The sequence below is a fragment of the Chrysemys picta genome, chromosome 3, assembly GCF_011386835.1.
Source record: "Chrysemys picta bellii isolate R12L10 chromosome 3, ASM1138683v2, whole genome shotgun sequence".
In the NCBI taxonomy this organism is placed as follows: Eukaryota; Metazoa; Chordata; order Testudines; family Emydidae; genus Chrysemys; species Chrysemys picta.
In genome coordinates, this window is record NC_088793.1 from 142,734,526 (window position 1) to 142,878,704 (window position 144,179).

The window sequence follows — 144,179 nt, forward strand, 5'->3', positions numbered from 1 at the left end:
AGGAGGGGAAAGCTGCCAAAAGACTGACAGTGCCTATACATTATTATTGTCATTTCCTTCCTGTGCCCCACAGGGATTATTTTGGAGTCTAAGAAATGCTAATTTATATTCATGGTCAGCTTGTCAGACTGAAGAAGAGACACATTAAAACCGTCCTAGTATGATTTCAAGCACAGCAGGGAGGCAGCAAAGTCAGTTGCTATATAAGATTTACAATGAAACAACCACCATTTCTAGTTTATTAGTTTGTTCTTCAACTCTTCTATGATAAACAGATGGTGGTTGTTACCTCTGAGAACTACACCCTCCCCTCAATTCCTAGGCAGTTTCCTTCCCTCCCCTCACACACAGGGAACCAATTCCCTTCCCTTCCAGTACACACAGGTGATTAACTGCAGTATTTTCCCTTTGTGGTACACCAAAGCAAAACACATCAGTAACTGTATGGGCAAAAACCCTGACAGCAGAATTGAGGAGTTTGTGTAACTTTCAGACTTGAACGGACAGTTAAAATGTTAACCCTTTGGTTTGTGGGATTAATTTAGAACACTTTCCTGTCTTCTCATAACCTGCCATTCCTCACAGGGACTCTTGTCACATGTTGGGAGTTAAGGTTTTAAAAAAAAAAAAAAAAAAAAAAAGGATCCTGAGGTACACTCTGTCCCTAAAAGTTCACTGACATGTAATGCTCTGTTTGAAACTTCAACTCTACTTGTATGTAGAGTATTTAATGGAAATATAGGAATCGCCATACACATCAGAATAAGTCAATAGTCCTTCTAATCTGATATCATTCTACCATCAATGCTGGAAATTCTAGCCTTTGCAGTAAAGCTGGTGTCAATATTCAAGCATGGTGAATATGGTATATAGGGGTATGGCTAAACATCAATGTAAGCCTAGGGTTAGTGGGACTTGAGTCAGCTGCCCCGTGTCAGGGAACCCTGGGCCTGAGCATCTACATTGGATTTTAACCCTAGGTTAAAAGTTTTATGACCCATGCTCAAACCTAGGGGCTCTGATGTCCACACAGCAATGCACAGACCTGAGTTAAAATAACCCTATCCCAGAATGCCTGGCACCCTCTGCCCCACAGTGTTGACACTGTAGCCCTACAAAGGAGTTGCACAGTGGGAAACCTCTACTGCCCACCCTGTTTCCTAACTGATGGTGCTATTGAGGGGACTCAGGTGCTCATAAGAGGCATATGAGTACCTAAATGGCACAATTGGCTCCTTTGGTGGCTGAGTAGAATGACTGCAATGTGAGAAGGATTTACACTGAAATACCATCTAATCTGAGAACTGGGCTCTCCATGTCTAGGCTGAGTCACATTGGTAGGAAAATGTCCAGGTGCATCTGTTCTGACATCAAGGGCTGTCAAACAATTAAAATGAAACTTTGCAATTTTTTTAAAATTGGGATGTTCAAGGAAGGTGTTTTTGTTTGTTTTGCTTTTTGTCTGTCTGTTTTGAAGTTTGACATAAAATGTAGGCTCCGGAGGAAAAACACCCATACCCCAGCCTGGCTGCCTGCCGGCTGCGGCGCGCTGTAGTCCTTGGAGTGCAGTGAGCTCCAGCACCCCCTGCAGATCCCTGCCCCTGCCACACTCTGGTAGGCAGAGATGAGGGATCCCCGGGAGGCTGTGGGGAAGTTTTGGGGCTGGCTCCCACTCACCACCCTCAAGTGCACACTGCCTGGGCACTCCTGCACATGCAGCCCCTGGGGGAGGGGGCCTGGGAGCAAGGGCTAGAGAGTGGAGCAAGATCAAGCAGTTGCCCTGCAGGGAGGGCAGAACTTCCAGCTCAGCACATTGGAGGAGGGGGGATGACCCACAACATCCTGGCAGCCAGGAGCCACCTCCTGCCTGTCAACTTTGCTCCCTGCTCCAGGCAAGCTCTGTGCAGCAGCGAGGAGGAGCCAGAACTGCCGCTGTGGGAGGTTGCATGGAAGTTTTAGGGCTGGTTCCCACTTGCCACTCTGACTTCTGCCCAGGCACCCCTGCACACACAGTCCCAGGGAGGCCAGAGAGCAGAGCAGGACCAAGCAGCTGCCCTGCAGGGAGGGGGAGCAGCCAAAATGCAGCGGTCATCCCTCCCTCTGGCCATGCTGAGCCTCTGCCACTCCCCCAGCCTGCAGGGTTGCTTGGTCCCACTTGACTCTCTGGCCCCTCTGCTCTCCAAAATAGGAAAATGGATCCTAAGGCATGGGTGTATTGTCCAAGTGAATCAAGTATATTTAATCCTGGTAAATACAAGAAGCAGTCACTAATGCTTTACAAGTGTGTTGTGAGCATGTATATTTTCTATTAAATCTTGGCATTTCCCTGCACTTTCCCTCTGTTCAGGCTTTTCTTTCCTCACCAAACAATAGCAGTTTGGGCTCAGAGGCCCTAATGTCTCCCTCTCCAGGAATATGTTTCAGGGAAGGATATAGTTCTTTCTTTCCTCCTCTCTTCCATAAGGAATTGGTAGGGGGGAGGGACTGCAGGACTCCCTTCTGCTAACACCTTTGGCAACAATAGTAGGAAGGCTAGATTTCCTCTTCGGTGGCAGATATTTTTCTCTATCATTGTTCTTAGGCCTTTTTAATGCTGAGGAATCCATTATCCAAAAATATTACTATATTCTCTAATACTCTCTCTCAAACTCTGCAGTAACACTGCTTACACTTTCTATTAACAGTACTTAAATGGTTTATACAGGGCTAATAAATGATGAATAGCCGTTTATAAGCATGTTACAGACATGAATAGTATGTGCTATAGATGATAAGCACATCAATAGAAGTTGTTATATATGGCTATAACATAAACAACCTATTAATCAAATGGATTCTAAATCAATCTTTAATCATTGATAAACTATCTACAAAATATTGACTAATCATTTAGGTTTATAAAAACTATTTATATACATATGCCCTTAATATAAATATTCCCATATCACTCACTGTTAGAACACAGTAGAACTTTTTTGTGAAGGTAAGCAGATGGCATATCAAGAAAATGGTGCTGTCAGTCGCTAAGAAACTGCTGGGAGTAACAGGCCAGAACATCCCATGTTTTTCTTGGTTGGCACTGGCTGTTGAGAGCTATTGACACCTGCTTCCTCCCACTGCTTAGTCTGAAGTCAGATGAAATCTGATATAGTATATTTCCCTGAATACATATGCCAAGTCCCATTCACTTTGGATTAAGGGCGCATACTATTTCTCATTGTGTGCTCATATTCATCCAATCAGATTCACTGGCAGATGCCAGGGGGTTAATAAACTCCAACATGTGAACATGCACCACCAAAAATGGACCAACTATAATTATCTCCGTATCTTTTTTTCTATATGCTGTCATGTCTATGCTTTTCTTCCCTCTGTAATCATTATTTGAGACTTTTTGTTACATGGTTTTTTTTATTATTATTTATAGCTCAATTCTGTGGGATATGTTTTATCTATTTTTTCATTTCCTCATTTTTCCCCCTCTTTTATCTCGGTTGCTTTTAAAATGTACTTCTGCTCCACACAGCAGATTGAACATTCTCTTTCAATCTGTTCCAATGAGATGGTTCTGAGATTATTTGCTGTAGTACGCTTTATGACCTCCACTTTTATTTCTTTCTCAATAGTTGAAGACTATATGGGGGCATGGTATGAACTGAAGGGGGTATATCAGTTCAGCTTTTGGTCCCAAAGAAATCAGTTTTGAGTAATAATATAATCTTATTGGCAAGAAGTTAAAATTTCCTACAGAGAAAAATCTCACTTTTCTTTTGTTCATTTTTTTGGGGTCTAATAAGGGGAGCTAATTTTATATTAGGACTTCTCACCTGTAGCCCTCCACCCACATATGTGGGCATGTGTCGGATGGCTATCAAGTTTCTTAGTAGGGCATAGGACCAGTCTTGGAAACCTTACTTACAGGGGTCACCCATTGGCTTTGATTACTTTATTGGCTTCAGTGCCACTACTCTCATGAGGAAAGATAACTCACATGAGTGAGATTTGCAGGAATATGCCTAAAATGTGTTTGAGTCCATGGGTTTTTTTTCAGTAGTGCTTACGTGACTGAGGAGCCTATGTACAATTTTCAAAAGGGACTTAGGTCCAGATCCTCAAAGGTATTTAGGCTCCCAATGGGAATTAGGCACCTAAATCTCTGGATGTTAAACACTCAAGAGCCTATGGGTATGCCTGCACTTTGAACTGGAGATGTACATTCCAGCTTGAGGAGACATAACTATGCTAGCTCTGACTGAGCTAGTGCACTAAAAATGAAGTATAGTTGCAGTGGCATGCGCTGCAGGAGGTGTTAGCACAGTGAGTATGTAAACATCCAAGCCCTTGGGTATGTACTCAGGGTGGATAGTCCCTCCCACTGCTTGTGCAACCATGGTTACACTCTAGTTTTAGTGAGTTACCCCCGCTGCTCTGATTGAGCTATGTTTTCTCGGGCTGTCACCTTCCAGCTCCAGTGACAGACCTTAGGTTTGATTGAAAGTCCATGGAAGTTAGGCTTCTAAATGCCTATCATTTTTAAAAATGCGATTTAGAGTATGTAAAAAAGGGTGTGTTCTTAACTTGGGTTAGCTAACGTGGGTTAAAATAGCAACGAAGGGCACAGCAACCTAGCTTTCAACTTGGGTTAGCAGCTCAAGTTAAAGCCTACATGGAGCCTAGGGTTGGACTTGAGCTGCTAACTCAAGTTAAAAGCTGAGTTGCCATGTCCAGGGCCGGCTCTTGGCACCAGCAAAACAAGCTGGTGCTTGGGGCGGCACATTTTTAGGGGCGGCATGGCCGGCGCCAGAATGCCGCCCCTGCCGCCCCTAAAAATGTGCCCCGGCCACCCTAGCTCACCTCCGCTGCTGCTGCCGCTCGCACGCCACTGCTCGCCCTCCCTCCCAGGCTTGAAAGCCTGGGAGGGAGGGGGAGATCCCGAGCGGCCGCGGCGCATGAAACAGCTGATGCACGCCGCTGCTCCCCCTCCCTCCCAGGTTTGAGAACCTGGGGCCGGGGGTGGGGTAAGAAAAAAACGGGGGGGGCAGCCAAAATTGTTTTTGCTTGGGGCGGCAAAAATCCTAGAGACGGCCCTGGCCGTGCCTTCATTGATATTTTAACCCAAGTTAGCTAATGTGTGGTAGCAAAAACTTACCATCCCATATACCGAACTGATACATTCCTAGCAAAGAGTAACACTATTTGCTTAACTATAAATAAGTAAATAAACATTGAATAGGCAAAATGTTAAGAGTACTCCTTCATATACAAAATTTTTCACATAACTGGGTAGCTACATAACACTACCTGCAGGTAAGCATGGAATTGGTATTACATGCTGATTTTGAGGTAACTTGCTGTGTTTGATAGGGTCAGTCACTTTGGTTACTTTCTTTAACCTTGAGCAGTTGGCAAGTTGATGGCCTGGGCATGACTGCATTTCGTTGTCAGAAGAGGTAAGTCTGAGTGCTGACTACAGTGCTCTACTGAACTGTGTCTGGTTAACTGGCTCAGGAAAGGTTTGCTCACCTTCTTGGATGGAGACAAGGCTCAGGAAGAGGAGGAAATAGGAAGCAGCCAATGGGAAAATAAATTGGGGAAACATCCCCTCAATTTTCTTACTGTCTAAGCAGAGTGCACAAGGAAGTAAATTTAAGTCTTAAATTATTTTTTTAAAAATCAGACAGCCCAGACCAGAATCAGATACAGATTAGTTTGCCTCTTGGTGCTCTGGTGCTTCTTATTGACTTTTCTCTTCAGTGCCCCATGATGCAATGCCAAAGGAATTGAATCAGTATATTTTGCCTTTGGGATTATAACAGAAATCTTGGAAACCTTCCAGATGCACATATTAGGTCTCCAGATCTTCAGTGTTCACATAAAATGAACAAGGAATACAGCATTTCTAAAGAAAGAGCAACTTGCTCTGCTGATGGAAGCTCTTTGTGCCAGTTTGAAACCTCTGTGGAAATGTAGAAAGGTCTGTCTGAAGTAGCTTGTACCTAAAAGACAAACTGTAGCAGGGATGTTTTTAAGGAGTGGCTAATGTGCATACGTTTTCTGCCATTGTGTGCAATGCTTTCTTTCTCTACATTTTGCACAAGTGTTTAACTTCCCTTGTCCTCACACTTTCCCTTTCTGGAATTCTACTTAGGTACAGAAAAACCAGTGGGCTGATTCTCATTTACACTAAAGCCCCTTTAAACCGCTCTGGTGGCATAAAGGGCCCTTAAAGGGGCCCACTTGATGGTCCCTTCACTCTGCCAGAGCAGTGTAAATGGGCTATTGTGCAAATGGGACAAAACCAGAGAGGCAATGAGCTCCTATCATTGCCATTACAATCAGTGGGAGCTGGAAGTGTCCAGCACCTCCCAGGAATCCTCTGCATTTGACTGTTTTCAGCCAGTCCTGAGAAGATCTTGTTCTTATAGGTAACCACTATTATAGCACTTTCCAGCCACTGATGTAGTTCCCCTTCAAATGAAGGGGCAGGAGGGACTGAAGGGTGCAGGAGATTAGTAAAACAATATGGAGCCTTTTGGTCACTGCTTGAAAGCCACTGCAGATTGAACATGTGTAGGTCTGTGTCCACACAGGCTTCCTGCACTACAAATGTATTCTCTCCTCCTTTAGTTCTATCACCCTCCTAACCACAGGATCTCAGCACCTCCCAATTATTAATGTATTTATCCTCACAACACAGTGCTATTATCCCCATTCTATGGATGGGGAACTGAGGCACAGAAAAGCTAAGGGAAGAAGTCCATGGCAGAGGACAATGTCAGTAGTCCCATTCTCTAGCTGGGGAACTGAGGCACAAAGTAACTTGTTAAAGGTCACATTGTATGCCTGTGGCAGAGTGAGAGCTGAATCCTGATCTCAAGAGTCCCAGTTCATGGCTTTAACCACAAGACCATCCTTCCTTCAATAGTTCTGTTTGCAGGGCACAGGGCCGGCCCACAACATTTTGGCACCTGAAGCGGGAAGCTCAAATGACACCCCATGCCCCCTCGCTTGGGCCAAAACGTTGAAAGGTCTCAATTCTGCCTTCTTTTTGTTCTACTCCTCTCATGGTTCTGCTCTGCTACCTACCCCAATAAAGGAGAACTAACAACTTAATGCCTTGTTCAAATATTTTAAGTAACACTTAACTTTCAAACGCCTGAGGAGCAAATGTAACTTTTCTTGTCTAGTAAACACTGGCATGTTTATCTGTTTGAATAATCAAAGTGGTGCTTTCCATGCCTGCTTGGTTGCAAAGATTTGAACTGCTTCCTGAAGGTCCACAGTCTGGGCCAGCTCATGCTCTATTGAGATGGTTGAAAGGCCGACCAGCCTCTTCTGTATCATTGTGGAGCGTAGCTGTGTTTTTATTAACTTCAACTTGGAGAAGCTGCGTTCTCCACTGGCAACTGTTACAGGAAGTGTTAGAAGTATGTGCAGAGCAACAAAAGCATTTGGAAAAAGGGTGATCATCTTATTTGTACACATATATTCCAGAACAGCCTTTGGAGTTGATCCTGCTGAAATGTATCTTGAAAGGGCTTTCAGTTCATCACCTAAATCACTCGCATCAATATTGCGCATGTCATCATGTGTCAACACTGTCTCTAGTGCCCTGCATTGCTGGTGTAGGTCTTCTTTAGGTATAGGGAGGAGTTTGGGAAAATCATACAACATCCTAAATATACTGCTGTGTTCCTTGAACTGCATGAAATGTTCTTCAACTGACTTTATTGCACAATCTAGCACCCGGTTAAAGAATTCAACTTTGAATTGTTGTTTGGGGTCTCTTATGGGATTATCCTGTGCCTAGTAATCAAAATGTCATCATCTTCGGTGACTCTTGTATTCTTGAATACGTGGGGAAAATACCTTCAGTGTGAAGTTCCTCTGCCAACTTCTGTGCACTCTTCAGAACGTTTTGAAATCCCTCATCTTACAGGTAAGACTGTAGGTATGACTTTGTTTTGTCCAGTTGTTCATTGCTCCAGATATATCAAGGTCAACGCCTTGGAGTCTCTTGCTTAAAACATTTATTTCAAACAGTATGTCATGCCACAACACTAAGCCAGACAGAAATTTGAAGTTATGTATGTTTCTGGTGATTCCATTTCCCTCTGCCATTGTTTTCCCATTAACAGTTCCTGTCATGGCATTATCTTCCATAATGACAACTATGGCATCATCTATCTTTGCAATTTGGTGTTTGATAGAGTTTCCCATCGTGTGGCACTCAGTGGTTTCAGTGTCAGAGAGCATGTTCCCAGATGTTGCTTCAAAATTTGCCGTTGATGCAGAGAAAAATACATACACCTCTACCCCGATATAACGCTGTCCTTGGGAGCCAAAAAATCTTACCACGTTATATATGGAGATATACCTATCTCATAGAACTGGAAGGGACCCTGAAAGGCAGGGGGCTGGCCCCTGCCTTCACTAGCAGGACCAAGTACTGACTTTGCCCCAGATCCCTAAGTGGCCCCCTCAAGGACTGAACTCACAACCCTGGGTTTAGCAGGCCAATGCTCAAACTACTGTGCTATCCCTCCCCACATATTGAACTTGCTTTGATCCGCTGGATCCTGTAGAACCCAATGTGGCTGGAACATTAGACTGGAAGAGTTTGCAACAAAAACAGTATGCAGCATTCTGGGTTTTTGAGTACATAAGCCATGGCCTCTCCACTTTGTCACCATTGGGGATTTAACGCCAGTAATATGTTGGATGGAAACTTCTATTTTCATTGTCTTTGGGGAACATGAAGTTTTTTCACTTGCTGTGGCCCGTGCAGTACAAGAAAGTCCCTCAGGCTACTGCTCAAGTGAGTCCACAGTCCTGGATCATCTAGACTTAAGGAACTAAACTCAGCAGCAGCTGTTTCTTGTGCCTCCACCACACTCTTCTCTGATCTACACTTTTCTACAGAAATTTGCATGGTTACATCCATTTAAGATGGAGATATGGATGCTGCAGTAGCTGCCAGGTCACCTGCACTCTAACTGGAAGATCAGGCATCTCCTCACCACTCACATCCTCACTGGGGACAGAAGGCTCACCATGAATATTTGCGTCTATGTATCTCAGGAGAGCTCCTTCCTGCTTAGATAGGAAAAAAAACAAAGGAAGCTTTTTTCTTTTTCTGAATGCTGCTCCTGAGAGATGTTTTCTTCTTTCATTCATGACTGCTGTTCTGTGCCAGCTATAGTGGCTCTCAACACTCAATTTAAGGGGACAAATAAGCAGGCTGGTAGCAGGGCCTGAGTGAGGGAAGATATCAGCATCTTAAGGGACTAACTGGCTCCTACTACTTCAGTTGACTGCCTGTTCTCCTCAAGTGGGTTCAGGGAAGCAGCAGGAAACAGGAAGCTCCCTGAGAAGCTGGTGTTAATCAGTCCAGGCTCCTGGGGTCCTAGAGAGGTATATAAGAGGCTTCTCCTCCTCTCTCTCCCTGCAGCTCCAGCTGCTTTCTGTTATTCCCTCTCACCTTTTCTCCCGCCTGTCTGTTATGACTCTTATGCTTTCCTTCCTCCAACACAACACTCCACCATCTCTGTGCATCTAGAGCAGAGAGAATACATCTGCACCAGCATCAGACACAATTTTCTACACTCTGGGTCCTAGTGGCGCACCCCCCCCCCAGTCTGGCACCTGAGGTGGCCGCCTCAGTTCACCTCATGGTAAGGCCAGCCTTGCCAGGGCAGCTTATTGCATTCACCACAAATGGCTCTTATATGCTATTGGGCCCTTTGTACTGCCACAATGTTAGATGTTAAATTTTGGGATCTAGATAGGGCTGTCAAAAAATTAATCATGAGATTAAAAAAAAATTCACGATTAATCACAGTTTTAATCGCACTGTTAAACAAAAATAGAATATCGCTTATTTAAATATTTTTGATGTTTTCTACATTTTCAAATATATTGATTTCAGTTACAACACAGACTACAAAGTACAGAGCTCACTTTATATTTTTGATTATATTTTTTACAGTGCAAATATTTTAAAATAAAAAATAGTATTTTTCAATTCATCTCACACGTACTGTAGTGCAATCCATTGTGAAAGAGCAATTTACAAATGTAGAATTATTTTTTTACATAACTGCATTTAAAAAAACACACACAATGTAAAACTGTAGAGCCTACAAGTCCACTCAGTCCAACTTCTTGTTCAGCCAATGGCTAAGACAAAGAAGTTTGTTTACATTTACGGGACATAATGCTGCCCGCTTCACATTTACATCACCTGAAAGTGAGAATGGATGTTTGTATGGCACTGTTGTAGCCAGCATCACAAGGTACTTATGTGTCAGATATGCTAAACATTTTTATGCCCCGTCATGCTTTGACCACCATTCCAGAAGACATGCTTCCATGCTGATGACGCACGCTAAAAATAATGCGGTAATTAAATTTTTTGACTGAATTCTTTGGAGGAGAGTTGTTTGTCTCCTGCTCCATGGTTTTACCCACATTCTGCTATGTATTTTGTGTTAAAGCAGTCTTTGATGATGACCCAGCACATGTTGTTCAATTTAAGAACACTTTCACTGCAGATTTGACAAAGCGCAAAGAAGGTACCAATGTGAGATTTCTAAAGATAGCTACAGCACTCGACCCAAGGTTTAAGAGCCTGTAGTGCCTTCCAAAATCTGAGAGGGATGAGGTGTGGAGCATGCTGTCAGAAGTCTTAAAAGAGCAACACTCCGATGCAGAAACTACAGAACCTGAACTATTAAAAAAGAAAATCAACCTTCTGTTGGTGGCAACTGACTCAGATGATGAAAATGAATGTGCATTGGTCCACACTGCTTTGGATTGTTATCAAGCAGAACCTGTCATCAGCATGTCCTCTGGAATGGTGGTTGAAATGTGAAGGGGCATAAAAATGTTTAGCATATCCGACATGTAAATACCTTGCAATGCTAGCTACAACAGTGCCATGAAAATGCCTTTTCTCACTTTCAGGTGACATTGTAAATCAGAAGCGAGCAGCATTATTTCCCATAAATGTAAACAAACTTGTTTGTCTTAGTGATTGACTGAACAAGAAGTAGGTCTGACTGGACCAGTAGGCTCTAAAGTTTTACTTTTTTTTGAGTGTAGTTAAGTGGGGGGAAAAAAATTCTACATTTGTAAGTTGCACTAGTACTTGTACATTTCTCTTGTTTATCAAAAAAAAAATATAAAGTGAGCACTGTACATTTTGTATTCTGTGTAATTGAAATTAATATATTTGAAAAATGTAGAAAAAACATCCAAAATATTTATAATAAATTTAAATTGGTATTCTAATATTGTTTAGCAGTGTGATTAAAACTGATTAATCGTGACCAATTTGTTTAATGCAAAACAAATTAACTAATCACTTAAGTCAGCTGCAATTAATTGACAGTCCTAGTTCTAGAGTTTTTGCAAAGGGACCTGACCTACTTTTCCTTACAAGGGTTTCTTTTCTTGGTGGTTAAGTTTAAACACACATGAAGTAAAGAACCAACTAAATCAAAGGCTGAATGAACATTGATGCTGGAAGATTCCCCTTCACCTTTTGTAGCAGCACTAAACAAGGGGGTGTCATGCACTCCTCACTAGGAGTGGAATAGCAGGTGTACCCCTGAACACTGGAGAGCACAGGGCTTGCCAGTGCTTCTTCTGGGGCAGTGTAACTCCCCTGCAAGCCCCCAATGTGATGCAGTAATTAGCTGTCTCAATCTGGCCCAAAGGGAGTATAACAAACTTTAAGAGCATGCTGAATAACTGTGTATTACATCGTTTCTTTCCTTCTTAGAGCCACTAACCAGAGTGGATTGGATTCTCCAGTACCTTCCACTTTGTGTAGTCAATCCAGCAGTGCGCTTTAGGTCTCATCCAGCAAAGCACTTAAGCGAGTATTTACCTTTAAGCAAGTAAGTAGTCCTATTGGGGTCACTGGCACTACTCACCAGCTTAAAGTTAAGCATGTGCTTGGGTACTTTGCAGGTTCAGGACCTAAGTGCATTGCTGGATTAGAGTCTTAAACCTGAAAAGCATCGTGTTCTCTGTGCAGGCTTAATGGATGTGATTAGCAATGAAGGCAGAAAAAAACAAGCCCCCATTGCATAATAAGGTAACTCTAAGAACATAAGAGTGGCCATATTGGGTCAGACCAAAGATCCATCTAGCCCAGTATCCTGTTTTCCAACAGTGGCCAGTGCCAGGTGCCCCAGAGGGAATGAACAGAACAGGTAATCATCAAGTTATCCCTCCCCTGTCACCCATTCCCAGCTTCTGGTAAACAGAGGCTAGGGACACCACCCCTGTTCATCCTGACTATTAGCCATTGATGGACCTATCCTCCATGAATGTATCTAAGGTGTGTTTTTTTTTTTTTTTTTTTTTTTTTTTTTAACCCAGTTATAGTCTTGGCCTTCACAACATCCTCTGGCAAGGAGTTCCACAGGTTGACTGTGTGTTGTGGGACTCTGTAATGACTTATTCTTAAACAATTTCACCCAAGTACTTGAGATTTAGGGCCAGATCCAAAGTGAATGGGAGTTTTTCAGGCCCCTAGATATTTTCCTTCAGCATCAGGCATAAGAATATTTTTTCCCTATCCATTTATTTCTGGAGAAACATATTCATTGCAGCAGCCATTGCAAAGTGAACTCTCTTCAATCATATATGAGTTCCCATATGTCCCTCTGAAATTGATTTTCCTGATGGTGGAATGTGAAGATCCGGAGCATGCCCCTTAATTCTTTGACAGCCAGTGTGGCAGATACAGTATGTGATTCCAATGCTGGATGATGTTGATGCTGCAGCTTTTAAGGGCAGAAGCTGGCAGCACATCAATATGTGCAGGCGGTGTTGAGGTGCTTCTTGTGCCCTCTGCTTCGAAAGCAACCTGTTCCCATCTGCCACTCAAACCATTGCAAGCTGTTTCTGAGGCAATTAATTCATTATAAAGTAATGAGTTGGCTGCTTAAGAGATAACCGGTATTTTCAAAAAGAAGTGATTGTCTATCCAGGAGTTTGAAATAGACAACAAAAACCCACGGCTAATCAAGATGTCAATGGGTGGATATTTCTGTCCATTATTCGTATTGATTGTTAATTGAAAATGAAGATACATGTGTAAAGCACAATACAACACTATAGAGCATTGTTATTACAAAATGGATCTCAGGATACTTCAGAGATGTAAATAGCAATATAGTTACAAATGGAGCTGCTCAAAAAAAAAGCTAACAAGTTTTTCTGAAAAACTTAGAAAGTTTTAAAATAAATAGCATGCAGCAGTGTTTGAAAAGGAACAAGTTTTCAGTTTCACAAACATTTTTGTGAAATTGTTTTTGCTTAAAATGTTTGGAACAAAAATGTTTTCATTTTTGGTTTTAAATTTTTATTTTTGTGTTTTCCCTTCTTCCTACCCCTTATCGTTTCCCCTCACTTTTCTTGGTGTTTCCTCCTTTTTCTGTTTTGCCACTAAAAGGAGGAAAAAGAGGGAAAAACTGCAAAACTAAAACCTAAAATTTTTTACCAAAAATAGAAAAATTAAAAAGCACACAAAATGTTGTAAAAATGTTCTTTGAAAAAAGTCCAGTTTTTGTCAAATTGCTCTAAATGAAAAAAAGCAACCAACTCCAGTTACAAAGTTAAATACGTGCTGGAGTGCTGTATAGGCCAAGGGCAAAGAGATGAGATTTCAAAAGATTGCTATTGGAAGAGGTTTTTCAGAGGGCAGGAGCTGCACTGCACGATGCTGTCATTTCTAGGGAATGGACAGATCATGGGAAGGGACCTACAGGAGGCACTCATCAAAGGAGGAGGAGAGCAGAATTCTGTGAGCCTACTTATTTCAAATCAGTAGGGAGTTATAAAAACAAGGTGCCTGATCCTCTGCTGGGGTACATTGATTTTGCATCATGAAAGCCTATGGAACTAGACTAGTTTACACCAGCTGAGGATCTGTCCCAAAGAGGGTCAATTTCAGAGTGGATCTTGAAAAGCATAGGAGCCAGGGTAGGTGTTTGGGAATGGGAAAGTGAGCTTAGTGGTATAATGACTGGAACCACAAATCTTTTTTTCCCCCTGCTTGGGAGTAAATAGACAACAAAAACCCACGGCTAATCAAGAACATAAGAGTTTTAAGAACATAAGAGTGGCCATATTGGGTCAGACCAAAGATCCATTTTAAAATGAGAGAGATGGTTAAACCACTGAAATTGACTTTGGGGGTATGGCCATTGTTTAGCCTTTTGGAAAGATCCTTAAGTGTGTCTTGCTCACCGATAGTACACTTCCCACCATTTAATTAGAGGGGTATTTTGCCAGCCTCTCTGCTCCCATTTCTCTCTCCATTATATTTAACCATCTTGAATGCAGCGCACCGCTCCAATTTTTTTTTTTTTTTGTAGCAGATTTCACCACTACCTGCAAAGGGAAACTGAGAGTGCTACCCTCTTATCCTTTGATTGATGCTTTCTTTTACCATAAATGACAAAGTGATAGATGTACTTAGTTAACTTTCTGCAAAATCATGAATGCCCCCTTACTGGTTTGCTAGCCAGGTCTTGGTTAAATAGCTGCCATGCATTTGTTACCTGAAACACTGCCATACCGAATAAGCAGCCCATTAATTTTCTTTCAGGATCAGTACCAAAGAATAGGTACAGTCATGGTAAGCAAAAAATATAGTGTCATCCTCACACCCACGGTGGACCAATTCAGATGTTTACTATTTGATACTCAGATTAAAAAGGCAAATTGACAGTTTTACAATTTCTCTTTGGGAAAGCTGGATCAAATGGTTGAAAGACGTCTGTTGCTTTTCAAATTTAATTGAGATGCTGTAACAATACTGTCTCTACCTGCCTCATCAAAAATTCCTTTGTGCCAGAATCAAAGGGCCAGAAGTCAATGGAACTGCTGGTATATAACTGCTCACCAGAGTGAGTATAGGGTTCACAATCTGGCTCAAATTTAGCAGTATCTAGTAACTACAGAAGGTTAGACCCGTACATGCTTGCTTATTGTGATGGAATGTACCTCTGTATCCACACACCACATATTATTGTAATAATATTTGTACAATGTATGCCCTGTGAGGTGTCATTTGAAAATTCAATTTGCTGGTCATTATTGTCCTGGTAAGATATGTGGCAACTTTGTATGTGAAGTTTATAAGATTTTCCTGAATGAAGTATTAACACATGTTCCAAACCACAGCTCTACTCCAGGAGAAGTTGGCAAACAGATCTGTCCTATACAAAAGAATGTGTGCTCTGCTTAATTTGCATTTGAGCAGTAAACAGAGACATGAAGCAGAGAGGAGAGAGACAAAGGAAGCTCAAACAAGTGAGAAAAAAGCAGCAAGGAACATCATTCTACCTAGACTTTTTGTCACCTGGTGCCCAGCTGGAAATGTTTTTCAAAGGGGGACTAAAACTATAAAATGGAGGAGCAAACACCCCAAGACAACCCCTCCCCCCACCTATCAATTCTCTGCAGCTGAAGTAATAGAGGAAGCTTTCAGTGGATTCTGGGAGACTGGCACCTTACTAGAGGGTGTGGTACTAGTTTGGTAAGATAGCTGAAGGCATGTGGTGAGCAACTTTGCTTGAATCAGATATAGTTTTAAGTTAAGCACCAGCAGTGTTTTAACTTTATTTTCTTATAACTATTTCTGACTTTTATGCCTCATTACTTTCATTCACTCAAAATCTCTCTGTAGTTATTTAGCAATGTGGGACTCACCCCTGTGGCGCCTCCTGCTGGTTGTCTCAGGAATTAGCTCATTTCCAGCCTTGGAGTACCCTCTGCAGGCCGGTGTCCCTCCCGGACCCGGTGCACTGTTATCTTTGGGGTGCTGCCCCTGGCAATGCCCCCACAGTCTCAGGGTCTCCCCTCCCTGAGGAACCCACCCCCCTCTATTCCCACCTTGCCTCAGTCTTGGCTACTGCCAGTCACCACTTAGCCCCCGTTACACTGCAGTCTGCCCCAGGGATCAGCCACTCATCACAGGCAAGGGGGAGTCTGGACCTGCTGCCTTGCCTACCCTTGGGCTGCCTCCTGTAACCCAAGTGCCCTGTTGGCCTTACCCTAGGCCTGCAGCCTGGGGCTTTCCTAGGCTGGAGTTCCCCAGCTCCCTTGGACTTTCCCAAGCCCTGCTCCACTCTAGGCACTTGGTTAAGCTCCCTGCAGCCAGGCCCTTCTCTCTCTGCGTTCAGAGAGAGACTCTCTGCTTCTGGCTTCCCTGGCCTTTATGGGGCCAGCTGGGTCTGTTTGGGGCCTGGCCACAGCTGAGGCTGTTTCCCCAACCAGCCCAGCTTTTCCCCCTGCCCCAGCCCTCTCCAGGGCTGTCTTAAGCCCTTCCAGGCAGGAGCAGGTGACCACCCCGCTACAAGTTAATAAGCTTGTTTTATTTTATCTAATCCACTGTGTTTAAATTGAAGTGTTTGGGGAAAATTTGGGGTGGTAAGTTGTGTATACATTTTTTTTTCTATTAAAGAAACAAACTTTATATAGACTTGTATTGTCCAGGAGAGGGCTGGGCAGTACAGAACATACATTTCTGGGGGAAAATCTAAGACTGGAAGTGTTTTGGAGTCAGTTTGCAGTATAAGCAAGTCTGGTAAGAGCCAAGGTGTGTCTGGCTGGCTGCAGCACACACAGACATAGCTGGGAAGGACTGTGATCTCAGTGGTGGTGGGATAATGACACGTCTCCCCCACAACAAACAACCAGATTGGATCGATAACTCTGTCCTCCTGGACATGTAGGTAACAAGGTTGGGTGAGACAGGAGAGGTTCGTCGAGATGTTCCATGCATCACCAGGTCCATAACTTAGGACAATACAGGGTCAACTCGAGTTGCTTTCTTTACCTAAGTAGTGGTGACAGGTGTATTCTCTACCCTGTTCAAAGTAAAAGATTTTCTTCTGGGCAATATCTTGACATTTGACTGGCAAAGGCAGCCTTGAGAGACCATGCACATTGGTGTGCAGAGTGGATTTCCGATATTTGATTTCATGTGTGTGCGCGGAAAGCAACAATGCCCAACTTTACATACGACTAGCAGCTAATGGGGGGGGGGGGGGGATGCCTGTATGGGGTCCAAAAATTGAATCAGGGTTCAATGGTCTGTGAGAAGAGTAAACTTCCCTCCGAACAGGTACTGATGAAACTTCCGAATTCCGAAAATATATTCCCAATGCCTCACGTTCGATTTGGGCATAGTTAGTTTCTGCTTGGCTTAGAGTGTGTGAAACAAAAGCAAGGCATAATGTGTGACATGACTGCTCCCACTCTCCCGAAGGCATAATGTGTGACTAGGGTGACCAGACAGCAAGTGTGAAAAATCGGGACAGGGGTGGGGGGTAATAGGAGCCTATATAAGAAAGAGACCCAAAAATCGGGACTGTCCCTATAAAATCGGGACATCTGGTCACCCTATGTGTGACATGACTGCTCCCACTCCATAAAGGGATGCATCGCAGGCCAACTGTAGGGGTAAGGATGGATCAAAGTGCGTCAGAACTTCAGAATTTAGCATTGCATCCTTAGCTTTGTTAAATGCAACATCACAGGCTTCAGTCCACTTCCAGACCTTGTTCTGCCCAAGGAGTTCGTGAAATGGTTTTAGCAATGTGGCTAACTGTGAGATGAACTTTCCATAGTAGTTCAATAGTCCTAGAAACGAGTGTAGCTGGTTAACATTTCAAGGAGGGGAAGCCTTCACGATAGCCTTAACTTTTGCAGAGGCCTTATGAAGGCCTGTAGCATCAACGATGTGTCCCAAATATTCAACAGAGGGCTGTAAGAATTCACACTTTGTCTTTGTGGACTCGTAGGTCATACTCCTCCAGTCTTTGTAGGGTAGCCTCTAAATTCTTTAGGTGATCCTCCTCATTCCTTCCAGTGACCAGGATGTCATCCAGATAGCACTGGACTCCTGGCAAGCCACACAAGATCTGGTCCATAGCCCTCTGGAACAGGGCGGGAGCAGACATTATTCCGAAGGGTAGACCACCGTATTGATAAAGCCCCTTATGCATCACAATAGTCAACAGCTCTTGGGACTTTTCATCAACGTGCATCTGTAAATATGCTTGACTCAGATCAATCTTACTGAATTTTTGTCCCCCAGCCAGGCCTGCAAAGAGGTCATTGATGCAGGGAAGCGGGTATTGGTCTGCACACAACACTGGGTTGACAGTGACTTTAAAATCACTGCAAATCCAGAGGGAGCCATCTTTCTTCACTATTGGAACAATAAGAGTTGCCCATGGGCTATGGGCAACTGGTATTAGGACTCCATTTGTGACCAGGCGCTCCAGGTTCGCTTCAATCTTCGGCCTGATGGCATATAGCACAGTTCTGGCTTTCAGATATTTTGGTTGACTGTCAGGTTTAATGTTCAATGTCACAGTGATTCCCTTCATACTTCCCAGATCCTCTCTAAAAACAGCAGCATGTTTCCTTAGTATAGTGGTCAGACCGGTTTCTTCTTTAGTCATTCGGTGCACTTCTGCCCAGTTCAGCTGGATCTTCCTAAGCCAAGATCTACCCATTAAGGTTGGGTAATTACCTCTCACCGCAAACAGTGGCAATTTAGCAGCCTGTCCATTGAGCTCCACCTTAACATCAGTAGTGCCCAACATGGGCACAGCTTCTCCCGTATGTCTTCAGAACTGATTTTGTTGCTTTAAGCGGAATACGCTGTAGCTTTTCTTTATACACAGTCTCAGAGACCAGTGAGACAGCTGCGCCGGTGTCCAGTTCCATGCGTATAGGTTTGCCATCAAACAGGGTTACCCAGTATTAATGTGTGCCCACTGCCAAAGACAAAACGTGGAGTGGCTCTTCTTCTTGAGATGAGGTGTCTCCTTGATCATCCTGGGGCTGCTCTAGGGTACGTAGATTTCCCTTTTTGGTCAGCCACACCACAGGCCTCTTTTTGTTTATGTGCACACTCAACGTGTTCCTTTTTGCCACAGTGTCGACACACCAGGTTCTTACACCAGCATTCTGATGCATGGTGACCCGGCTTACCACAGCAGTAACATTCCTGACTCCCCTCAGTTTTGTGGGTAGGTTCTTGTGACACCCTATGCACCCTAGGGCAGTGCTTCTCAAAGTCGGGCTGCTGCTTGTTCAGGGAAAGCCCCTAGCGGTCCGGGCTGGTTTGTTTACCTGCTGCGTCCGCAGGTTCGGCCGATTGCGGTTCCCACTGACTGCGGTTCGCTGCTCCAGGCCAATGGGGGCTGCAGGAAGCAACGCGGGCTGAGGGATGTGCTGGTTGCTCTTCCCGCAGCCCCCATCGGCCTGGAGCGGCGAACTGCGGCCAGTGGGAGCCGCGATCGGCCGAACCTGCGGACGCGGCAGGTAAACAAACTGGCCCGGATCACCAGAAGCTTTCCCTGAACAAGCGGTGGACCGGCTTTGAGAAGCACTGCCCTAGGGGATGCACCGATGGATTGCGCCACCTTTGTTGCCAGCTCCATAGAGACCACAATGTCAAAAGCCTTCTGTAAGGTAAGCTGAGCCTCTGTCAATAGGCGCTTCCATATAGCTTCACTGTGCAGGCCACACACTAACCTGTCACGTAGGGCGTCATTTAGTATCTCCTTAAATTCAGTGTTCTGCAAGCTTTCTCAAAGTTGCTACAAATTGTACAACTGTTTTGTCGTCTTTCTGGTTTCTTTTGTGGAACCTATATCTTTCAGCAATTACCAATGGTTTTAGAGAAAAATGGGACCCCAAGATTTCCACAATGTCACTGTGTAAGATTTAGTTTCTCACTGTAAGGCATTTTATACAGCCCTGGACCACGTTAGCTGTGTTTGCCATAGCAGTACACTAGGAGCTCCTGTTGAGTAACTTTTCCACTTTGATCTCCAAATGCTCCTCAAAGTCACTGTTTTCCAGGATGAATTCCTCCGGTATGTTGTATGGCCTGCATTCCTTGTTCCTAGTTGTATAACTGTGTTAAAACACATTTTGTTTAAATGGATGGCACTTACCAAGTGATCCAGATTGCTCTAGATGACTGCTTTGTCCTCCTCATTATTTACCACTTTGCCAATCTTTGTGTCTGTCCTGAATAGGGATGGATTTAAACATATACTTAATTGCTTTCCGTAAGTGGGGCCATAAATAGTAAAAGAAAAGATCAGCCATATAAAGACAAGCCGTCAGATTCTGCTCTCAGACACAGTGGTGTAAATCCCCCACAAGTCCATTTATCTGAATGAAGTTACTCCAGATTTACATCAGTGTTTCAGAGAGAAACAGCTGGCCCATCATATCTAGTCTGAGGAGGTTTAATTTGTGGAGGGGCCTTTATATTAATCTGACAGTGGCAGGGCATTTTTCATACTTATTAAACTGAGTTTTAACTCATTATTTTTTATATAAAGAAGCTGAAAGCTTGAAGGGAAACTCTGTTTCTTTATTAAATTTCCCTCCCCTCCATTTCCCCATTTGTATATTTGGCTCTTTCAGTCATTTTGTAATTTAACTAGATGTCTTGGGGCTGACTCCTGGGCCCTGGATATCGGTGCGAAATTGATCAGCTTAAGAGCAGGTTCATGCCAGCTCTTTGTTTACTCCCTGTTTCTGGCTATTGTGCACAATCGTTCTGCCTGATCCTTGATGGTCCCCTTGGAGAATAAGGGCTGCACACACTTTTCTCAGGGAACAGAGGTCAAATGTTCATACTTGAGTGCCTCAAGCTATACATCTCCATCAATATTTGAGTACCCAAATAAAAGGGGTCTGATTTGCTGTGTTTCTGGGCACCCACAATTTTCTTTGGCTTTATTGGAAATATCAACTCAAAATTAGTCCACCTTTTTGTAGGTGCCAAATATAGATTAGGCACTTAATTTTAGGCATCCATGTTTGAAAATTTTGGCCTCTGTCTGCATTTCCATTTTGTAACACAATGATTTTTATAGTCCTTCTCCATGTTGTTTCTTTTTTCTCTTTTCCTTCCCTATTTTGTGTTTTTTTTCCTCCATCCCTGTTATGTTCTCTTCCGTTCTTTACTGTCTCGACTGCTGCACCTGCTTGTTCAGTCCATTTGGGTATGTCTACTCTTCAATCAGACATCTGCGGCTGGCCTGTGCCTGCTGACTTAAGCTTGTGGGGCTTGGACTGAGGGGCTGTTTACTTGCGCTGTAGACATTTGGGCTTGAGTGGGAACCTGTGAATAGGAGGGTCCCAGAGCCTGGGTTCCAGCCCAAGCCTGAATTTTCACACCCCTATTAAATTAGGGTGACCAGACATCCCGATTTTTATCGGGACTGTCCCGATATTTGCTTGTTTGTCCCGCACATCGGTCGGGACACTGGACAAACAAGCAATTTTGCCCTCCCGTCTCCCTCCTGGGGGACCAGCCCCCTTGCCTGCCTGCCTGCCTGCCTGGTGCTTCCAGCTCCAGGAACTGGAAGCCAGCCACCACCTCCTCCCTCCAGGCTTGTGCCGGCATTACAGCTGCAAGCCGGGGAGGGAGGAGGAATGCCACTCAGCTGAGGAGCCAGGACGAGGTGGGGACTCGGCTCCTTACATGGCCTGCGGCGGCCGGCGACACATGCTGGCACGGGGCGGGGACGCTACCCCCCTACAGGGCAGGGCGAGGAGCTGGCCGGGGTCCCCCCCAGCCGATAAACTTTACGTGGCCACTCACACGGCCCTGCTGCTGCCAGGGTGCGGAGCCCCATGCCTCTCCTGCTCGGCTGAGCTCCAGCGGCTCCTTCCCCACGGGCCGGCGGGATGCGCCGCGCCGCATGTGCCTGGAGGGGGGGGGCAGCGCACGTGGCTGCGGCGCTCCTGGGGCCTGCTAATTCCCCCGGCACCTGCAAAAGGCTTTTTTTGTTTTGTTTTGTTTTTTCTCCACCCCCTCCTCTTCTCCCTCCCCCCGCTCCCTGCGTCCCGATATTTCATGTCAGTGAGTCAGTGATCTGGTCACCCTATATTAAATAGCCTCTTAGCCTGAGCCCTGCAATCCTGAGTCAGCTGGCATGGGCCAGTCATAGGTGTTTAATTGCAGTGTAGACATACCCTTTATGGGCAGTAGTAATTAATGGCATTAATAATTAATGTTAGTGCTTCAGAGAGCAAGAGTCCTCTTAATTACACTTTACCAGTGCTTACACCGAGGAAGACAGCTGGCAAACTTAGCTCTGGTTTTGTAGTAGGGTCGCTCATGAGTACAGGTATAAAGGGTCTCCAGAATCTCAATACTCACATCAAAATACTGTATGGCCTAACTAGCAAGGGGAGTTCTGTTCTGTTCTATAAGCATTCTTATAGTGCTTTCATCACTGTAGTATCTGAACACATTCTTGTTACAATTAGGTATCAAAGTGCATGTGATTAAATAAGCACAACTCATGGTCCTCCTGCCATCACAAGCAAAGTATCTATTGCTTTTTCTGTTCAGATTCTTATCCTGTGACCATCACCATGGTATCTGAACATCTTTCATCTGTGACTTTGTATAAGTGTGAGGGATCACAGGCCTCAACCCCAGGCCCCCAGAACGTCCTCAGATCATAACCACCACCCAGCAGCTCACCTGAGCGACTGGAAAAGAGAACCAGTGAAGTGCTAGTTCACAAAGGGTGCTGTCCCCAAAGCTCCTGAGTGGGGGAAAAACATCCATCACCTCCGAGTGGCTGAGGAGCTCTATTGAAACCAGGAAGAGGTACAGGCAATTGCCTGAGCTACTAGAGGTATTCCTGGTTGGCTGCTACTATGGACTCTTCCTGCTTACCTGCCTCATGCATTCCTGCCTCCTCCTGGTTCCTGTCCTCCTTATCTCAGATCCCTGTCTGTTCCTCTTTCCTGCTTTCTTGCCTCACCCCAGGTCCCTTTCCTATGCCTTACCCCTGCTGCTGTCTCCAGCACTGACCTTTGCTTGGCACCTGACACTAATAATTATGCCTGAGCACCTGTGTCCTGGTCATTACAATAAGTCTTCCAAGGATGTGTGTCTCATCAACACTGGCTTCTTGAGAACAAATTTATCTTACCTCTTTCCTTCCATTTTCCCCCGTGTCTCCCCACAGAAAAATCACGAGGGCCAAAATGCCCCAGACTATCTTCTCTGACAGGCAAGGACACCTCTACTTTTTTGTACCCAACTCAGAAGTATACTCTTTGCTTGCCCGCCCTACTGGTGTAAACAAGGAAGCCACATGTAAATATTAAAGATCTTTTTCTATGCTTTGGATGTGTACTACTACCCTCCCACGCTCTCTTGATTGTCCCAAAACTCTACTCAATATGCTTGCGTTTAGGGGATTAAAATACAAAGCTGATGTCTGATGTCTAAAACTGGGCTCTGTTACAGCTCTTGTTAAAATGGGTCTTATTCAAAGTAGGCCAGAATAAGAAAATCACATTATGCCAGTGCTCGGCACTCTGTACTGGCTGCCACTCCAGTTATGGATTCAGTTCAGTTGTCTTGGCACTACCTATACAGTCCTAAATGATCAAAGCTATTCAGCTACTGTACCTTGGAGATTAGAGTGGTCTAGCTACCTGGGAGACCACTTCATCAGTTTTAACCAAAAGCAACAGCAGTTACAGTTGCTGGGAACGCTCCAGTTTAAAGACCATGCTGTCTTTCTCTTCAGTAATGAGGATTTATTCATCCATTAGAAGTAAATGTTATTTTTAATTAACCCAAACAGAAAAGGAACCTATTGCTTTCTATAGCAACATCAACTTACTACCCTATCCACAAAGCAGTACAAAGAACAAAAATGCTCAAGTGGTTGGTTAACCAGAGGGGGCCTACACAGTACCAGGAATGGAATGGAAGCACATTTAAATCAACAAAAGACATAAGCATTTTATATAAGACCTTTTGACTCAAAATGTGTCTCCATTCATGCCAACTTATATTTTGAGTCTAAAGTACATGAACATCTGAGTTACTCACTACATTTTGCTGCTTCATTATAAAAATAAGGACAACAGATTTTTCCTACATTTGAGATATATACTTCTGTATACTTATTTACAATTAGCACAGTTAATGTAAAAATATTACATGGGTTTAAGAGTCATGTCCAAAAAAGAAAACATGGCAAGGCCCTGAATCAAAATTCCAGATAGAAACGTATCCACACGTTGGAAAAGTTTGAATCAGGATTTAAACTTAGTGCTTTGGGTCTATTTCTAGAGATTACAGGTTCAACAGTTGGAATTGACAATTCCTGAGATTTTCCAAAAAGTTGGTTTCTGTGCAGATGGAAGTAGTTACCTTCCTTTAGAATTTAGATACAGTCACTAGTGTAACCCTCCATCAGACAGCTTATAGAATTCATACCTACATTTTCTTCCTCTAAGGTTTCTGGTTCTATACTCTTAAGAGGATAACCTTTAATGCAGAAGACCTCAGTTTGAAACTTTTAGCTGTTTTGGATCATGTGCATGCATGTTAATATTATATATTGTTTGCTGATGTAAATATAAATATATTGCCAGGTCACAAAATGGTGCCCATAATAAATACAAGAATGGCAGAGAGGTAGAAATGGGGGAAGCACATGCAATTCCAACATCACAAAGAAATCTAATGGCCTGGGCTTGTGTAGGGCAGTGGTTCCCAAACTTGCTCCGCCGCTTGTGCAGGGAAAGCCCCTGGCGGGCCGGGCCGGTTTGTTTACCTGCCGCGTCCGCAGGTTCGGCCGATCGCGGCTCCCAGTGGTCGCGGTACGTCCCTTGGCCCGCGCCGCTTCCAGCAGCTCCCATTGGCCTGGAGCAGCGAACCACGGCCACTGGGAGCCGCGATCGGCCGAACCTGCGGACGCGGCAGGTAAACAAACCGGCCCGGCCCGCCAGGGGCTTTCCCTGCACAAGTGGCGGAACAAGTTTGGGAACCACTGGTGTAGGGTCATACAGGAACACAGGGCTAGATCCTCCACTGTGTAAAATGGCAAAACTCCCTTGATTTCAATGGAGCTATACAAACTTTCACCAGATAAGGACCTGGCCCATAATCCTTTATCTCACAAAGGTGGTCGTTCTCATTTTGAGCACAATGCAATTTCTTAGGGATCTGAAAACCAATTTTGAAATAATTTTATTTTGCGGTAGCACATAGAGGCCCAATCAGGGATCAGGACCCCATTGTGCTAGGTGCTCTATAACCATAGAATGACAAGATGGTCCCTGACCCAAAATGCTTACAATCTTTAGTAAAAAGTAGACAGCTAAGCTAAAGATAAAGGAAGTCCCAGACAAAAGAATGTCACTTTAAAGATTTTTGAACCATTTCAACTTTTGGTGTCTATGACTGGGTGCATAGGAGCCAACTCCATGGGTGCTCTGGGGCTGAAGCACCCACAGAAAAAAAATAGTGGGTGCTCAGCACCCACCAGCAGCCCTGTGGATCAGCTAGGGTGACCAGATGTCCTGATTTTATAGGGACAGTCCCGATATTTGGGGTTTTGTCTTACATAGGCGCCTATTACCCCTCCCCCCCCGTCCCAATTTTTCACAGTTGCTGTCTGGACACCCTATCAGCTCTTCCCCCCCCCCCCAGCCCTCCCACCTACTGGTGGGCCTTGCTGATCAGCTCCTCCCAGTACCTCCTGCCCGCCCGATCAGCTGTTTAGCAGTGTGCAGGTGGCACTGGAGGGGCGGCAGGGGGAGGAGCAGGGGCAGGAAGAGGCAGAGTGGGGACGGGAAGAGATGAGGTGGAGTGTGGGCAGACTCTGTGGCAGAGTAGGGGTTGAGCATCCCCCAAGAACTTGGAAAATTGACGCCTTTGACTGGGTGTTCACCCCACATATGCTGGGAAAGGGTTAATGTGAGCCTGAGAGGCCTATTAACCAGTTTGTTTGAACCTGGAGGGTGGGCCAGACCTAATTAGAAATAAAGCCTAGCTGGCAGAGAGCACGGCTTCTTTCCATAAAGAGTTGGGTCAGGCCAGGAGGAAGTGTTCTCACTCTGGGAAGTGGCTTGAGAAGAGCAGTCCGGCAATTAGGATACGCTGGACGCCTGACTGGTGGTGGGAACCCTCAGAAGATGCAGACTGGGTGAGCTCCTAAAGGAGCAGAAAAATGTGTTATTCCCAGGGTAGTGTGGTTGTGGGAGGCACAGAAGCCTGGGCTGTGGTTGGTGTGTATGTGTGTAGGCAACAGAAGTTGAGGTGTACCTGTGTGAAAGAGATGGCTAGCTGGACTAAAGGTTTGGTTTTTATATTTGTTACTTTAGGCCTTTGGTAAAGGACTCTTGGCCTCTATAGAGTCCTGCGCTGTAAAGAATGTGGGAGAAATGGAGGCAAAGCCAACCGAGGTGCCCTAATGTTCCTATGTTACCTATGATAAATATTAACACTTCCTATCTTTACAGAAAGGCCTTGTATGCCTTAGATTGTTTTTGTACAGTATTTTCAAAATGATGGGTTATGACTTAAATCCCCTACTGCTCTGTGTTTAAAAGAAACCGTAAATCAAAGGCTGCATTTATTTATTTATTTATTTTTAATACAAAGGGAGATACTGAACCTAAGCAAGTATTCTATGTAGACCAAGCAGCTAATTCAAAATTAACTTATCACTCTGACATCTTGTTTCATGCATAACAAAGCTCCCATTGACTTGAGCAGCAGGATGGGGCTCAAACTGAAAAGGGATTGCTAGGGGGTTTACTTTGCTTGTGCACAGAATTCCTATCCTTGGGACCTGGGCATGTACGACAATAGACTTCTAAATATTTATGGCAAAGTTTAGATAAATGATCAACAATGGAAGTAATATGACTAGAAGCAGAGTAGGCTGTGAACCGTAGGTATGAACAGCATTTGCTGATTTTTGGATTTAAAAAAAAAAATCACCATTTTTCCAGGATAGTATTGTACCCCATGTACTAAATAAAGTTAGAAAAAATTACTAGTTTAGCTGAAAAATATTTAACATTTGGAATGCTGACAACTTTGTACTAATTGGACAATCTTATTTCTCCATTAGACAGACAGATGGATGATGCACTCCATAAAACATTAATTCTTATTGGCACTGGTTGGCATATTAATCAATACTTGCTAAGGCAAGAATAGAATTTTAAATATTGAAGGTAGACAGACAAACATTGACAAATATTATGCCGAACACATTTACTAGAGCTAAATCACTACATTTACTGTTCAAAGTATGGTTTGAAATAAGATTCAACTTATGCTGGAGAGGAAAAGAACCTATTAAAATTAACAATGACTGTCATCTAAGCAGACAATATTGGCTATAATTATAGGCTTAAACAACAGCATGATATGGATGGTATACAAGGTACTATGCCCCAGTGACTATGGATACGATAATGTGCCAACCAGAATTCCTGTATAGGCATGTACAAATTTTAAAATGTTATGTATTGCAACTCTGTTAGCAATATGCAGGATTGGTTCTACAACCTAGAAAGGTTAGTATGGAATCACACAACTGCAGTGGGGAAAAATCCATTGAGATAAAGGCAGTATCCAAAACTTCTAAGTAAAACATCTTCTCCAGTACAGTATACATCAACTATTGCAAAAGAGAAAATGGCTGGCAAACGTTAAATCATGGAGAACTGAAAACCAATAGGTACTACATAGTGTTTTTATATACATATTATTGTATAATGTATTTAAATAAAATTAACTTCAAGCATTATACCAGGTATTTAAATGATAGAAAGATTCTTTCAATGATTAGGGGTCTGGAGCACATGACTTATGAGGAGAGGCTGAGGAAACTGGGATTGTTTAATCTGCAGAAGAGAAAAATGAGGGGGGATTTGATAGCTGCTTTCAATTACCTGAAAGGGGGTTCCAAAGAGGATGGATCTAGACTATTCTCAGTGGTATCAGATGACAGAACAAGGAGTAATGGTCTCAAGTTGCTGTGGGGGAGGTTTAGGTTGGATATTAGGAAAAACTTTTTCACTAGGAGGGTGGTGAAGCACTGGAATGGGTTACCTGTGGAGGTAGTGGAATCTCCTTCCTTAGAGGTTTTAAAGGTCAGGCTTGACAAAGCCCTGGCTGAGATGATTTAGTTGGGATTGGTCCTGCTTTGAGCAGGGGGTTGGACTAGATGACCTCCTGAGGTCCCTTCCAACCCTGATTATTCTATGATATTTACAACCTTCTACAAGCAACTGACAATAAAATAACATAGTATAGTCTAAAAACATACAGCATATCACCATAATGCACCATCAGCTATTGCATTGTGTGTCCCAAGAATGCATCCTTTTTAATGACACTTTCAATTTCAATCAATACCTGAATAAAAACCCAGTATTTAATATTTTAATTTCTGGTTTGTGAGAAATTCACCTCTGAAAAGAGTCAGTCCAAGGCTGCCCCTCTGCAGATATTAAACATTTTAATGGCAATTGCTGTACTAGATTTTGTTGCTGCATGTCAGTTGAGCGGTTTCTTCTTTAAGAAATTTAAAAGCAAATCACTTTAAAGTTCTGATGGTTGAAGTGACATTTAGAAATCAGAAACTTGTGGGATTTTTGGATGGTTGGTCAGTAAATGGGAGACTTTTTTTATCCTGGGTACCAGAGGTTATGTTTAGATTTAAAACAAGCCAAACTTTACTTGGGCTTAAACATTGCTGAGCTTTTTCTCATAACTGAGAGAGACAGTGTTGAGGATCCTCATCACACACTGTGAGAACACCACCTCATATCCTTAGATAAATCTAATTTTGCCTATATAAGGAATCAGTGCCTGTTAACCATGGCCCTGCAGCCTGGCCATGTTTTTAAATAACCAAGATGGACAAGGATCAGGACCCCAGATGATCAGTATTGGGAAACCCATAAGGCCCCAGACATCATTATGAGAAACTGATTCAACTCCACTAATGGAAGAGTCGCTCTTCCATCTGAAAGGTTCAGACACATCATCCTATCTTGCTCCTGATCTAGCTTGCTCATTAAGAATGTAGTCAGACCTGGTTGCAAGATAGGGGATGCGGGGGGGGGGGGGGGGAGGGGGAGAGGAGCTCCCTCATCAAAATATCCCATAGCCCAGTGGGTAGGACACTCACCTGAAAGGTTGCAAACCCCTATTTAAATTTCCTCTCCCCTTCAGGTGGAGGGGGGACTTGAAGTGGGGTCACACACATCCCACGTAAATAACTTTTTTAGCCTTGCTGTTAGGGTATGAGTGGGGAGGAGTAGCTGATGCTGCTAGCTCACTTAGAGGGGTCTGGTCTGGTAGGTGGGCTCTGAGAATGCTTTCTAGATCAGGTGAGTTAGATGGAGGGAAACCTTGCTCTGGGATTTAGGTGTCTTGGTGTCTAGAGGGAGGCTGTCGTGCACATGCTTAGAGGCATAAACATAGGTATTTATGGAACTTTTACTGCAAAAATTAGGCTCTGAGTGAGTATAGGTGCCCACAGGGTTCAGGCATCTGAGTGTGGGTTTTGTGAATCTCAGCGGGGCTCGACGCTGGGATTTTGGTGCCTAAAGTGGCAGTTAGGCACCTAAGTTCTTTTGTGAATCTAGCCTAGTGTCTGTTGCAGAGGCTGAAGTAGCATCTACTGGCCTCTGTCATAGAAATTCTATATTCCTTTACAAAACCGTTACACAGAAGATCAGACTCAGTGGCCAGATATTGGCTTTATCTCCAATTTAACAGTGCAGCTGCCTTTTGACATAAGAATCGAGGTACAGTGAAGAATTAGGCAATTAAACAAGCTGGAGCACTTGTGTGTGTGTGGGGGGGTGCTAGGTAGTGGCTTATGGGAGTTGGGGCCATTTCTCTAATTGTCCTCAAAGGAGAAGCCCTTGAGACCTCTAATATGTCTAGCTAGTGAGGAGATAATGAAGAAGGACCTCTGTGCGACAACAGGGCAATGACTAGCATGCCAAAGGCAGACCTTGGGAGGCCCAAACTAAAACAATTTCTTGCCTTCAGTAGAGTAGATGACCTGATCTGCCATCCCAGGTATTGCAAAGGGCAAGGTTATCTTTGCTCTCCTACTGGTGTTCCCTTTTAGGGCTTTTAGGTATGAATCACATTAGTTTTGTGCTAGGGATTTTAAACCACTTCCTCTGTCAACCCTAATAAAGTCCTCTTGTGTGTTAGGAGTATGAGAGTATTTTATTAGAGATCTTAGTAATTGATTGGTTCTATCACCTCAAGATTGAAGCACTTCTATTGATTGCCTTTTATCCTGTCATAATACCTAGTGGTAGACCATAAGGTAATCATAAGAGCATAGGCAACAACAAGAATGGGAGCAATCCAATGGTGGGACTGGACACAATATGCAAAGGGATGAATTACTTGCTCAGTGAATATCAATTAAAGCAGTTCTTAAACACCAGCCTCACTATTTATTAAATGTACTTGTACAGTCAGATTTCAAAATAATAATCTATTATGTTTAAATATTTCAGTGCTTCCTAGGAACTTAAAAACACACCTTTTCAGTAAAGATAAAATGCATCTCCTCAGATTTTAAGTATAACCATTTGTAAGTCTTAAAGGATGGCATATAATTAACTCCTTACACTGCAAAGTAAATGATTATCCAATACAAGAAACAATGTACATGGTTTAATTATCTGAGAGGAAAATAATTACATAACTAGATGGGCAATATTCTGCATGCTTATTAGGGAAGTTAGAAGGGATTCTACTAACTAGATTTAATTACCAGGCTTGTTAGTATCATCTTACTTTTTGAGTGATTAAAATTCTTTAGTTCTACAAGAAAAGTAGTCCTTTAACATATCCATTGTACACTTACTGGATTATATTTTACTTCCCCATGCCACATCTAAAGAAAATAAATCCTTTTTCTTTGTTCCCCCATGCACAAAGCTTTCAAAAATAGGGGGAGAAATCATCAAAAAATGAAATAGAGTTCACCTTCAAAGTACTGCATGTGACTAGAAATAAAATAATTCCATTTCATGGAGTGATATATTTTTAATGCTTTTTCTACCTTCAGATTTACTACCATGTCAGAAAAGTAACTTAAAATCTACAGCCAGGAAAAGGAAGGGAGATAGTTGTACTCCATCCCTGAACAGAATATTACCAAACCTTCCAATATCTAGATTATTTGTTCATGGGATGCAGCACAGTGATGATTTTCTTTGACCTTTAACCTGTTTCATAAAGTCTGAGTCAGGAAAAACTTCTCCAACTACCCCAATGCAAATTTTATCAGTTTATAAGCGCTGCTTGGCCTTTATAAACCCAATTATCACAGTTTGAGATTTTGATATAAAAATATGCTTTCAAATAACTCCCACTGAATGAACTATATTTCATCACTTGGAAATGTAGTATCTTGCACAAAAATTGTTCTCTTTGGTACACTTCTCTGTAGAGTTCGGTGAAGTTACATTGGTAAAGTCAGAGTAACTGAGGCTTGGTCTACACTAAACCCCCAAATCGAACTAAGGTACGCAACTTCAGCTACGTGAATAACGTAGCTGAAGTCGACATACCTTAGTTCGAACTTACCGCCGTCCAGACCCGGCAGGCAGGCTCCCCCGTCGACTCCGCGTACTCCTCGCGGCGAGCAGGATTACCGGAGTCGACGGGGAGCACTTCTGAGTTCGATTGCCTGCCACCGAACCAGCGCGGTAAGTATAGACAAGCCCTTAGAAGATTATTACTCCCTCTGTTTGACATCTTTTGAACTGCAATTAGGGATGTGAAAGCCAGTCTGATCAAAAACACACTGGATCACATTTTTTTTTATCTAATACTCTAAACAATCTATTTTTGGAAGTTCCCAAAGATTCAGATACAACAGGAGCCCAAGGTAAAACTCACCCCTGTGCAGAGGGTCACCAGAAGAGCTATGTGCTATTTTAATCTGACTTCCCTCAGATTGTAAATGGAGCTTGAGCTGGCCCAAGGTTAAAATACCTTAAGTGCCTAGAAGCCCCAGTGAAGTCAATGGGACTTGGGTGCACACAGCTCTTGGTGGATTAAATCACCATTTATCACAGCACAGACTGAAATACTCTCTGCTCTAGAGAATTCTTAAGGAGTTTGCCTTCTAGCTTTTTCCAACCCTGCCTGCCTTCCTAACTTGAAAGGGGGTTCTATAACTCATTATCTTCTTAGATGCTAAAGTTATAAGCAAAATATATGTTCCTTGGTGATGAAAACTAAAACCTCCACAGTTTATCATCATGCCACATTTTTTTCATCTTGAACAAGGAAATTCCCAGAACTACATATGATAGCTAAACGAGATGAAAGATTGACTGAAGTAAATTAGCAAAGCTGAATGGAGAAGATTTCATGGGCCTGTTTACACTGGGGCCTATGAATCATTACCTGCCACTGGACACCTACCCTGAGGATTCACATGGGACTTAAATGGGACATAGACCTTGTTCAGGACCTCTGCAGAGGAATTAATTTTACCTGTTGTGCTGACCTCTGGGCAGTGTTTTAACTTTCATGAAGACTAAAATATATTAGGCAAAGGAGAAAACAGTACTTAATAACATGTGACAAAGTCAGGCTGGATGGTTGGAAGGGAGTGGTCTTCTTGGGTACTGGGAAGTGGGAGGGTATGTTAGCCCTAGAATGATAAAGGTCCTTTTTCTGACAAGCTGACAAGGGGTTACCCCAGGTCAATTAGGGACAGCTGAGTCCTATTAAGGGCAACCTGAACCTTTAAAAAAACCCCTCCTGATAACATTGGGAGCTAAGACAAGCTGCTGCAAGGTTAGTGGTGACAGGGAGAAAAACTTCTCCAGGGTGAGAGGTTGTTCCCCTCCCCACAGGGGAAACAATCAAAACAGAGTGCCTGTTTAGGGGAAGCACTGACACCCCTCTCCAGCAAGGGGGCAGGGAAAAGTATCCCCCTTTGTTTCTGTGTCTGTAAATTTGTTTGGTGGAGGAACAGTCTTTAGGCTTGCCCTGAAGCCTACCTTGAAAAAATGGATAATTAAACAGAGGGGGAAGACAAACCCTGTCCAGAGTGGGGCTGATTTACCCTGTCTGCTCCCCCTCCCCTCCCCACTGTGGGAAAGTGCTAAGTTTGGCAAGATGGAGGAGGTGCCTTGCCACACATATTATCTTTTAAATTAACACAGGTGATATGAAAATCTTACTGTTTCATTAAGAATAAGGGAAGAATTTCATTCTCTTTTTTAAAAATAGCTATTTTCTGAACAGTCAGACTTGGGATTGCCTTCCTTTGAAGGTGCAAAGCCTCAGTTGCCTTCAGCTTTCTAATTACTTATCAGCATGCAATACTCCATGGTGGCCAGACTAATAGAGATGTGAGTTTAGAGAATCACTGTGTTGTGAGCAGATAAAATAAGACTAATTTTCTGTGCCATCCTCCATTTTCATAGTAGGCATATGAAAGAGAACATGTACATACTAGTCAGCTAGATCATAACTCCAGTATATGTACATGCTATATTTTGTCTGATTCAAGATGTTGCACATAGGTTAGTGCATTAGCTGAAAAGGCAAATAGTATGATGATTAGCCATAAGTTAGCCTTGATCCAATGGAGATGATGTAAATTCACTGTAAAACAAAACCATACTGAATAATTGCTAGAGACTGCTAAAAATACAGATAAAGTTTGCTGTGGTCAGTGATCTAGAGAGTACAGTACACACTAGGATTCTGTTAATTCAGGGAGGGCTGAATTATACTTGTTGTTCAAGGGATCTCTCTGGGCCTGGATACTTTATGAAGTGTCTCTATTTGTAATACCTATTGCTGTTTGGAACTGCTGGGTCGCTTGCTCAAGGTATATGGCAGCAATAAGTGTTGTGTCCAGGGGAAAATGTCACTAGCAGATGTTACAATGACACAATCTAAAAGACCAATTCTTTGATGTGCCAAGATATGCTCAGTGCAGGATTAGAGTGTCAGGGAGCAAGTTATGCCTCCCCGATTCTCATGGTGCATTTACAGTGCTCCCCCCCCCATCAGAATAAGTTAGAACGGTTTAGTGGTTGTGTGATGGGGTGGGCATCCCTTGCCAGTGACAGGTGAGAGAGTTAAAGGGTTAGTTAGTCCCATTCACTTCACTTGGGTGGTAATTAAGTAATTTGTTAACCAGAGAAGATGGCACTCATGAAGGATAACTCAACAGACACCTGGACCTTATAAATAATCTGAGAGCCACAGGGAACATTCGGGAGGGCTGGATCCTGTGATAGTCTCAAGTGCCACAGATAGTTGGATGATTTAGGCTCAGTAGGCCAGTGTTTCATACCAGAGCTGGGGAAAGGCAGTGGAATCCCAGGAAAGAGTGGAGGACAGAGCTTGGAGGATAGGTTAATTCTTCGGGATTTTGGAATGTAACTGGACATTTTGTTATCTTTCTCAGCTGATGGGCTGAATGAAGTGCAAAGACAAATGCTCTGCAGGTGTGCTGGGAATGAAAACCTCTGCAACATTGCACACTGATACAAGGGTGTGCACTTGTGGTGAGAGAGTGCAGCCTGTAATGATGCACAAACTTCTGCCAAGTGGCTCAGGTCCCTATGAGAAATTGTGAATTTGCATAGCACAGGTGCTCACCTCCCATGCCACCTCTGTGTAAGGAGCAGTGGATGTAGGATCTGATTACACTTGCTGCATGCTAGCTCAGAGTTCCCCCGGTGCTGCAGGAATTCTCTGTTGGTCAGTTAGGGCCTTATTCTGTCTCCTGACTGGCAGGAGGTGGCTGGCACTGGAGGAGAAAACTTGGCACTGAAAGTGCAACCAGCTCGATATTAGCTATAGTAGTCCTAAATAGATTAATCATCAAGGAAATATTGTTGGTATCTACAAAGAGAGCTCTGAATACCAGGGGGGAAATGGCTAGGGAATAGCATCACTGAAAAAAATTGGAATTCAGTGAGTCATCAACTGAATTCAAACTGATCTAGTACTATTGCAATATAGCATGAAAAATAAAAACTGTTCTGTATGACCTTGATCCTTCCTGAACTCCATGACTTCAGTAAGTGGGTCACTGCTATGTGGGGCTGGGGTGTAGGAGTATTGTTTTTTTGGGGCAATGCATTTTTCAAAATCCATAGATAAAATGGAGAGAGACCTGAGCAACTAGAGTGACAAAAGATTTCAAAAACATGAGTGACAGCGTTTGGAAAGGTTCTGGGAACTGAGCATCTTTAGACTAGAGACAGAGTGGGGAGAGGTGATAAATGTTTACAAATCCATAAAGGATACTGGACTGGGAGGCAATTACACTCATTAATTCTTTAGTTCTCAGTGACTAATGGGCTTAGACTATTGTAGCCAAGCTGTTTACATTATGGCTCAGTCATCTGTTTGCAATGCATGGAAATATGGGGGGATGTTACCCTGAATTCCCTTCCCTAAAAAGACTGGGGCAGGTGTGATTGGTCCACAAATGGGTGAGTACAGGTCCATAGCATGTCTTCCCTAGAGGACCTTTCTTTGCCAACAAGTCTGTTGCTTGGCTTTCTGCATGAAAGGGATCCCATTTGCAGTAGCCTGTCACCTTCAGCATAAGGATGTCAGAAGGATGAAAGGCCAAATTACTGATGTAGCACAGTGAGATTGCCTACTTGAGAGGTGGAGAAGTGAATTCAGGGGCATGCCAAAATGGCAGCAACTCCGTAAGGGCATTACGTACCCATGATAAAGCTGAAAAGACCTGTAATGTTTATTGAGGATACAATGCAGAATTCCAATGCACATGCCACTGCTGCCAATTCTGCATGTTGTGCAGAATGAGAGTGCAATCGAAGGACTGAGATCATGACAGAAGGTATGCCTATGAGCAGATCATAGAATATCCGGGTTGGAAGGGACCTCAGGAAGTCATCTAGTCCAACCCCCTGCTCAAAGCAGGACCTAATCCCCCAACTTAATCATCCCAGCCAGGGCTTTGTCAAGCCTGACCATAAAAACCTCTAAGGAAGGAGATTCCACCATCTCCCTAGGTAACCCATTCCAGTGCTTCACCACCCTCCTAGTGAAAAAGTTTTTTCCTAATATCCAACCTAAACCTCCCCCACAGCAATTTGAGACCATTACTCCTTGTTCTGTCATCTGCTACCACGGAGAACAGTCTAGATCCATCCTCTTTGGAACCCCCTTTCAGGTAGCTGAAAACAGCTATCAAATCCGCCCCCCCATTCTTCTCTTCTGCAGACTAAATAATCCCAGTTCCCTCAGCCTCTCCTCATAAATTGTATGCTCCAGCCCCCTAATAATTTTTGTTGCCCTCTGCTGGACTCTTTCCAATTTTTCCACATCCTTCTTGTAGTGTGGGGCCCAAAACTGGACACAGTACTCCAGATGAGGCCTCACCAATGCCGAATAGAGGGGAATGATCACGTCCCTCAATTTGCTGGCAATGCTCCTACTTATAGAGCCCAAAATGCCATTAGCCTTCTTGGCAACAAGAGCTCACTGTTGACTCTCATCTAGCTTCTCATCCACTGTAAGCCCTAGGTCCTTTTCTGCAAAACTGCTGCCTAGCCACTCAGTCCCTAGTCTGTAGCAGTGCATGGGATTCTTCCGTTCTAAATGCAGGACTCTGCACTTGTCCTTGTTGAACCTCATCAGATTTTTTTTTTTTTTAAATTTGGCCCAATCCTCTAATTTGTCTAAGTCCCTCTGTATCCTATCTCTACCCTCCAGCGTATCTACCACTCCTCCCAGTTTAGTGTCATCTGCAAACTTGCTGAGGGTGTAATCCATGCTATCCTCCAGATCATTAATGAAGATATTGAACAAAACCAGCCCCAGGACTGACCCTTGGGGCACCCCGCTTGATTCTGTCTGCCAGCTAGACATGGAGCCATTGATCACTACCTGTTGAGCTCAATAATCTAGCCAGCTTTCTGTCCACTTTATAGTCCATTCATCCAGCCCATACTACTTTAACTTGCTGACTTATAAATCCCAAACCCATGATAGGGTTTACCTTGTTTATAGGAGCTTGAACTAGTCACAAAAACATTCTCTTTTAAATCAATAGTGGAAGGCAGGAGCTTAACGGTTCCCGTTATCTTGTCAGTGGAGATACTGGGCACTCATGTGGTTCCCCTTCATATACAAGCTAGCAGGCAAGGGAGATAGCATAATATCTTATCCCTGTAATAGAAGTGAGCAGTGTGCCAGATGAGGGTTTGACACTTGTTCGTCCTTGACTCTATCTGAGAGTATCAGAGTAGCAGCCGTGTTAGTCTGTATCCTCAAAAAGAACAGGAGTACTTGTGGCACCTTAGAGACTAACATTTATATATATAAATCTCTCTCTCTCTCTCTCTATAGATATAGATCTCTCTCCTCAATATATGTTTCACTCTATATGCATCCGAAGAAGTGGGCTGTAGCCCACGAAAGCTCATGCTCTAATAAATTTGTTAGTCTCTAAGGTGCCACAAGTACTCCTGTTCTATCTGAGAGTAGGAAACTGACTGGGGTGTAATATGATGTGGATTGAGCCAATCAAAAAGGTAAAATATTTAATAGCACTATTAGTGGTGGGCAGATACCACTCACACAGTGAATACTTAATGTCTACAGTGGTATTCTCCTGGAAGTATATACAACAGTTCTCCTGGGAGCATAGGGCACAGTTTCCCATGTCCTCCTTGGGACACTACTGCTGCCGCAGCAATATCACTAACCCACACTTCTAAGTGACAGGGTTTAGTATTGGCTGTCTGGCTAATGCTGGAGCATTAGCCATCAACTTCTTAAGGGCAGCTTCTGCCTCAGCATGGTGGTCTGTCCATTTCCAATGGGCATTTTCTTTAAAAGCTTGTATAGGGGAGTGGCCATCATTGCGTAGTTGGGAATAAAATCCCAGAGGTACCCAGTGAGTCCTAGAAAGGACCGAAGGGTAGATAGGTAGGTTGCCCTTGCCAACTACTGTATCAGGTCTACTTCTTGCTGCAGTGATATAGGACCTTCGCTAGACAGGGTGTTGCTAAGGAAGGAAACTTCAGTCAGGTTAATGCAACACTTCAGCCAGGCTTCCAAGATGCTACTCTTGGGTTGCTATCACGAAGCAGATGTCAGTTCTGTACTGAAATAAGGCAAATAGGTTAGAAAAGATAGACAATGCTTGTTTCATCTGTAGATGGGAAAATTGAGAACAAGTTATGATACCTTTAGGGCAAATTGTTCCAGGTGTAGTGTTGATTCCCCCCAAAGGTAAAAGCAAATTTATATTGGCATTTCTCCATAAGGGGAAGGGACCAAACCCCATTGTTAATGTCAACAGTGCAGAATCCGGATTAAATGATATGAGCAAATCTGGCATTGTAGCAACTGTAGCTTCACATGCAGGTGACTTGATCAAGTTTACAATCAGTCAGGAGATGCCAGGAACTGACACACTCCCCCAATTTGGCCAGTCAGGAAACTATTTGATAATGTTTTGAATTGCCCCTTGTTCTAGAAGGGATGTAATGTCAGCTGCAGTATAGGGCTTTGCCTCATGTGGGAATAAATATTTTTTTGTAGAGGAGGGTCATTCTCTTCTCCACATATTGCAGTGGCCATCCTACTTCTGTCATGCTTATGACTGGCAAATGCTGCAGCATTTGCCTCCACCACAAGTCTCAGCTCTTCTTCACGTATAAATGGACAGGTTGTATGTGGCTGGTTTCTTCACCACCGCTATGGCACGTGGATCCAGAATGATAATTGGCCTCTTACCTAACGTCTGTGTAGGGGTAACACACAACAATCAGTTGGCCAATTCAATTATACATCCATTAGGTGCTAGAAAATCTAAGCCTAATATATTAAGGCACAGGGATGAACCTGGTACATGTCTCCAATCTGTCTTGGCAATGGTTCTGGTCAGGATTACTGGCAAAGGTCTCTAAAGCAAATGTGTTCCCTGATGACAAAGATGATGTCTTTGGGTCTGGATCATGAATAATACAGACAGCAGCTCCTATGCCAACCAAAAAGTTCAGGTGGTAGCCCCTTACCACTGCTGGCACAGGGGGGTGATTGTTCGTATCTATCCAGAGGACAGCGTGGGGCATGTAACAGTTGTTGCTGATCCGCTGAATCTCCCTCTTAAGGATATGGATCCTTTTCCTTGGCTTCTAAGGCTAGGACCGTAACCCAATACCTTGGGAATCCATGTCCTCCTCTGGATAGTTAGCAGGGGCTACCGTTCTTTGGCCGCTCCTGGAGCCTGTCACAACCTCCTATCTATTCTCTCTTTAGGGTGATTAGATGTCCTGATTTTATAGGGACAGTCCCGATTTTTGGGTCTTTTTCTTATATAGGCTCCTATTGCCCCCCATCCCTTGTCCCGATTTTTCACATTTGCTGTCTGGTCACCCTATCTCTCTCTTAGGCTGGCTTCCTCACAACAAAGGCAATTAGATGCCTTAACCCCCAACTTCTCTCCCATCTGGCACAACTCCTGCTGTAATGCCAAGAGCTCCTCAAAATAATACCCTTTGTTTTGAGTTTGTTGTTCAAAACCTCTTCTCTCCAATCAGGAAACCTATCATCTGCTAGGCGACTGATTTCATGGTGAAAAACTGGGGTTGCTTCTTCCTGTTGTGTGGCTACAGCAATTTTGTGTTTTGGCTGCGTATTTTCCTGATCTTGCTGAGGGGTGGTGATTACTGCTTCAGCTGCAGCAATAGGAGGCTTTTGTTTACCCTGCTTTTTAAAATTCAACTTGACCTTCCTTGCACTAATTGTACTGCTTTGGTCATTTAAGCTAGCACTTTGTCTGTGGTGGAAGAATCTGGGCTAACAAACCTCTCTATTCAGTTTTGAACTGGAAGGGAGTTGCTGACCAGCAAGCTAATTAACTGATTAAGTTGGTCAGGCATATTGCTAATATCCCAAGCAGATTCTAATCTTTCATTGAAAGCATGGGGTGACTTCCCCTTCTGCTGTTTAAGACTTGCAAGAAGTGAAATGACCAACGCATGCTGGGCATTGGGCATTATCTGCTGCAACTGCTGAACTGTGTCCTCAAGGGAGCATACCCCAGTTTTATACTCCTGGGATAAGGCTCATTTATCCACAGTCCTATGCAGTGCTCACACAAAATCCCAAGGTGATCTCCCTAACACTTTCCCCATATGTCTTCCTCTGATAGGATAATATATATCCTACATACTTTCTGAACGAACGTGGCTTTTTCATGTCTGCTTCATTGCCTGTCCCTCCAGCGTGGCCATGTGTCAGAGGTCAGTGCTCTGAATTGGGGGAGGTGGTTCCTTGAGAGTAGTGAGAGGCATCTCCCTCAGTGCTGATGTGTGTGGCATGGCACCCTGGCCATTGTTTGACTCAAATAGCCATAACTGAAGGGAGCTTAAACTACCCTGTCTCTGCCCACTGGCATGGATACTCTCTTCTGAAGTGGCTGAGCTCCTTCTCGGGGTCATGTCTTCTGTCCTATCTATAACAGTTTGCAAGAGGTCCCGTGCACTTTGCATGTACTGGGTGACATGTATTCAATGCAGTCAGTTCTTGCTCTGTATTTAAGAGTGCAATCAAGAGTTACTTGCTTTTCATGTCCTTTCACAGCTTTCATCTTGTCTTATTCCTTCTTTTATTTGTTCATCATTCATACCCTGTGCACAGTGCTCTTCCCATGCAGTCTGTTTCCTTATTCTTGGGGTTTGGATTCTTCCGCAAGCCATCATGACTGTCACTCCCTCCTTGGCACTGGCTTCTGCCCCAGGGGCCTGGCCTCCTGTGGATTGATTTTCACCTCCATTACCACCTGGGCAGTCACTCATCCCAGGGGGCATGTGAGTACCTGTGGCCCCTTGGCTCTCTTGGCTTAGGCAGCTCTTGCACTGTCTGATTGCCAGCCTCTTGGAAGGTCATTTGTAGCTGTTGTCTGGTAACCACTCCTACTGGACTCCTCCCCTCTCTCCTGCCTCCAAGGGTACGTCAGCCTCTCCCTTTTACTCAGCTGCTATGGGATGTAGAGGTGTGACTTGTGTTTCTAGGGTGCTGGACCCAGGTTACACCCCTCTGGGTCGTTGACCCAGCTAAGGCTTAGGGAGCTGGAGTGGGAATTATTTCCAGCCCTGGTGACAAAACAGGCATCTCGGGGGGGAGGTGTACAGGCTCTCTTTCCTGCAGGACACCAACTGGCCCTACAATGTGGGGTTGAGCTTTCCTGATCTTTCAAGGCCAGGCTGATATTGGGCTTGGTTTAGGAGCCCTTTTTGCCAAGGCCTTCCGTTCTTTTTGGGGTCATGCCATTACCATTGGGGAACATGAGTGGCTGCTGGTTGCTCTCGGGTTAATTGATACATATCTAACTGTTTTGGAGAGTCTGCTCATTCTGTTTCCTCTAGTGACTCTGGAGAATGTGGCAATCCCAGACCTCTAGTCTGACGTTGCAGTTCATGCTTTATGCACAGCAACTCCTCCTCTTCTAAAATGTCAGGCTTGCTCTAAACCCCCAACATGTGTTTCCAGTTCCTCTACAATTTATTTATTAGCTTTCTGGCATTCCTGGGCTATTGCCTCTGCCATTGGGTGGCCCTTGCTTTTTCTTCCTCCAGAGCAAGCGGACTCCCTCTGTATCTCTCCTTTAGTTTCCTGCAGCCTGTCAACTGATGCTACATTCAAACTGGCAACTGTAGTCACCTGGCTGCATCGTTCCTGTCATTACACTTCCTCTCAATATCTGACTACTGCTGTAATTCATAGAGCTGATCAATTTCCTCTTTTAGCTTATTAGCCGAAGTGTCCAATGTATATTTTTTTGGCTTGCAATAGCTATGCCTGTAAGATTTGCCAAAATAACTTGGTTCTATTAATAATAGATTATTAAAATCAGCAGATGGCATTCCTTCTTGCCAACTGTTCCCTAACCAATTTATTCTATCTCCTATTGGAACCACTCCGATTGTAGGGTCCCCTCAAATTAATTATACATAAGTACAAGAGCATTCATACACAAATGTAGGAATACACCAATTACTAAGAACACAAATATACTATCTAACTTATACCTCCGTCTCTGGTCAGTTAGGACAGGAATGATGGTGAGCTCCTAGGCGTTCCCCTCACTTTCCCGCTGTGCTTGAAGGGCATTGGCCAGAACACATGGAAGTGCTTGGAAGCTGTTCCTTTCCCACCTGTGAAAGTGTCTGATTGCTGTACCTCAGGCCTTGTCCACACTACGAGAGTAGTTCGATTTTACTTGCATCGAATTTTTGTAATCGATATTGCAAAGTCGAACGTGTGTGTCCACACTAAGGACAGTAATTCGACTTTGTGCGTCCACACTAACGGTGAAAGCGTCGACATTCGAAGCGGTGCACTGTGGTCAGCTATCCCACAGTTCCCGCAGTCCCCTCTGCCCATTGGAATTCTGGGTGTAGCCGGCAATGCCTTCTGGGTAACAAAATGAGTCGAGGGTGCTTTTGGGAAACTGTCGTCATCCGTCCATCACTCCCGCCCTCCCTCCCTGAAAGCGCCGGCGGGAAATCAGTTCGCGCGCTTTTCCAGTCATTGACAGCACGGACGCCACTGTACTCCGAGCATGGAGCCCGCTGCGACCATCGCTGCAGTTGTGGCCGCTCTCAACGCCTCGCAGCTTATCATAAAGGTTTCCCTGAGGCAGATGCAGAAAAGTCAGGCGAGGAGGCTACGGCACCGCGGTGATGTCCTGAAGTCTGAGAGTAGCACAGACCTGTCAGAAAGCAGGGGACCCAGCGCCGAGGACATCACAGTGGCAATGGGTCATGTTGATGCCGTGGAACGGCGATTCTGGGCACGGGAAACAAGCACTGAGTGGTGGGACCGCATAGTGCTGCAGGTCTGGGATGAATCCCAGTGGCTGCGAAACTTTCGCATGCGGAAGGGAACTTTCCTGGAACTTTGTGAGTTGCTGTCCCCTGCCCTGAAGCGCAGTGACACCCGCTTGCGAGCTGCACTGAGTGTACAGAAGCGAGTGGCCATAGCCCTCTGGAAGCTTGCAACGCCAGACAGCTACCGGTCAGTCGCGAACCAGTTTGGGGTGGGCAAATCTACCGTGGGGGTTGTTGTGATGCAAGTAGCGAAGGCAATCGTTGATGTACTGCTGCCAAAGGTAGTGACCCTGGGAAACGTGGAGGCGATCATAGATGGCTTTGCAGCGATGGGATTCCCAAACTGCAGTGGGGCCATAGATGGAACTCACATCCCTATCCTGGCACCGGACCACCAGGCCACCCAGTACATTAACCAAAAGGGCTACTTTTCCATGGTGCTGCAAGCACTGGTGGACCACAGGGGACGTTTTACCAACATCTACGTGGGATGGCCGGGCAAGGTTCATGACGCTCGTGTTTTCAGGAACTCTGGTCTGTTTAGACGGCTGCAACAAGGTATTTACTTCCCGGACCACAAAATAACTGTTGGGGATGTGGAGATGCCTATAGTCATCCTCGGGGACCCAGCCTACCCGCTAATGCCCTGGCTCATGAAGCCCTATACTGGCGCCCTGGACACTGAAAAAGAACTCTTCAACTACCGGCTGAGCAAGTGCAGAATGGTGGTGGAGTGTGCTTTTGGCCGTCTCAAGGGGAGATGGAGAAGCTTACTGACTCGCTGTGATCTCAGCGAAACCAATATCCCCATTGTTATAGCAGCTTGCTGTGTGCTCCACAATCTCTGTGAGAGCAAGGGGGAGACCTTTATGGCGGGGTGGGAGGTTGAGGAAAATAGCCTGGCTGGTGATTACTCACAGCCAGACAGCCGGGCGATTAGAAGAGACCAGCGGGAAGCGCTGTGCATCCGGGAGGCTTTGAAAGCAAAGTTCCTGAGTGAGCAGGGTAACCTGTGACTTTATAGTTTGTGTACTGAGAAGCTAAACCTGCCCCCGTTTCTTTACCCAGTTAATGTTGACTATCCTATCCAGTTACATACCCCCTTCACCCCCCCTCCAACACACGTGTAGAAATAAAAATAGTTCTACTTTGTTAAAGCACACCGTTTTCTTTAATACTGTTTTCGCGGGAATTTTTTAAAACTGGGACGCAGACTGTGGTGCGGAGCGGGTGTAGTGTTGTGACGCGAATGCAGCTTCTAAACTCAAGGATTGACAGGCTCCGCTGCGGTGGGATGCTTGTTTCAACGGAGCCTGTCACCCCTCCTGATCGGGACTGTGTGTATGGGGGGTCTATGTGACTTTGTGGCAGGGGGAGGACGGTTACAGATCCCATGCTGTGTGGCTCTGTGATCCTGCCTAAGGACCGGCGCTTAAGATCTGTAACTGCCCTCCCCCGCCACAAAGTCACAGAGCAACCCACCCCCCCCAACATTACATCAAAACAACCTCCCAGACTAACCGGGGTAACTAGTCACTGCATCACTGCACTGTGTATGTGCCCTGCTGCTGTGCCTGCTCCCGACTATGTACCCTGCCAAAGGAGACTGTCCTGTCCAATTACCAACCCCCTTTCCCCTCCTCCTCCAAAAGAACATGATTGAAACAGTAGTTAACAGAAACGAATTTTTTATTATCAACTACACATGGCATTGGGAGGTCAAACTTGGACGTGGGCTTGTGTCAGGCGGGAAGGAAAGAACTTTTCAAATTTTGGGAAATGAGAGCCTTCTGCTACTAGAGCTCTCTGCAGGGGTGGAGTGAGACTTAGCAGGGACTCTGCCGCCTCTCCTTCTTTGCACTTTGGGTGAGGTGGGTATGGGACTTGGTGGCGGGGGAGGGCGGTTAGAGATGGACTGCAGCGGGGCTCTGTCCTCCTGCCTCCGTTCCTGCAGAACATCCACAAGGCGCCGGAGCGTGTCCGTTTGCTCCCTCAGTAGTCCAAGCAGCGTTTGAGTCGCCTGCTGGTCTTCCTGCCGCCACCTCTCCTCCCGATCCATGTTGGCTTGGTGCATTCGGGTCAAGTTCTCCCGCCACTGGGTCTGCTGTGCTGCCTGGGCTTGGGAAGAGGCCATAAGCTCAGAGAACATGTCCTCCCGTGTCCTCTTCTTCCTACGCCTAATCCGCGCTAGCCTCTGGGAGTGTGATTCCAGGCTAGGTTGTGAGACAGTCGCAGATGTGGCTGTGGGAATGGGAAAAAGGGAGTGAATTCCTCAGAAAGATAAATGTAGTTGTGAACAAAGAACATAGTCTTTCTCTGTGAACAAGACCATGCACAGCACCTTTCACATGCGCACTCAGCACAAGGTCGAATTCTCGGCCTTCGCATTCAGTGCCTGGGGTCTTGAACAGCACATTTGAGAAGCGAGGCAGCACAACGGAATTTCTGTTGCAGGCAGACATGGTAAGCCGTACACTTGTGGCAGTTTAAAACTTTTATATTACCACTGGCCTCATTTCACATTTAAAGCAATGTCAGTCCCTGCTGCCAGCAATCCGGCAAGCGGGAACTCTGCCCCTGTCCCACCCCCTCGCGGCTGTCCCCGGGAACGATCCCTTTCGGCTGCCCCTCTCCCGCCTCCACCGCGTGGCTGCAAACCAGCGGTTACAGTTCTGTAAAGGAACGGGAAAGCAGTCCCAACACTAACATTCCCCTACCTAATTAAAAGCAGGTCACCATGGCCGACATCACCCTGATGAGGATCTCCGAGAGCGACAAAGAGAGAATGCTCCGGGAAAGCCTCCAAAGACCAGGGCCGTATGCCGCCCTGCTGTGCAGAGCAATGATCCCCGAGTACTTGATAATCTCGTGGCGCGGCAACGTGTCGTACTTCGGAGGACCCAATAAGGCCGCTCTCCCCAAGAACCTCATGCAACGCCTTTCAAATTACCTCCAGGAGAGCTTCATCGAGATGTCCCAGGAGGATTACTGCTCTATCCCCGGACATATAGACCGCATTTTACTGTAGCTGCAGTAGCAGGGAATAAACAGTAGAGCGGCTTGTGCAGGACAATCACTGAAAACCGGACATTGCTAGATTTCTTTTCAAAACTTGCACTGCCCATTACTAAACCGTTAAGCGCCTAGGGCACACTAATCATGAACAACCCATTCTTTTAATTGTTAATATTCCTGTTTTGTTAAAAATAAATGTTTAGATGTTTACAACACTTACTGGCTGATCCTTCACCAGATTCTGTGTCCGGGGTAACGGCTGGGGACGCTTCGTAGGGGATCTCTGTAAGGGTGATGAAGAGATCCTGGCTGTCGGGGAAATCAGCGTTGTGAGAGCTGCCGACTGCCTCGCCCTCCTCATCTCCTTCCTCATCTTCCCCGTCCCCTAACATGTCCGAGGAACCGGCCGTGGACAGTATCCCATCCTCAGAGTCCACGGTCACTGGTGGGGTAGTGGTGGCGGCCGCACCGAGGATGGAATGCAGTGTCTCGTAGAAACGGGATGTCTGGGGATGGGATCCGGAGCGTCCGTTTGCCTCTTTGGTCTTCTGGTAGCCTTGTCTCAGCTCCTTGATTTTCACGCGGCACTGCGTTGCATCCCGGCTGTATCCTCTCTCTGCCATGTCTTTAGAGATCTTCTCGTAGATCTTTGCATTCCTTCTTTTGGATCGCAGCTCGGAAAGCACGGACTCATCGCCCCACACAGCGATGAGATCCAAGACTTCACGATCAGTCCATGCTGGGGCTCTCTTTCTATTCACAGACTGCACGGCCATCACTGCTGGAGAGCTCTGCATCGTTGCCAGTGCTGCTGTGCTCGCCACGATGTCCAGACAGGAAATGAGATTCAAACTGGCCAGACAGGAAAAGGAATTCAAATTCAAATTTTCCCGGGGCTTTTCCTGTGTGGCTGGTCAGAGCATCCGAGCTCGCACTGCTGTCCAGAGCGTCAACAGAGTGGTGCACTGTGGGATAGCTCCCGGAGCTATTAGCATCGATTTCCACACCTAGCCTAATTCGACATGGCCATGTCGAATTTAGCGCTACTCCCCTCGTCGGGGAGGAGTACAGAAGTCGAATTAAAGAGACCTCTATGTCGAACTAAATAGCATCGCAGTGTGGACGGGTGCAGGGTTAATTCGATGTAACGGCGCTAACTTCGACATAAACGCCTAGTGTAGACCAGGCCTCACTGAGGTGACAAGTGTAACAGCCAAACATAGCTGATCCCACCTGGGGAAGTTCCCTGTTTCTTTCTCTCACCTTCACAAAGAAATAGTGTTACAAACTACTTACTACTAATCTTTCAGGTTAGTGCTTAACTGATAGACTGCCCAGAGAACCAGGTTGTCTTGGATGACCCAGAAGTCTCTTGCATTTAACCAGCTTTGTCTTGGAGGACTCAAGTCTGGACTGCATTTCACACCAATCCTGATTGGGACACCAAAGTAGCTTGATCAATAATTGTAAGTATGTATGAGGATTATTAATATTTTAGCTCTCCTTTCAGGTGGCTACACAAGTTTCTTGTTCATTGTGGTGGTAATGGTGATAATGAATGTAAATATAAGCCTCACTTAATGGTGAAATAAGTCCGTTCATTAATACCTATACACAAAACAGAGATTGAGTTCTTAAGACTTGAAATGCACTCGCATTCTGAAGACCTATGGAAAACCAAGATCTTGTTCTTTTCACAAATGAGCTGGCACTGTATCAGGAACTTCACACATCCAACATTTAGGGAACAAAGTCAAATCCCATTCTTTATGTAACCATATGGATGTCCATATATGACCCTTTTCCTTATCATAAACTTTATTCCTGCCCCTACCTATGTGGTATTCCAGGTATCCATAACTGTACTTCTGGTCACTGACCTAAGCAGTTGTCAATCAATTTTTTTATACTGCAGTGACATATGCTTTATTAACTGCCTAATTACTAGATAAAGTATTGCAAATTGCCCCACACTGTCCCCCTAAGAGAACTTTTGCAAGCTTGCAGAGTACACCTCCTTCTGTGGGCACTTCTTTACACAGAATGAGAAGATGAGTTAATTGGGGATTGGGGATAAGTCCTCAGGCCTGCACTAACTTTGCCAAAGACTTGATTTTTAGTTAACTAAAGCCTACCACGCCAGGCCTCTCACTAATAACCGACTTTTCTATAGTAAAAAAGCCTAGCAACCCAATTATTTATTTGGTTTTTTTTTTTACTTGCTCCCCAGCATGTTTCAATCTAACGAGCGTTAAACCTATCAGCATTGTACTTCATAATGTCTTTACCAATATTTTTTTTCTGAGAGAGAGAAAAAGGATGAAATATCAAATTTACAAATAAAAACAGGGTCATAGGTCAACATAATAATATGGAAAAGGTCAAACAGAACCAGCTTTAAAACAAGATGTACAGTTAAAAATGAAATAAGTTTGCCAAGGAAGGCTGTTTTGGATGGCTTATGGATAACTCTTCTACTACATCCCAAAATAGGCTTGAGATACTCATTAAAGGTCCAGCATGCTGGAGGACTGCTCCTGCTCCATGGCCTTGCCTCCATACCCTTTGAGATCGGTGCCCCCAAAGGTGTACTGAGGGAACATCGGTTCCTGGGCTTACCCAAGCATGGAGACTGCAATTGCAAGAGGCCCTTGCTTGAATGATGTAAAGAACAAGGGATGCTCCTAGACACTCCTTTCATTGTTTAGCCCATACATGGGTGTCAGTCTGTGCTGATATATTTATGGATGATTTTAAAATTTATTTCAGGGGGGGAGAAATTCTCAGCTGGTGGTAATAATCAGCATAGCCCCATCAGGCCCATTATGTTTAGTAGTTTTCTTTCCCCATCAGATATTGAAACTGGATATTCTGACTGATAAATTCTTTGGGGAGAATTCTGCTAGTATTCTGGATCACAGATTAATAGGAATTAGTGATGGGAAAAGTCTAGGTTATTTTATCTGTTCTGGTGATTTAAGATGTCTCCTCAGTGTATTCTTTCTTTCTTAATAATTAACTCAAGCAAAGGAGTTTCCACTGTTTCCCTTGGGAGACCCTAGACCTCATTGCCAGGGAAACTTTATAGATACTCAGGGTGAAATTCTGTTACCCCAGTGTAAATCCCATTAATTTGAGGGAAAGTGGTACCCATGTAACTGAGCAGAGGATTCCTCCTCCCCCCGCCATCCCTGACTGACTTTGCTCCATTTCCCTTTCATATAATTAAATACTTTTTGACTCCTCTTGGCCGCTATAGCTAGCAATTAGTTATTATGCTGCCTTTATCTTTCCCTGCAAGCCTTAACTTGCTGTCAATAGTCTTGTTTGATCCCCTCCCCTCATCTCCCTTTCCACTGGATTTTTTCAGTAGTCCTTCATGCCACATATTTCACTTCTAATTGACTGCATTTTTCCATGCCTGTGAAACTGTAGCCTGTGTCAGTATCCATTAGGATTCTCCAGACTGCTTAACAATCATTGACTTTAACATTTTTTCTGTTATATCAAACTCAATATATCTTTCAGCTTCCTCAAATTGACTGTTTTGAAATCTAATGTCTAAGTGGCCTCTGAATTCCATTGAATGCACATGGCTATGGTGGTGTGGCCAACTCTCCTGACTTTTAAGAAAAGCCAAATATCCCAAGACTCTAATCTTCTAGAGTACTGTCATTATGAGGGAATCTTGGCTTTCACTTTTGAAGAAAGCAAGTTTCTAGCCCTCATGGCTGTAGATGGAAGGTATGGGCCAACGTTCATGTCGCACTCCCCATCAGTAGCTAGCCCAAGCTGGGGAAGCTAATGATGCAACCAGTGGACCAACTTTGGTTATGAATCCTGCTGGTCACGTGCCACCTGAGGCATATTGGGCATCCACTAAGAAGATGGCTGTAGATGAACACTTGAAAATGTGAGCCCTGTAGGTTCAAAACTCAAATGAGCAAATAAGGAGAACTGAAAATGTTTTGAAATCTGGTGATTTTAAAGACACATTTGACATATTTGAATGCTTGAGAGCTGGCAATACTGTGTGTGGTCCTAGCATCAAGCTCCCTTAGTGTACATGTGCACACACCCCATTTTGCTTAAACTCTTGCAGGAAGTTAACTTCATGCCCCTGAGTAGTCCCAGTGACTTCACTGTGCATGGAGTTAAGCTTGGGTGGAAGTCTTTGCAGGATTGATTTCTAGAAGAATAGAATTTTTTTTTATTTTTTTTTTATTTTTTAAATAGAGCTGGCCCTGAACCAAACCCCAAAATCTGAATATGCCTGTCAAAGGGTATACAGAGCATGGAAAGAGCTATATAGATGCTAGCAGTTTTATGAGATCAATGCTGTTATGAAATACTAACAGTCTCTCTACCTCTTTTCTTGATGGTGTCACTATATGGCAAAATTATGTTCTGCCTGCTTCTAGGAAAGAGACTAACCTATCCAAGGGCTTTGTAGAATTTACTGAGTAGGAAACTTTCCTTTACAAAATTAGTAATGAAAAGAAGAAACACTGTTAAAGTTAAATATCTATCTTCAGATAAGAATAAGTCATCTCTGCAACAAAATCACTTTTTCTTGTTTTTAATACCTTTTGTAGATGCTTAGAATCTTATCCTTATGGCTGATTTGGGCTCTGGCAAAAACAGCCAGTTCTGCTACATCACCTAGAGGGGGAGCAGTGGAAGACTGTTTTCCTAATCACTTCTCATGGAAGTTCGCGAACAAAGAACTTCTTGAGCTTATTAAAGAGAAAGGGATAGGGGTGGGAAAGGAGGAAAGAATAATCAGCTTGAGATGGGGTACCTTACTAAACAGCACAGTAACACACAGAAAACTCATAAGGAATTTTTTTTTGAAAACTGCATATTAGTTTCTTAGCAAACATATTATACTCTGCATTATTTTTAAACTTAACATTTCCAAGTGTAACACACATTCTAAATTTTTACATTAGAGTATAAGGTGCCTGAAATTGTGTTTCCATTTTACCCTAATGGCAGGAATTTCTAGACTGGCAAACCAACTAGCTCCTATAAATTCTGGTTTCCTTATCCATCTGTTGACATTACCTGTGGAGAAAAGAGCTATGTTACGAGTATGCCCCTAAACCTAATGCACACTAAATGTGCCTGACCCATAAAAAGCAAATGACTGAGAACATTTTGTAATGAACTCTCTCTAGGAAGTTTGCAGGTGTCTGGCACAATTTGCAGCTTCATAAGGCATTCAAGGTTATTTAAGAGACCTTGAGGTAAGATGCAGTTTTTGAAAACAGAAAAGGTAAATGTAAAGGTAAAAGTAAAACAGTTTTACCAAAGCCTGACTGTTTAGTGGCATCCATTGTCTGATCTATAATCTCTTCCTTTTGTTCAAACAGATGCCATTTACTGGCGCTTAGCTTAATTTGTAACACATGTAATTTTATTATACAGGGGAGAAATCTCAATTAGGGTAGAAACAAAAGGTTGGATTCAAGAAAGCTCATTGAATCTTATTTTTCTAAGGTTGGCCTATCCAACTGAAACTACATGGACGAGAAAGAAATGGAAAACTGTCTTTACTGACTGCAAGTGGTCTGGACCTTTCCTTTGGATTAGACATAAATCTAGCTGTTTGTGCCGCACATAAATTGGTTAATCATCTCTTAAACGCTACTGGGTCACAAGTCTCTCAAGCTGTTACTACTAGGTAGCATGTGATCCACGAATGAACTGTTTTGATGATGTAATGGTTGTACCTTGATACCATGCTAGGGTGCCTTAGTGGGTCTAATCTGGTTTCCTCAGCTTGAAAACATTGCAGATCTCAAGGCTGTGGAACTAAACTCCATAAAAGGAATAGTGGGTCTTCCTCTGATTTGCCTTCCAACTTTGTAATAGTGTGACTCTAAACACAACAGATGACATCTTCAGTAATGTGTTGCCTTAGCATCATGCTGGGTCATTGGGTGAGTACTAACTCTTACTGCTGCTTTCTGAGGTGACCTAGTTTTCCTTGAGGAACACCCATCCAATTACTGACCAGAATTAATTAACTGCTTAGTTAGTGAGAGCTGAGGTGATATAGCCCCACACCAACATTTAAATGTAGTTTGTTTATTACTGTTAATAGAAAAGAATGAGAGGAAAGACTGCTTACCCTAAAGTCATTTCTCCCCCGCCCACATTCCCCTTCTTCCATTTTGTCTACAACTTCTCCAAAACATATCCTCTTTCCTCTATTTTTTTTTCCCCTCCACAAAGTCAGTTGTCTCTATACATCAGAAGTAGATACTGTTGTGTTTTAAGAAGTTCTCATTATATAGGTATTTCAGTCCTGGCACAATTCCACTATCCAGTAAACCATGTTATTTTGGCAAGGAGGAATCATGCTTCCAAAACTATATTTGTATGTAGTTACTGTAAATTGTGGAGAGATGTTCCCTTACCCTGCTATAGTATCATGATTAGTGGCCTCTTTACCCAAGGTTTTCTGTAAGTTACTTCTCGCCTCCTTTCATTTTTAGACTTTGAGGAGTGTTTTTTTTTTTTAAACATTGATTAATTATGTCAGTGTTCAAATCCAAAGATTTTTATAAAAAGCAACAGAGGGTCACAAAGATTTTTATGTGACATCTTTTAAAAAATGTTTTATTCTCATTTTAATTTTAAGTTATCCAGCATTTCTACAGTAATGATTCAATGCAATACTTTTCATTACAGAGGGTCATGAAGGTATTCTAAAGTAATTTTCACTTCCTTGTGGTTTATTAGGTATTGCTCTGGTTATAGTCCTTGGATAAAATCTCAAGTTCACTTCCTATCTTCCCACCCCCCTCTCCCCCAAGGATAGGTTGTCATTTATGCTTTCTGTACCTCTTACTGCTGTTGATAAATCCTCTTTACTGGAGATTTTCACAATCAACCTCCATTATGCACCTTAATTACCTTCCCCTTTGTGAATTTTCAGGTATCATTAATTTCATCTCTCAATTTTTTGCATTTTAATTTGATATGTTAATTTCTCCATTGCCACTCATCCCAAATTTTAGTTTACCACCTGCTAACACATTGTGTGTGTATGTGTGTGTATATATAGATAGATATAGATATATATAAAAATATTTTTTCCCATTTCCAGCTAAAAGGAACTGTGAGGCTACTAAAAAAAAAAAAAAAAAGTCCTGGAAATGCCACACAACAAACTGGGAGTGCTAATGGTTCCTCGTAGCTACATCCTGATTTGATCTGTAACTTTGCTCCAATAACTTTGTGCCTGTGTGTATTCATATCTTGTAGGATTAAAATGTCCTATGTCCCTCACATCCACATCTGCACTGGTTTCCGATTTTTTTTTCCCTCTTACAATTCCATATTATCCTCCTCGGGTATCTTCTTAATTTCACTTTAATAATGTGAAATGACAACATGGTTATCACTTTAATATTGACCCCCCCCTTTAATATATTACAAAAAGGAATCACTGATTATCTTACATCTTTGTGTAGAATTACAATCTCACTTGTATAATCAGTCATTTAATCTAATGATGGTTCCAGTGTCATTCTAAATATTGTAAGGACCTCTCCACCATAAGAGTGACAACCACAACCTTGGCATGCCTTCAACCCAAACAATAACTCCTCCAAAAACCCCTGAAACATATCAATCTAAAAACCCAAACAAAAGTAAACTCATAGAATTAAACGCAAACAAAAACAGGTGCTCCAGCCAAGTGTTTACCCTGAAACAGGGAGAAGGACTAGAGACTCTATGAAGTCCACTAGGGACTTCATTGTTTCTGATGGTATGTTGAAAGTGCCCAGATACTATGGTGATGGGTGGCAGTACTCTAAGATAAATAACCGAGTGTTTACTACACAATTTTCATACATAAGAAATACTGCTCTTTTTTTGTTGGTGCAGCTTAGTAAATATAAGAAATCTTAGCCTGGTTTCCTCCCCCGCCCCCCCCCCCCCCCCCCCCCCCGGAAGTTAGTTTGTACAAGACTTACTGATTCCTGTTTGCAGTGTTGATGTTTTCCTCAAATACCAAATTAGTCTTATATTCTGACTCACGAATTTTGACACAGTCAGACATTTTATTGAATCCTGTATCTCCTTGTCCTCTCCTCGTCCTCATTCCTTTCAGCATCTGATGGGCTGGCTCCCTGGTTTTCTTTTGAGGCTCATTTTCTTTTTGTCTTGCCTGTCTCCAGAGGTTTTCCACATGCTCCTCCTTAGTTTCTTCCCATGTGTTGATCGTCCGGGCCTCCTATAGATCAAAGGACTTGATATGTAATACAAAGTTTATTCTTGAAAGGATATAAAGAACTTCCCATCTTCTCTCCCCCACTCCCCGCCAAATCCACATTGCCACATTTCCTCAGTTACTTATCCTATTTTTCTACTAAAATAACTGGCTATAAGACCATGACAGCATCTAATTTACTAGCTTTTAAAATAAAATAATCTTAATGAAAGCACTAAACTTTACTACTATGCCTTTGGGGTAATTCCTAATACTGTGGGGGACAAAGAAGGTTGTGTGTTCTGTTCACAGAATTAAAATCTATGTAATAATATTTAGCAATTTGGGACGTGATGCAAAGCCCATTTAAGCCAATGGAAAGATTCTGGTTGTTCTGAAATGGGGTTTTGAATCAGTCTCTAGAATAGAACAGTTAATTTGTTCCATGTTCTCAGGGTCTCCTTTTATTCTCCTGTTGTTCCTCTTTTCATGATTTTTTCCATATAATCAGAGATCCCTTCTTACTCTCTTTCCAAAACTTTCTGGATTCATCCACTGTGATCATCTGGTCTGAACTCCTGTATAAGACAGGCCATAAAACTCCCCCAAAATAATTCCTAGAGCAGTCTTTTAGAAAAATATCCAACCTTGACTTAAAAGTTGTCAGGGATGAAGAATCCACCATGACCCTTGGTAAATTATTCCAATGGTTAATCACCCACTGTTGGAAATGTATGCCAGTCTGAATTGGTCTAGCTTCAATTTCCAGATACTGGATTGTGCTATACTTTTTCTCTGGTAGATTGAAGTGCTCATTACTAAATATTCCATGTGTAGGTACATAGACTATAATCAAATAACCCTTTAATCTTCTCTTTGTTAAGCTAAATAGACTCAAGGAACTCAGTCACTATGAGGCATGGTTTCTCATAATTTAATCATTCTTGTGGCTCTTCTTTGAACACTCTCCAATTTATCAACATCCTTCTTGAATTGTGGACACCAAAAATGGAGTATTCCATCAGTGGTTGTACCAGTGCCAAATACAGAGGTAAAAATAGCTTGCAACTCTTATTAGAGATTCCCCTGGTTAGGCATCCAAGATTGCATTAGCTTTTTTGGCCACAGTGTCACACCGAGCTCATCTTCAGCTGGTTATCCACCACAACCCCCAAATCTTTTTCAGAGTCACTGCTTCCACAATAGTCCCCAATCCTGGAACTATGGTCTACGTTCTTTGTTCATAGAGCTATACATTTTAAGTTTAGCTGTATTCAAACACATTATTTGCTTGTACCAAACTTATCAAATAATCTAGGTGTCTCTGTATCATTGACTTGTCCTCTTCATTATTTACCACTCCCCCCACCCCCCCACCCCCAATTTTTGTGTCCTCTGCAAACTTTATCAATGAGGATTTTAGTTTTTTCCAGGTCATTAATAAAAATGTTAAATAGTGTAGGGCTAAGAACCAATTGCCTGCCTACTGTCTCCAGACAGGTAGAATCTGGCTATGACCTCTTGCCTTTGTGGTTCTGGAGAAAAATCTCTGAAACAGCACAAAATATTTAATGAAAGAGAAACCTCAACACTTTTTTTTTGGGGGGGGGGGGGGGGGGTTTGGCCAAATTTGATTTGAGGAAAAGGCCACTTTTTTCTCTTTCCCCCTTCCCACCCTCCCCCCAGCAAAAGAACCTTTGAAAAATGTCAACCATGTCTCAGTTCAAGCTGCTCTCCCTGGCAGGTGCCTCTTAGAGGCCATATTATTTTCCATATTTATTCCCTTAGTGGTTTGAATAAAACAGGAAAAAAAGCTGCAAGCTAACGATGTTGAGATGAATTTTTGTTTAGTATAAAATACTATCATTTTTTAAAATCTAACAAAACATTGCAGACTAATGATTAATTTGTAATATGCTATGTTCTCAAGTATCACAGAATACAGAGCTCTTTGTCAGAGCTGCTTACAACACATATTTGTATCTATATTTCTAAAAAAATAGCAATAACCTTTGGAACAGTAAACTGAGGAAAAATATGGAGTTAATTTTACAGCGATATTCATTACTTACAAAATACCACTTTGTCCAGTGTTGTCTTATATAGTCTTTTAAGACACACTAGGCTGACAGAGTTTCAAAAGGAAATAATCCGAATGGGTAGCTACAAGGAAAACTCTGGAGCTCTATAATACTTTCTCAAGGCAGGTTGTCTTTTCAAGCTTCTGATTTTTTTTTTTTTTTTTCAGTTTTGAGCATCATTCTCTTCCTTTGTGATAATCCTTTGCCACTTGTATTTTTTAAAGCCAGCAAAGATAATCCTCATCCCTTCACATTAGCAGCTGTGCTAATTCCAGTTGAAACATTACAAATGGTCTGGATAATAACAAAAGCTCAGTTAAAATGTTTAAATTTATAATAGTTTGGAAAGGAAACACGCCGAAGCCGAGAGCTAGAAGGAAAGAAGCCTGTGCTTCCATAACTCTTTCTGAAGGCAGAGTTTTTTCCTTCAAGCTATTAATGTGTGAATATCTCATTTTGAAGCATCATTCATAATCTTCATCCTCCTTTTGTTACTTTAGAGGTACTGTAAAACTGAAATATTTGCTAGCACCCAGTAGGCAGTCCCAGATTTCTAAAGCTCTATTCAATAGCTGTCAGTTCATAGTGCCACAGAATTTTTTTTCTTTTCACCCCAAGATGAGAAGGGAGCATTATAATCTACTTTGACCACCTCTTGCAGAACACAGGCTATAGAATTTCAGAGTGGTTCCTGCATCAAGCCCATAACTTCTGGTTGAGCTAGAGCATATTGCTTGGAAAGACATGCGGTCTTGATTTAAAGACCTCAAGTGATGGAGAATCCTCCACACTTAAAAAAATTGCACCTTTATTGCTAGTCTTACTTTGTCTAGATTCAGCTGCTTCATCTTGTTATGGCTTTACGGGGTGGATTAAAGGGCTCTTAAGTATTGGAAATCCCCTCCTGGAGGTAGGTACTCAGGGCCAGCTCCACAAAAGGACTTGAGTGTTGCAGGATGTGGGAGACCCCAGTTCAATTCTATTCTCTGCCTGGTGAGGAAAAGGAAACCCATGTTAATATCCTACCTCTCACTTGGTCTCTGGATAAAATTAATACTTTAATTATCTGATACCAAGCAGAATGGCTTCAACTAGAGAGTCCCACCGAATATTCTATAGCCCAGTCAGTATGGCACTCTCACTTAAGAGTTGGGAACCCCTGTTCAAATCTTTCCCACATCAGGCAGATGTGGGCACGAGGGGAGGGAATTGAAACAGGCTCTCCCACCTCCCAAGTGAGTACTGAACTAAAGGCTACAAGGGAGCCCACCGCTACTTCCTCCTTCCCTCCAGCCGGGTTGTATGGCGTTAAGTGTACGCTGAACATGCCTGCAAGATAGGCATTCCCTTTTTATTGGACCCAATCTTCAGCGCCAGCCCTAAGGGGATGCAGGGCCTGGGACATAGGGGGGTCCTGACTGCTGGGGGGTGCTCCTCCCAGTTCTCCAGGTCCCACCCCCACTCCACCCCTTCCCTGCCCAGTTCCGCCCCCTCCCCCAAGTGCGCTGCACCTTCACTCCACTCCCTTTCTCCCCCCTACCCTCCATGCCTCCTGACGCTGTGGGCGAAACATCTGATCCGCAGTAGGTGCTGAGAGGGAGGGAGAGGTGCTGATCAGCGGGGTCCACGGGCAGGCAGGACGTGCTGGGGGGGAGGTTCTGGTAGGGTGGCTCCTCCTTCCTCCCCTGCCTGCCTGCCGCTTGCTGCGTCCACCCTGCCTGCCTCACCTTTCCGCCCGCTTCCTGCGGAGCCACACAAAGTGCAGGGCCTGGGGCAGTCACCCCGATTCACCATACCCTGGGGATGGCTCTGCCTATCTTTCCCTGGTTTGAAGATTTACACTGGGGCTTAGGCATCCATATGCCTGCCTGAGATAACAGTGTAAGTTCCCAGAGGCAAAAACTTAGGACTTGTCTATGTGGAAAGTTAGTGCACAGCAAGCTGAGATGTAAATCTACAGCAGTTTAGTGTGTTGTGCACTAACTGGTCCTTGAGGACCCTGCTGCTGCATGTTAAACATTTCATAGTGTGCATTGACCTGCTGCTGTTTTAAACACTGATCAGCAGGGTCCACACACTGTGTGTGTGTGCGTGTGTGTGTCACACTAGAGCACTGTAGATCTACAACCTTAGAGCATCGCAAGTTGAGTAACTCCCCATATAGACATGCCCTTAGGCAGCTAGGAGACTTGTACAGTGAACACATGAGCACCTAGTAAGTTTGGCAGCTGTTAAGTGAGGGTTTTGTGGATTACAATGGTGCCTAAATCTGGGGTTCACGTGTTTAAAGCCCAGAGTTAGGTGCCTAAATCTCTGTGGATCGGAACCTGATGCTCACTTTGTTAAACAAAACAGATTTGTTTCCTTACGGTATGTCTATACTTCAATTAAAAATACACCCTCTTACCTTGCAGGGTCCCAGGGCTCAAGCTGTTGCCTGAGCCCAAACATCTACATTACAATTAAACAGCCCCTGAGCCCAAGCCCAAGTAAGCTGGCCTGGGTATCTAATGTCTAATTAAATACCCCGGTGTGAGTATCTAATTGTCAAGCAGATTCCCGACCTTGAATCTTTCTTACTGCTGTCTTCTAAACTCCTGTCCAGCTTGTGGACATCAAAAATTAGACATACTATTGCACTAATGATTTCACTCATGCTGTATCTCATGGTAATACCATTGTACTTCTGCTTCATAGCCCCATATTTATACATTGGAGCACTACACTTGCTTTCTTAGCCACCACGTCATTCTGAGAATCTGTGTTCTTTTAGTTAAGCACAGTGGCTCCTACTTGCTTTTGAGTCATTGCTTTCCAAAATACAGTCCCCCATCTTAAATTCATTGGCTGGAAACTTTTTTTTTCTCTCTGCAAAGAAGTGGGTCTTGTGCTTCTAGGTCACTTATGTGCATTTGAAAACCCCACTTTTCTGTCACACTGGTTATGGCAGGCTATGACCATACCTGTTTTCACTGCCAATCTTTTTTTTTTCCACAGTGGAGTAACTAACGCATATTAGCTATCTCCGTATACAGCCCCGGCAGAGACGAGGCTCTATAGTTTTGACTGTAATGTAGCTCAGTGAGGTCAAACTTGCACGGGTGGATATAGCGTTGACTGTGCCTTGTCTCCAAGAGGATTTTATAGCAGGATTGCTAAAACACATTAGTTATCCCAATGTAAAACAAACACACAAAACACATTTTTATTGGCAGTGAAATCATAGTCTAGGTTTCACTTCTCTATTGGTGTCTTAACTGGATATATCACACACCATGTAGCTTTCATCTTCATGTTTTAGTGCCTTTGTCCTGCGAGGAAACTTGTATAAAATACTCTCATAATCAATGCAATGGTGTGAAGCTGTGATGAATGGATTAAATATCTTTCAGTAGGCAAAGAAATAATTTGGTTTAGTGTCCAGTGGGATCATGGCAGGATATTATTGCCTTTCAGTTTACTTTGAAACATTGATCCAAAAGGCTGCATTAGAAGTGACCAGGGCTGCCTCTTGAAAGCATTGCTTTAAATTCTGTTTCCACTGTCTTCCCATTACTGAAGACAGTGGAAACTTAGAGGTGACTTATCAGTTTCTTAATGTGATATATCTAGAAGTAGGATTACACACACACACACACCCCAGATATATATGTACAGATAAACTAGTTCCTTCTAGCCTTGGAATCTTTGGTCATCTAATCTCACCTCCTTTATAACAGAGGCCATAGAATTTCCTAAAAATAATTTCTAGAGCATATCTCTTAGAAAAACATCCATTCTTGCTTTAAAAACAATCAGTTGTGACATTACAATTCCTGATAAATTGTTCCAATGGTTAATTATTCTTTCTGTTAAAAATGTATACCTTACTTCCACTCTGAATTTGTCTAGCTTCAACTTCCAGCCATTGGATCATGTTTTGTTTTTCTCTGCTAGTTTGAAGAGCCCATTATGAAATTTCTGTTCTTCATGTAGATACTTACAGACTGTAATCAAGTCACCCCTTAACCTTCTCTTAGATTGAACTCCTTGAATCTAACAATTTAGCTTTTGACTTGGGTTAGAAAACATGCCTTATTGATCATTCTCATGGCTCTACTCTAAACTCCCTCCAGTTTAGCAACATCCTTCTTGAATTGTTGACATCAGAACAGGACACAGTATTCCCAGAAGAACTCAAATGAGAGCCAAATACAAAGCTAATAGAACCTCTCAACTCCTACGCAGATTCCCCTCTTTATGCAAAGGGTTGCATTAGCCAAGGATTGCATTAGCTCATTGGGCCAGAGTGGTGCAGGGGGAGCTCATTTTCAGCTGATTATCCACTCCCCCCCCCAATCGATTTCAGTCACTGCTTCCCAGGATAGACATTCCCCCCCCCCCCCGCAAATATAGCCTACATTGTTTATTCCTAGATTCCTACATTTACGTTTAGCAGTATTAATACTCTTTGTTCACTTGCATCCAGTTTAACAAACAATCCAGATTGCTCTGAATGAGTGACCTATCCTCTTCATTTACCACTCCCCCAATTTATCAGTGATTTTGGTTTCTTCAAGTCATTGATAAAATGTTAAACAGCATCGGGCTAAGAACTGATCTCTATGGGACCCCACAAGAAACTCACCTGCTTACAATTAAAATTTGAGACTTGTCAGCCAGCATTGAATGTTAATTTCAATGTTAATTTGATATCTTTCTAGTTTTTAAATCAAAATATTGTGTGGTACCAAGTCAAAGTATTACATTGGGGGGAGGGATAGCTCAGTGGTTTGAGCATTGGCCTGCTAAACTCAGGGTTGTGAGTTCAATCCTTGAGGGGGCTACTTAGGGATCTGGGGCAAAATCAATACTTGGTCCTGCTAGTGAAGGCAGGGGGCTGGACTCAATGACCTTTCAAGGTCCCTTCCAGTTCTAGGAGATAGGATATCTCCATTAATTTATTATTTTTTATTTATTAATGCAATTGATATTTTTAGATTAAAGTTAGTTTGACAGGATCTAGTTTCCATAAATCCATGTTGATTAGCATTAATTATATTACTCTCCTTTTAAGTCTTGATTAATAGGGTCCCTTATCAGCAACTCAATTATATAACTTCACCTAAATGTCAGAGTGACAGGCCTTCAGTTATCCTGTTTACCCTTTTTAAATACTGGCACAATATTTAGCTTTCTTCCAGTCTTGCATGTGTATCTATCTCTGTCAACATGGTTAATTTCACACATCCGCAACTGAATTGAAGGGAAAAAATAACTTGCAATGTGTACCTCATTATTTTCCATCATCTCCCATCTTCAGATACATACTTTCATTGTGTTGTAGGACATGGCAGTGTCCTTTTCTTTAATGAGAGCGCCTGTCATGGCATCCCAATGAATTCTTATGAATTTGCTGGCTTGAGCCAAGAAATCCTGCCTGACAGACATATGATCGGCTCTTGCTGTCTTGCATAGTCAGGAAAAAAATGTTCACTTTGTATGTTATTCTTGGACATTGTTGGAAAACGAACTACAAATTCATGAAGGTCATGGATCTCATTAACTCGGATTGTATGATCTATGCCTAGATCTAAAATATGAGTCTAGGATGTGCAGTGGTTGTAGATAAAACCCCTTTGAGTCCTATGAAGCTTCATGCAGAGTTAATGTGATTTCTCCCTTCGTTGCTTTTGCCGGTGGTTAAAAAAAAAAAAAAAAAAAAAAATTCCCCAGTATAACAGCTCCAGCTACCATGAAGTGACAAGTGGCTTAATATCTCCATTGGCACTGATGAATCTGGAGCTTTCACCACAAGCACTAAAGCGTCTTATACTTTTCTCAATTGGTTGGCTTGAGCATCTACCTTGACAGAATGGTACATGACAGCAACTTTCTATTCCTGATCACTGCCTTACAAATTATTCAGCAAGTATTAGTAACACACATTTTCACCTAGAGTTTACACATTTTATTTGGGTTCTGTGTATACGGCACTTCACTGATGTGATATTTTGTGCTCAGCAATGGATTGAACACAGACATGGTGGACATATGCAGGTTATGCAAAGTGTTAAATTATTTATTACATGGAAATGGGCTAAGGAGCCAGCATTTAGATGAGATTAAGGGGGAAATTTTCAAAAGCATGTAAGTGATTCAGGAGCCTAAGTCCCATATTCAGAAGTGATATGGGGTAGATCCAAAAAAAAGGACTTGGCCATCTCAATGCCACTTTAGGTGCCTAACTCTAACTTTTAGCTGCCACAGAGATTCTCAAATCCCCTACTCAGCTGCTGTTGGAGGAGTACAAAAGAACAGTGTAAGTATATAGGGACAAAATCAGAAAGGTACCAAACAAGTTATACTTCACAAGGGACATAAAAGGCAATACGACGTCCTTTAAATATATTAGGAACAAGAGAAAGACAAAGGAAAGTGTGGGTCCTCTATTTAGTGGTGAAGGAGAGCTAATAACTCTAATAACTAATTACTCAAGCTAATAACTGATTACTCAAGAAGTCTGAGGTGTTTGATTCCTGTTTTGCTTCAGTCTTCCTTTAAAAAGGTTAATGGTGAACCAGATACTCAACACAATTAATATTGACAACAAGGGGAAAGGAACAAAAGCCATAGTAGGGAGAGAAGAGGTGAAAGAACAGTTAGATGTATTCAAGTGGGCAGGACCTGTTGAAATTCATCCTAGTACTTAAAGGACTAGCTGAAGCAATCTTGGAAGTATTAGTAATGATCTTTGACAACTCATGGATGACAGTTGAAGTCCCAGAGGACTGGGGAAGGGTAAACATAATACCTATCTTTAAAAAGGGGAACAAAGAACCTGGGGAAATTATAGACCAGTCAGCTTAACTTCAATATCTGGAAAGATACTGGAACAATAAATTATTAAACAATCAATTTGAAAGCAGCTAGAATATAATAGGGATATAAGGAATAGCCAGGATGGATTTGTCAAGAACAAATCATGCCAAGTCTATCTAATTGACTTCTTTGACAGAGCTACTGGATAGGGGAGGAGTAGTAAATGTGATCTAACTTGATTTTTAGAAAGGCCTTTGACAGAGTCCCACATGACATTCTCATAAGCAAACTAGGGAAATGTGATTTAGATGAAATTATTATAAAGTGGGTTCACAACTGGTTGAAAGACCATACCTAATGGGCAGTTATCAATGGTTTGGAGTCAAACTGGGAGGATGTATCTAATGGGATCCCGCAGCGGTCAGTCTTGGGTCCTTTACTAGTTTATATTTTTGTAAATGACTTTGATAATGGAGTGGAGAGCATACCCATAAAACTTGTGGATGACTCCAAGCTGGGAGGGCTTGCAAGCTCTTGGAGGATAGAACTAGTATTCAAAATGACCTTAACAAATTAGAGAATTGGTCTGAAATCAACCAGATGAAATTCAATAGATAAGTGCAAAGTACTACACTTAAGAAGGAAAAATCAAATCCCCCAACTCCCAAATGGGGAATAACTTGCTAGATAGTAGTACTGCTAAAATGGAATTGGGGGTTCTAATGGATTGTAAATTTGAATATGAATCAACAATGAAATGCAGTTGTGAAAGTTTGGTATTCTGGAATATATTAACAGAAGTGTCATACTGAAGACATGGGAGGTAATTGTCTTGCTCTACTCAGCACTGGTGAGACCTCAGCTGGAATACTGGATCCCAGAGCAACAAAAATGATAAAAGGCTTAGGAAACCTGACCTATGAGGAAAAATTAAAAAGACTAAGCATATTTAGTCTTGAGAAAATAATCCTTTGGTAGGGGAGACCTGATAAGTCTTCTGTTAAAGGCTGTTATACAGAGGACAGTGATCAATTGCTCTCCGTGTCTACTGAAGGTAGGACAAGAAGTAAATCGGCTTAATCTGCCACAAGAGCAATTGAGATTAGGTATTATAAAGGTTTTTCTTAAGGGTAGTTTAGTTCTGCAATAGACTTCCAAGGGAGGTTGTGAAATCTCCATCATTGGAAGTTTCTAAGAACAGGTTGGACAAACACCTCTAAAATATCAGTTGATCTATACCAGTTGATCCCTAGGCTCTTCTTCTGGACAGAGGACCTGATCCTAAGCATTTTGTTGTAGCTTCCAGAATTTGAGACAGTTATTAAACAGGGAAACTGGGATGGTCTGGGTTACTTGATCCTGCCTCAGTGCAAGGGGCTGGACTAGATAATCTCTTGGGGGTCCCATCCAGCCCTACTTTTTTTTATTTTTTTTATTTCTCCCCTTGGCATTTGAAGGACTTCTGGAATTCTGGTTTTGTTTATGGCCCATCTCTATTACTATCCTCTGTAATGTGACTGTAAGGAAACTGATGGTGAATGACACCTTACGTTATGGTCTAGGGAAGATGTATAGTTTAGAAGGTGGACTCATAAAAATCTTTCTGACAACTTGTTTTCACTTTAAACTTAGGCCTTTCCCTAAAAGTATCTTGGCAGAAGCTGTTTTGACCTGTTAGCTCACAAATCGCACTTTAAATTTCATTGCTGCTTTGCATCATTAAAATAACCTGTTTTTAACCAGCCAAGACAAAGGTGGCCACATAAAATAAGAATCTTACAAACAATTGTGTAATTTTAATAATTTCCCCAAACCAGCCTAGTTTCTTCCTCGTTCTTACCTTGAGCTGTGTGTTTGTTTGGTTTTTTGGACCCAGTAGCCTTCCTCTTTTTTGATATTTTCAAGAACTGATTGGCTCATGCCCACGCACATTCCAAGTACTTCAGGAAGCAGTCAGATATGCATTTGCCTCCTATTTCTTCATTGGGGTTGATAGGGGTTGGTTGGTAGGCCTGGCTTCCCCAAATTCTCAGTCAGATATATTCAGAGGGATGAAATGCCTGCCTCTGAAGTATTCATCACTGGAACCCTTCATGCCCCATTGTTTAGTTTCTTCTGGCCCTTTACAGATTCCAAGTGTGTGTTCAAAGCTCAATTTTCCCAGACTACCCTGTACTGTAATGAAATAATCCTTGTTCTTTTGGGGAAGAGTTAGAACAGTGGTTTTCAGCCTTTTTTCAGTTGTGAACCCCTACATTTTTGAATAGAGATGTGGATCCCTTTGGAAATCTTAAACACAGTCTATGGACTCCCAGGGATCTACAGACCACAGGTCAAAAAACACTGAGTTAGAAGCCACAAGCAGGCCAACTTCTACTTCCTGAAAACTGATGGGAGATGGGTAAAAGAGATGCTGGGCCTCTCCCTTAGAATATGGTACAAAGTCAAAGGGGGTAACCTAGGCCTATGGAGTGGTACGTACTTATAATAGTAATCCCTTTGAGTTCAATGGCACTACTCGTCTGAGCAAGTACTAGCCAGTGATGTTGGGACAGTTTTTATAGTGGGGGGGTGGGGTGCCGAAAGCCATTGGACAAAACTGTAAAGCCTGTATATGATGGAAGCCACTTCAAGCCAGGAAGCCAGGGGGTGCTGCTGCACTCTGAGCACCCCTAGTTCCAGCACCCCTGCTACTATCTGTCCTGAGACAGGTCAGAACCTCTATTATTAATAATAATTTATTGGGATTGGAATGTTTCCTCAATATATTTTAATGTGCTTTTGAAATGTGCCTAAAATTTACAGGGACTTGTTAAGTAATAGCTTGCAGAAAGTATCTGCTGTGGGTTTATTCTCTTTTGGTACTGCTGAAGGAACAGCCAAAGCATTCAATATTGTTGACCATTACATTTTACTATATAGATTTATGGATGTCAGTTTTAGTATGCAGTTGTGCACCTATTCAACAGGATATAAACCTACAAAGCAGAGGCTCTACTTCTCATTCCTTGCTAGTGACTCCTGAAGCACCACAAAGTGTTTTTTTGTTTTTGTTTTTTGTTTGTTTTTTTTCTTTACAAGTCCTACAACTTTTCCATATATTTGCTGGTGGATGCTGTGCAACATTGCTCCTGGTGACTTGTAGAAAAGGACTGCTTCAGACTTGTGATAGCTGAGTGATTATGCGGCCCCTAATTTAAAAGCATGGACAAATTAAAAGAAAATGTAATAGATGTCCAATAACTGAAGGGTTGACACTTAAATTACCTCACTTGAAAGATGCTCTTTGCTTAAAGAGAATGGAAATATTATTTCTTACGTATCAGTCCCCTATGCCCCTCAAACTGTAACAAACTGCCGCATTCATAGATTGTGTTGCTTCCCCATTTTCTAAGGGCTAAACTGTGGTATTTAAGCCACAACTCTGCATTAACAATAGCCAGCATCCGTTCCACCCTATTGGGGACTTGCTTCAAAGCTCATACAACTGAAAGCCTTCGCATTGACTTCAATGGGTTTTGGATCAGGCCCGGATTCTGAAGCTGCATTAAAGAGACAGAAGAGTGCACTGTGCAGGTCAAGTCTAGAGGTGAGGAGTAGGGAACTAGTTAGGTCATTTTTCTCCCCAGCTTGTTGCCTGCACGCAGACTTTCTTGTGCCCCCTCCCTTGCTCTTTTTATATGGACACTGCAGCTAGGAACTATTGACCATACAAGTGTAACACTCCTTTTGTAAACAGAAAGTGACAGTATTACAGTGCTACATTGTTAAATAGAGTTTCAGGATAATCTGCAAGAAAATTACATTCACTGAGTTTTAAAGTTGCACAGTTAGGTACTGGAAAATCGGGAAGTGATGAAAACTGAAATTAAAGCTTAATCCATAACCATAACTTCCTCATGTCTATGCCATATATTCTCTAATACCATGATCACATTCTAGTTCTCTGATTAATTCAGTAAAATCGCTTACCTCCCCCCGCCCCTACAGTTTGGAACCTGATCATTAATTTGAGTTGTTGCCCAAATGTCAGTTTTATTGTAATCTATTCTTAAATGGACATAGGTTACGTTGTAACTGGGAATGAGCTTCCATGTAGCCCACTGGTCACTTTGCTGGGGCCGCCAATAAGCAGCACCATTTAGAGACTGTGAAATTCATCTTGTGTGCTAAATGCATCCTGCTGTGAAATTGCAGTCAGTTAGACAAGGGAAGATGCCCCTAGCTTAGAAAAATGGTTTGAGAGAATATGGGAAGTATAATGGAAAATGTAATAGATGCCAGAAATAATTACACAGGTGGCTTCCACAGAGTATGACTGCCATTTCATGAATTTCTTGAGGTAACCCGGGTCTAGTTGTCAATTAAGCCACCAAAATAGGAATGCTTTGTTATTCCTTAACCATCAAATAATCTGCTTTTCCTTTCTATACATAATTCCTGCTTTTCCTTTCTATACATAATTCTCATCGCTCCTAAGGGTCATTTGGCATATAATGTACTCTGCAGATTGTTGTACAATCTACAATCCGAACCCCTTACTGATATTCTACTATTAAGCTTCTTGATAGATGAACATTGAAACTAAAAAGCTTTTTAAAAATTGTATGCGGTGCCAATGATTAGCCCAAGGTAAGTGGCAGTGCTTGAAACAGTGACTCTGAAAAGCATGCGATCACAAATTATCCATGTGCACTTGAGAGGAATAAGAAGATGCAGAGTTCATGAAGAGAATGGTGCAATGTGGCCTTTTAAATGGTTACCAGCTGACCTCATTGTTAAGTTCCTCCTTGGTAGTGCTTATCATTGAGATGTGTAAAAGAGCAAGTATAATGCTACATGAAGGGCACATTTACAACAGCAAAGTATTTGTATTCCTGTTCTAACTGTGTGAAATTAAATTCACTCAGAGTGCACATACCAATATTTAATGTTGTCTTCTGTGCCCTGACCACACCAATGGGTCAGAAGGAAACAAACAGCACTATGTATTAAGCATTTCAGGAAATGGTTCCACCCTTTATTATTATGAAATATTGTGACTCAGTTTGCCTATTTAATTTTATGCTGCTTGTGAGCTGACCTGAAGGGGTTAACTTTTTTCTAGAGACATTGGCTGCAAGTGGGGAATAGGTGATTCAATGGATTAGTTTGTGTGTGTCATGGCCATATCTGGGCTGAGGTGAGTGGCCTGTTAAGGCTGGTTGAAATCTGAATAGGTCTACATGGGCAATACAATCAGGAAAGCTGATCTAGTAACCAAATGCCATATCAGCTGGGAGGGTGGGGTGGTCTGATCATCTTTGCCTGATAAAGATGATCAGAGGACCAGCTGAGACAGAGATCTGGAAGTTATAAAAGGAAGTCTCTCGCTGGCTATTTGAAAAAGAGTGGAAGGAACACTGTAAGGTGGCCAGGTGTCTGGTTTTCAACGGGAAAGGTCGAAAAGGGGACCTGACAGTGTCCAGTCATATCTACTGACTGGACACCTGAAGTTCAGTTACTGTGAGTCGGAGAGGTGCTGGGTCATCACCCATTTCAGCCCCTACTCAGCTGGGTCCACCTCCTACTTTCATTGGGTGGCTGCAGCTCTCAGCCCCAGCTCCGCAGGCAAGTCCCTCCTGACCCAGGTAGAGAAAAGCAGGGAGTGATTGGGAGGGGGGAGAGGAATGGACAGGGGAGGGGCTTTGGGGGTAGAGGCAGGGCGGGGATGGGGGTTTGTGGGGAAGAGGCAGGGTTGGTTCTGACGCTCCTGCTGGAGTGTCTGGTTTTTAAATATTACCAAGTTGCCAACCATAACTGGCAGCAGGGATCAGCGAGAGGGGCTCCTTGACTCAGAAGCCATGAGCTGCAGGAGGGTGATTATAGAAGACTCTGACTAAATCCCAAGGAATGCTCTAGAGAGGTGAGGAAACTGAGGCAGAGGTGGTGGTGGTTGGTTTTTCCCCCTGGAGTTGTATCTCTTGTGCTGTCTAAAGAATAATTGTGTTTAGAACCCTTTGCAAAGCCTGTGTCTGTTGGCTTCAACTATTGTGTGTCCCTGAAGAGATGACATGTAAACCAAAGTGCCCACAATGGTGGAGCTCTGGGAAAGAATTTACTTAACTTACTGGGAAGTTTGAGGGAGTCGGCACTAGTATCAGGATCTAGGCATTGGACTGTGGGGGCTCAACTCTCAGAAGTTGTGCTAGAAAGAGGATCTGTACCCCAACGGTGCCCAGAGACCCAGTATTGGAGGCAACACTTGGACTTCGCTCAGACTTGGAAAGCTGAAGAACACCTGGCCCCCTGGGGGTGGGACCAAACACAGCAGCATGGTGAGTGTCCAGCAGGGGGAGCTTGACCAGGGTTGTGACAATCCTGAAGTAGACTTCAGCACCATGCAAAATTATTAAATAAAATCAAACCTAAAGATCAAAATGGAAAGTTTTTTCCCCCCACCAAGAAGTAGAGGCCATGGGGGGAAACCTTGTTAAGAAATACAGAATTGAACTGACTGAACTATTAGCTAATGATGAGGAAATAAACCGGAGTGAAATAAATGAAGTAATTGGGGGGGAAAAGCACCTCAACATTTGCATCTGGCAATATAAGACTAGGGGAACAGCTAATGATATTATGTGAATGACAAAGAAATATCCACTGTCTGCTCTGATTTATGTAATGAAATTAAGGAGTTGAAAGCAGATTTTAAAACATTTCAAAGTAATATTACAGTAATTAATTGTCTGAAGGATTTGGTTAGTGCTTTGAATAAGAATCTGTCAAAACTACCATTAATTTTAACTGAGTTAGACAAGGCATTCCACTGCGTATCATATTGATGGGCCCACTTCAAACACTGTTAAAACTTATCCCAAAAATATACTGTAATAGAATGTACTTATCCATAATTAAGTATTGCAGTAAAAAATCATGATGAATGACCATGGCAATTCAGATGTGCCAGTATAATAATGACCAACATCCTTTTTCTTTAAATAATTTTGCAAAAACTTTTTAGAGATTGGGCAGCATGCATGCTACAGGGCCTGCAGACAAGCAATATTTTCTGAGCACTACTCAAATTAAGTTACTTTAGTCTTTTTTATGTCTCTGATTTTTCTGGGTTTTTCCGAGTAGTAGTTCCCAACTGGGCCTTTTGAATCTTTTTACTATTTGAAATGTGAAAGATTCCTCCTTCAGATTTCCACCTTCATTGGGCAATAATACATACCACTTTTTAATCATTACTCCAGATCCTTAGCTTCATATTATAGGTGCAGAAACAGGCAGAGAAGTAAGAGACTTTATTCTTCTCCCATTGAAGTCGGTAGGAATCTTTCCATTGACTGACTTGAATGGGTGTAAGACTGGGCTCTAAGTGACTTGATCTGAGCCACCGAGAGATTCAAAGCCAGGAATCCAGCATTGGAAAATGCTTACTCCCAATACAAGTCAACAGGACTGCTCACATAAGTGTTTACAGGATCAGACTGTGTAACTCAAGACTCCCTGATTCCTTGTCCTTTGTTTAAAGCATCAGAGAGACTCAGTGGTCAAATCATGTCCTACAAGTGGTCTGGTGATGAGGACAATCACTAACACACAATCACTAATCACAACAGCAGCTAACACGAGAGCATGACAAGGTGGGTTAGGTATTGGACCAATTTCTCTCCGTGAAAGAGGCAAGCTTTTGAGCTACGCAGCTGTGCTTGCCTTGACCTCAAGAAGAGCTCTGTGAAGCTTGAAATCATGTCTCTTTCACCAACCGATGCTGTTCGCTGATTTGCCATGTAGCTTTAGACAAGTCCAGTTCACCTTGCTGTGCCTCTGTTTCTGTGCTGATCAGTTGTAGGTACTTGTCTGCCTGTCACAGGAATGTTTTGGAAATGAATTTACTTGTACAGCACTTTATGTATTCAGAGTGCTATATAAGGGCTAGATCCGCAAAGGGGACTTAAACCCAGTGTCGTAAAGCCTAACATTTAGGTGCTCTACTGCCTAATGGAATTCACAACCCCATCTTAGGCACAGGAGCTCCCTATACAATGCAGGATGAAAAGGTGTCTGAGAGTGGGATCCACAAAAGCCAGCAAGCTGTAGGCCACATCCCTCTCCTCAGCATTTCCAAAATCCCACCCTTCAAAGGAATTTGGGTGCCTGGGTTGGAGGGGAGGGAGTGTGGTGGGGGGGTGGCCTGATCTACACTAGAAAATTAGGTTGCTTTAACTAGATTGACAAATCCACACCTCTGAGCAGTGTAGTTAAGTCAACCTAAGTCCCCACGGAGATGGTGCCAGGTTGATGGAAGAATTTTGCTGTTAACCTAGCTACTACTTCTAGGGGAGGTGGGTTATGTACGCTGATGGGAGAATCCCTCCTGTTGGCATAGGTAGCATCTATGCTGAAGCACCAGAGTGGTGCCACTGTAACGTTTTAGGTACATACAAGCCCTGAGATTCTCTCCTGCAGTTAGGTGCCTAAGCCCTTTCTTGCAAAAGTGGAGACGGTGGTGCTCTCCCTGTCCCTGTTAATTTTTTAGCCCGATGGTTAGAGCACTCACCTAGGATAGTCATTTTAAAGAGATGGTTCTTATTTGTTTTATGGGAAGCATGGTATATCTGAAAGGATCTAGAAAGGAAAAATACCTCACACAAATGATCACTCCCAAATCCAAAGACTGGGCAACTTGTTTGTTATATTGTACATAATTTCTATGTCTGTGGCTATGAACACCATTTCGCAGAGACATATGAATAATATATATTTTGGCTGTTTGTAAGCAACTTAAAACAGAGACATCTTTATAAACATTGATCAGATAAATATTTAAAAGATGCGATTTAGGGGAGAAGAGAAGGCCTAGATGTAATGCATCTTACTATAACTAAGAAGCAATTTGAAACAGTAACTTGCAACATTTTTGAATCTCAGGGATAAAAATTCATACTAAGCAATCAGTCTTTAAGCCACGTTCTACACTGAAATCAGTGGGGTTATTCTGCTGAGACATCAATAGAATGGAATGGCTCACACTCACAGAGGAACTCACTGCTTTTTAAAAAGCCCTTTAATCTGGATAATAGGTTAATTATGATGATAAATGAAAATATTATTTGGAGTTTGTCAAGTGTTGCAGTTCTATTAAAGAAACAAATTAGTAGTAGTTGCAGTGGCACTAGGAAGAGTTTGGGGGTAAAAATGTGTGCACTGTGCATGTTTTAGGAGAAAGGGCTTATTTTTGGTATATAATGGACAGTAAATTATACTCATGGCAACCCTATAATGTCTGGACAACCCTCCAGGATTGCCCATGAGTCTCTAGGAATTAAATATAAATCTCCAGGAGACTGCTGAGGGCAACCTGGGAGATAAATCATGGGGCATTCTGAAAGTGAATATTGAATCCCATTTATACAGTAGTCCAGCCAGTGTTTACCATTTTAATAACATTGGGCATTTTAATGAGCATTTGTCTGCCCAACAGTTGCACTGTGCATGCATTTCTTTATCTTGTGTGGCTATGACTTTGTCATCATGTAAAGTCCTGTGCTCCATAACTGATATATCTATGTGTAACATTGACAGACTCCAGTTATTGGTAGGTGGGAATCAAACCTGAGACTTCTGGAGCTAAATGCATATGCTTCTACTGCATGAGCTACAAGCCACATGGCTCTTAACTAAGGCTGCAGCAGACTCAATCTCTAAGTGGCCTCGGTGCCACTAGAGGGGACGGAACACCACACCCAGGTGGTGTGTGGGTTACATATGCATGTGGGCTTTTCGTGTTGTCTCTTTAGTCTGCACTCCACTGCAACTGCCTCACACTTTCAAATAAAGAGGACAGAAATGGATGATGGTGAGGGCTCTTCAAAACATAGACGCTCAGAAGCTACCATGAAAAAGAAAATGTATTATTGTTACAATGACTGGTGTAAAGGATCTAACTATAAAAACTGGCTGCACAAAGTCAATGAATTTACAGCAGAATGTGTTTTGTGTCCTCAAGCATTTTCCATTAAATATGAAGGGAGATTCATATTACAACTGGAGATTTTGCAATATTGTTTATGCAATATGGTTAGAATCATAGGACTGGAAGGGACTGAGAGAGTTCATTGTGGCACTCTGTACCTCAAAGCAGCGCCTTGGAAACCTCATTCACCACTGTCGTATAATTATGATATGTTTTGTACAAAGTATGTCTTGCGAGGTATCATTTTAAATGTCTTGATCTGTTGAACATTAATATCCTGTTGGATTGTATGTGCTATTATTGTATGTGAAGTTATGAAGTCTTGCTGTGTGTTACTGAAATATGTTGTGAGATTGGGAACACCCACAACCAGTCTTTCAGGTTCAACATTGGAGTAGCCAGATGCGCTGATGGCCCAGTATAGGGAATTCACTCCTGACAGCTATCCCAGAAGACTTCTCAGAGAGAATATGTAGACAATGGGGACTGCCTGATCCCCAAATCAAAAGATCTTTCCAGCAAGCTGGAAGAAACTATAAATGGGGGAAATGACATCATTATTTGGCTTCACTCCCCCCACAACTCAATACCTGGAAACACACATCTGGAGGACAGACTTTTTGAACTGGTGAGGGTGATCCCAGGCTGGAAAAGTGTCCCAGCCTGTGTATTGAAGAACTATGCCATCTGTCAGGGTAAGATGCTGCTTGAGTTCTACAAACTAAACAAGATTTGAATCAAGACTGTGAATTTACTTTTTATTTCTTGGGTAACCAACTTTGATCTCTATGCCTGCTACTTATAATCACTTAAAATCTCTCTTTCTGTATTGAATAAAATGGTTTTATATTTTACTTAAAACAGCATGTTTTGGCTGAAGTGCTTGGGAAATCTCAGCTCAGTTTACAAAGACTAGTGTGTGTCCTCTTCACATCGAGGGGGGGCGGACCGGGTAATGAACTTACACTGCTCAGGCTTCTCACCAGTGTAAGACCGCACAGTTCTGGGGTCAGAACTGTGGAGCTGGGGGAATAGGCTGGAGCCTCTCTACTGTTGGTTCATGAGTGGCTGAGGAAAGCATTCATGTGACTCATTTGGGTGTGTCCCTGCCTGTGAATGTCTGTGTAAGTGCAGTACCTGCCAGAGGTTTGTAGCTTGCCAATAGCATTGTGTGTGAGAGGCAGCCCAAGTTGGGACAGAGTGCTCAGCGGTCCCACAGCACAGCTTGCACCTGGGGGACCCGTAAGTCCTCTAGTCCAGTCCTGCACTCCTGGCAGGACTAAGTATTATCTAGACCATCCCTGATAGCTGTTTGTTTTAACCTGCTCTTAAAAATATCCAATGATGGAGATTCCACAACGTCCCTCGGCAACTTATTCCAATGCTTAACCACCCTGACAGTTACTTCCTAATGTCCAACCTAAACTGCCCTTGTTGCAATTTAAGCCCATTGCTTCTTGTCCTACCCTCAGAGGTTAAGAACAATTTTTCTCACTCCTTCTTGTAACAACCTTTTATGTACTTGAAAACTGTTATATCCCCTCTGTCTTCTCTTCTCCAGACTACACAAACTCATTTTTTTTTCAATCTTCCCTCATAGGTCATGTTTTCTAGACTGTTCATCATTTTTGTTGCTCTTCTCTGGACTTTCTCTGATCTGTCCACATCTTTTCTGAAATGTGGCACCCAGGACTGGACACAATACTCCAGTTGAGGCCTAATCAGTGTGGAGTAGAGCAGAAGAATTACTTCTCATGTTTTGCTTACAACACTCCTGCTAATGCATGATGTTTGCATTTTTTCCCCAACAGTGTTCCACTGATTCATATTTAGCTTATGATCCTCTGACCCCCAGATCCCTTTCTGCAGTACTACCTCTTAGGCAGTCATTTCCCATTTTGTATGTGCACAGCTGATTAGTCCTTCATAAGTGGAGTATTTTGCATTTGTCCTTATTGAATTTCATCCTATTTACTTCAGGCCATTTCTCCAGTTTGTCCAGATCATTTTGAATTGTAATCCTATCCTCCAAAGCACTTGCAACCCCTCCCAGATTGGTATCATCTGCAAACTTTATAAATCATTGATGAAGATACAGAACAGCATCAGACCAGAACTGATTCCTGTGGGACCTCACTCAATATGCATTTCCAGCTTGACTGTGAACCACTGATAACAACTCTCTGGGAACGGTTTGCCAACCAGTTATGCACCCAGCTTATAGTAGCTCCATCTAGGTTGTATTTCTCTAGTTTGTTTATGAGAAGGTCATGCGAGAAGGTATCAAAAGACTTATTAAAGTAAAGATATACCACATCTACTGCTTCTGCCCATCCACAAGGCTTGTTACCCTGTCAAAGAAAGCTATTATATTGGTTTGACACTATTTATTCTTGACAAATCCATGCTGATTGTTACTTATCTCTTTATTATCTTCTAGGTATTTACAAATTGATTGCTTAATTATTTGCTCCATTATCTTTCTGGGTACAGAAATTAGCTGACTGGTGCGTAATTCCGTGGGTTGTCCTTATTTCCCTTTTTATAAATTGACTCTATATTTTCCCTTTTCCAGTCCTCTGGAATCTCTCCTGTCTTCCATGACTCTTCAAAGATAATTGCTAATGGCTCAGATATCTCCTCAGTCAGCTCCTTGAGTATTCTAGGATATATTTCATCAGGCCCTGGTGACTTGAAGACATTAAACTTATTCTTTCCCTATTTTAGCCTCTGATCCTACCTTATTTTCACTGGCATCCAGTGGCATATAAAATGTCCAATTGCAACTAACCTTTTTGGTGAAAACTGAAACAGTCATTTTGCACTTCTGCCATTTCCACGTTTTCTGTTTGTTGTTTTCTTCATCCTCCTCCTCCTTGTAACAACCTTTTATGTAACAGGCCTACTCTGTCCTTGGTCTTCCTCTTGCTTCTAATGTATTTGTAGAATGAATGTTTTCTTGCTGCTCTTTGTTTCTAGCTAGTTTAATCTCATTTTGTGCCTTGGCATTTCTAATTTTGTCCATACATACTTGTGTTTAGATTCATACTTTGTAATTTGACCTAGTTTCCCCTTTTTGTAGGACTCATTTTTGAGTTTCAGATGATTGAAGATCTCCTGGTTAAGCTGGAGTGGTCTCTTGCCATACTTCCAATCTTTCAGACGAAGTGGGATAGTTTGCTCTTGTGCCCTTAATAAGGTCTCTTTGAAAAACTGCCAACTCTCTTGAACTGTTTTTCTTCTTAGACTTGCTTCCCATGGGATCTTGAGCAAACTCAGGGAGTTAACAGATAATTTTGCCTTCCTGAAATCCATTATCTTGATTATGTTCTTTTCCTTCCAACCATTCCTTAGAATCACGAACGCTACCATTTAATTATCACTTCCACCTAAGCTGCCTTCTGCTTTCAAATGCTCAACCAGTTTCTCCCTATTTGTCAAAATCAAATCTAGAACAGCCTCTCCCCTAGGAGTTTTCTCTACCTCCTGAAATAAATTGTCTCCAATATATTCTAAGAACTTGTTGGATAATTTATGCCATGTTGTTATTTCCCCAACAGATGTCTGGGTAGTTGAATTCCCCCACCATGTCCTGTGCTTTGGATGATTCTGTTAGTTTAAAAAAAAAAAAAAAAAAAACTCCTCCACCTCTTTCCTTGTTTGGTCGTCTGTAGTAGACCCCCCCACACCATGACATCAGCCTTGGTTTTTTTACCCCTTTCATCCTTACCCAGATACTTTCAACAAGTCTGTCTCCTCTTTCCGTTTCAACCTCAGTCTGGGTGAGTTTTATGTCTCAGAATGTGAAATTATGATTCACATGGCACTCTGTTTCCACTGAAGACAAAATGATGGCTCTGTAATGAATGAGTTTGAGTACATTAGGTCCATTCATTAATGCCACTACGTCAAGTTTTGAAACCTCCCAGAATAGATCCAAACAGAGTTGGCAACTCTAGAACAAACTGTGTCTCTACCTCCGGGGCAATGAAGGGTCCAGAGGCAGTTGGACTGCTGCAGCCCTAGTATACATAGACAGGCAAGATTTGGTGATGCTGGGCAGGAGCACAGGCCCGGATCGTCTATGGGCATGTCTACACAGTAAATTACTGCACAGAAAGACAGTGTGAATTTACAGTCTATCAGCTTGCTGCGCAGTAACTTGCTACGTAGGCAAGCCCTAACATTTAGATTTCAATGGAGATAGGTGTCTAAATACCTTTTGAGGATCTTTACCACCCTTGCTGTTACATGGGTAGCATGTGACCTGCCTGTAGATATGGGGGCAAGTCCAGTAGATCAACTACCACAGTAATCAATTGGCTATTGAACTCTTTGGAGCAGGGAAACTTGGTCTGTGGAGCCTGCACTAGCCCTGAGGAAGGAGTAGGAGAGGCAAAGTGGCTCTGCTGCCACTTTCCCGCATCAGATGGAGGATTAGTCTCCCAGTACCCCCTGGAGGTGCCCAGTATACAATCCAGACTGGGTGCTGGAGACAGGTTTCAGGGTTTAATGAAATGGCTATTGAACCACGTAGAAAATAAGTTCTTTCCAAAATAAGAATGCTGAAGGGTCTGAACATTTTGCAACTTGGATACATTGAGAAATCATTGAATGAAGGATAGAACTAATATGAAGAAAGTGAATGAGGGAACACTGTTTAAACTAAAATATGGGAGCGAGGAAGAGGCACACATGTTCTTTTAAAGCTTTGAGGGCAATTTTAAATACAGCAGGCAGCCTCTCTGCTGTAGACACCTGTTCTTTGGATCCATTGATTTTAATTTTTAATTAATTTTCAAGATCAATAGAAGGGATTCACATGTAAAACTAAGCTCTGAGAGCAATCCAAAGAATTCCAGTTCCTTAACATTCTGTGCCTGGTTGCCTATGAGAGCCTTCCATGTTACATTAAGGACTAATAGGACCGCATGGACAGACCTAGTACAAAAGCAGAACTGAATGTGGGAAGGCAGATGGGCTTATGGTACTAGACTAGACCTCAGGAAGTGTCCGTTTAAATCTTGGCTTTGCTAGACTTTCTGGGTGAGTTTGGGTAAGTCATTTGAACTTTGTGTCTCAGTTCCCAATTTCAAAAATGGAAATTGTTAATTACCTGATCAGAAAGTTTTGAAGGTAGAATTCAATGATTCTTAGGAGGGGTTCAGATATTATGGAGATGGAGGCCATAAAATAACGACATAAAGGTCCTCAAAGATTATTGAAAGGAAAGAGCAAAGCAAAAGGGTTTTGTACATTATATTGCCATTTGTCTTATAAGATTGAAGTTCATCTTGGCTTTGATTGGAGTGCCGTCCACATACTTTCTGTGGAACGCAGGCTGCATGCGGCGTGAGGCAATTGAGCCAGCCATTTTTCTTAAACTATAATAATTTCTTACTCCTCCACATCTGCTGGAGTATTCTTTTCATATATGAAATTTCTTCTAACAAATGAAAAGGAACAAGGAATTGATGAATGTTTCACTTTTGTTCAGAAACAAATGGATGATAATAATGACAGCATAATAGTACTTTGCTCTTAAAGCACCTTTCATCTGAGGATCAGAAATACTCTACATAGGTGGATAAATATTGTAATCTTTATTTTAAAGCTGGGGAAACTGAGTCATGGATCAGTTAAGTACTTTTCCAAGTGCAGACAGCAAGTGGCAGAACTGGGAATAAAGTCAAAAATTAGGCAAAAATAAAAGAATAATAAGAAAGTAGATTCCATGATTCAGGGATGAGAAATAAAAGCTGTAACTGGAAAATCTCTATGGGGCCATTTATGTTTTCAAAGCTGAAACACATCAGGTTAAGAACTTATCCGAAGGATATCTTGAAATCCATGCTGAGGGAATGATGAAGTAGATCTGTTTCTTTTGTAAAATCAAGTACTTTTCCCGAGATAACAGCACTTCCAGCTGAGTAGTCCGTCAACTTCCTAACTCCTAGTGTCAGTCCCTTTCTGATCTGATGCCATTGCTCTAATATTTAGAGAATTACTGATTTTGGCAATAGTCTTGCTAGAGATCTTTTCAAATTTGGATGTCATTGTACTTCTTAGCTGTATGGTTTTTCTTGAGAGACTTTTTTTTTTTCAGTTCAACAGTCCTCCCAAGTAAAATAGCACACTGTTCCCATTAATGCCAGTGGAAGTTTTAGCCCCTTCCAATTTTAGAGTGTGTCTGCAACCATCAAATCTCCTCCAGGTTTGTATCCCTACCTCTATAGCTGAAAAATTAATGTATGTATTTTTATGGGAAGTGGGGTATTTGCCAGGTATTTCCTCTTTTGGGAGTGGAAATAAGTGATTTATAGGCAGTTTCAGCTAACATAGTCCTCCCATAAATAAAGACATGACTTTTTTTTTTATTTGTGGACTAAGGGCAAAGCCTCTTTCTCTATTTGATGGTATTAGAGTTCAGTTTTTGTTAGGGCCCATGATGCAGGAGACACTGGTCTGGATCATACCATTGTAGGAGGACCAATACCTCCTTTGGAGGCATTCATGGAAAACTTAGTTTTGTGTTTACTGTCTAAGTACCTCAGAACTGGGGCCTCTAACTCCTTTAGTTTCTCAAACTTTGTATTATGAATTACATCCTGTGTCCATGGGAGGTCCTGGCACAGTTGTGCTCTCAGTATACCATGATCAGTGGAACTGGAGTCAGAGGGCCAATGTTCTCTGGAGGGCCTGTTATTGAGGGGACAGTAGGGAATCAGGGAATGCCAGGGAGTTCGGCGGGAAGCAACAGCCATATGGAAAGAGCAGTCCATTTAATAAAGAGCAGGATTTAATAAAGTTATGGTTGGGGCAGCTAGATTAGGCACAAATTTTCCCTACACAGTTCACCATTCCAAGGAATGCACCCCTTCCCGATCTGTTGCAGCAGGCATATTATTGATAGCGTCAACCTCACTGTGATCTACTTGTACACCTTGCTGTGTCAACTTCTTCAGGAATGTTATTTCCATTACACAGAACTTACATCTTTGTTTAGGTATATCCCAGCAGCTATTGCGCATTCCAAAGATGACTGGAGTTGAAGTCGTGGTCTTCTATTGTTTTGTTTTTCTCCAGATCAAAATGTCATGTATGTAAACCTTACTATACCACGAAAAATTTGTTTTATTTTCTAGTGAGACACCTCAGGAGCCAAACGCAACACAAATGGCAGTCTGCAAAAAGTGTGTCCTAAAGGGGGGTGCGGAATGTGCACAAACATGGGCTCTATTTTTCTAAGGGCACCTGCCAGACTACTGACCTTAGTGTAGAAAAACATTTGTCATCAGCAATCTTCCCCCACCCCCCCCAAATGTCTCCCCTTGTAGGTAATGTAAAATGTTCCTCTTTTACGTATTTATTTTATTCTTTATACATAAGCGAAGAGTACGGACTTTTTTCAATGACCAATGAGTGTACCGATTCTATTGGTTCTCCTATTCAGTCTATGGGTATGTCTACACTACCTGCTGGATTGGTGGGTAGTGATCGATCTATCAGGGATTGATTTATCGTGTCTAGTTCAGCTCTATTCTGTACTCTATCAAGCGCTTCCCTACTCCCTAGAAGATGTCCTCAAACTCTTCCGCAGTTGTTTTGGCCTCCTGCCCCTCCAAAGGCTGCACCCTCCTGATGAGACCATGGTCTCAACATGCTTTGAACACACTAATGGGTGCTATTACAAATTGTGTCTCTTCCAATTGGTTATTTACCCATACATAGCCCTTTAGTGGGAATGAGCTCACCAGTGTAAACCCTGAGTTTTACATGTTTACCTTGTACTACCTGTGGCTTTTCTTTTCAAGTTACTAACCATATTTCTGGCAATGCATTGACTGGTGTACCAGTGTCCAACTTAAAATCAATACGTGTCACATTTACTTTCATCTTGATAATCCACCCATCTTCTGCTGCAACATTGTCCATTGCTCTTATGAAGAATTCATCTGAGCTAGTGGTGCTGTTGTCATTCTCTTTACTCAGGCTGTTTACACTCTGCTAGTGCTTGCAAATAATGAATCCATTGCATTTCTCTTTTCCCATATGCTGGGCATTGTCCTGGCTTGTGGTGTTTGCCACACTGTGTACAGCTCCATGGGCTGTTTTTGCTTGACTTTGAGCTCTGCATGCCTTTCTGCCTCAGGTCCCTTTTTTCTGATATTTTGGATTTTTGGTTGTATCTACAGCATCAGAACACTGTCCACCCTCCATAAGCTTCATTCTGGACTAAGTGACTTCTGTTGCTTGGCAAATTCTAAATGCTTTGTCAAGGGTTAATTCTTAATCTTTCAGTGTGGGTTTTTTGTTCCAGATTCTAATCAGGATCTGGTCTCTTATCAGGGACTCAGTTATCCCCTCAAAACTGCAAGATTGTCTATTCAGCCTCAGATCAGTCACATTCTTTTCTATAGTTTCACTTCCTTTGATCAAAAACATACCTTTCATATCCCTCTTTTTTAAATGAAGTGCTCTACTCAAATTTCTGTACTTCAGTTTGATAGTTAGCCTCTTCTACCTGAGTTATCTGAAAACTATTAAGCGAACGAGGTGCTTCAGAACCAGCTATTGTCAGAAATAAGGCTGCTTTCTGCCTGTCTTCCTTCTTGCTGGTACCCATTGCTTGCATATACAGAGTGAAGTGCTATTTAAACCTTCTCTAGTTGTCTTCCACATATAGAGACCGTTTCAACTCTGGTGGGGCTTTTAACTACTTCATTTTTCCACTCAAGGCATTTTCTTAATTTATTTTTACTCCTGGTTCCATGTGGTGTTCAGTGATCACTCAGTGCTTATTTATTATTCCCTGTCTAGTTCCAGCTGGCTGTGTCACGCCCACACTCTGGAAAGCTCAGCTCTTACAGGCACAGGCCCCAGTACCACACACTGCACCCATCCTTCTAGCCTATTTCATGCGTACAAGACATCTCCGGCCTGTCTCACAAGAGTGCATATGACCCTGAAGGCCTCTGGCCTGTATGGTCTGGGTGGATATGGAGGACGCTGATCTCTAATCTGTGTCTGGCATCTGGAGAGTCTGACTAGTGCTAAGAAGAAGAATGTGACAGAGCTGGGTGTCTGTCCCATGGTGGGGTGATGGGCAGGAATAGCCAATATGTGGAAGGGAATGTATGAGATGTGGTGTCTGGCCTGCGACATGAAAGCAGTGATGGGATTGGTCTCCAGCCACTAATAAGTGTTTAGTTTCATTGCATGTAGGCCAGTATGTCGAATTTCCTATGGGATGATGTGGGTGGGGGTGTGTTCTGTAGCTCATAGCTGAAAGTTAAATCAAGGACCGAGATAAAGGGGTTAGGAAGTCAGAGTTAAGCTTGGGGCTGGAACCTTCACTGAGTGTTCCCAGACCTTCCAGTGGTAGGGCTTTGAGTACGGTTCCCCTGTCCTGGAAGAGCTCCAGGAGCAATTCTGATTCAGGGATTCTTCCTAGAGCTCCCTGGTGCACTCAGATTGAGCTCCTTCTGCTACGTCCCTTCATGAAATGCAGCATACTCTTTCCCTGCACAAGTAACCTACTGTACTTGCCAGGGGGTAAGGGAGAATGGGGTCATAACCCTGCCTCCTTCCCACCTTCTTCAAGTAGTCTTCAAATCCAGGGAGTACATGGAGGGGCTGTAGTTGTGACCAACTGCAGCACAGTAGTGCAAAGAGGGATGGTGGGGGGAGAATTCATAGATTCCAAGGCCAGAAGAGACATTAGAATATCTAGTCTGATCCCCTGTATAACACACAACATATACATTTTTATTACACTTTCTCTGCTATATTAGAGAGCCATTTAGTACCTGGTATTTTCTACGTATGAAGATAGGATTACTTTTTCCCCTCTCTCGTTCACCAGTGGAGCATCCACCATAATGTGGCACTTTGTTAGTAAGCTTGAATTTCTTGTTAAAGGGCCACAGTGTACCCTATAATCACACTTCTTTTTTAAACTACTCTTGTTACAAGTAACACCTCAGACTACTGTGGCTGCAAATCATTTAAGGGGAAAAAAATCTTTTTGATTTATGTAAATTTATTTACTTTCTGCATTTGCCAGCACTTCATATGTCAGGTTTCTCTGTTTCCCCTGTATTGTCAATTTCCCAGTTTGTGAGGGTTTTTCAAAAATAGCAGAGAGAACCTTTTTTAAAAAGAAAGTTATTGTAGCATTATAAAAATTGGCAGGGAGACTCAGGGAAAGAAGTATCACATCAGCCATGAATTTTAATTTTTAAAATAACAACCAGTATGCAATGTTATCATGCCCTATTAACTAATATATCCAGCGGCAATGATACTATTTTTTTTTTCAAAAGCAGAACATTCAAATGTACCAAGAAATATGTGTTCCATGTTCTTCAGTTTGTGTTATTGTCTGAAACAGAAGATTGTGAAATAAACGTTAGTATCCATAACTCTTCTCTGGACTATTGTATTTTTGTCCATTTACGTTTTGCACCTGTGTCTATTGGATTACAGAGCCCTTGAGCCATTCAAGTCAGTTTTAAAATCCGTTAGTAATGACTTTTTTTAAAATTGATTTTCCAAAGTCTGCTACATTGTGTTTCCCTGGATCTTGACTTTAAATTGCTGTTCAGCTGACAAAGTGATATATGTTAGCAGTATATCCATTGGCATCCAATAACCATTACTAATAAAAAAAAAAACCCTTCCTTTCTTATTTGTTGTGGAAAGAACATTATAAAATGATCTCTGTGGACTGACCATTAGCTCAATGTTCTAAGAATGAGCTAAGGGGACAGAGGTCCATTGATGCGAGTGACAACTGGATTGGGCCTAAATTAACAGGCATTGCAAGTTGTGATGAAAGGACAGCAAGGGTGCTTGCTACTATTTGGCACCATGAATAGGATGCTAAAGCTGGTGGGTGTCAGGTCAGCTCTCATAATACAGCAGGGTCAGGAAAGCACTTAGGAGCTTTGATAAATCCATGCACATTTCACAATGTACTGTGGTATTAATTTAGATTGAATATAGGGGCCTAAGGGGTATATGGAGACCCCAGCCTGCTTAGCACCTTGGCAAACACACCATTAAACACCCTTTGAATCTTATATTAAAGGTACAGAAAGGAAGGAAAAACAATTGAAGCATTTGACATGTAAAATATTAAATAAGGCTTTCATTTTAACTACATCCCTTGTTCCCATTTTCATTAGCTGGACAAAGTTTTTTAAAGGAAAAAGCCCCTTGTTTAGTATCTTTGGTACATTTAAAAGATTGTCAAACTGTCCACTTCTCTGTTCATTACCATCCTTAATGTGTATATAGATAACTATATGCATGTGTATATATTTATATTTATTTCCCCTCCATTTTAAATAAGATAAAATTCGGAAGGTTCTTTGTGTATGAAAAAACCCTCTTATTGACAAATTTTCATTGAAAAGAAAGAAGGATTCACTTTCATTTTTACTGATATACAGTTTTATACTCAGAGAACTACATATATTCATGCTTCAAAATGCATTATCTCCCCATTTCTGTCCCTGCTTGCTCCCTTGTATATTATCCCACCACAAATATATAATGCCAACCATGTCTTAGGTTTATTCTTGCATTAATGATAATGGACTTGTAATAATTTCAATAATAATTTCAGTTGAGTTGCGTCAGCAGGATGCTGGAATAAGACACAGGTGAATCAGGCCCAATATCTCACCCATGAGACCTGGCCTATCATGTTGGATTGGACCCCCCCCCATCCAGGATGCCACCTGATGTGCTGGGGTCCTACTGCATTCACCCATTCCACCAGCCTGGGCTTCCTCACCCTGTCCTTGCTGGGCCAGGCCCTCAAGCCTTCTCTAGCACACACACACACACGTAAGGCCACACCCACCTGCAGACACAGACTGAAATCAGCAGTGTGTGGGAAGAATCAGCTCAGGGATTTACTCAGCACTCACATACACACCCCCTTTGGGGACTAAACCCAAAATAATATTGTCTTGTGCTATACAGAAAATTCTGCACAGCGCAAGCTCACAAAAATTGCCCTCTCCCTCAATGTGGAGAGAGAGATGCACAGCTTCTTGCACCCCCAGATACGAATTGCACAAACTGGGTTATGTTATAAACAAGATATAAGTTTATTAACTACAAAAGGTAAATTTTAAGTGATTATAAGGGGTAGCAAACAGAACAAAGCAGATTACTGAGAAAATAAAACAAAACATACAAACTAAGCTTAATACACTAAAGAAACAGGTTACACATAGTAATTTCTTACCCTAAAGTTGTTTCAGGCAGATTGCAGAGTTTCTTGAAGACAAACTGCTTTTGTTTGCAGCATAAAGTTCCAGATATTATTCTTCATAGGCCAGACAGCTTCTAGCCTGGGTCCAGTTCTTTCCCCAGTTCAGTCTTTGGTCTTCCCAGCAGTCATCTTGGTCAGGGATTCCGTGAAGAACTGGAGACCCTGATTGACTCACTGCTCACCTTTAAATAAGATTTACATAAGGCGGGAATCCTTTGTTCCCAGTGGAAAAATACCAGCAGTGTCCAAAGTGGCACTCCGTATCAGGTAATAGGGTCACCTGACCTTGCAGTGTCAAAGCAGCATCCCAGGAAGCTTCTGAGGAAGGTGGGAGATTTGTATCTTCAAAGTCTTATTGTTTTTCCTGCTGGCCCATTCCAGGCTGATTTCTTATTCTCCCGTGGGCATTTCCCAGGTGCAAACACAGTTGTAATTGTTACGTAGTCAATATTCCTAACTCCAGATACAGAAATGATACATGCAAACAAATTGGATAATCACATTCAGTAAATCATAACATTTCCAATGATATCTCACAAGACCCATCTTGCATAAAATATATCTCTAGGTATGTTATATTCATATCATAAGCATATTTCTATGAAGAATATGGGGCAAAAGGTGACACCTATCTTAAGTTATATCCCCAGGTTTAAACGGCTATAGCTCCATTGACTTCAGTTACATTACGGTGATTTGCACCAAATATCTGGCAGTTTATCTTCTGTGAGGACAGTAAATGAATTTTAAATTAGTAGAACTGAAGAAAGAGAATGTCTATGTATATATGATGTAATGGCACTAATACATAAGAAAAAGACAAATAAAAATTAATACTACAGCTTCTCCAAGTTTTCACAGGAATATGGGAAAATAAGGACAATAAACCGAAGAAAAACTCCTCTCTAAACAGTAAGTTTTTGATAGACATGAAAATTCAAGCCTTCTATCCTTCTATAAAATCACTTTCAATGTGGGTCTTATTATTAATTGACCTGATGTTCAACAAAGCTATATTTAATAAAAAGAGCTATCTATGTTATCTCAATCAGTGGACCATATGGAATTTAAATTAGTTAATTTCACAGATTTCAATAAAGAAGAATTGACGCCACATTTATAACTTATCAGGAGCATGTTACTTACTCATAAAAATATGGAGATTCTGAGTCAGTGCATCTTCAGCCATGATGAGGGCAGCGAAGGGTGACATAGACTTGATAATAAAAAGGCACTTCATCTTTGATTAGCAGAAAAGGTCCAAAAGGTGGAAGAGCAATTAACTTTAGAGAAGTATTGTACACGTGTTTAAAGACAACAACACATGTTAAAGATAAAACTAATTCCCCAAATCATATTGACTAGAGCTTTCATCCATAATGAATGCCTCACTACAGTCTGTAGAGTAGCTGCAATGTTCTTTAAATACTCCTTGCAAACATTCCTGAGGAATTCACAGACTGAAACAGGGCTCCGTGGAAGCGGCATACGATTCCTTTTAAAAAAGGTTGTGTGATGCTAAATAGATCCTGATTCCAATTCTATTCATGGAGTTAACCAAATGTCTTGAGGTCTCCAGAAAGTGTAATGCAGGGCCGAATCCCACTGGAATACTCTGTATTGATTCAGTGGCAATGGACTTCAGTGATAGACCTCAAACCCCACAAACAGATTGGGCTTTTAAGAAGTGCCTCTATTGCTTGGGCTGAAACTTCATAGGGTCTAGTCTCTGAGAATGGACCAATAAAATAGGTCCCTGGCACTGATGAAAGAAAGGGTAAGCCCGGACCTTAGTCTACAAAAAAAAAAAAAAAAAAGAAAAAAGATTATCTGGCTGTGACAAAGGGTCTAACCATTGCTCCTTTTATTTCTGTCCCCAACCCCAAAATACAATCCAAGTAATTATACCCACCAGTTTGTCATGTACTGTCTTGACCTATATTCATCTGATGCTTTTGATCTCTGACATAAGACTATTGTTTCCCCTTCCTAATACTTGGATGTTTGTCTTTCCAGGGCTAAGTTCAAATTAGCTGCTGTTTATCCATCTGATGATCTCTGCCAAACCTTGGCACATGTTGGTGATGGAGGTGGAGTCTGTGTGGATGGAGCAGAAGTACAGTTGAATGTAATCCACATATTGGTGGCATATGAGCTTCTAGGCCATCATGATCTCTCCAGGTGATCCCATACAAGTGTTAAAAGATGAACAAGGAGAATTGTACCTTGAGGGATATCACACAATAGGTACCTGGCCACAGGGAGGCAAAGAGTAGGTGCCCATCACAATTCTTGGGAATATGACTCAGAGTAATGACTGGCAGCCAAATAGTGCCATCTCATCATCCTCACAAGATTTTGTAAGTGTAACATTCCCATTGGGGTTGCTAATCAGAACACTTGTTTTTGAGCAGTAATTAGGCTCCATCCCTGACAGCATCGGTTGTGAGAGGCCAAGGCCTTGATTACAAGTGGACTGAGCACTGGATTGCCACTCAGGAGACCTGGGTTCTAGTCCCAGTGCTCTCACTGGCCTTCTTGGTGATTTTGGGCAAGTCACTCTGCTGCTCAGTGCCTCAGTTTTCCTATCTGTACAATTAGGAATGTGATGTTGACCTCCTTTGTAAAATGCTTTGAGATCGACTGATAGAAAGCTCTGTATGAAATAGGCAGTATTATTACAAATTGAACTCGCAGCAGCTCAGAGCGGTACCACTAGAAATGTTTTCACCCCTCAGCTCACAGAGAGCCGAGAAGCGATAATAGCCTCTAACCTGTTGTCCTTTCCCAAACTTTTTGAGTGGCTAAAAAGTCACTTCCCGAGGAGCGCTGCGGACTGTGAAGATGGGTTGACCGGAGAAACCTGGCAGGTTGTGGTGACAAACACAATTCTCTTTCTTAAAATGAAACAAAGGGAACATCTCGTATCTGAGCAAGATGATATCAAGTAGGCTTGAGGGAATCAAGTAGCACAGAAGCAGCCACAGCCAGTAATAAGGCACTGTCTGGAGCAACAACCAAACAGATGGTGCAATGAGTCCCTCGTCCACTCCAGAGAACAGACAATTACTTACAGGACAAAGTCCATCTGCTTCTTTAATAAAATGAGGATTCAGCATAACTAAAGCTGCAGAGGGCTTTTTGCCAGATATTTAATTTAACAATCCCCTATAGGCTCATGTAAAAATCTAATATATGCCTCTTAACCTACTGTACTGGGTTCAATTCTTGGTTCACAATTGTAGTAATGAAAGAAATCAGTGCTTCCTGTTAGATTTCTGAGAAATGGCACCTGAACTGTGAAACTGCTGTCAATTAAGAACGTGAGGAGTGAATAATTTGTAGCGGGCATCTTGTTAACTTGTTCGGAACATTGGCAACGTGACACTGAGGATCAGAGGCCAGAAGGAGAAAGGAGATGGTGTGTAAGGGGCTATAAAAGGAATTGTCATTGCAAAGGTGCAGTTGCTTCAAATCATTAACCTGAGGATTGTTATCGAATCCAAAAGGATTGCTAGAGAGAGGGGGATCTGCTTGTGGAGAGAGTCCTTTGGACTGAGATAGCATTGGGGCGGGTTGGGGGGTTGGAATAATATAGAAGGGAAGGTACTTAAAGTCCAGTTCTCCATTGCCTTATACGGTGTTTAGTCATTTCCACCTGAGTGCAAGGTGGGTGCAAACATTGCCAAGTCAGAATGGAAGTTTATAACATCCACTTTTGCACATGTGTAAATGCACAAGGTGCAAATTGGTGGAAGATCAGGCGCTGAATGATGGGACAGTGCTGCTGGGGTGGAGGAAGAGACTTAGACTGGGAGAGAGTTATGAGGTTCCGGAACCCAAACACAAGCAGCAAAAGGAGAAGCAAATTTCCTTCCTTTCTGGAGGTAAGAGGCGTGGCGGGTCCTTGTGCATGTTTCATTTCTTCATCTCCAGCTCTTCCAGAGTCTGAGGAAGAATTACCCTGTACAGTGGGTGCTCTGCACAGGTTAGACTGACCTGTGTCTCAAGCATTTTCAGCCAGAGCTGCAGGATGTGGCCTGGAGCAGCCACCTGGAATGGGGGAAATGGAGATTGCAGGAGACAATGACAGGATAGACTTTGAGGTATGGAGAAAGAAAAGGCCAATCAGGTAGAAATTAGTACTTATTATTAAACATTGTGCCATGTTCAACCCTATTGTAGCTTTATTGAAGTCAGGGATGAATCTGGCCCATTATTATTTAAAAATCATTGCCCAGTTTCTTTCATCATCTTACCATTTCTTTCCTTTCTCTCTTGCCTTGGCTCTAGGTGATTGGGTCCTGAGTTTGCAACTTCAAGAAAGTATATATACAATTAACACACTCCTGAAGTGCAGAAATTATATTCCCATTTAGTCACAGTATGGGTAAAGTACAGGTAAGAGTCCCCGCTTTACACCATATGGTCAGTGTCATCTAGGTCTATAACTGTCTTAACAAGGAAGAATGCCACATCTTTTGGTCCAAAAAAACACACCAAAAACAAAAAACCTTGTATACCACAATCCGGGGTGCCAATATAGCAGCAGAAATGGAACGTGACTAAGAGCAGAACTGGTGAAAAAATTTCTATCTAAACTATTTTTGATGAAAAATTGGGGTTTCAACTAAATGACATTTTGGGAAAAGAAATGTGAATTTAGCTCATGATGTTGAGGTCCTACAGATTCATTTTGTAGGCTTTTTTGGGAAAATAAGTAAATAGGCTATTATTGGAGCTGGATGAAATTTTGGGGGGCAAAAAAGTGCAGATTTGGTGACACCAAACCATTTCATGAATTTGTGTCAGTTTTGCCCAATTGTTTGGCCTGCGGGGGAGGGGAAAGAATGCTGAAAAAGTTGAAACATTTCTAGGGTGGAGTGTACCAATCTCACACTGGCCAGGGAAGGGTTAACATGTGGGTACAATCCTTGTGACACCTGCAGTAGGCTTGAGGGAAGGGGTTGCAAAGGGAAAGCCTAATTCAGCCGGGAGCTGCTTAGTAGGCAGAGTAGACCTCCAGTGCTCCATGCTGCGAGAGATGCCTAAGTGGGACCAGGAACTGACTAGAGACTGCTGCTTGCCAGAGCATCTATGAGGGAAGGCAGCCTTGATGTGAGACTGTTTGGTTTGCTTGGTGCTGCTGACTGAGACTGCTGCAGGCCGTGCCTTGTCTGAATAGGGACAGCCAAATAAAAGCCTTTTGTCTATTTGCTCTTGACTGGGGATCCAGCAATAGTTTGATGCAAGCCCAGGAGTGACCCTGTCAGTTTTGTTTTAATTCTGTTGGTTCAAAATGATGTTCTGAAACTTTATTCAATTGTATTCTTCTTCTTCTAAACGTTCAACAATGCTCAAAACTGAAACAAAATGTTTGGTTTTGGGCCGAATGTAATGCTTTGACCCGAAATGAAATTTTATTTTGACTTTTTTGTTTGGTTTTTGGAATTGCCAGTGAACTAACAAAATCCATGGTTTGCCCAGCCCTAGTAATACGAACTGAGGAGCATGGTCCAAAAGCAGATCTGTTTGTTCAGCACCCCTGGCACCACCATGAGCCTTGGTGATTTGGAAATTACTTGTTTTGTTGTTTTTATTTTTGGAGCCATTCCTGGTCTGGTTTGACAAAACTGAAGTACAGCTGGTGCATTTTTGCAAAAATAAATGGCAAACCAGCTCCAGTGTCTATTTGTCATGAATTGAATCTGTAATTAAAGAATTGTATGGGCTGACTATTACATTTGCTGAAGATTTAGGTGAGAAACCCTGCTCATTTGGAACAGATGTGAAAGGCTTGAATTGTAGCCGCACCACCATCTCTCCACAGCATTGAAGGAAGATAAGTCCAGGAAGAGGCAGCACCGGGGGACTATGTACCACACTCTCCTATGAAGCAATTCTGCTCAGGTTCTTGCTCTGTGATGGTATGAATGTTATTAAGGGGAAAATAGGGCAAGAGCATGTCAGATCCAGAGGTTTTCATGGGAAATGTGGGAGACTGTGCTCAGGACTACAGTCCAGGGGCTGTAACAGTGCTTGAGAAGTGGCTGTGCCAATGTTCCATAGTTTGGAGACAAAGATGACAAAGTGACCATTTCTTTTTTAAGTGTTCATCTTTAGTGATGAGTCATTGACCCTTAAGCCTTAAATTCTTTCAGTCCTTTCCCTTGGTGAATGTTTAGAGCACTAAAAACACAGTAGGGTCAGCTTTATTCAAAATCAGCTCATCCCACTCTTACATCAAATTCACTAGTAAATGAGAAACAGTCATTCTCTTAGTTTCCTGTGGAAATCTGTGTTTTCTATAAAATGATATCCTGTCTGTGAAACAGGATTTAAGTGACAAGTTGTTCCCTTAGTTACCTCAACAAGACCTAATTGATATTTAAGGAAGGGATCTTTAGGTTGCCAATAGACACTATGGGCACTAGTTATCTCTGAAGGAGAGAGCGCGAGCTAATATTCTATCAACTAGTTAATTTTTGTTATTACTGTTTTATCCCCTATTGTAGAGAGCTGGTTGGAGAAATGTTGCTGGAACCATATTCCATTGGAATATACAGTTCTGTCTCAATTGAATTTGGGTCATTTTGCTGGCATTTTGTTTGAGAAAAAGTTCTGACAAAGTAGAAACGTCTCATTGATTTTTCATTTTGAAATGACTTCTAGGTTTGATTTTTTTTATTTTGCATTAAGTTATAATACAATATAAACAACTTTAAAAGTTAAAATCGAAATGTTTCTTTTTGAATGCCCCAAAACTAATTTTTCCCTCTGAATTTTCTTTGGTTTTCGCTCTGATTTGCAACAAAGTCAAATTTCAAAATCTCTAAATCCTTCATAAAAATGGAACTTCTGTCCTCCACACAGCTTGTTCATACTATCACTGTAAACTGTGTTTTTAAGAGTATATAAAAGAAATGGTCACTGTCCCATAAAAACTTGCAGCCTATAGTAACTCAGAAAAATACAGAACCTGAGGTAACACTTCAAGCACATGAAGTTATCACCCAAAATGTAGACTTTCCAAAAAGAGCATGTTTGCAAAATATTTTCATTATTGTTTCAAAAATTTAATAAAAAAGAGGAAATGAGATGGTCCAGTGGATAGTAGGATGCTCTGGGATGTTAGAGGCCTAGGTTCAAATCCCAGCTCTGTTGTCAACTTCCTGTATGATGTTAAGCAAATTATGTAGGGCTAGATTTCTAAAGGTATTTAGGTGCCCAATGATGCAGATAGGAGTTTGTGAAAATCCCAATAGCTGCCTCTGTGACTCTGCCTCTTTAGGCACTTAAATACCTTCTGGCTGTGAACCACTGATAACTAATCTTTGAGTGTAAGGTCTTTCAACCAGTTGTACACTCATCATAGGGCAGGTTTACACTACAGGGTTAAGTCAAACCTAAGTTACACAACTCCAGCTATGTGAATAACATAGTTGGAGTTGACGTATATTAGGTTGACTTATTGAGGTGTCTACACCACATTGGGTCGACTCTCCCATCGACTTACCTTATGCTTCTCATTCTGGTGGAGTACTGGAGTCGATGGGAGAGCAATCAGCGGTCAATTTAGTGGGTCTTCACTAGACCCGCTAAATTGACCCCCAGTGGATCAAACACCGCAGTGTCGATCCACCGGAAATGGAGACAAGCCCTTATAGTAATTAAATCTAGACAATATTGCCCTAGTTTGCTTATGAGAATGTCATGTGGGACTGTATCAAAAGCCTTACTACAATCAAGCTATATCACGGCTTCTGCTTCCCCCCCATCCACTAGGCCAGTAACCTTGTCCCAGAAGGGAATTAAGATGGATTGGCATGATTTGTTTTTGCAAATCCTTGCTGGCTATTCCTTATAACCCTATTATTCTCTAGGTGCTTACAAATTGATTGTTTAATAATTTAACAATAGTACTTTCCTACCCACTGCGAGGATAAATACATTGAAGAGTGTGAGGTGCTTATGTTTTGTGGTTTGGCTATATAAAGGACACAGAACAAAAATTATCCTGATTAGTTTATTTTTTTAATCTAAACATGAATGAAGTTGTTCATTATCCAAACATTTATTATCCAATAATGAAAGATTAAAAGTAAATTAGATATTAAAACTGGAAGAATTTTTAACAATGTAAGGTTTGATTAGTAATACTGGTAGGGAAACTTGGTTTTAAGATTAAAGGGATAAACTTGTCCCTAGAATAAGTCCACTGACTTCAGTAGAATTACAATCAAGAAGGGATTATGCATCCTGACTTTTAACCAGATTGTGTCTCATTAAAATAAAGTCACAGCACCCTGGCTTCTTCACATGGAAGGAGTAGATGTTGGTGTATATTTGGCTTTTAGAAAAAAAAAATCTTATCCCCTTCTTTGTTGCTTTAACTGGGTGACTTTTAGCCGTACTTGCTTTGCTCTTTCATATTCATTGGGACATTCAATATAAATATCTCTGCAAAAACAACTAAACCCGAAGATATTTAGTTAACTCTTCTCTAAATTGCACACTTTAAGGATGCTGTTCCCTTTAACATTGGTTTGTACACCTTCATGTAAGAGTCCAGTTGGTTTCATCATATGACTAGCTCACAGCAACATACTCTATCCTCCCAGCCATCTGAGGGTCAGAGGAAGGCCCCTGAGGTAGATGAGTAAAGATTGCATCCCCGCCACCTCTAAACAAAAATAAAACTGTGCCAGAAATTACAAAGGAGGCACAACCCAGAACTTCCTTCCTCTATCTGACCTCTGGTGCCAAGAGGGTTACCCTCCCACTAAACAGGTCCCCAGTCCGACCCCAGTAGCACTCTCATAGCCTTGTTACAATTGAATACAGTAACAGTCTGCAAGGGACATAGGCATTGAAATATGTTTTCAGGAACTATAATATGTTTCAGGGTGTCTGGCTCAGTTTCAGGCATTTTGACAGGCTATAATCTGTCCTTCTTGAAACAATTGACAATTGTGCAGAGTGGAGCTGTGAAAATAGCCTGGAAAACAGACATCTGTTATTTCCAAAATATTATTAAAAGTGGAAAAACTACCATTAAAAAGTGCAGGGGGCCATTGGTTCTCCTAGAGGTGTTTTCATTTTGAGAAGTAGCTTCAGAGTGATGTATATTTTTATAGCCCTAAAGGTACAACTCTAACCAAGACTACAGGCTTTCAATGACACAAGTTGCTAATAATTCCATTATTTGCATATGATATGCAGATGCCTATGGGAATGTGAAATAAGGTTGAAAATTATCCCCCATAAAAAGCAGGAAATAAAATGTTAAAAATCTAACAACAGTGTTAACTTAGCTTTAGTGCACAAACATCAATTACAATGAACATTTAACAACCTCAGTAATAATGAAAAATACCACCATATATGAAATGGAGAGGAAATTTAATGTTTTGAGAAATGTAACTTCTTAGCCTAACTTATGTATTTTAAAACTCCACTAGCTGGATAGTTGCTGGATATTTTTGTCTTTTTTTTTAATCTTCTCAATTTTTTTTTCTTTTAAAAACACCGACGTGTGATGGGGTGTCTACCCCACACCAGTGAACAAAGGGTTAACAGGAGTCTGAGAACTCTGTTAGACCACTTTGCTGAATCTGGGGTGTGTGTGTCCAGCCTGATTTTTTTTCTGAGACCCAGCTGGGGAGGAACTGAGCTTTCTTCATAAAAGAAAGAAGTGAATGCTAGAGGGGAGGTTCAGGAGGGAGGAAGTAGGGAGTTCCCTCTTTCTGGGAAGAGACTGGGGAAGGTAGACTGAAGAGAGCCACAGGGATGGAATTAATCCCTGTGTGGGCCCTGAAAAGGGGGCAAGGGACAAAGAGGGAGTCCTCAGGGGCTGGTGGTCTAGCAGAGAAAGAAGGAGCTGGGAGGGCCTAGGGAAAAGTCAGAGGCCTGGGAACCAAAGGAGAGGCCGTATTAAGCACAGGCAGCAGGGAAGTACCACAAGGGCCTTGGAGGTCAGAAGAGGCCCAGGGAAACAGCAATGTGGTGGAAGGAGCAGACCTAGCTTGTTAATTCAGGGCCCCTGGGCTGGAACCCAGAGCAGAAGGTGGGTCTAGCTTTCCCTACCTGCCCTGAGAAAGAGTTGTACAAGCCTGATATAAGGACAGGTGGGGCTGAACACTGAGCCTCAAGGGCATTCTGAGGAATAATCCAAGAGGGGGTAGAAGGATCTCTTGTGTTGGGACTTTTTGACTTTTCGTTGTGTTTTTGATACCCCAGAACAGGAGAGACGTTAAAGTGGTCTGTCCAGATGGCTGAGTCACGAGAACAGGTGGCTCACTGTGGGACTGGAGTGATTGCTGGCAGGGGGTGCTACAGAAGAGAGAGCTGCCATGAGTGAGCACTCTAATAGTGAGTCCACCCTGCTATCCATAAGTTTAAGCTTGAAATTAAATAAAGGTTTCTAATCATCAGAGGAGAGAATTTCTGGAACAGACTTCCAAGGAAAGTAGGTAGGGGAGGAGCAGGAACCTAACTTATTTCAAGACTGAGCTTGACAAGTTTATGGAGGGGATGGAATGATGAGGTTGACTGCAATGGCATATGGCCCATCTGCGACTGCTATTAGCACATTTCTCCTACGGCCAGAGATGGGACAGTAGATATGGAGGGCTCTGAGTTAGTACAGAGAATTCTTTCCCAGGTGTCTGGCTGGTGGGTCTCAGCCGCATGCTTAGTGTCTAACTGATCTCCATATTTGGGGTCAGGAAGAAATTATCCCCCAATTCAGACTGGCAGAGACCCTCTGGGTGGCTTTCCTTCCTTCCTCTGCAGCATGGGGCACAAGTCACTTGCTGGTTTGAACTAGAGTAAATGGTGGAGTCTCTGTAATCTGAAGTCTTTAAATCAAGGTCAGAAGACTTCAGTAACTCAGCCAGAAGTCACGAGCCTACTACAGGAGGGGTTGGCTGAGGTTCTGTGGCTTGCGATGTGCAGGAGGTCAGACAATGAGTCTATGAGAGCAGTTGCAAGTGAAATAAAAGAATTAAAATGCATTTACACAATATTAAAGGTATATGTAAGCAGGGTCTAATGAACTATCCCCTGACTTCTAGTGATGAGCTGGGTGAATAGACTTCAGGAACGGACCGTGTTTGATTAGACACATCTTCTCTGCCGAGGCGCACAGCATGATGGAGCTCCTTTGCCAAAATGATCACTTTTAGTGGTGTTGGGTTACAAATCACTTGAGTGTGGGGGTAATGAATTGTTATTATCCTTAGTGTATGAGTAAAGGGCAGCAGAACTGTACTTAGCCTGCCCTGATTGATGGGATCACCTTAAATTATTGAACTTTCCTAGCTAAGCAGGGGGAAGGGATGCCAAATCCTTGTAGGGGGAAAAACGGGTGTTCTGACCCAGTGGTATGGCTTGTGCTCAAAGACTCCTAGACAACATTTGGATTTTCCTTCTCCAGTATTTAAAGACAGAGCTAATTAGATTAAATTGAGAGTTTTTATTTCTGTTCAAAGCAACAGAGGGTCCTGTGGCACCTTTGAGACTAACAGAAGTACTGGGAGCATAAGCTTTCGTGGGTAAGAACCTCACTTCTTCAGATGCAAGAAGTGAGGTTCTTACCCACGAAAGCTTATGCTCCCAGTACTTCTGTTAGTCTCAAAGGTGCCACAGGACCCTCTGTTGCTTTTTACAGATTCAGACTAACACGGCTACCCCTCTGATACTATTTCTGTTCAGTGATTACCAAAGCTGAATCACTGCTAAGTATGTTTAGGGGCTATGCCTTAGGCCTGGTGGAGGGACAGTGATGAAAGGAATGACAATGTAGAGACTGTACTGGCAGTGAGGGCAGGGCCGCCCAGAGGATTCAAGGGGCCTGGGGCAAAGCAATTTCGGGTGCCCCTTCCATAAAAAAAAGTTGCAATACTATAGTAACAGGTTATTTGGAAATGTAAAAAAATAACCAGTGAAATACATTCAAAAATTAATTTTTAATAATTTGAAAATACACAAAATACATTATTTAAAAACATTAAATGCTTTAATGGTATGTATACATTTGCAATTACATAATGGGCTGTCGCTGGGTGATGGGGATGGTTGGTGCCAATGGGCTGTCGCTGCCTGGGAGTGGTGCTACTGTTGCCCAGGGCAGGGTGGGGAGCTGGGCTCTGGGTCGGGGGGTGCCCGGCTCAGAGGGGCTGGGCTCGGAGCTGGGGGTCAGAGGCGTGGGGGGATGGGGTCGGGGGGGATGTCCGGTTCAGAGGGGCTGGGCTTGGAGCTGGGGGTCAGGGATGGGGGGGGGGATAGGGTTGGGGGAGTGTCCGGCTCAGAGGAGCTGGGATCGGAGCTGGGGGTTAGGGCGGCGGGGGATGGGGTCGGGGGGTGCCCAGCTCAGAGGGGCTGGGCTCAGAGCTGGGGGTCAGAGCTAGGGGGGGATGGTGTCGGGGGTGCCCGGCTCCGAGGGGCTTACCATGCCGCTTATCCCCACCTCCCCCCTCTCCCAGAGCCTCAGCGAGCCGCGTTCAGGAGCTCCTGCCACTCGGCCCGCCAGAGTTCGCAGCCCCGCCCCCTTACCATGTGGCTCTGAGCGGGAGGAGCTCAGGCCACGCCATTGCAGTGCTGTCCAGGGCCCCTCCTGGACACGGCGCGCTGAGATGCCAGGGGATGGGGGAAGGTGGAGGCGGAGGGGGAGGTGGGGGGGAGCCTCCAACATTCTGGTGGGGGCCCCTGCGGGGCCTGGGGCAAATTGCCCCACTTGCCCCCCCTCTGAGTGGCCCTGAGTGAGGGTCCCTGCTACCCAGTGAAATCATTAAGGACCTGGGTTAAGCAGTGGAACTTCAGACCATGGCATCCCAGAAGTGGCAGTGAGCGTCCAAGAGTGATAGCATATGACCAGTGGCAGCAGAGAAAAGCAGCGGCAGCATATGACCAGCAGTAGAAGAGACAAGCACCGGAGGCGGCGGCGGCAGCAGCAGCAGCAAACAGCCAGTTGTGGAAGTGCACAGGGACCACAGGGTCAATGCTTGATTTCTCCCCCCACTGTTTCTGGGACGGGAAGTGACCCCCTGTGAACACATGTGCGAACTCTGGGTCTTCACTAACCAAGGACAGCCAGCTGTGAATGGGGTGCAGCAGAGGGAGAGGGGAGTGTTGTGTTAAAGGGACATTTGTTCGTTGAACTTTCCCACCACAAGGTGGGAAACTGAGGCAAAGGACACTGCCCAATGCACTGTGGGGTGAGGTTTTGGTAATGGCTGCATGCTTTCGAATGTGGTTGTGGTGTTTTCCCAAACTAATAATTAGTTCCCTTTCCCTTTAATAAAAAAGTTCTGTTTTATTATTCCTAGACTCAGTGCTTGTGGAGGGGAAGAATTGCCTCTTAGAGGCACCCAGTGGTGGTGGTAAGTTTTTTCCAGATGACTGGGTGGGGGCTCGAGTGGTTTCTGTTTTGTATTGTTAAGAGGAACCCCCTAAATATTGAATCTAGCCCTTGTTGCTGCCGACCCCACTTGATAGAGGTTACACATCTATAGTGGAAATTACAAAAACTCAGGAAATGCAAAGTTAAAATTTCAAAGGCAGCTTCAACTTTTATTTGTATGTCTGAGGTGTTCTGTTTTCTTGTTAAATATTGAGCTTAATCGTGTGTCTCTTTGCATTTCTTGTACACCCCAAATTCCCATTTAAATTAGCTGAGGTTTTGGGTGCAGAAAGACTGCAAAACTGGGCCCTGTATTAAAGGAATTTGGTGTTGCACAGAGCACACCTTAAAGGGCCCTGTGCATGACTTAAGCCTGATTTAAGCAGTTATGGGAAAATTGTATTCTTTTCCCCATTGCTCCAGCAGAACCCAGACAGATTGAAACAGTTGCTGTTCCAGTGCACACAAGAGAGTGAAGGATCTGGAGATGCTACACAGGGAGTCTGTACCCTGTACAGGAGATTTGGAGGAAATTTTTGTGGGGACTTGCTCCAGCTCACAAGATGGTTTTTTTTGGCTACAGGGATTCAGTAGCCACTGTCCCACTTCACCACCCCAATGTGAGTGCATTGGTGGCGGCTGCTGCTGCTTCAGCAGTTGTGAACCTGGAGTTGCTCCACTGCCTGGTGGAGTGAAGGATTCTGTTCTCCCCTATTGCAGGTCCCACAACATCAGTGCTGGCTTCTTCTGGCTGTTGTGTGGGGAAGATTGCCCCTTTGCTTGAGTTTAAGTGGGGATTAAGTACTCCCTACAAAGGATTGAGTCCACCCAAAAGGTGAAATACAACATACAGGAAGCGAACATTGCTGTTGGATCCTGCATTTTTCAATTTCCTGACTTAGGTACTGATCCAAACCCATTGAAATCACAGGGAGCCTGCCTCTTGATTTTAGTGGATTTTGGATCAGGCCCTTTTTGAATTTCAAGTGCCCAGTCCTGCATCTAGGATCAAGGTCTAGCTATGCAACCTTAATGTTGCATTTACAACAGGGTTTTTTTTTTTTTTTTTTTTTTTTTTTGCATTTATTGTGCCAGATTCAAAGTTGGAGCTTAGTCTTTCAAAGTGCTGAACATTCTAACTCTGATTCAGCAAAGCAATTAAGCACATGCTTAACTTTAAGACCCTGAGTAGTTCCATTTCCTTGCAGTGGAACTACACACACGCCTAAAAGTAAGCACATGCTTAGGGACCAAATTCATTCATGATGTAACTGCACTGCAGTAGATGGAGTATCATTCGAGATGAATCCACCCCTAAGTGCTTTGCTGGAGCAAGGTCAGAGTGTTCAGCATTTTGCAGGATGGGACACCTGGTGCTAATCGGTATTACTCCATTGACCCAGGCTTATGAGATGGCCTAATGTATTTCATTCCTGTTATGTGCAGTATGGAGAAACAAGCTATTCAGATTCAAGTTAAATATTGCATCTGTATTTTTATTTTACTGACACTATGTGTATACAATTATGGTACAAATCATCATGTTGCAATGATCTTTCCAGTTCTAGTAATCTGTAAATTTTTATATCAATTACATGTTCAGGAGTAAAAGTAGCTCAGCTATTGCAAATGTACTGACAGAACGAAAAACAATTAATTTTCGTTATCTCTTCTTTCAATCTTTTTCAGTTTACTTCCTCCTTGATCCCTCTTCAACACCTGAAAAGAGCTAGACATATTTTGTCATGTACTAAGGGGGAAATTTACTCCTCTGCAGAGGACCTGCCCTGGGCATATGAAGCAAAGCCACATAAGTCCTTAAAATAGGGCTTATATGTGATTTTATGGGCATTCTGCATGGGGTGAATTTCATCCCATCAAGTCCCACAGGAGGGTTAATGGTGCATAGGGCTGATGTGGATTTAAGGAGGTTCTGCACAGGGGTGAATTTCATCTGAACTGATTACTGTGCAAACATCCAAAAATACAAACCTAACTACTGTGAAGCAGATTAGGCTCTATCAATACTATATGTGACACCTTAAATCCACTGCATTTACAATTTGTTGCAAATTGTTCATTAAGTTTTCTATATATACCTCCTGTTGCCACAGCACAGGAGGGACAGATTAGGATAACATAAAATAGTTATAAATAAGCTTTAGGAATTAAAACAGTGGGGTGCAAAATGACTACCTTCAGGTTGAGAAAAATAAGATTTTTAAAGGATTTATAAAAGTCTATCATATCCTCTCCTTAGTGGTTTATTGGTTTAATTCTCAAACCAGGTGTGTTTGGTGCATGTAGAGGTAGCTGAGCTGAGAAAGTAATTGTCAACAGGTTCAGGATGCGTGAAGAACTCAAAATTACGGCATCCGCCCCCTACCGAGAAAATGGATTAATAATTCTTCCTTCCCACCCCCACCCCCCCCCGAATGAGCTTGATGTGACTTCACCTATTTGTCCTCCCTTTGTTTCAGAACATAAAAAAAGACAAATTTCAGTTTAGTTCAGGTCAGTGAATGTTATAATTATTGTTGGTTTTAAGTAATTTATTTTCCTTGGTACATAATTTATTCTGTATTCAGAGAAGTACACAACATAGTTCCCTTTGAAGATTTTTGGAAAGCTGCCATCAATTCCTTTAGCACTATGAGTTCCTACTCGCTCTGGGTGAAATTCACACCCACACAAGGCCTATGTACCATTTACGTTCCACTTAAACTATATGGATTTTCAAGGCTCTGCTTGAATTCTGAGAGGGTGAATTTCACTCCTGTGCAGCACAAGGTCAATGCACCATTTAAATTTCACTTAAGCCCTAAGGCATTAGGTCGTTGGCTAACTTCTGGGAGACATAATGGTAGAAATGGGTTAAATGAGGTTTAAGTGCCACATAGACCTTGTGCTGCCCCTTTGCCCAGGTGTGAATTCCACCCATTCAGAATTGAAGCAAGAACGACAGCCTTAAAAAGGGAACTGAATTACAAGAGAGGAAATAGATATTCCAGTAGAAAGGCACTCTGTACAAATTGTAATCCTTTCAACTCTTCTCCACAGGGTCCGGAATCATCTGTCCTTCTTAAGTTGAGAAAACCCCATGCGCCAACCAACTGGAAATGTAACCTCTTGCTTTGCTCTTGTTTAATTGATTTGAGAAAATAATTAAAAGCAGAATATTGCATATAAATGGTAGCACTCTCTCAAACTAGCGAATGACTCTGAACGCTTATGGTGAATCAAACGTAGGCAGCTCAATAGTCTCAGAGGGAGGTTATTTATTTGCAAAGCAGTTAATCTTTTAGGCTGTCACTTCTAAGTCTTTTTGACAGTTCATGCTGTACTGATACTAACACAAATCCCAAGTCTGTATTGATTTATTGAAGATTTAAAGTAGATTTGTTTCCAAAAGCTATATTCTCAAACAGCAAGAGGTACAGATATGCCGGTACATTTGCAGTCAGACTCAAATTCAGATTTTTCTCGTGGTGATGAAGTTTTAGGATATAATCTTCAAAAGTGACTTAGGCACATTGGAAAATTCCACCCTTAGGCTCCTAAGTGTCATGCCTAGCCAGCCAAGTTGGAAAGCACAGAGTATTATACTGAAGTGCACATCCATTTGTGCAGGGTATCTTGCCACTGGCAAAAGGAGTGAGCAGTACACAGCAGTACCGTATGCTACATATGCATATTTGAGGATTTAGAAACATTGTATATCATATTACTTTATTTGATAAACTGTACATGATCATGGAATTAGAGCGTATCCTAATCCATAGGTACCGTGGGAAGAATTAACATTCTCATTCGCTGACTTTTGTACTCATCAAGATGCAAACGTAACATTCTCTTGTTGTGGGATTATTTTAAATAGCTGTTATAAAGATTAAAGAGCAGCCACCATATTATAAATTCTTCTAGAACATACAAGTTTCGAAGGTCTCCTCTTTCCCTTGGTTTGGCAGCAACCCAGAAAGGAGCTCCTGTTTTAAGAGCAATGTAAGATGTCAAATTCAAATATGTGCCACGTTTGGTGCATTTATTATACCTGGAAACTTTTATTTAAAGCATCAGAGAAACACTCAAAATTATGAGGCTCCCTTGTTTTTGAGAGGAAAAACATGGCCAGCCTTGACTATAAGGGCTGTCAAATACTGAAGCTGTTCTTTATTGCATGTATTCTGAACACATTTCCGGTGCTTCTGTTAGCAACTACTAGGTCTGCATACTAAGAATGACTGACATTATTCAAGGTCAACATCGAGAATTTGACCCTGGGAGTCTCGAAAGCAATATTTTTGGCATTTTTCTGAGGGATATACAGAAAGACAGGAATTAAGCAGTAGTACTACATGCAAAAAATTGTTATAAGAAAATGAAAAATTTAAAAGCGGGGGTTTTGGAGGGTCTGTATCCTGAAATTGGAACAAGTATCTTTTTTCATTATTATTTAACCTATATGGCACCTAGAGGCTGAGTAGGTCAGGACCCTATTGTGCTATGTGCTGTACGAATATAAAGAAAATGCAGTCCCTTACGAGAGTCTATAATCTAAAAATACCTACCTCTTGGCCGCCACTTCTCCATTTCTCCTTGCCTTGTTACTCTGAGTAGTAAGGGAAGGATTTCACCCTAATTTAGTACCTCATATGTGAAATCACCTGGTATGTAACAGAATTTTGGAGAATTTATTCACATGCTATAGTCTCATACAGAGAACACCAGTAGATGCTGAAGAAGGGCATTGAACTGTTGCACTGTAAGTCTTAAACAAAGTAGTGTTCAGTCATACCTATCTATTACTGAAGATATTACAAAACTTAACATAGTGCAGCACCTGGGTTTTACCCATCTGGCTCACAGCATTTTGGCATACTTCATCAACTGTTCTCCCCAGACCTAAGTCTGTAATTTATGACCTTGGAAAAGTTCTTGAAAATGGATATATAAATATGATTTTTTTTGATGTTCAGCTTGACATCTCAGGACACGTTTGTGGCAGACTAGGCTAGAATTTCTCTTCCACGCAGACTCTTACTCCTTATCTGGCAACATTTTTAACAAACGCAAGAGGCCTTTAAATATCCTTCCAGAACTACTAAAATACCACTATTGGGTCATACTCTGATACCCTTACTTACTTTTATTAATAACTTCATTGGCCATCTGTGCCATTGATTTCAATGGGGATGTTCAAGGAGTAAGGTACAGCTCAAAGTGAGTACAAGTATGTACAGAATATGAACTTCAATTTATAGGGGGCCTTTTCTCATTGACTTTAATTACCTCAGAAGAATGTCTCCAGAGAAAATCTACTATTTACGAGTCTCTCTCTCTTTCTTTTGTAGAAGATGTTAAGAAAAAAAAATAATTGCACTGACCATCAGTACATTTAGGGCGAATTGCCAACCCTTCTTTGCCTTTTCGGGGATTTTAAAGATATCTCTAATTAGTATTTTTTCCCTTTCCCTTAAGAAATAATAGTGAAAACATACACCATTCATTCTAACAGCAGGTGATACAGTATGACATTAGTTGTAATAAATTGGATTTGTGGAGTTTAATTAATTAATGTGTGTAAGATTTAAGATCTTCAGACAACTTGCTATGTGAGTCCTAAAAAAAAAAATTGTTGGGTTCTGTCCCAATGCTATATGAATTCAGATTTACTGGTTACCATTAGGTCTGTATATGTACATTATATATTTATAGAATGGAGTCTACCTGGCTATTGGACTTGACCTCCTATGAACCCCAGGCAATTGAGAATAATCTTTGCCTGGCTGGGGTTGCATGCTCTGTACCAGCTAGTGTGTGTACATTTGTGTGTGCGCCATTGCCTTATGTTGGGCGGAAAGTCATACTTGCTCATTTGTGCGTGATCATGTTGCATTGTGCAGGTTGGCCCACATAGTCTACAAGCATACTATTACTACTGCTAAAGGAGATCCATCCTTAACTAAAGCCATGGAAATCTTGGAGTTCAGGATCCTGGGTTCTCTCCCTAGTGCACAGTTTCCCTGACAACCATGCTGTCTGAATGTATGAAACCATGAATGTATTACAACCTCTGTCTATGGGTCTCAGTCATCCACCTTCCTTTCATCCCTCTGTCTCCTCCACAGTCAATCCTTCATACTGTATCTCATGGCACTTGACCATGCTTCTATTCCTCTTGGCACTGCTTCCTTTCACCTGCACATTGCTCACTTGGCCAGATCCAGTTCTTTTTAAGTCAATGGAAAGACTCCCAATTGACACATGCAGTCCTGGGAGCACCACTGCTTTTTCACTGTTTCCTTCCCCTTTATTACACCCCCACTCAGCCCCTAACACTGAAACGTGGCTGTCTGGAAGGAATGGCTGCAAGGGAACTGTAACTCAAAATCCTCTCTAAACAGCACATAAACCTTTGACCATAACCTAGAGCAAATCAACATCACCATCCCTGGATACCATCATACTTGTCAACACATCTTATTAGAGGTTAGGAAAGCTCCTAAATATTTCAGTAATGATTTTTATTGCAATAAAGAATTGTGTATTAAACCATTTTGTATTGCCCTTGATAAAGGGTTTATTTCATGAACGACTGCACAAGCCTCCGGTGAATTTACAGGGAACCTGGACACATCACTGTGGTACTAGTAAATTCTAGTAAAAGAGAAGGGGAGGTTGGAAGCTGATAAGAGGTGATGATTCTGGGAAAGAAGATAGTCCAAGCAAGAATAAGCAAAGAGCATTGAGTCGTGAAAGAAACACCTAAACATTTTCAGAAAATCTGATGCAAATATTAAAGCCATGGATCAGAACTTTAAATAATACAGATGGAACATAAGCAGTACTATGAACACCACTGATTAGGGATGAGTTAGGGGGTTTCATCTCTCTATAACTGGATGTATTAACTCTGATATTTATGTAAGGATGAAATCTTATGATTAAAAATCTCCAACATGTTATGGATAAATCTGCATATGTATTTTCCTTCTGGGGGTTCTAACACAGCTGTGACTAAAAATAATAATAATCCTTGCACAATATACAGAAAGAGGATAAACAGGATAAATTCAGCTCCTTTGAAAACTGCTGAGCTGGCAAGAAATGGACTGAGTGTTGGTGGTGGGGGAAGGGAGGGATCTGGTGGTAGGGTAGGAAATGTTAATGCTTGTGAAGGTGAAAGACTGGAGCTAAGAACACCATAGGCAAAAACTTTGGAATTTTCCCACATGATCCGGCACTTTAGTTTTGACCTCCACACCTCTACTGTTCCACTCTTGAGATCAGATGCTGCTGATCGTTCCAAATTATGAAGTATTTTGTGGTTCATGGGCTCATAGCCTATAATGCAGACATCTTAGAGCACTGCTGTTGGCAAAAAGGTCTTTTAACACCAACTCAAAGCAATGTTCCTTTCATTGCAAATGATACGTACCCATGGACGAGGCAGGTTCCCTTGGCAACAAAACAGTACAAATAAGTATCTAATAGGGACATGGCTCAAATGTTCTATGCTGCTCTGCACTGCAGAGAAGGGGGAAGTTTGGAGTGAATGGGCTAGGGACAGAGAGGTGAGACTGAAGTTTTCTTTCTTACTTCCACTCTTACTAACAGAACAGGGGAGAAGGAGCTATTATTATCATGGCAAAAGAAAGAAGGAAAGGAAAAGTACCTAGCTAGATGAAACAAGCTGAGGAAAAGGGAAGAAGGAAGTCTGTTTATTTTTTTTCCAAGGGAGTTTCTTTAAAGGGATCTAGTGATGAGAAGAGCCTAATTAGAGCAAGGGCCACTGTTAAGTGGATTAAGTGCTTGTAAAGCGAAAGAGAGGGTAGGTAGCTTGCCTAATGAAAAGAGGCCAGAGACTGATTGTGAGTGTGTGAGAGAGAGTGACAAAAGCAGTGAGTCCATCCAGGCTCCAAGGGGAAAGCTAATTGTTAGTGGGGTCAGAACACGTGCAGATTAGATCAGGATCAGTGAGTGCACTAAACCGAAGATTAGGACCAACCTGTAAGGATTTCCCAGTAAACCCAGCATGACCTTCTCTTGTTAATAGTAAATGAAAGAGCAGCACCAGAGACTGGAGGTCTGGGGAGCTTGTTTGGCATGTTAAGAGAACATCTGCATGTTAGGCCGGTGTTTAACACTGTATCTGCTTCTCTCTATTGGTGTTCTCATTCAACATACTTGAATTTCTTTTTGTTGCAATCATTATTAGCCCCCTTTTTTAGGGGTTCATCCACTGGGTGCCAACATTACATTTTCATTCCCGGGTAGCGCCTGCATGTCCCAAGGCATAAAAAATTATGGACTGATTGGAAATCATCAAATTATTAACCTCAGACAATGTAGCCTGAGAAAAGTATCCCACAAAATCTAGTGTCACAGTCAGACAGGTTAAGTGGATTTCTCCTTAGCTTTCAGATAAGTGGGATGTCTTCAAATTTCCTTCTCTGCTAAGCTGTTTTGCCTCTCTTCAAGCAGCAGGTGTTCTAGCTTTTCTGTGAAGTCAGTGGGATGCAATGCATTCTGCGACACTCTTTACCTAGAAATTCCCAGAGCATGTGATGTGAGATTTGAATGCAGTAGCTGGCACAGCAGAGACTGCCAGAGGGGTCCAATACCTCACTGAGCTCCAGCCATATCTTGATGCTTAGGCCAAATTTCCAAACTTGGTCTGATTTCAGAAATGCTGAGCGCCCAGCATTCTCTAATGTCACTGGGTGTGCTGCTGCTCAGCATCATTGAAACAAGACCACTTGTTTAGCAGACTGTACGTGAGTTCAGGTGCTGAACTTCAGGCATGTAGGTCTGAAAATGTGAGTCACAGTATTATGTATCTTTTCATGTACACCGTATGGTCTCTCTCCTACAGCAAGGGGAAGTTATGGAAGAAAGGAATTTCTTCTTTCTTGGTAGTCCATCGATCCGATGATGACAAATCTGTGCAGGTCATCTATTGTTGGTCTCATGGTGTGCCCTCTGGTGACTGTACAAGCCAATTCTAGAGGTGCACATTTTGCTGCAGATGGTGCATGGGAAGTTCGCGGTCAGTGGATTGTGCGCTGCTGATGCTCTGTGACGTCATTCGCGTGCCTCTTGTAGATGCCGGCAGCGATCTTCCTCAAAGGCGATGCAAAGGAAGAAAGGAATATACTTACGTCAAATACTAATATGTAGGATTAAGTCTATATGTAATAGCTTATGCTTTCTACTGCACCTCCATAAAATCACATCTTTATTTGCAGTGCTTCCTTTAAAAAAAGTTAAATATTGAAGAAGTTATGGAGAGAAATGTATATAATGTTTTTCATTTCCAAACTTGGTCTGATTTCAGAAATGCTGAGCGCCCAGCATTCTCTAATGTCACTGGGTGTGCTGCTGCTCAGCATCATTGAAACAAGACCACTTGTTTAGCAGACTGTACGTGAGTTCAGGTGCTGAACTTCAGGCATGTAGGTCTGAAAATGTGAGTCACAGTATTATGTATCTTTTCATGTACACCGTATGGTCTCTCTCCTACAGCAAGGGGAAGTTATGGAAGAAAGGAATTTCTTCTTTCTTGGTAGTCCATCGATCCGATGATGACAAATCTGTGCAGGTCATCTATTGTTGGTCTCATGGTGTGCCCTCTGGTGACTGTACAAGCCAATTCTAGAGGTGCACATTTTGCTGCAGATGGTGCATGGGAAGTTCGCGGTCAGTGGATTGTGCGCTGCTGATGCTCTGTGACGTCATTCGCGTGCCTCTTGTAGATGCCGGCAGCGATCTTCCTCAAAGGCGATGCAAAGGAAGAAAGGAATATACTTACGTCAAATACTAATATGTAGGATTAAGTCTATATGTAATAGCTTATGCTTTCTACTGCACCTCCATAAAATCACATCTTTATTTGCAGTGCTTCCTTTAAAAAAAGTTAAATATTGAAGAAGTTATGGAGAGAAATGTATATAATGTTTTTCATGTGTAATGAACCAGCTTTTATAAATACCTGAAGGAACTTTGCAGTGTACTCGTAGTCCTCATCACTGTTACATTGTATTAAAATACTTTTTAAAGCACTGATGAATTTTTCATGAGTTGAAGAATTCCTGATTTATGAGCACTCTATGTAAAGAGAGTCATTAAAAAGTTGCATATCGGTGAAAGAAAAATAATAATCAGAATTCCCTGTGGAAGTATTTTACTTGTTGTGTGGGAGAATTTTTTATGGAAGACCTAGATTCTTATTTTTACTTGAAACAGAAGGCTGTCAAAGTATTATAGCTCAGCTGTTACCTCTATACATGCTGAGAATATTATAGTGCTGAACACGTACGGTACCTATATTTTACTTGCCTTTCTGCGTTACGAAGCCTACCTTAAATAGATTTACTCAAAAATTTACTGTATGCATCATATGTTTAAAAAGCTCATTAGAGACATATCTAAGCGTTAGATTTAGAAATATTAGACAATGTGAAATCTGAAGAAATAAAAGCTGCAATATTAACTAGATCAAACGTTAATTGGATAGGTAATATTTTAGCCGTAGTTTTATTCTAGGAAGCAACTTAGTTTTTAAAGAGTGCATCTGTTCATGGTTCTTTAATGAAAAAGACTGATCGCTAAGGGCCTTTGTTCTAGGATTTTGCAGACACAGACCTAGTCTAGTGATGGACCCAGTGGAAGGAGGAGTTAGAGCTGTACACAGACCTATCCATGCAGGAGGACAACAAGCAGCCGGAAAGTAAAACAGATATTTTACCTTATAGGGGAACAAAGAAGAGAGATTGACACCCTTTCTGAAGCTCACCACTGTCTTAAGCCTCACAGTAGTCCTAAGAGCCCTGGGAACCTATTGGTTCCTGAAGCAGAATGAAATTGTGAAGCGACACAGGTTTTTCACTAGAAACTGAAGTTACCATTTTATGCACTCAGACTGCTACATGCAATCTTGGGGAATTGACAGACTACCCTGGCCCTAATTAGGAAATCTGTAGCACTTGGGATCACCACCTGTGGAAGCTGCTGCTCTGGGAAGGCGATCTCGCATTAGACAGATGCTTTGGGCATGAAGAAGAAGCCCCTAGGATGAAAGCCCCAGGAGACACAACAACCCCAGAAATACCTGCTTGAGACAGCAAAGGTGTGTAAATGGCAGTGTTTCATGCCCATAGTGAGATGTGTTTAGTATGGGAGACAGCATGAGCAGGTAAAAGAGATGTGTCTTGCACTAGGACAGCATTGCAAGGAATGTAGCAAGTTGAACCATTTTAGCAATGTATGCAAGAGCACAGAAAGATCTCAGAAAGATTGTTAGGCTTGCACGAGAGGGGGAAGGGCACATCACACATGAGTGAAAATATCATGACTCTCTCCATCAGTCTTTGAGCCTATTAGATTCAGGCTGTTGGGACAGAAAAGCAACAAGGGACAATACCAAACTCCATGCATGCAGCTATGTTAATAGGGAAATTCTCTGTTCGATTTCAACTGTACAGCAGGGTCACCTGCAATGTGATTCGTGGACGTGAATTGGACTTGAATACACCCATTACAAAGAACAGGAGCAATCTAATGTACAACGAGGGCATTATGCAGCCTGTAGGAAAATGTGACCTCATAGTGACTAACCCCAACAATAAGACAATATCAAGTGAAATTTGTGGTGGTGGATGGTAAGTATACCTCTACCCTGATATAACGTGACCCGATATAACACAAATTCGAATATAATGCAGTAAAGCAGTGCTCTGGGGTGGGGGCAGGGTTGCGACTCCGGCGGATCAAAGCAAGTTCGATATAACGTGGTTTCACCTATAACGCAGTAAGATTTTTTGGCTCTCGAGGGCAGTGTTATATCGGGGTAGAGGTGTACCACAGACTCCTCTTGGGAAATACAATACAAGCAGCATCAGAATCAGGGGGCAGCATCAGAATTTTATAGCTGTAGTGCAAGAAGCAGGATGGGAACCCCAGAGACAATTTTAAAAGCATATGAGGATGTTTTCAGATGTGACAAGTGCCTCTAAGGAAAGCTACAATGGGAAGTAGATCCCACAGTGGACTCTGTGTGCTTAACATGAAGGAAAATTCCAGTAGCACTACATAATCCAGTATGCAAGGACCTTGAAAGTCTGCAGAGTTGGGGTATCAGAGCACCTGTAGAGGCCAGTAATGCATGGGTAGGCAGGATGATGGTGGTAAACAAGCTATCAGGAGAATTAGACATCCCCGTAGACTCAAAGTCACTGAAAAGACACCACTATCCACTGCCCCCAACTGATACCATCTTGGCAGAACTCTCCAAAGCCAGAATCTTTATGGTCCGTGATAGGAGGAATTGGTTTTGGCACATAAACCTGTACAAATTGTCCAGCCTGCTGATGACCTTTGCAGCACCGTTTGGTCACTACACATGGCTGCACATGCCAATGGGCACAAGCCCAGCACCAGTGGTGTTCCAGAGAACACAGACCTAAGTTCTGGCAGGACTGCCTTGGGTGAAAATAATGCAGATGATATCCTCATTGCCGGTAAGGGAAGCAAAGATACAGGCGCTGAACAAGACCATGAGAAAAAATGACAAGCTTCTCTACAGTAATGCAGGGACAGGAACATAAACCTCTGTCCAGAAAAAAAATGTGACTCAGACATCGTGAGATGATATACATTAGACATCTGCTCACAGCAGAGGGACTGAAAGCGGATCCCAAGATCAAGGCAGGCAGACATACCAGCTCCAGTGGATGGGAAAGGGGTACAGCTCTTCATAGGAATGATAGATTTTTCTGTCCAAGTTCTGTGCACACCTGGCTGCAGTAGCAGAACCCATACATCAACTCACAAGGCAGGATGTTGAAAGGGAATGAACAGGTTCCCAATCCTCTGAAACAAAGGATGACTGATACCCCGTCCCGAAATACTGCCAGCCAGGAGAGCTGCTCCATTGCAAAGCATTGGAAAAAGGATTGGATGTAGCTCTTTGGCAGGTGCAGCTGGTTGCTTATGCCAGCAGAGTCCTCTCAGAGACTGAACAGGGTAGGCCCAAATACAAAAAGAGCTTCTGGCTGTGGTATTTGGAGTGGAGCGATTCAGTCAGTATACCTATGGCCACCCAGCAATTGTACAATCATAGCAGGTCATGGATTCACAAGATTGGTGCTATGCCCCCAACTTCGGGGCAGTCTCTTGGAGGAACCCTTTCAGTGTGCTGGACTCCCAAGGGGTTTCTCTATTCCTTCGGGGTAGACCTCACAGCCTCACTGCTTCCTGAGACTGAACTACTGGGGCTTCAGCACTCCTGTTTCACACCATGAGCTCTGTTCAGTGAGTCTAACTGAGACAGGCTCCTGGTAGAGCCATGTAGACTCTTCAGGGATTGATGCACCCCCACCAGATATTTAGAGTGACATAGGCAGCATTTTTAAAACAGTTGGGTTTATCAGTCAACTGCAACACAGCATAGGAAGTCCTTAGGTTACCGTAGAGAAATGAAGGCTAAAGCATTGTCCACTCTACAATCCACAAGCCAAGATGTGGGGGTCAGGGGTCCCCTCAAGTAGCATCCAGTTCCCACTTCAGAGCCTTATGCTGTCTCCCGTTGGATGCCCTAGAAGATTCTTGGAGCAAACAAAAGGAAAGTCTTCTCCCCTTTTTATCATTTTTGTTGCTCTCCTCTGGACTCTTTACCAAATTGTGCACATCCTTCCAAAATTGTGTTGCCCAGAACTGGACACAGTTCTCCTTCTGGGCCTCACCAGTGCTGAGTACAGTGGGACAGTTACTGCCTGTGTCTTGCATGCAGCACTTCTGTTAATACACACCAGAATCATGTTAGCCTTTTTTGCAGCTGCAGCATGCGGACAAGTCATATTCAGTTTGCGGTCTACTATAACCCCCAGATCCTTTTCAGTACTACCACCGAGAAGTTATTCCCCATTTTGTAGTTGTGCATTTGCTTTTCCCTTTCTAAGTGAAGTACTTTTCACTTGTCTTTATTGAATTTCCTCTTGTTGAATTCAGACCAATTCTCCAATTTGTCACTGTCATTTTGAATTTTAAACCTGTTCTCCAAAGTGCTAGCAACTCCTCTAGGGATATTCTCTACTGCATTATTCATGTCATTAATGAAAATATTGAATAGTACCAAATTCAGGACAGACCCCTGCAGGACCCCACTAGATACGCCCTCCCCCACCAAGTTGATAGCGAACTGTTGATAATTACTTTTTGAGTATGGTCTTTCAATCAGTTGTGTACCCACTTTATAGTAATTTAATTTATACCATATTTCCCTAATTTACTTAGGAGAATGTCATGAGGAACTGTGACATGGTGTAGCAGGCCTTTTGAGGTGCCCTGCTGGAGGCCTCATGGCCCTTCCACATACCACTGCAGAAAATGGAGAAATAGAAGAGGGTCCTCCAGGCTGCCTAGATAGGCTGTGGAGAAGCAGCCAATCATAGAGAGTCAGCAGGGAGCAGCTAATCAGAGCCCAGCAGGCTCATATAAAAGGAGTGTCTGGACAAAACATATCAGTTGCTGGTTGGGGACAGGATAGTGCTCCTGGCTAAGTGCTGGAGGTGTAGTACCTGGACAGAGCAGTTGCTGGCTAGAGCCAGAGGATCAAGGATGGTGCTGATGACTGGGACTCAAGCAAGACTTCAGCCCTGAGGTAATGGTGAAACTGAAAGTGCTGTGGCTCAGAGTGGAAGTGGCTCATGAAATGAAGCAGTAAGTAGTTAGAGGGAGACAGCTGCTACTTATTGGGTCCTTGGGTTGAGACTTGGAATAGTTGGTGGGCCTGGGTCCCCACACCTACTCACAGGTGGAGTGCTCTAAGCCCAGAGAAGGGGGGTAGAAGACCCCAAAGAGGGTCAGCATTTAATTGAACTGTGTTAAGTACCTGAAGGGGACTGGACTGGACTGAACTAATGACCCAGTTGGGGATGGCCCTGGGGCCCTGCTCCATAACTGAGCAGGTACTGTTAGAAGCTAGCCCAAGAGGGGCTAAGATTAATCAGGGTACTATGATAGGTCTTGTTTGACCTACTGAGCCTGGAGACAGGGCTATAGACTCTAACATTACAGAGGGTACTGTTAGACTTATACCCTGGAAGGGGCTTGTTTTGTTTGTACACCTACAGACTGTGTGTGACGCAGCCAGAGGGCTGACTCACTGAAAACCTGCTTGAGAAATTTTACTATTATCAGGGGTTATAGCAAGCAGAGTAAATCTCAGAGAGTGCAGGTGCAGACACACCCTGCCAGAATGGGTGCTCACATGAGGTGAGTGGCTCTGTCACGAGAACAGTGTCTAAAGCCTTGATAAAATCAAGGTATATCAGATCTATTGCTTCCTTCATATCCATGAGATCTGTAATCCTATCAAAGAAGGAAATGAAATTGGTTTGGTATGACTTCATCTTGACAAATCCATGATGACTATTCCTGAACTCTATTGTCTTCCAGGTGATTACAAATTGATTGTTTAATCATTTGCCCCAGTATCTTTGGAGGTATTGAAGTTAAGTTGACTGGTCTATAATTTTGAGTCTTCCTTGTTCCCCTCCTTTTTAAAGATCAGTACTATGTTTTCCCTGCTCCAGTCTTCTGAGATCTCTTCCATCCTCCAGGAGTTCTCAAAGATAATTGCTAACAGCTCTGAGATTGCTTCAGCTAGTTCCTTAAGTACCCTAGGATGAATTTCATCAGGTCCTGCTGACTTAAATTTGTCTAAGTTATCTAAATATTCTTTAATCTGTTCGTTCCCTATTTTGGCTTGTGTTTCTTTCCCCCCCTTTTGTTAACCAGATACTCAAGTCCATTAATATTATCATTAATACCTATTTTGCTTCAGTCTTCACTAAAGAGGTTAAACACCTCCACTTTCTGAATGTTGTCAGTTATTAGCTCTCCTTCCCTACTAAGTAGAAGGCTTGCACTTTCCTTTGTTTCTTTTGCTCTGAATGTATTTAAAGAACCTGTTGTTGCCTTTTATGTCCCTTACCAGGTGTAACTCATTTTGTGCCTTAGCCTTTCTGATCTTTGTCCCTAAACACTTGCGCAGTTCTCTTGTATTCCTCCATAGCAATTTGAGACCAATTTCAACTATTTGTGGGATTCCTCTTTGATTTTTCAGGTCATTAGAGGCCAATATGGGTCCATCAAGAACTCTAACTATTCTTCCTATATTTTCTTTGCATTGGAATAGTTTGCAATTGTGTCTCTAATATTGTCTCCTTCAGGAGCTGCCAGCTCTCCTGAACTGCCTTTTCCCTTAGATTTTTGTCCCATGGGACTTTATATACCAGTCTCTGAGTTTGTTAAAGTCTGTGGGTTTTTTTTCTTTTCCTTGTCCATTGTCCTTATTCTGCTGCTTTCACATCTTCCTTTCCTTATAATCATGAAATCTATCATCTCATGATCACTGTCACCTAAATGGCCTCCCACCTTTAGATTCACTACCAATTCCTCCCTGTTGGTTAGAATAAAGTCTAAAATAGCTGTCCCCCTGCTACTTCCTCTACTTCCTGGAACAAAAAGTTGTCCCTGATGCATTCCAAGAACTTATTGGAGATTTTGTGTTTGTCTGGAGAGTTAAAGTTATACAGCAACTTATTGGAAAAGTCCCCCATTACTACTGTCGTGGAAAAAGTCACCCACACATTGATTTTTTTTAGTTCAGACTCAAGCCTGAGGCCAGTTTATTGCAATACATACCAACGCGTTGGGGTAGCAGTCCGAAAACTACCACACCCAGCACAGCGCGCAGGCTGCTTTTATTCTTACGAACCGCAAGCATAGTACAAATTGTACGTCGTTTGCATGAAATAAGAGTTGGGGTCTGTCCCCTTTTCCCGATACCTCCCCTATCAATTTACAAGAATTGGGTGCATATTGGGTGGAGGGCTTCTTGGTGGTTTCCGATATGGGCAGTACTTGGCACCAGTTGGGGTGGTTTCTCAGCAGGGTCCATATTATTTTTCTGGGGTTTTACCATTATAGGGCATAGGGGTTCATTACAGGATGCCCAAGGAAGATATATGATTGGCTAGTTTTGCAGTTAGCTGGAATTACAGGAGAAGTTGGCCTTTGTTAGAAGCGATTTCTTCATGTAAGCAGTTATTATGTTACTGAGGTCTTCCGCATTGCTCCTGCTCCCTCCCCTGGCCATGACCCTTAACCAAATTTGGCAGGGAATTGTACAGCTTACTCTTGTTCAGGCCTTGCCCTGTGAAGGCCTTCATAAGGGCCAGTATACCAAGCCTCTGTCAGAAGGCCTATGTTCGGGCCTTCTGTGTTATTTTGACTGACATAAGGTAGGCCGCCCAGGCCTATTTCCCCATACTACCAGGTCCTGTATTTTGGATTTACATTGTTTTAGAAATGCCTCATCCACTTCCTTTTCTGGATTTGGTGGTCTGTAGTAGACCCCACATCATGACATCACCCCTATTTTTTTTTTTAATCCTTTAATTTTTACCCAGAGACTCTTAACTGATCTGCCTCCCTTCTGGACCTCAGAACAAATGCGTGTGTGTATATATCCTCAATGTATAATGCAACCCCTCCTCCCTTCCCCCCCCCCATCTGTCCTTTCTGAACAAGCTGTACCCCTCTACACCAATATTCCACTCATGAGACTTATCCCACCAAGTCTCTGATGCCAATTATATCCTAATTTAGCTTGTGTATTTATATTATGTCTCATTCTTCCTGTTTATTCCCCATATTCCTTGCACTGTGTATCAGATTCCCACACTAACTTCTATCTTGCTGCTCCTTTGACTCTATTGTAATTTTCCATGTCCCCCACAATATCTAACAATCTGCTAAGGTCATGTGTTTTTTAGACTTACCTGTGGGTTGTTGTCACCTGCCCCATTGAACTTGGTTTAAAAAGCTCCTCACTAGGTTGGCAAGTTGGTGCAGTTAGTACACAAGGCTTAATAAATTTCCACTTGTTTAGCTTACCCTGCAGTCTGCTTCACTCTTTGCAAATGAAACACTAGTTGGAATCAATACATACGCATTGGTGACATTTCCATCAATGATGTCAATCTCCTATTGCCCTGCATATCAAAATAGCAATTTGCTGATACACCAAAAACAAATGTCATCCCATGTCCCCGAGCTGGCCCCTAGAGCCATCCAATTGTGTAAATAGCAGGCATTTATGGAGTTATGTCTCCACTTGGAAATAACGGACACCTCCTCTGCTATACAATAGCATGCACAAGCTTCGCTTTGTAAGGCAAAGTGATGGATTCCCCTCTTCCTTCTCTCCTCCCCCAAAGCTACCTTCTTGGTTCTGAAACAACCCATATTGGGCCCTGAACATCAGTAGTTACACACCACACTGAATGCAAATTCCTTCACACTGATGGGAGAAAAGAATTGGTGTTTCTTTCTGCAATTCCTCCATGCGTGGAACTTCCCTTGACTTTAATGGGAGTTCTGTGCAGGTGGGATTCAGTCCCTTAAGAGATGTAGAATAAGTAATTCTATATCCCTAAAGGGTATATGTAGGACAATGCTGAGATGAAGGTGATGAACTTCTTGCAGATTCAGCAAAGAGAGGATAAAAATATTTATCCTAATTTTAGGATAGGAAACAGGATCTAAACAAAGTGAGAGGTCATTCAAGGAACCTCAGGGAGTCTGGCCCACTGGGGTGAACAGGGGCCTCAGGCAATCTGAAATACAACTTACAGGAGGCAATATGCCACAACACAGAAATGCAGTTTAATGTTGAACTGAACAAACACAAAATATTATGTTATATACATTACCTTTGGGAATATTGAAGTGGAATGTTTTGCAATTTCCAAATCAAAGGATTTTTGGCCAGTTTTTTTGTTCTGTGAAAGACTTTGGTAGTTCAACTTTTCATCCTGATTCAAGGGCACAAACAATGTTGAAATCCAGAAAAGAAATCCCAATTTTTCTCATCGCTCTGCTCACAACACATTGTGCAGATGTTCAAAATAGGATCACATGCTCTCCATGCCTTGGACTGGATTACCTCTTACTGGATCCAAATACACCCATGTACACCACTGGGCTCTTTGTATGTGACTTCCTCTGTCTTGGCTGAGGCTTCTATGCCCCACTGGGCTTCTAGAGATTGACTCCCCTTTGGAAGGCCACAGATGCTCTGTTCTCTGCCAAGCTACTTAGTTTGGTAACTCCCAAGCCCACTCATCTGTCGTACCAAAGTGAGCTGTCACACTCAATAGACAGTACAGAGCTTCATAACATGCTCTTCCCTCTCCTTTCTTGCATGTTTTTATGAGCAATGGAACAGATAATATTTTAACTATCCACATTATCATTGGGCATCTGAGTCAGACCCCAAAGAAAACATAGCAGTTCTCATCACTCAGAATTATTGCTTCAAATTCTGCACTCAGATGTATGAGTTTCACCAGGGTCATTTTTTCCCCCCCCCCCAAGGCTAACACCCAACCACAACAGCAAGAGACTTGCCTGTTTAAAATAAAGCTTAGATTCTGGAGACTAAAAAGCCAGTTTGAAACACGTGTTGGTATGTCAATCTGCCAGTTACCTGCTGAATCCAAGCCCTTAAGAGAAGATCAGAAGCATACAAATGCAACAGTCTGCATAATATCTAACCTGACTCTATTAAAGTTCATTTAGATAGTTTTGGCCCTAATGTAAGGTATCTTTATGCTCCATAACTAAACATTTCTAGCAAACACTTTCTTCTTGCTGACCTTCTTGAATAGCCAGTCTGTCAGAGACATGTACCTCCAGAGTTAGGTGTCTTAAGTTTCTCCCTCTTGGATCCCAAACCTTTATAGTCTGTGACTGCTTACATGTTAAAAGTATGCCAGGATTCATAATCATATGAGGCGTGCTGGACCAGGTTACATCAGCAGTTCAACAGTATAGTATTTGATCAGGCAAATCATACAGGGAGAATTGTAATAGTCTGTTCTCCATAAAATAGTTCTCCTTTATGCTAGCAAAATCATCTAATAGGACCAAGCAGATCACTCTGTGCAGTGTATCAGCTAGGGTTCTGAAAACAGGTGCAGAGGGGGCTCAGGGCTGTGATCCTGCCTTCCCTTGCCCCAATCCATGCTTAGTTTGTATCACATGATGTACAGGAAATGCTGCTGTGAGCACACCCTGGACAGCCATGAGAAAGAGGGTAGCATCTTGTGCATCTCTGTCCTTGCGCAGGGACCACTCACAATCTGGGCCTTATAGAAGTCTTTCTAGCTCAATCTCTCTGTCAAAGAGTTTGGCTACTAAATCAGGAGGGAGTTGGGAATTTAAAATAAGGGTCTGACTTTTATTGTTACAGTCAAAAACAAAGGAAACCTGTGAGTTTATATTTCATGTATTCTATCATCTGGATGAAGATGGATCACAGGAAAAGGTGGGACAATCACAGCAGTCTAGACACAGGGAGGGGAGACTCAGATCTTTGGGTATCTATTGGCAAACAGGGTTTATTTTTATTTTATCTTTTTTGGCAAGGATAAGGTCACAGCAAAACACTAATCTTAAGAACATTCAGTCACCTACTTGTTCACAAACCAGGGATTACAAGCACTCTGGACATTAGAGATACCTTTGCCTATCATTTTGCAAGCATAAAAACACTGTAGAAACATAAAAACCTAACAACCCACTTTCCCTATGTATTCAAACACTGGAATAGAAAAAAAGATGGCTGAATTACAGGGCTCTCTGGAATCAATAGATAACAAACGTGCTGACTTTACATCAGTACTACATGGCACTAGCCAGCTCTTTCTCTCTCATTAGAGACAATGCTCCTTTACATCATACCACTGAGTACTTTGTCTGCCAACCCACTAAAAAGCAGAGGATTGCAGGTTTGCATACATTTCCATATTTTTGCATAAATCTAGGGACAAACCATTAGAACACACATGCCTTCCCTTTTAAAATTTATAGTGAAACAAAACCTCAATACAGGGAGGTAATTACAAGCACATCTAGGATATTTGTGATTGGTGCCTAAGGGCTTGTTCACATTTGAAAGTTAATTTGAATTAGGGTGTAAATTCAAAGAGCATTAGCTATTCTCAATAACTGCACGTATGGATGCACTTATCCAGAATTAGGGTGTCTATCCATAGAGATTTTAAGTAGCTGAGTAGCTATTCCTGAATAACTCCATGTGTAGACAAGCCCTTGTATACAAAGCAATGAAATACATAATTGTCCTTGCCATATTTCTATAAGAATCTATGGATTGTCATATCAGACTGGATTGACTAGTGTTCTCTCTAGTCCAGTATCCTGTTTCTGACAGTTGTCAGTAGCAGGTATTTAGCAGAAGATGCATAAAAAACAAACCCAACAATAATAGACCATTAAGGGCAGAGAATTCCATAGAGGAAGCTTATGGCTGAAACATGAATTTATGGTCCTTCTAATTTCCCCCATCTTATTTAATGAAACTGTAGACATTTGTATTATCCATATAAATGGCTAATGTATTTTGTACACAGTGTTGGTCCCAGGGTATTAGAGACAAGGTGAATGAGGTAATATTTTATTGAACCAATTTCTATTGGTGAGGGAGACAAGCTTTCAAGCTGCACAGAGCTCTTCAGGTAGCTGATGTCTCAGGTCTTGAATCTGGGCCTGGGCACCCCCCCGACAGCCACTACATCCTTACCTCCACCCAATGTCTGTTAAGACCTGGTGGGCTGAGAAGCTAGTAGGACTATAATCTCAGCTAAGGCCCCACTTCCTGACTGGTGGATCACCCACCTCCAATAGGTCCAACCTCACTATTTAAGCCAGAAGGCGGCATCGGAAGTTTGTCTAGTGCATGCATGGGAGCCTGCTTGTGCCTGTCTCCTGCACCCAACCTGAGTCTTGCTCTGCTCCGGGCACCAGCCGCATGCCTGCCTTTGCTCCTGTTCACAACATGCTCCTGCTCCTTATTTGGTTTTTGCCTCTTGTCCTTACACCTTGCCTCCAATCATCAGTTACCAGTCCTGGCTCTGACCCTGGCCTCTGACTTGACCCTTGGCTTTGGCATTTGATCTCTAACCTCAATGCTGGCCATCGGCTTCAATTCTTGTTTATGACTCACGCTTGACCCCTGACTCTGGTAACTGGAAGCAAACTTTGGTGCTGATGCTTGGCTTCATTCCCCAACCTGGATGACTGCTCTGCTCACTAGACCTGACTTCTGCTCTCACTACTAGGCCAGACCACCTACCTCCTGGTCCCTAACAGTAACTTCTTCTCTTGTTCTCAATGATATCTTGTTGCAATGAGTTCCATAGTTTTAACTGTTCCTTTTAAAAAAAAAAATCCTTGTAGCTGTCTTACATTTGCTGCTTGCTTAAGGAGTGCTTTTGAGCATTTAAAAAATGTTGTAAAGATTATTTTTCATATCCATCCATGTATAAAGATGAGGGATATTGATACCAATGAGTCCAACTGTGAGATCAAGTTTGTTATACACAGACACTATTTTAGAGATTAAAAATGACTATGTTTTCCCCTGGAAAAAAAATCATTGTGTTTGTATCTCTTCCAGACAACTGAGGCTCATGTTAACAGGATCCCATTTAATATTGTTATGGGCATTTATCTACATAAGGATTCTCTTTTATCTAACCTCATAAAGAAACTATTGTTAAAATGTGTTCACTTAAGAAAATTGTCCCTTTTAATAAATTCTATGAATATCTCTCTCCATAACTTCCCAATAGTGCTATATACAAGAGTGGCTACCTTTAAGCCACAAGCTTGGTCACTCTGTTTTTCCTTTGTAAAGGTCATCTGCATTTTACTTTTTTTTTTTTTTTTGGCTCCTTGCTCAAATTTTAATCTCCTACATTCCTGGGAAGTACAGGGCATTTCCAAAAGGCTTTCATTAGTACAGGAAAGGCTTTGACTTTCTTGCATTCAAGTCCCACAGGCTACATGGAAGTTTGACACCTCTCACTACATCAGGAAAGTCTCTCCGCCACTTTTGTGTTGGAACATCTGATCTTCCAGAACAGTATTTTTAAATTAAAACTGAGTCAATACAGTTAAGAGCTTTTCCTAGTCATTCTCAGCAGGGCACAGCTAAGGTAGCAGCAGAATTCAAGTGCAGCAAGGCTAATAGAGGGATCAGTTGTTGAAATAGAATTAAATTCAGGGTCAGGAATTAAACATGACAGAAAGATTAATAATTTGACTGGGCACAGCAGGGAGAACAAAAATTGCATTGGTGTTTGCTTGGCAATTGTGGCATCTACAAAAAATCTTTAAAAAAAATGCAATCACACATTGGGCCTTTATGCCTTGAGGAGTGGAATATTAACTGTCTATCACAGCCCCTGAAGTTGATATTGCAGTCCCTCTGGATGGCTGCTTTCACCACTGTGTGCCATAGCCGATCGATCGAGCTGTCGCAGCCTGTGTGTGTGTCGGGGAAAAAAGCCCTCCAGGAAAGTGTTTTTTTTTTTTTTTTTTTTTAATGGTGCTTGTTGTCAGAGAAGTGCTGTACTTTCCACTTCAATGGCCCTGCTGGCACCAGTCAACATGGTGTCTTGATTTATCCAGTCCAGGACTATGCCAACTTCATTTTGCTGGCCTAACTTTTGTGTAGGCTGCGTCCAGCTTCTGTTGACTGGCCATGATCCTTCCATATAATTAAAGGCAGCAGGAACTCCAGTGCCTCAGAAAGGGCAAGGTCTAATGACTAATAAATTCTTGCAAAGTACATGAATCATGCGTGTATATATATATATGAGCCAAAACCAACATAATCTTCTGTTGTTGAAAAGGAGTCCTGAGAAGCACAGGACTTGCATTACCCTAGAGGTTCAAAAATCTTTTTTTTTTTTTTTCTTTCTTTAACATGATTTGACTTACAATGTCTATCTGCTGCATATGGAGTAGTTAGATTATGTAGACCCAAACCCCAAATGGATCAGTGTACAAAGCAGACAACCAGGAACTATAAACCACTTTCATCTATAGTGGCTACAGGGCCATATAAACTAAAATGACCATGAAACTAGAACCATGGGTCCTACTGAGGGCCCATTTTGCAGAGGGAAATGGATAAGGGAACAGCTGTGGTTGGTGGACAGTCCATGATCAGGAGAAGCTGGCTGGTTGGCATACATTAGAAGCTGCACCGGGTGCTGTGTAGAATAGAGGAGCAGCATGGCAGGTAAGGTCAGGTTGTGACCACCTTTATACAGCTATATGGGGGAGGGTTATGAGCCCCCTCCCCCACTCTTTGCATCACCTGTGTGTGGTCTGCTCCCTCAGTGTGCCCATGCAGCTGCACAGCATCTCCAATGGGGAAGCGAGCGCTGGGGAGGCATAGGCACTAAGGTTGTCATGATGGTTGCTGCAGTCTGGATGATTCTACTCAATGCACTAGGGAGCAGGTGAGTAAAGCAGCAGCCCTGGGTGGGGAAGAGAGGAGGGGAGGCAAATTGTGAGGAGGCGATGCTGAGCCAGAGAAGGAAAAGCAGGTATGGACAGGGGCAGCTCTAGGCACCAGCTAAACAAGCTGGTGCCTAGGGCGGCAAAATGTATGGGGTGGCAAAATGCTGAGCTACCAGCTCCTGCCTGGGGGGGGGAGGGGAAGTGGCCGCTGCCCGCAGGAGAGCGGCGTGAACAAGCCAAGGAGCGGCCCGTCCTCTGAAGCTGCGGCAGGACCGTGCTATTGGCTCTGCCTGGGGGGTGGGCGCTGACAGCGGGAGAGCAGCAGGAGCTAGTAGTGCAGCCCTGCCCCAGCTGCAGAGGATGGGGGAACATGGCGCTCGGGCGGTCTGCTCCTCCTCAGCTTGTCCCCGCCTCTGCTGCCACCGCCTCCTCCTCTCTGCGCCGCCTCCTGCCAGGGAAGGGGAGCAGAGCAGCAACCCGGGCTGAGCCCAGCTCATGCCAGGGCCAAGGTGAAGCCCAAGGATGAGCAGGGCTGGGATCCAGCAGCCCCAACCCCTGGCCCTGGGAGCGGCGGTGACCCACCTCAGGCCAGATCTGCAGCAAGGTAAGAGTCGGGCCAGGCAGGAGGGTCCCCAGGACCCCTGGGGAGCTTCTGCCTGCTGGAGCCCCAGAGGCTGCTGCCTCCCTCCCCAGCCCCTCACAGCACTCCAGTGCCTGGAGTCTCCTTCTGCCTCCCCTCCCCTGCAGGGGGCGAGTGACCTGGCAGAGAGGGGCAGCATTTGTCCAGCAAGCTCAGCACCTCTTCCTTGGCTCCTCCAGCCACAGAGCTCTCTCCATTGCATGCCCCACAGGCTCCCAGCTGGGCGGCCTCAGCACTGGGAAAACGCCAGCAGGGCTGGGTCAAGTGTGTATTTGAGCTCGTGGGGAGCTCTCTCGCCCCAATGACTAGTGCCTTATCTACGGCAAGTACAGTAGTGCAATAGGAGTGTGACGTGAAAAATATCATGTCATGTTGTGACACGGTCACTCAAATCATGATTACTTGTGTGTACTGTGCTGCCCTATCGGCGCCATTTGCGCTAATTTCCATTTCGCGTCGGTGCCAGTGGTTATAGGGCTAAAATGCCAGGACAAAAACAACTCTCTGGTGCTGCTTACCGGCAACAAAGAGAGAAACAGCAAAAAGTTTTTTCTAATTCTATCTCCTACTTCAAAAAAGTAGTTTAAAAAAGTAAACAATCAAGGAGAAAGCTCTAAGCAATGCATTGAAGGTGATTATTCATCAACTGATGAAGACCGATTGAACCAAAGATTACCTTTATCAACTGATAAAGATGAACAACAATCTGACCAAAGATTATCTTCACTAACTGATAAAGACGAACAATCACAATCCATCCAAAGATTTACTACTTTAGCTGAAGAGTCCAGAAATGTAGAACTGTTATCCAAATCTAAAACTGAAGAACAATTATTGGAAGGTGGAGAGACTGACATAGGATCGGATCCAAGTACATGGCCGACAATAATTACTGATACAATGTGAATTATTATTGTGGAAAAAAGGTCCTTCAAAACTAGATCCTACATTTGAATATCCATTTAATGAGTCAAATCGTCGATTTATGACATCCAGTATGAAGAAAAAAATGAAAAACGGGGAACAAATAATAGATCGTGGTTAGTGTATTCACAGACCAAAGATGTAGGTTTTTTGTTTTTGCTGCAAACTGTTCTGTAACTCAGACATTTTTCTGGCAACTGCAGGTTTTAATGACTGGCGAAATTTGCATCAGCATTTGAAAGAACATGAAACATCAAAATCATTTATGCTCATTGACAAATTGGATTGAGCTGTCAAACAGATTACGTATTGGTACAACAATCGATGCGGTACAGCAATGTCAACTAAATTCAGAAATTCTACGTTGGCAAGCAGTGTTGGAACGTTTACTGGCAATCATTAATTTCCTAGCCAAACAGTGCCTCGCATTCCATGGAGCCTCGGATATTTTATATGAGAATAACAATGGAAATTTCTTAAAATTGGTTGAGTTATTGGCAAAATTTGATAATGTTATGGCTGAGCATGTACGAAGAGTGAAAGATGGAGAGATTCACACCCATTATTTGGGTAAAAATACACAAAATGAGATAATAGAATTAATTTCTAATGGAGTGCATAATGAAATTTTATGGAATTTGAAACATGCCAAATATTACTCAATTATAGTTGATTGTATTCAAGATCTGAGCAAAACCGAGCAAATGTCAATAGTTTTACGATTTCTGAAAATTGATGAAAATGCAGAAGTGAAAATTTGTGAACACTTTGTAGAATTTATACCAATGAATGAAACTACTGGGAAAGCCCTCACAGATGTAATTCTGCAGAGATTGGAACACTATGGAATACCTTTAGAAAATATGCACAGCCAAGGGTACGATAACGGCTCAAACATGCGAGGACGACATGCAGGTGTACAGCAAAGAATATTGAATTTAAACAATCTAGCTTTTTTCATTCCTTGCCATGCGCATTCGCTCAATCTGGTTGTCAGTGATGCCACCAAATCATCTAAAGATGCCATTTCATATTTTACCACAGTGCAAGCAATTTACAACTTTTTTTTTAGTGCTTCCACACACCGTTGGGCAGTCTTGAAGAAGCATCTTGAACAAAACCTCACACTTAAACCTCTGAGTCAAACTAGATGGGAAAGCAGGATAGAATCTATTAGACCATTCCAATATTCATCAGGAGAGATTTATGATGTACTAGTCGAAATAAGCCAGGACTTGTCGTATGATCCTTCATTTCGACATGAAGCTGAAACATTGGCTCAAAATGATGTAGTTTCAATTTTCATGTTGCACGGTTATTTGGCACAATATTCTAAATCAAATTAATTTGACCAGCAAAGTTATGCAGAACATAACCATAGACATATCCGAGGCAAAGATGATTTTGAATAAAACACTGGAATATTAAAAAAAATACCGTTCAGATGAAGGATTTGAAGAAACTGTCAAAGAAGCAACAATAGCAGAGGATCTTGATTTTGAATCAACGTTTGCACCTCAAATTCATTCGTCCTCAGGGGGGAAAAAAACAAGACAGTTTTGTTATGAGGCTCATGATCCTATTCTCAAGCCAAACAAAAGGTTTAAAGTTGAATGTTTCTATTGTATTTTGGATGTAGCTATAACTTCCATTTGAAGAAAGATTTTTGTCAGTTGCCTGGTCATTGTGAAACTTTCGAATTTTTATGATATTGGAAATATTAAAAATCAGTCTTCCAAAGAAGACCTCATGAAGCAGTGCCAAGACCTACATTAACGCTCAGTACTGATAACGCTGCTGACACTGATGCAGTAGAATTGTATGATGAATTAATAGCTTTATCTGAGCTAATAAGTCCTAAAACTTCTCCTTTAAAAGTATTAGAATTTATAGCAAGAAATGATTTTTTTCACTCCAAACACTGCTATACCATTACGCATTTTTTTAACATTACCAGTATCAGTGGCTTCTGGTGAGTGCAGTTTCTCAAAACTGAAATTACTAAATTATTTGAGGTCCACCATGTCTCAAAATCATGTCAGGACTGGCATTAATTTCAATTGAAAGTACTATTGCAAAAAATTTAGACTTATTAAAAGACTACGCAAGTATAAAAACCAGAAAAAATCAGTTCTTATAAATTCTTTTAATTCATGAGAAACTGGAAGACACTAACATTTTTCATTACAGTGTATAATTGAACTCAAATTGTGTTTTTGTTAAAATTAAATATTAAAATTACACTAGTATGAAATTGTTTTATTTCACTAACTACAAATTCTCTGTTCATTTTTTTTTTTTTTTTAAACAGTCAAAACAAAACTGCAAAGTGCAAACATGTGTAAAAGCCAAAAAAAAAGCGCCGGGGGGGCAGCCAAAAATGTTTTGCTTGGGGTAGCAAAAAACCTAGAGCCGGCCCTGGGTATGGAAAGGTGCACTGCAGCTCTCTGCTAGCTGATTTGTAGTGCACCTGGAACTATAAGCTAAAGGGCTAGGAGACAGATGTTCACCAATGAAAAGCTATAGGTGTATATATGGTATGGGCTCTCCCCCCACAACCCTCCCCTGGCTCCCCTGCAACATTTTTGTTTTCTGGTGCAACAAAAGGAGAGTCCCACTGGTGTGATGGCAAAATGAAAAATCCTCCATATGCCACCACTTCCAGGGTCCCCTTGGTCCTTTGCTTGGCTGCTCCATGAGGGGTACTGAAAAAGTTTTGTCGTGGCCAGAAAAACCTCTATTGCCAGCCCTGTTGCCATAGACAGCAAAACTTTTGTTTTTCTGTCATCTCATCCTTTCACCCTGATGATCCCCCATTTCTCTATTCCTCTGTATTTTATCATAATCCTAGACTTCCAGCTCTTTGGGAGCAGTGATTAGCACAATGGATCCCAATCCTTGATTGGTCCCTATACATACTACTTGTGGCATTAAGCTTCCCTATGCCAGAAGGCAAGGGGTTCTCTGGTATCTAGCTGTAAGTTTCAGTGGCCTGACCAGCTCAATGTACCCCAGCTCACTACTGTTATCTGTATCTAAAAGATGTCATTGGGAAAATTAATCATTCACTGATCATTAATATTCTGGCATGTCTGTGCAGTCAACTAAAGGATTATGCAAATGTGATGGAATTATAACTAAAAGGTATTTAAACCAGCCATGTCAAGAGTTGCTTAACAGGCTTTCTCCAGACAAAGGAAAGAGGCCAACACTTCAAACAAGGTGTGGACAAATTCAGTGGTCTATTCATTTGTATCAGCTTTGTATTGTACAAATCTCCCCTGGGGAGTTCATTAAAATTCAGCACAAATACATTAAGGGACCCCCCCCCCCCCATCACACTATCAGTTCTTAAGAACTACTCCACTTTGAGGTCCAGAGGAACTTCTGCTTAACAAGTGAAGGCACAATGCAGCCCATAGCTACCGAGTTGCTCACTTGATAAATGGTAGAGGAAATGGGGTATGATCACTGCTGTCTGCCTCTCTTGTAGAGATCCTTACTACTAGGGCTACTATCCATTAACTTTCTAGTTAGTGGTTTTTCCATTAATGAATTTATTTTGCCTAGGGGAAGGCAGTTGTGAAGAAGTGAACTATGTTTAAGAACTGTCCCTCTTTAACGGCTGATGCTTCTTCAGTGCCTGCAGCAATTCACAGGGAATGGCCAGGATACCTTGAAGATGTAGTTTCCTCACAGATGTTCAGTATCCCATTATTAGGGGTCAGATCTTCAAGTGATATAAATTGACATAGCCCATTGAGTTAAATGAAACAAAGCTGATTTCTAGCTACTGAAGATATGGCCTTGATCTTGTTCTAGATAATTGTATTTGAAAAATCACTTATGTCTTGTGGGGATTGGAATAAACAATAAAATACTCTGAAATGACAGCTTGCCAATAGTGACAGCTTGATATCAGGTATGAGCTGTAGCTACTCTGTACAACTAAGCCCTAACTAGCCACCCATGTTCTATGCCCACTACTATTGCCACAAGTATTAACCATTGTAGTTTGAACTGTAGCCCTCCTTCGAGCATGTCGTAGTGAGCTTATGTGGAAGTGACACAGCTATGGCTAGGCCACTTGAGGGCATGTTCAAAAGAAAAAGTTGTAAACTCCTTGTTAAGCAAAGGTGGCCAAAATATCCTTTAGTACTTGTGATGGGTTGTCAGTGCTGGGGGGCAGCCTCACCCATGCACTGTTATCACCCAACATGACAGTAGGTGCTGCCACTCACCCAAACTGGGCTACCTGAGTGCAAATAACAGACACCAGCCAATTTCCCAGCTCCTTAGGCATGCACCCCCACCCCCCTCTGGAGTATACACCCAAAATTATACCATCTTGCATTGCACAGGGAACTGTACAGCATAAGCTCAGAGTTCACCCCTCCCTCACTGTGGAGAGGAAATGCAACAGCCTCTTGAGTTAAGATTCCCAAGCACTTCACTCCAACCTTACTGGTTTAGATTAAAACATAAAATAAGTTTAACTACAGAAAGATTTTTAAGGGATAGCAAACAGCTCAAAGCAGATTACCTAGCAAATAAACAAAAATGCAAACCAAACTTAAGGCACTAGATAGATTGGATATGAATTAGCAGTTTATCACCCTGATGGATGATACAAGCAGGCTTGCAGATTCTCAAGGCACAAGCTGTGTTTGCTTTGCAGCTTGGGATCCCCCCCCCATTCCAAGTCTTTGGCCTTGGCTACACTTGCAGATGTACAGCGCTGTGAGTTAAACCTGACTTCGTGCAGCTGAGTAGGGAAAGCGCTGCAGTCTGTCCACACTGACAGCTGCCCAGCGCACTGTTGTGGCCACATTTGCGGCAATTGCAGCGCTATTGGAAGCGGTGCATTATGGGCAGCTATCCCACAGAGCACCTTTTTCCCATTCTGGCGCCGTGGGTTGAGGGAAGGGGGCGTGGGTGTGGGGGATTCTGGGTCCTGTCCCAATGCCCCGTGATGCATCGCTTCGCATCCCAGAAATCCCTTTGTTTCCATCCACCTTTGGCACCATCTTTCAATGGTTTCTGTGCAGCGCGATCTGTCTGCGGGAAATGGAGTCCGAAGTGCTGAGGCGTATGTTGACGAGTCTCACCAGCACGTCACGTTTGGCTGTCGAACTATTCCTTAAGATCCAAAGTGACAGTGAGAGTGAGGGTGAGGAGTCCGACGATGCTATCGAGCCGCGTAATGCGTACGACACGAAATTGCTTGTGGCATTCACAGACGTGCTCAGCACCATGGAACGCAGCTTTTGGGCTCGGGGAAACAAGCACCGAGTGGTGGGATCACGTTGTCATGGAAGTCTGGGATGACGAGCAGTGGCTGCAGAACTTTCGGATGAGAAAAGCCACTTTCATGGGACAGTGTGAGGCGCTTGCCCCCACCCTGCGGCGCAAGGACACGAGATTGAGAGCTGCCCTGCCAGTGGAGAAGCGGGTGGCTACTGCAATCTGGAAGCTGGCAACTCCAGACAGCAACCGGTCGGTCGCAAACCAGTTTGGAGTGGGAAAGTCGACCGTTGGAATCGTGTTGATGCAAGTTTGCAAAGCCATTAATCGCATCCTACTCAGAAGAACCGTGACTCTGGGTAATGTGCAGGAAATAGTGGATGGCTTTGCACAAATGGGGTTCCCTAACTGTGGAGGGGCGATAGATGGGACGCACATTCCTATTCTGGCACCACCCCACCTAGGATCCGAGTATGTTAATCAGAAGGGGTATTTCTCTATGGTTCTCCAGGCGCTTGTGGATCACCGTGGGCATTTCATTGACATTAACACAGGCTGGCCCGGAAAGGCGCATGATGCACGCATCTTTCGGAACACTTGGCTGTTCAGGAAGATGCAGGCCAGGACTTTTTTCCCAGAGCGGAAGATCACGGTAGGGGAAGTTGAAATGCCCATTGTGATCCTTGGAGATCCCGCTTACCCATTAATGCCGTGGCTCATGAAACCCTACACAGGGAGCCTTGACAGCAGCAAGGAACGGTTCAACTATAGGCTGAGCCGGTGCTGAATGACTCTGGAGTGTGCCTTTGGCCGCTTAAAGGGCCGCTGGCGATCTCTGTATGGGAAGCTGGACTTGGCCGAAAACAGTATCCCTGTGGTTATATCCACGTGCTGTGTCCTCCATAATATTTGTGAAGGGAAGGGTGAAAGCTTCACTCAGGCATGGACCTCCAAGGTTCAACACCTGCAGGCTGAATTTGCACAGCCAGAGAGCAGGGCTATTACAGGGGCCCAGCGCGGGACTGCAAGGATTAGGGATGCCTTGAGGGAGCAATTTGAGGCTGAAAACCAGCAGTGATATTTGGTGCCCTGCATGGGAGTGAAGTGCAGTAGTTCCAATCTTTAGGAATCAATGTCTGCTTAGCAGACAAGCAGACTTGCAGTGCCTGTTTATTTCCTGGGCTAAGGAGTCTTTTACTTTATGCAGTAATAAAGAATGTTTTCAAAGCCAAACAATCCATTTATTGAAAAGAAACAAGGGGGTGGAGAGGGGAATAGTACAATCACAGATTCGCGTATGTCCTGTCTGGTGTGCTGTGCAGTGAGTGCTGCACTTCAGGACAGCTATACTGCATGGTGATGAGGGTTGAGTGCAGAGGGTAAGGGTCGTGGTTTTCAGGGCTGGGTGGTGAAGATACTGGTGTTGGAGGTAGCGGGTGGCGTGAAGAACACGGAAGTTGGGGAAAGTGGGTTGGAGGTGACAGTGGGGCACAACGGAAAGAGTTTGGGGACAAGGGCTGGGGGGAGGGGGGTGGCGTTTGCGGTACTGCTCCTTTTTCTGCATGGCTACCAGCTCCTGCATAGCAGTCAATATTCATAACTTCAGATACATAAATGATACATGCATACAAATAGGATAATCATATTCAGCAAATCATAACTTTTCCAATGACACCTTACATGACCCATTTTGTACAAAATGCATCATATTATATGATTATGGCATAATTATCACTGGAGAATATGGGGTGCAGTGTCTCAGTACTGTTGCTAACTTCAGGGGCAATTGTGGAATTGCCAGCCTAGCCTCACCAGGTTGAAAGCCGGGGTAGCAAGAGGAGTGAGAAGGAAGATAGCACCTTGGCCATCTTCTCCCAAATATCATCGGTTCAGTCCAAACTCAATCGATCCTGAGCCAACAAGCACTCACATGGGCACCACACTTGTTTAGAGACTGGGAGATACCACTCTGGTCCAATGAAAAGGTGAGCGAGTGCTGAAGCCGTCCCCATATAGATGATACCATAACACAGTATTTCACTGCCTCCCTCAGCCACCTCACATTGATGCTGCAAAGGAAGAGTGACAAGATGGGACTCATAAAGAACCAAGGGAGGGGTTTAACAACAGCGTACAAGAGTATTTGGATCTGGGATTCTGGTTCAGACCAGAATAGAGTTAGGGGCCAGATGTGGAATTGTGATCCAGACAGAGCTGAACTTTCTCCAGTTTATACAGATCCAGCACTTGGGAATACAATCCTGTAGGGAATGAGCACCTAGAATAAGAAACCAAGCACCCTCCTGTACTGAGGCTAATGGGAGGTAAGCGTGCTGAGCACCTCTCAGGAGCTTGCTTCAGGAGCATCTGTAGTTCTGACATGTATCAGAAACTCCTAAAACAGATTTGTTCCTTATACATGAGTTTGATAAATATGGGTTGAGTGTCACTTCTCCTCCTATCGTTATGGCCAGACCCACACCTTGTGCATATGCATGAGATTCTGCGCCTGGCCTACATCATCTTCATGTCCCAAGAGTTTAATTTTAAGTTTTGAGGTAAAGTTTGTACAGTATGAAGGTAAAGAAGATGGCTCTTAATCTCCACACTGTGGGCGTTGTTAATGTTTCAGAATCCGAGCTTCTTATGAGGAAGCATGAGCCGAGCTTGGGTAATTCATTAAATACTAAAAATAGCCTCTTGATTTGACAGTAAGTTGAGATTAGTTAAAAAATAAAAGCGCCTGCGTTGTCATCATAAACAAAGAATTCAACACTCTTATCCTCTAGGCAAGCTGCTTCCCTAGTCTTATCTTTTAATTAAACCTGAACTTTAGAATAAATGTGACTGGCATGCCAGTTTATTAAATGAAATATTGATGGGTGCCTACTGGATTCAGCCATTAGTATTCTATATAGAGGTTTGTATGTTTTTTAACTGGATGGCTACATTAAAGAGCACCTTTTCACTGCAGTTTTGGAGTTTAAAGTCACCCATTAGAAGGAAAGAAAATGAAAGCATCTCTTCTTGAAAACTATTTTGGTTTGGACTAACTTTCGTTTTGTGCTGCAAAATTGCACTTACCCACTTGAATGTCCTTAAAACCTGCTTGGACTGTATTAAAACAAAGAAAGGTTCACAAGAAATGAAAAGTAAAATAATCTCTAACTTAGATCAATACTTGACTGGGAGCTTTTAGCATCCTGTTTGCTTCTCCTATAGCATCTGTAACATTCTTCCAACAGCAATGCTTGGTTTCAAAGGATCTTTATATACTGCAATAAAACACCTGCAGCTGGCCCATGTCTGCAGACTCGGGTTTGCAGGGCTATAAAATAGCAATTTAGACATTTGGGCTCAGGCTGGAGCCCAGGTTCTTGACCATGGGTTCTTGAACCTGGGTGGGTAGATGGAGCATTGTCTACTGCCCAAGGCAGTCAGCAGCCAGTCTCCTCCCCACAGAGCAGCTGGTTCTCCTTCCTTGTCTGGTACCACTGTAGTCAGCTGCAGTCGGCCAGCATCCTCCATACCGGTTGTTTCCATATGCATCCTATTGATTAAGTCCTCATGCTCCCAGATGCTACACAGATGAGCTATCTCCTCCTGCAGCTCTTTTACCTGCTTTCTGAGGGACTCCAGCAACAGACATTTCTCATACCATGTGCTTAAAGATAAATATGTGGTTAAGTGCTTTTCTGGATGGAGGCCTAAACACATACAATTAATAGATGCATTAGAAGAGGATCAAGATTGGTTCACAAACAAGTAATTAACAGGAGCTAAATTTCTTAATAGGACAGGGTAGTCAGAAATCCGCTGAGGACAATCACATATAAAGGCTGCAGGAGCAACCTCTAGCTTTTCAGAGGATAACTACATTAAGCATAGAAGTGCAGAAGTCTTTTATGCAGACAGATATACTTCTGGTATTTACACAGGCTGTCTACAATTATGGCAGTGTGTAGAATACATACACTGCACCTCCCTCTCCCCCCTCCCCTCAACACTGGTATAAATAGCAGCGTAGCGGGTGAAGCACTGCTTAAGTGAGTAAAGACATGCCAAGACCTTAGGGTATATACCTTACAGAGCTCTCCACATGGCCAAGCAGTACCTCGCCTGCCTACACTGCTATTTTTAGCAGTGTAGTTCCCCATGGTGGGGAGCTGCTGGAACTGTTCACCACTGCCTCTCCCCTGCCAGAGTTTTTCCTTCCTGCAGTGTAAAGCTCTGGCAGCTGGGTGCTGCCTCCCCCTTGCGAGAGCCTTTCACTGCCAGTGTAGCTACAGACAGCAGTGTGCATGTAGCCTGCTTTTCACTCTGGTGAGTTGCTACGAGTACCCTATGCACTGCTGCAAGTGTAGATAAGGCCACTAATACTCTTGATGCAAAGGTTTCTTAATCTGAAGGTCATGAATAGGTTTCAAGGGAAGACCATCTTCCCTTTTGCATTAGCTCAGGGAGGTGTCCCACAATTTCTGGGAGATGAGTCTTGATGTTTTCCTCCCTAGTCTAGCTTGGGCTCATGTTATGGGAAAAGGGTTGCTTTATAGGGTGAAAGTCTCTTTTAATACATCATCCTTTGTGGGAGAGGGAAAAAAAGTGCCCATAGACAAGAATCATTTCCACAAAACAGTTCAGAGAAACGTAGACTCCAGTGATGATGAATAAATTGTGTGAGAATATTATATAGGGGTAGAACTATCAAGCATCTGTACTTCAAAGCCATGGGAAATATCATGGGGGTAGATGTACTAGGAAGCTAAGAGGTGAAAGTGGGGAATGTTTTTTAGAGATATTTTAAAAAGGGAGACATATCAAAAGCAAACCACATGTTAGAGTTTGAGGGGTGTCAAGGAAAATTCTACAACTTAAAAATACAAGATTGATAATTTAAAAAAAAAATCATGCAGCTTAAAGCAGACTTGAAAGAACTGGAACATATGAAATCATTGTACTTTACAGGAATGGAAAAGACCTGGGAATGATAGAAACAGATCATGCAAGTAAGATACGAAATGAGGGAATAAAAAGGAAACAAAATAATGGTACGCATGAGAATTTATAAATACATGCAGACAAATAGAAAAATGTAAAGCAAAGTAGGAGCATACCAAAATGAGATAAGGTGAATGTCGTGATGAGCAAGCAAATGAAGATTGCAAAATAGCTGAAGAAGTTATCAGCTATATGTAGGCCCCTACCAAACTCATGACCATGAAAAATGTGTGTCAGACCATGAAATCTGGTCTTTTGTGTGCTTTTACCCTATACTATACAGATTTCACGGGGGAAGATCAGCGTTTCTGAAATTGAGGGTCCTGATCCAAAAGGGAATTGTAGAGGGGTTGTGGTATTGCCACCTTACTTCTGCACTGCTGCCTTCAGAGCTGGGTGGCCAGAGAGTGGCAGCTGCTGACTGAGGGCCCAGCTCTGCAGGCAGCAGCACAGAAGTAAGGGTGGCAATACTATACCAGGCCATCCTTCTGCGCTGCTGCTGGTGGCAACTCTGCCTTCACAGCTGGGCTCCTGGCCAACAGCTGCCGCTCTCCAGCTGCCCAGCTCTGAAGGCAGCGCTGACACCAGCAGCAGCACAGAAGTAAGGGTAGCAGTACCGCAACTTCCCCTACAGTAACCTTGTGACCACCCACAGCTCCTTTTTGGGGTCAGGATCCCTACAATTACAACACTGTGAAAATTCAGATTTAAATAGTTGAAATAATGAAATTTACTATTTTAAAAAAAATCCTATGACCATGATATTGACCAAAATGGATCATGAATTTGGTAGGTAGGGCCCAGCTCACTCTCTCTGCAATGATGGCAACTGGTCAATGATGGCAAGGAAATCAAATCAGAATGGGTTGTGCAGGAAGCAAGGAAGTAACTGGCAACAAAACTGAAGAATAAGAGAGGAAAGGGTAAACAAAGAGAATTTATGTTTGAGAATTTTACAAAACAAATGCTAAATTAGCAGATTAACACAAGATTTGTTTAAGTGGAAAATGAGCAGAAGAAATCTTGAAAATCTTAAAAAATAATTTTCAATAACTCCAGGCGAGACACTTGATTCTTAAGGAAAGGCAAATAACGTTTGCATATAAACGAAGAATCAGAAAAAAACTACTGTCTAACTAGCCTGATGTTTATTTTGAGGAGAATATTCAAACAGAAGAAGGAAATGCTTGGAAATATGGTGCACAGACAACCAATACATTTTAAAAAGCTTTTATGTAAAATATGCAACTATTTTTAAGTGAGACCAAGCACATATAAGTGCACTCTTTGATAATGGCTCATGAGACCTCACTTAAAAAATGAAATTGGCTTCGATACGGGCACTGTCACAAAGATGGAGAACTAACAATTAGATCATCTGGGCCTCTGGGCCTCAGCCTTCACTCAAGCAAAATCCCACCATCTATATGAGCAGTTTTGAAAATCCCACCATATTTAATATTATGTTTTTCAAAAGGGCTCAGAGTGGTCCTACCTGTGCTCCCATTGAAGTCCCATTGGTTCCAATTGGGAAAAAAATTAGGCCTATGGAGTGTGTGTGTGTGTGTGGGGGGGGTTAAATATCCTACCCGCAGAGTATAAGCCCACTGAAATTCAACCATTTATTTTATAAAACCTTCCATCCCACAGGTCCATGTTAGTTTTGTCAGGGGACATTTTGACCAAGGGAATAATGCCCTCTCGAGACAACTGTGCAAGCTTTAAAGAAGGAATTACCAAGCCCCTCTAATGTTTTTTCTTCAAGAATGACATTTTTATACTTGAAGGAGCTTTTCCATGCAAGAGACCATGAAAGTGCAAAAATTCTCTTTCATGGCATCAAACAGAACAGAGCCAATACTGAAGTTGGAAAATGTGGTCTAAGTCACATGTCCTAGGTGACCAAGCACACTGCCTTTAAAATCAGTACATAAAAGATGTCATAAGATACCAGCAAGAAAAGAAATCCATTATAGACCCAATTAGGGTATTATATACTACTTAGGACCTGTCTACACAAATGTTTATTTTGCAGCAAGCTGGGGTGTGAATTTACCCCATGCTGATGTGCGCTAACAGTTTGTTAGTGTTAGTTGATCTACTCCTATTTCAAAGTAGGGTAGATCAACCTGTACTATTGAACTTTTAGCATGTCAGCAGGATCCACATAGACAGTTAGCATTAAGCAGGCCACTGCTGGGTAGATTTAAACCTCCCCCTCTCCTCCCCCCCCCAAGTGCTGCAAACTGAATATTTGTGTAGAAAGCTCTTAGAGTATTCTAGTCAGGTTCTTATACCTATTTTTAGATTTCATGTACAAATATGTTTGAATTCCTTTTCTCCCAAGATAACAGTTCAGAATACATCAATTACAATTATGATGCTGAAATGAATTTGTAGTTCAAGGCAATGCATTATCTCTCTTTACCAGGGTTGGATTACCTTTCCTGGGACAGGAACAAATAGCTGCAGATGTAATGCTGTTAATCATGATAATATATAAATTAAACAGCTTGTCAGGATTACTCTTATTATTATTTTGCTTTGCAGACACAGTAAATATCTCCTCTAAATTTCCTGTGTAGATTTTTGTTTCCTCAGCCAGTTTCAAAATGAAAATTATAGCTATTCTTGTAAACAGTGAAAATCATCTGCAGTCCTGATGAGAACTTTATGATTTGTTGTGTGCGATATGAGGAAATATAGAATCTCCAGCCATGTTTTTCAAAACATTCCCACCATACACCAGGAAGTTTCATGTTTTCCTTTCAGCAAGGCAGGTGCACCTTATAAAATATAGACCCATTTTTTTTATTGTCACTGGCCATGGCCATCTTCAAATTGAGTGTCACTACTAAATCTTAGAGGAGTCTCAGACTAAAATGTACATAAAGTTTTAAATCCTGTCCCATGGATTTTTGCTGTTCACTCCAACTCTTATGATGCCTGAAAGCTAATGCATCTGTGGAATGATGGAAATGCCATATAGTGAAAATTACTGTTCTCCCCCTCAGTGGCCATTATGCTTTTGAGAATATAGGCTCACATATACAAGCAAACACTCTCTGCACCTCCTACATAACTCTTTGTTGGTAACATAAAAATATGACTTTGTTTTGAGGTATCTGTCCTCACAATTTGTTTTCAATAACTAAAAGGCACCTTCTTGGGAACCTTGGGATTTAGGTCAAAGAGCACAGTGTTTTGCCAAGTTTTGAGAGTGAGCTTGTTTCTTTAACAGACAGCTCAGCTGTTACACCCAGCCCTCTCCTCACACAAATATTGGACTCTTTTGGTTTCTATTTGTCTGAGAATGCAGTAGGAAAAAAATCAAATAAATGTCGCGAGACCTAAAGCTCTGAACCAAAGATCCATTAAAGTCAGTGGAAAGAATCCCATTGATTTCAAGGGTCTTTGGGTCTGGCCCCACATTAAAATATTCAGCTCTGCATTTGGGTGCTCATTTTGACAGCAGACCAACCAAATATCCACCTGCATTAAGTACTTAAGTGCAGTTTTGAGTTTTCAGATGCAGAGCTGGGCAACTTAACATAAGCACCCAGGTTTAATGAGTGGCCTCCCCATCTGTAAATAACGCAATCATACACAGAAGCTGTTGTTGAAACAATAGCTTAAATCTGCTTCCTGTTTATGAATATGTATAGGGTGGGGGTGAATAAACTTGGAAATCATACACCAGATTTTCCACAGAGAATAAATACTGAGGAGGCTGAAGTCCAAGGAGTTTGTTTCCCCATGTGATAGTTAGTACTGAATTAATAGGAAGCCGATTTCCCCCACACACCTGGAGGAATGAGTTCACTTTTAGCAAAATGGAGGTGAGGAAAACAAGGGTTCAGAGAGATAAAAGAAAAGCATGAAGGAGAAAATGAGCCTAAAGTGGAATGGATTTAAAATTTTCCATCAAAACTGGTTTTTGACAGAAAATTGGGGTTTGATTAACTTTTAAATCAAAAATACCTGATTTCTATGAAGAGAAAAAGAAAGTAGAAATATTTAATCTGAAAACCAAAAGATTTTGGCTGAAAAGGGAAAGATTTCATCCAAAATCTTTTGTTTTTTTCATCTGAAATATTTCAGTTTTTTCATTGATAGCAGAAACCTCAATTTTCCCCAGTGTGTGGGTGGGTGGGTGGGGGGAAGGGAGAGAGTAGGGAATTGGACTAGCTCTAGTCTAAAGATTTCATTTAAAAACATTTTTCCTTCTGTGCGACAGTCCCATTTTCTTTGCTTGTCACATTTTTCCCTTCTCTTTCATGCAGATGTGGGATTTTCTGACTCATGTGACAGAAGTGAGGTGAGGGCTTTGTTGCTAGCAAGCATCTTGAAGAGACTTAGAACAGATGCCAATGAGAACAAAGAGATTATAGTAGTCAGAGTGGTTATTTTTACTTATTCCGTGTATGGTTATGTACAAATGACAATGGAGAGATTATGAGAGTCCCTGCACTCTGGCTAACAAGGGCTGTCAGCCAGTTAAATCACAGAGATTTGCATAATGGACAGTTACTGAGACAAATTGTCTCCTGATGACCCTGGAGCTGAGAATTTGGACCAGTGAGTCAAGATATGGTTATTACTTCAGAATATGGAAACACCCTTAAATTTTCACTATAGAAACTATACGTCATCCCTGCACTCTGACAGCAACAAATCCACTTCAATGTAATTATTTACCTAGGAATATAGGAATTTCCATACTGGATCAGACCTGGGGGTCCATCTAGTGTAGTGTATCCTGTCTCTAACAGTGGCCAGCACTAGCTACTTTACATGACAGTGCAAGAAACCCCACAGTGCTCAGATGTGGGATAATCTGCTCCCCAAGGAAGTCACCTCCCAACCCTAATAGGGGGAGATTGGCTTAAATCCTGAAGCGTGAGGTTTTATATCCCTTCAGGAACTTTGTGTTAATATTTACTGTTGGAACTCTGGATATTCTTGTTATCTATATACATGTCCAATCCGTCTTTGAGTCTCGCTAAATCCTTGGCCTCAGTGACATCCCATAGCACAATTGAGTTCCACAATCCAATTACCTACTGGGTGAAAAAGCATTCCCTTTTTTATCAGTTATGACTTTGAAAATGAAATGTGGCATTCACTGTCCCTTTGTTCTTGTATTTCTCTCACCCACACCCACACCCACCTACCTCCTTCTAGATAAAGGTAAAACAAGGATTGTGTGCCTTTGGATTACAGTATGAATTGAGCAACATTGTGGCCATTTTCAGTTCTTATTACGATTTTTGTCATGGGGATAACGTGAAATAAAGAATAAGTTGGGGGAATAAACTAAAACAACTTTCTAAAAGTTCACACAGAAAACAGCACTTAATTCCTTGTGAAAAAGGAATACAAATAATAATTGTGTTTGGCACTCAGCATTACCATGCAAGAAAGTGAGAGGAGGAAAAGAAAAAAGAAGATATGAGCACTATCTTTTGCAAAGGGATAGTTGAGTATTTACTTAAATCATAAACATATCACAAACAATCTTAATTATTATGTCATAAAAAAGCAGGTTTCTCACCATTATCAAATCTTGCTCAAGTCTATCTGTATGTGTAGCTTTAGTTGCTACACCAGGCAATATCATGATCTAACATGCCATTTCAGCTTCTACCCATAATAGCATGCAGCTACCAGAGCCAGCTTGAGGCCAAAAGTGAGGAATGGCTCCTATGGTTTTGCAGCTAAGGGACAATTCAGGCACGCAGAGACTCCCCACAGTGCTGAGTTAATGCTAATGTCTTTATGTAAGCCCCTGAGGAAATTCAAAAAAATAAAAGGTCTGGCTGGTTGCAAGTGTGATTTCTCTCTCTCTCTCTCTCTCTCCAACCTGTAGACAATACAGCTGTGTTCAAGGTTAAAATACAAGTGACATATGTTGGCTACGCTGTCAGGCAAGATATATTTTTAAAAATCATGAAAACAAGGTTCATAACCTAGGCAAAAAAGTGAAAACATAGTCCTGTCTAAAGCTTTTAGAGCTGCATGAGCCTAGGCAAACCTGCCTGCACGCAAAGCAATCTTGTTGGTTTTTTGTTTTGTTTTTTTAATAGAGCTTTGAGTGTGCCAGGAATGAAAGCCTGGAGTAATAAATCAGCTTTAAAGGGGCTTTGCTGGGACTCACAAATTTTAAATAAGTTCAGATATGAAATAAGGCGCGCAATTTATTTCCCAAATAACAGGCTAGAAGCACCATAATCCTGGGAAAATGAGGTGAGAAATCATATGCCATCCTAACAGGAAGGTCATTCTTAACAGATGTCACCAAACCATGGATTTAACTGCTTGTTAATTTGTTTGGTGAATACTTTATTGCTAAATCCATGATTCTGTACTTTCCTCTTTCCTTCTCAGTCTCTCTGATACGTACACCCTGTATAAAATCATATATATGTCTCATTTCAGTTTGTCACAACTAGCATTTCTCCCTTCACTCTCACTACACACCCTATACCATCCACCCTACACTACGCAGCTTTTAGCGACCTGGCTGTGTCGACACAGCCTTGTCGCTAAAAGTCAGCGTGTGGGAACGCTCTTTTGTGGTATTTTGTTGGCACTTTTGCCGACCAAATACTTCTGACAAAATGCTTCCAGCCCCACGAGCGGCATAAGCTTTGTTGGCAGGAGAGCGCTTCTGCCGACAAAGCCGCGTTTACACTTTCGTCGGCAAACCTTTTGTCTTTTTTGGGGGGAGGAGGGGCTTTTTAAAGTACCTGCAAAAGACAAAAGTTTTGGCAACAACTGTGTAGTGTAGACATACCCTTAGAATATCAGAGGGCTAGCAGGTTAAATTAACTACTCACCTGTTTGTCTCTATTTAGGAGTTACTAATTAAAGCTAAATTTAGGTTGGCAAATCTACTATGACTATATAGTTACAGGTGAATTTAAAGTGAAATTAGAAGCTGTTTTGAGTCATGCTTGGCTTAATGTGTGATGCTTTGCCTGTGTTGTAAGGAAATGGGTTGTGTGTGAACCATCATTGGCTGTGATGGTACAGATTATACTGGGGAATGACCAAACCGATAGCCACATCATCCCTTTTTTCTGTGGATGTTAAAAGAGAGAATTCTTTTTACCACCTCTGTCTGACTACACTTCTCTATAGACCATTCTCAGGACGGAACTGAAACAAGTATCCATGAGTTAAGTGAGTTAGTCATTAGTCTATTATGTCAACTCTGGGTAGTCTCCTCAACATACTCATCACTTTGTTATATTAGTATGAACCTTCTTTATGGGATGACATATCCCTCAACTGAAGGCACATACAGTGATGCCAGGCCTTATATCTCAGCCACAAAGGGAATTTGGGGACCTGATCCAAAACCCATTGAATGTAATAGGAGTCCTTTGGTTGACTTTAATTGGCTTTGGAACAAGGCTTTTCATCTTTTTGAATGAAACTGGGATGCTGATTACTCATAAATACACATCGCCGGGAGACTTTCTGGCATGGTTTTTAGGCCTGTGCTTTGTCAGAATTCAGAATGCGAATGTAGGTTCATTATTAAGCCAACGGCAGGATGCCCATGAAGTCTCAGGGGTTTGTTTCTCAATTTTCACAAACGTTGGTACTTCTACCATAGGCTGCATACTGTCATTTTTAGTGATTATGTCAAAGAAATTCAGGTGTTAATCCCAGATGGATCACTGACTCACTGTGTAATGAGAAGCTCCAAAGTCTTTGAGAGTTACTAGAACAGGTGTTTTGAAGGATAAGAACATCACATTGAAGCAGGAAAAAAAGTCATAGCATATAGGTTTTGCTTCAAGAGTCACTACTGCTGAGCAGATTTTCTTGCACTGTCCAAAGTTAGTATGTGGCTTTACCTGATCTTATCATTTTTAAAGCCAGTCTAATGTTCTCACAGGGTACAAGGCTAACAACTTGGAGAATGAATATATATAACAACTACAAAGGCAGTGTCAGGGCAGTCATCAGTGCCTCTGAAGAAACTGTTAAACAGGGCATCAAATGCAGTGTTTGTTTTTTGAGGCAGACAGATATCTGCCAGGAACTAGAAGGAGGTTAGTGACACGTTTCGTATAGGCCACTGAATCATGATAGAGGCATAACAACTTCATGTTGAATCAGTAGTATGGAGGTGAAAAAGTGCCATATTGAATTACTAATGCCCTACACCAGCCAGTCTTGTGTTTTCATTTCCTCCTGTTAACAGGCCTTAGAACCCTTAAGCAGCCGGCTGTTTTTAGGATTAGGTAGGTTGATGAAATAGGGAGCACTGGTCCAGGAAGGGCTTATATGAATGGGGATGTAAACTGGAATTCTTGCATACAGAAAATTCTAGTGTGCCCTTGCCAAGACTGGGGCCCCATGACTCTTACATACACATAGTAAGAGAGAGTCCGTGCCCCTCAGGGCTTACATTCTAAAGACACAGGACAGGTCAAGAGCAAGAGAGGAAGGAGAGGTCTGGAAATTCATTCCAAGGCCGCCCACATTTGACAATAATAATGCTACATTCAGTAAGCATTCTGAAAATATCAGAGTTTGTGTGCAACTGACACTGAACCTGGTAGGTGCCTAAACTCACTTGACGTCTAAGTTTTCAGGGTAAAAGTGCCTAACTTTTTGCCTCCTAGCATGGGCACTGCTCCCTCCCTCTCAGCCTTCAGACACTTATCTCCCACTTAAGCCCTATGGTGATTTATGAACTGAGGGATAATGCATTCAGCTGCCTAAATTGTGTGTGGGCATGATCTGGCAGGCAGCCTCTGAGCAGCCTATTCAAATTTCGGCCAGAGGAGGTGGTTTCGGTGCCTGTCTTATAATGAGGGTTGCCAGGCGTCTGGTTTTCGACCGGATGGGACCCTGGCGGCTCCGGTCAGCACCACTGACCGGGCTGTTAAAAGTCCAGTTGGCCGCTTGCAGCTTGTGCCTGCCCAGCTCAGTGTGGTACCCAGAAAGCTGCAAACATCTCTCTCTGGCTCCTAGGCTTTGGGGTGGCCAAGCTGCGGGGCAGTGCCTGCAGACAGGGGCAGCATGCAGAGCTGCCTGGCCATGCCTCCGCCTACGAGACAGAGAGCAATGCCGGCAGCTTCCTAGGAGCCGTCTGAGGTAAGTGCCACCCGGAGCCCGCTCCCAGCACCCCCTCCCACACCTCAGCCCCAGCCCAGAGCCTCCTCCTGTACCCCAAACTCCTCATCCTCAGCTCCAGCCCAGAGCCCACACCCCCAGCCCAGAGCCTGTACCTCCTCCCAACCCACTGCCCCAGCCCTGAGTCCCCTCCCATGCCCAAACTCTGTCCCAGAGCCTGTCCTGCCCCAGCCCTGAGCCCCCTCCTGCACTCTGAAGCCCTTGGCCCCAGCCTGGACCCTCCTCCTGCACTCCAATCCCCTCATCCACAGCCCCACCCTAGCCCCTGCACCCCCAGATGGAGCCC

The 144,179-nt window shown here is 42.7% G+C and overlaps 1 protein-coding gene and 1 long non-coding RNA gene across 2 annotated transcripts; one reads left to right on the top strand and one right to left on the bottom strand.

Moving 5' to 3' along the window:
* Positions 1–44,450: 44,450 nt before the first annotated feature.
* On the bottom strand, positions 44,451–46,952 carry LOC135982442 (uncharacterized). Its single transcript, XM_065589195.1, has 2 exons — positions 45,986–46,952; positions 44,451–44,991 (listed from the first exon to the last, which is right to left on the bottom strand). Exons 1-2 carry the CDS (start codon positions 46,560–46,562, stop codon positions 44,516–44,518), a joined length of 1,053 nt encoding a protein of 350 aa, XP_065445267.1. The 5' UTR covers positions 46,563–46,952; the 3' UTR covers positions 44,451–44,515.
* Positions 46,953–47,096: 144 nt separating this feature from the next.
* Positions 47,097–105,502, top strand: LOC122173521 (uncharacterized). Its single transcript, XR_006174026.2, has 7 exons — positions 47,097–47,231; positions 51,268–51,710; positions 87,144–87,308; positions 89,421–89,528; positions 90,881–91,054; positions 98,456–98,509; positions 101,590–105,502. It is a non-coding gene; the product is annotated as an uncharacterized LOC122173521 (long non-coding RNA).
* Positions 105,503–144,179: the final 38,677 nt, after the last annotated feature.

Coding starts and splice junctions, on each gene's coding strand:
- LOC135982442 (XM_065589195.1), bottom strand. CDS start 46,562: ATGCAGAGCTCTCCAGCAGTGATGGCCGTGCAGTCTGTGAATAGAAAG. Junction 44,992..45,985: donor ATCTGGTGAAGGATCAGCCA/GTAAGTGTTGTA, acceptor CCATTCCCACAG/CCACATCTGCGACTGTCTCA.